We start from the raw sequence: 113,734 nt of genomic DNA, 5'->3' as shown, positions 1-113,734 counted from the left end.
AAGTTAAATAAACAGGGTGACAATATACAGCCTTGATGTACTCCTTTTCCTATTTGGAACCAGTCTGTTGTTCCATGTCCAGTTCTAGCTGTTGCTTCCTGACCTGCATACAAATTTCTCAAGAGGCAGGTCAGGTGGTCTGGTATTCCCATCTCTTGAAGAATTTTCCACAGTTTATTGTGATCCACACAGTCAAAGGCTTTGGCAGAGTCAATAAAGCAGAAATAGATGTTTTTCTGGAACTCTCTTGCTTTTTCCATGATCCAGCCGATGTTGGCAATTTGATCTCTGGTTCCTCTGCCTTTTCTAAAACCAGCTTGAACATCAGGAAGTTCACGGTTCACGTATTGCTGAAGCCTGGCTTGGAGATTTTTGAGCATTACTTTACTAGTGTGTGAGATGAGTGCAATTGTGCGGTAGTTTGAGCATTCTTTGGCATTGCCTTTCTTTGGGATTGGAATGAAAACTGACCTTTTCCAGTCTTGTGGCCACTGCTGAGTTTTCCAAATTTGCTGGCATATTGAGTGCAGCACTTTCACAGCATCATCTTTCAGGATTTGAAATAGCTCAACTGGAATTCTATCACCCCCAGGGCTAAAGTACCAGGCTGGAACCTAGGACGGCTGGGCGGCTGTTGAAAAGTCACGGTCTTCTTTTTAAAGGAACAGAGTAAATTCAGATGGTTAACATGGAAAGAATTTAGCAATGTGTTGCTAAGAAAAAAGGAACAATTTTAGAGACTAATTTGTGGAAAAGATTCCTTGTTTGGAAAACAAAACACACATCAAGAGGACTTGCATAGGCAACAGAGAATTCCTAGGAACTCACTGTAAAGTCTCAGTCAGATGACTTACAGAAAAATTCAGGGGAAGGGGAAAGAGGCTACCATTTTCACACTTCTGTTTTATTTTAATACATGATTTTAAATTTTTAGGGAGTTCTCTGGCAGTCCAGTGGCTAGGACTCGGTGCTTTCACTGCAGTGGCTGGGATTCAATCCCTGGTTGGGTAACTAAGATCCTACAAGCCGCTGTGCATGGCCAGAAATTTAAAAAAAAAAAAGTAAAATAAAACTTTTATTAAAAGTATTTGTTGCTTTTGAAATAATGGCATATTTCTGAACTGAACTTCCTTTTACAGATATATGAGATTTTTTGTGACCTTTCAAAATATCACTCAATGAAAATAGAACTTTCTTTTATGAAAATGAAACAGAAGGGGCTTCCCTGGTGGCTCACTGGTAAAGAATCCACCTGCCAGTCCAGAAGACACCGGTTTGAAACCTCATCTGGGAAGATCCCACATGCCAAAGAGCAATTAAGCCCATCTCTTGAGAGTCCCTTGGACTGCAAGGAGATCCAACCAGTCTATTCTAAAGGAGATCAGCCCTGGGATTTCTTTGGAAGGAATGATGCTAAAGCTGAAATTCCAGCACTTTGGCCACCTCATGCAAAGAGTTGACTCATTGGAAAAGACTCTGATGATGGGAGGGATTGGGGGCAGGAGGAAGAGGGGACGACAGAGGATGAGATGGCTGGATGGCATCACTGACTCGATGGATGTGAGTTTGAGTGAACTCTGGGAGATGGTGATGGACAGGGAGGCCTGGCGTGCTGTGATTCATGGGGTCACAAAGAGTCGGACACAACTGAGAGACTGAACTGAACTGAACTGAACCACAATTATTGAGCCTCTGCTCTAGAGCCCTTGTGCCACAACTATTGAAGCCCCCATACCCTAGAGCCCCTGCTCTGCAACAAGAGAGCATCACCACAACGAGAGGCCCGAGCACCTCGAGGAGGAGCAGCCTGGCTCACTGCAGCTAGAGAAAGTCCATACAGCAACGAAGACACAACACAGCCAAAAATAAACAAAATTATGTTAAACATCAAAGAGATGATGCTTAAGTGTGCATTGATTAATATCTTGTGAACTAAAATGACGTTATCATCTAGACATGAAAAATAAAGTGAAATAGAATCTCCTAGTTTTTTAGTACAGTTTTTTTAATTACTGGTGTTTAGAACCATTTTATATTTACAGAAAATCTGAGCAGAAAGTACAGAATTTCCCATATATACCTGCCCACATACAGCCATGCACAATTTGCCTTATTAATATCTTACCTTATTCTGATAACTTTGTTACAATTAATGAATCAGTATTGACACATTTATTATTTCTAAAGTGCAAAATTCTTGGACTTCCCTTGGGGCTCAGCTGGTAAAGAATCTGCCTGCGGGAGACCTGGGATCGATCCCTGGGTTGGGAAGATACCCTGGAGAAAGGAAAGGCTACCCACTCCAGTATTCTGGCCTGGAGAATTCCATGGACTGTATAGTCCGTGGGGTCACAAAGAGTCGGACATGACAGAGCGACTTTGACTTCATAGTTTATTCAGATTCCCTTAGTTGGTTTTCATCTAATGGCCTTTTTTGTTCTAGGATCCTGTCCAGGACACCACATTACGTTTCACTGTCGTGTTTTCTTAGGCTCCTCTTGCTGTGACACAATTCCTTCCGGTGTACCTTCCTTCCAGCAGTGTGCGTGCGTGCGTGCGCAGTCATTTCAGTCGTGTCCGACTCTTTGCAACCACATGGACTGGAGCCCACCAGGCTCTTCTGTTACTGGGATTTTCCAGGCAAGAATACTGGACTGGTTGCCATTTCCTCCTCCAGGGGATCTTCCTGACCCAGGGATTGAACCCATATCTCCTGCATTGTAGGTGTATTCTTTACCCACTGAGCCACTTGGGAATCCCTCCAAAGAGCTCACTGCCTCCAATTCCTCTCCTCCCACTGGCTCCCAAAGCCACTCCAAGTCCACCCCCTATTCATTCTTCCAAAACCACCCCCTACTTATTCCTCCAAAACCACAGCTGTAAAGGTCATCCATGAACTCCAGGTTGCTAAATCCCATGGCCAGTTCTCAGTCTTGTTTAACCTGATTGGACACATTTTCCTCCTTAGAGCCTCATCTCTTCTCCACATTTATTTCCCATTCTTTCCTATTGTCCTACCTCCCTGGACACTCCTCCTTAGCTCCTCTTCTAATTCTGCTTCACCTCCCGACTCATATACAATGAGTGCCCAGGGCTCAATCCTGGCACCTTTTCCCTTCCTGACCAAAACCTGCTCTCTGGTCATCTCATCCAGTCTCATGGCTTCCGTGCTGTCTATACCGACAGAGGCTCCTGTATTCCCATCGTCTACTCACCATCTCCCCCGGAGAGCTGACAGCCATTTTTATTTAACGTGCTAAAGCTGAACTCTTTACTTTCCCTCCCATACTTGTTCCTTCCATAACTGTCTTCATCTCAGTCAATGACACTTCCATTAGCCAAGTTGCTCAGGCTAAAAATCTAAGACTCGTCCTTGACTCCTCTCTCTCAAAATCCACACCCAGTACCTGCTTCCTCACCCCCACTGATACCCTGGGGTGAGAAGGGAAGGACAAAGACAACCAGGAAGTGTGATGTGGTAGATGTTGTTTCAAGAGATTGGTCAAAAAGGAAATGCTACTGAAAGGTCAAGTACAAGTAATGGTCATTGCAATGATTTGGCAAGAGTCTTGGATGAGTCACTGATTTTCCGAAATTTACTTGGCATATGGGGGGAGGTGAGATCAAAATAGCTTTTCCCCCCTAAATTGCAAGCAGATTTTTGTAACAGCAATTTTGTTTTGTTTTGTTGTCCATGCCGTGCTGTACACAGTAGCTTATTTCCCCAACCAGGGATCGAATCCACACCCCTGGCAGTGGCAATGTGGAGTCCTAGTCACTGGGCCACCAGGGAGGTGCTGAAAGAGCAATTCCTGAGTAGGCCGCCTTTCTCTATCCATCTCTGAGACTCCTTTTATTTCCCCCAGAAAGTCTCAAAACTAGAAAGCAGGTCCATGTAGGCTGTCTGAGAGGGCTCTAACACTCACCTTATTCTTCTCACTCAATATTTGTTTGATATACACTTAAGCTTATTGGTCTTGATTTTTTCTTTTTATGTTTTTATTTTAGTGTTTAAATCATGCTATAACATTTAGCATCTTTATTATTACATGTTAATTATTACAGTTAAGTGTGTATTAATTACAGTGGTATTAATTACATTCAAAATGCTCTGCAGGGAATTCCCTGGCAGTTCAGTGGTTATAACTTGGTGTTTTCACTGCTGAAGCCTAGGTTCGATCCCTGATCTGGGAAGTAAGATCCTGCAAGCTGCATTATGTGGCAAAAAAATATACATATATATTGTGCAACCATTACCACTATCTACTTTCAAAACTTTTCTTCATACCAAACAGAAACTCTATTTCCATTAAGCAATAACTCACAATGTCCACTTTCCTTGAATCTCTAACAACCTCTATTCTACTTTCTGTCTCAATGAACTTGTCTAGTCTAGGTACCTCATATAACTGGGATCATACAATATTTGTTGTTTAAAAGATAACAGGCCCCAAATAGAGTCGTTTATGCTAAGCAGCATGCCACCAAACCAAGTCTTAATTTTAGCTTGGGCTCTCCTAGAAATTAACTCTTAAAGCAGTTGAGTAGGAATCACCTGATCAATACTACTTCATCTGCCTGATAAATCATGCTGTTCCCTAAAGGACAAGAAATTTGCAGTAACCAACTGCTTTTTTTTTTGCCAACTATAGTATCTTTGTTCATACTCCCTTTTACCTATAAAAGTCTTCCCCTCTTGTTCAGTTCCTGGGAACTCTTTTCTAATATTTATCTATTTACTTACTTAGGTGGTGTGCCAGGCCTTTGTTGCTGTACACCCGCAGAATCCTTAGCTGTGGCCCAGGGATCGAACCCAGGGCCCCTGCATTGGGAGTCTGGGTCTTAACCCCTGAGCCACCAAGGAATGGTCGAACTCTTTCCTATCTGCCAGATTGGATGTGCCTGATTTGAATCAAATTTTGTTCAAATAAACTCTTAAAAATTTCAGCATGCCTCTGTTTATCTTTCAACATTGTCCTTTTATGCTTGGCTTATTCCACTTAGCATGATGTTTATCTGTTCATCTGAAGGTGGACATGGGCTCTTTCCACCTTTTGGCTATTGTGAATAACGCTACACTGAACGCCCACTGACATACAAGCATCTGTGTGAGACCCTGCTTCCAATTATTTTGGTATTTACAGAGGAGTGGAATTGCTGGGTCATATGGTAATTCTATTCGTCGTTTTTTGAGGAATCACCAAATTTTTCTAATAGTGGTTGTGCCATTTTACATCCCTGCCAGCGATGCAAGGGTGTTCTAATTTCTCATATTTTCACCAATATTTGTAATTTGCCATTTTTTCCCTCATAATAGCCATCCTAATGGGGGTGACATCATATCTCACTGTGGTTTTGATTTGTATTTTCATAATGACTAGTGATGTTGACCATCTTTTCAGGTGGCTATTGGCTACTTGCATATCATCTTTAGATAACATCTATTCAAGTCCTTTGCCCATTCTTGAATTTGGTTGGTTGGTGTCATTGAATTGTAGGAATTCTTCGGGTCTCCTGGATATTAGTCCCTCATTAGATATACAATTTGCAAATATTTTCTCCCATTTTGTGAGCTCCCTTTTGACTTCCTTGATAGTGTTCTTTGATGCACAGATTTTTTATTCTGATGAAATCCAATTTATCTATTTTTTTCATTACCTGTTCTTTTAATGTCAAACTTAACAAATCATTGCTTTTCTCTAAGAGTATGAAAATTGCATCGATGATTTCTTCTAAGAGTTTTATAGTTTTAACTTTTGAATTTAAATCTTTGATCCTTTTATTTGTATATGATGTCAGGTAAGGCTCTAACTTCATTCTTTTGGATATTGAGTTTTCTCAGCACCATTTTTTGAAAAGATTCTCTTTTCCCCATTAAATGGCCTTGGCACTCTTGAAAATCAACTGAGCATGCATGTGGAGATTTACTTCTGGGCTCTCTATTTCATTGGTCTGTCTTACTCGTATGCCAATACCACACTGTTCTCATTCCAGTACTTTTATAGTACATCTTGCAAATCAGAAGGTGAGTCCCCCAGCTTTCTTCTTCTTTTCCAAAATTGTTCTGGCTATTTAGAGTCCCTTGAGATTCCATATAAATTTTAGGATGGGCTATTCTATTTCTCTAACAAAACACTATTGGGATTTTCATAGGGATTACCTTGAATCTGTAGACCACTCTGGGTAGTATTGCCATTTTAACAATACGAAGTCCTACAATCAAAAACATGGAATGTCTATTTATTTAGATTTTCTTTAATTTCTTTCAGCAGCATTTTGAAGCAAGAAGCAATCAGGCAGCACCTTCAGCACTTCCCTTGGAAGTTTCATCTGCTAAATATTCAAGTTCATCATTTCCAAGTTCTGCTTTCCATTAAAAATGGGTTATGATCCCACTAAGCTTCCCATGACTATTTAACAAAGATTCCTCTTACTCCTCGTTTCCAGTAACACGTTCCTATCTTTCTTCTGAGCCCTCTCTGGCAACATTCTTAATGTCCATATTTCTGCTAACAGCTGGTTGAAGACACTTTTGGCTTTTTCTGTTATGCTTGCCGACTCAGTGGACATGAATTTAGGCAAACTCCAGGAGATAGTGAAGGACAGGGAAGATTAGCGTGCTGCAGTCCATGGGGTTGCAAAGAGGTGGACACAACTTAGCAACTGAACAACTGTGCTCTCTGACATCCTTTCAGTCTTTGCTCACTGCTCAATTCCACAGCCACTTCCACATTTTTAGGATTTGTTACAGCACTGTCTCTCACTCTTGATACCAACATCCATAGTAGTTTTCTACTGCTGCTACAACAAATCACCACAGACTTAATTGCTTAGAAGAAATCAAATTTATTATCTCACAGTTCTGTAGGCCCCAGATCCAATATGGATGTCATCGGGCTAAAATCAAGGCATGAGCAGGGCTGTTGTTTCTTTCTGGAGGCTCAAGCAGAGTCTGTGCCCTGGGTCATTCAGGTTGTTGGCAGAACTAAGATCCTGGTGGTTGAAGGACTGAGGTTTCTGTTTTCCTGCTGGCAGTTACCCAAGGGTCATTCCCAGCTTCTAGAGGCCATCTAGATTCCTTGGATCTTTGGGTGGTGGAAGATCTCTGCCACCATCTTCAAAGCCAGCAGCAGATGATAGTACCTCATACTTTGACCAACTCTCCTGCCCTCCTCTTCCACTTCTTAGGGCTCATGCAATTACACTGGGCCCACCAAAATAATCCAGAACAATCTTCCCATTGTAATGTCTTTCAGCTTAATTCCAGCTTCAAAATCCTTTCTGCTATGGACTATAATATATTTATAGATTCCATGGATATCTTGAGGACTATTGTTCTGGCCTACTGCAGACTCTCTTTGACCAACTCCTGCCCCCATCCCCAGCCTGCTGTCTCCTGTGCCTCAGATTTCCTTCTCTCCCCTGAAATCCTGAGCACCTTACAGTTCCTGCAACAGGTCAAAGTCTCTTTCCCCACCTGGCCCTTGTATGTGCTTATCCTTCTGCCTGGAGCTCTCCTCCTCCTCTTATCACCCCACTCATCCTTCAGGTCCCAGCAGTCAGCCCTGCTCCACCCCAACTGGGCTAGCATACCTCTTTGCAGAGAAATTGCCTTTTTGAGTCTGCTTCACCACCACCTCCACCCTACCCTGTCTGTGAGTGGGTGAGGAAGGAGCCAGTTCTCCTCTGTACATCAGCAGATCCTGATGCCTAGCCTGTGGTAGAGCCCCAACCAGTAACGCTGAAGAAGCTGAAGTTGAACGGTTCTATGAAGACCTACAAGACCTTTTAGAACTAACACCCCAAAAAGATTTCCTTTTCATTATAGGGGACTAGAATGCAAAAGTAGGAAGTCAAGAAACACCTGGATAACAGGCAAATTTGGCCTTGGAATACAGAATGAAGCAGGGCAAAGACTAATAGAGTTTTGCCAAGAAAATGCACTGGTCATAACAAACACCCTCTTCCAACAACACAAGAGAAGACTCTACACATGGACATCACCAGATGGTCAACACCGAAATTGGATTGATTATATTCTTTGCAGCCAAAGATGGAGAAGCTCTATACAGTCAGCAAAAACAAGACTAGGAGCTGACTGTGGCTCAGACCATGAACTCCTTATTGCCAAATTCAGACTGAAATTGAAGAAAGTAGGGAAAACCACTAGACCATTCAGGTATGACCTAAATCAAATCCCTTATGATTATACAGTGGAAGTGAGAAATAGATTTAAGGGCCTAGATCTGATAGATAGAGTGCCTGATGAACTATGGAATGAGGTTCGTGACATTGTACAGGAGACAGGGATCAAGACCATCCCCATGGAAAAGAAATGCAAAAAAGCAGAATGGCTGTCTGGGGAGGCCTTACAAATAGCTGTGAAAAGAAGAGAAGCGAAAAGCAAAGGAGAAAAGGAAAGATATAAACATCTGAATGCAGAGTTCCAAAGAATAGCAAGAAGAGATAAGAAAGCCTTCTTCAGCGATCAATGCAAAGAAATAGAGGAAAACAACAGAATGGGAAAGACTAGAGATCTCTTCAAGAAAATCAGAGATACCAAAGGAACATTTCATGCAAAGATGGGCTTGATAAAGGACAGAAATGGTATGGACCTAACAGAAGCAGAAGATATTAAGAAGAGATGGCAAGAATACACAGAAGAACTGTACAAAAAAGATCTTCATGACCCAGATAATCACGATAGTGTGATTACTGACCTAGAGCCAGACATCCTGGAATGTGAAGTCAAGTGGGCCTTAGAAAGCATCACTACGAACAAAGCTAGTGGAGGTGATAGAATTCCAGTTGAGCTATTCCAAATCCTCAAAGATGATGCTGTGAAAGTGCTGCACTCAATATGCCAGCAAATTTGGAAAACTCAGCAGTGGCCACAGGACTGGAAAAGGTCAGTTTTCATTCCAATCCCAAAGAAAGGCAATGCCAAAGAATGCTCAAACTACCACACAATTGCACTCATCTCACACACTAGTAAAGTAATGCTCAAAATTCTCCAAGCCAGGCTTCAGCAATATGTGAACTGTGAACTTCCTGATGTTCAAGCTGGTTTTAGAAAAGGCAGAGGAACCAGAGATCAAATTGCCAACATCGGCTGGATCATGGAAAAAGCAAGAGAGTTCCAGAAAAACATCTATTTCTGCTTTATTGACTCTGCCAAAGCCTTTGACTGTGTGGATCACAATAAACTGTGGAAAATTCTTCAAGAGATGGGAATACCAGACCACCTGACCTGCCTCTTGAGAAATTTGTATGCAGGTCAGGAAGCAACAGCTAGAACTGGACATGGAACAACAGACTGGTTCCAAATAGGAAAAGGAGTACATCAAGGCTGTATATTGTCACCCTGTTTATTTAACTTATATGCAGAGTACATCATGAGAAACGCTGGGCTGGAAGAAACACAAGCTGGAATCAAGATTGCCGGGAGAAATATCAATAACTTCAGATATGCAGATGACACCACCCTTATGGCAGAAAGTGAAGAGGAACTCAAAAGCCTCTTGATGAAAGTGAAAGTGGAGAGTGAACAAGTTGGCTTAAAGCTCAACATTGAGAAAACAAAGATCATGGCATCCGGTCCCATCACTTCATGGGAAATAGATGGGGAAACAGTGGAAACAGGGTCAGACTTTATTTTTCTGGGCTCCAAAATCACTACAGATGGTGACTGCAGCCATGAAATTAAGACGCTTACTCTTGGAAGGAAAGTTATGACCAACCTAGATAGCATATTTAAAAGCAGAGACATTACTTTGCCAACAAAGTTTCGTCTAGTCAAGGCTATGGTTTTTCCTGTGGTCATGTATGGATGAGAGAGTTGGACTGTGAAGAAGGCTGAGCGCCGAAGAATTGATGCTTTTGAACTGTGGTGTTGGAGAAGACTCTTGAGAGTCCCTTGGACTGCAAGGAGATCCAACCAGTCCATTCTGAAGGAGATCAGCCCTGGGATTTCTTTGGAAGGAATGATGCTAAAGCTGAAACTCCAGTACTTTGGCCACCTCATGTGAAGAGTTGACACATTGGAAAGGACTCTGATGCTGGGACGGATTGGGGGCAAGAGGAGAAGGGGACGACAGAGGATGAGATGGCTGGATGGAATCACTGACTTGATGGACGTGAGTCTGGGTGAACTCCAGGAGTTAGTGATGGACAGGGAGGCCTGGCGTGCTGCGATTCATGGGGTTGCAAAGAGTCTGACACGACTGAGTGACTGATCTGATCTGATCTGATCTGATGGTAGAGGAAGGGAGGAAGGGGGCGGTGAGGGTCCCTTGGGGAGGTTTAGCCCTCATCCTGCTTCCGAGGGGTCTTAGAGCAAGAGCCACTTAGATGCCTCCGCATGTTTGAGATGTCATAAAGATGAAGGCTGCCAGGGCCCACCCTCTAACCCCCAGCCCCAGCTTAGGCCCCGCAGACTCAACCAGGAGCCCTAGCTGACTCAGCCACATGGTCACCTCTGGGCTGCCCTCCCCAGACCACCCACATCTGCCCTGATGGCCAAGTCTCCTCCCCACCACACTGGGGACCCCTGAGAAGCCCCAGAGGAGCAGTTGTATTTGTGAGCGTGATCCCTAAAGAGGAGGGCTGAGTTGGGATGGGGGGCGATGGAGCAGTGTGAGCCAGCCCAGGCCCCACCTGCCCCACCATCGAGGGGCACTGAGGCCTCAATGGGTCTGCTGGCTCAAAAAGTAGGAAAGGGGCATAGGGTCCCGACAGGTCTGACAGAACGAGACACACTGGCCTGAGCCTGCTCCAACAAACCACAACAAGCCACCAGGCAGAGAGAGGAAAGTGTTGGGTCACCCGGTCTGGGCGGGAGTCCCCTTTATTTGGGAGCGCTGCTGGGCGGCTAGACGCTGCAGGTGGCACTCAATATGCAGCAGGAGGGAATCCAGCATATGCAGGACGCCGAGGAGGAGGGCGCGGTCTGAGATCGGGCCCCGTCGTTTCCAAGTGGTGCAGGGGTGGGCAGCCAGCTGCGGATGCTGAGGACAGGACCGAGAGGCAGGTGTGAGAACAGAGGGAAGGGACAGAGGCATGCTGGGAAGCAGGGGCTTAGGGTGATAGAGGATCAGGGAGCGACCGATGTGGCCTCGTGTGGTCGTGGGCCCCACGCAGGCTGGGTGAGGGCTAGAGATATTACAGGGGGAAGACGGGACAGGTACCCCCCACCATGGGAAATGGCCAGGGGGAGGATGGGATAGGGTACCACCCATAGGAAATGGCCAGGGACTGTTGGCTGTGGACAGACGTAAGGCCCCTGGGGAGGAAGGGATGAGGGAGGGGCGGCAGGAGACATGAGTGGGGGGATGGGTAGAACAGAGCTAAAAGGTGGTGGGGATGGAGCCTGGCTCACCTCACTCTTAGAGGCCTGTGAACGCCGCCGCTGCATCAGCGCACGGCTGAGCATCAGCATCATGGTCGTGGTGACTGTGACCCCAGCCACCGGGTAGATGCGGTTCGTCCCCAGGCCCATCCAGTAGCCAGGACAGCCCAGGCTGCTCTCACAACCCTCCAGGCTGCTTGGCTGGCACCCCCAGGGCTGTAAGTCCAGGCCCACCTGGTACCACATGGGCCGTGACCAGGCGTGGGTGCACATGGGCATCGTCAGTAGAAGCAGCCATGGCAGGAAGGACTGTATGTGCAGCATGGCGGCAGCAAGTGCCAGGGCCGGAACCTGGGCGCCTGGCAACAGGCAAACACCCCTCCCCCGGGGGAGCAGGCGAGGCAGGAGGTTCCGGCTGGGCCCATGGCTTTCAGGAGGGGCAGTGCGGCCAGGAACCATGGGATGGGGGGCAGGCTGGGGGTGCAGAACCGAAGGCATGCCCCCTCTCCCCTCCTCCTCACCTAGCATCCAACCCCTAAAATTCTAGCCCCCACAACTCCTAATGCTGCTCTCCACCGGTGACAGGCCGATCAAGCCAAGTATAGACGTGCTCCCTGCTTCCCAGACTCAGCCCCAAGGACCACTCGTGAACACCCAAAAATGCGGGCACATACTCTCAGGAAAGAAGCCTGAAGGCTTGCCCTGGCCTGTGAGGCGCTCCGTGCCCTGGTCTCCCCTGCTGACCCATGCAGACCACACTGGTGTTCCTGGAACACACCCTACGCCAGAAGCACTGTCCAAAAAGATGACTGGATGGCAGCTCAAGTGTCACCTGCTCCCTGAGCCTCCCTTCTAGAACCGTCCTGGGTCACACAGTCCCGTCTCTCTCACATGACCCTGCTTTACTTTCTTCAAAGCATCTCTAAATACAGGTACACCTCAAAGATACTGTGCTTCAGTTCTAGCCCACCAAAATACATAAAGCGAGTTGCGTGACTTTTTTTGGTTTTTCAGTGCATATAAAAGTTACATTTACTCTACACGGTATTCTATGAAGCATGGAATAGCATCATGTCTAGGAAAAAGTACATACCATAGTAAAAAAAAAATCACTTTATTGCTAAAAATTGCGAACCGTCATTGGAGCCTCCGGCAAGTCATAGCACTAACAAAGATCACTGATCACCGATCCTCATAACAAATATAACAAATTGAAAAAGTATGAAATACTGTGAGAATCACAACATGACAGAGACACAAAGTGAGCAACTGTTGGAAAAATGGTATTGAGAGACTGGCTCCAATGCAGGGTTGCCACAAACCTTCAATCTGTAAAAAAAAAAAAAAAAAAAATACAGGGCAATACACAAAGTCTCCCTGTAACTGCAGGCCCATGTTTGTGGTTTCCCTGCCACTCCAGCACCTATGCTTCACTTAACCAGTATTTACCCAGCACCTCCAGGTGCCAGGCACTGTTCCTTGTAGCTGGAGACTGTGACATCGTGACAGGCAGCGTGACTGCGTGACAAAGCACCCTGACTTCCTGGGCAAGGATGTGGGGAGCGGGCGGTGGGGGCAAGGCACTGAAGGCCAGGAGAGAAACAGCCAGGCAAGGGGGCCCCCTCCGCTGGCCCAGCACCTGAAAAGGGCAGGCGCACGTGTTTCGGCAGGTGACGCGAGTCTAGAGCTGCCACAAGCCATCTGTGGCATTCGCTCATTGAATACTCATTAAGCAACCCACAAAGTGGGTACTATTCTCATTCTCTCCTGAGGAGGACAGAGGCCCAGAAAGATTGGACCCCTCAGCCTAGCCCTGATCACTCAGCATCAGCTGGCCCAAAGGACCACTGCTGTCCACAGGGCCACACGCCCAGATGTCAGTGTTTTATGGCTGAAATCAACACGTGGTTCTTGGCCGACAGTGACCTGCAAAGTCCAGATAGTCTAGTTATAGGAATAGGCAATTTTTCCCCAGGTAAAACAATCACGCGCATTCTTTTTTTCTTTTGACCATGCTGTGTGACTTGTGGGATCTTAGTTTCCCAGCCAGGGATCATATCCTCACCCTTGGCAGTGAAAGCTGAGTCCTAACCACGGGACCGCCAGGGAATGCCCACAATCTCCTCACTGCAGGTGTTCTGAACGCAGGTGTTCACAGCACACTGAATGCAGATGTTCACAGCACAGCCCCCGGGGGCTGCCCAGTGGCACCTGGCATGCCCTCACCTGCTTAGGTGTCCTTGTGAACAGGTTATTCTCGAGAAGCAGCTCTGATTCCAGCCACTTTATAGACGAGGACACAGGCGCCAAGGGCTGCATGCAGCAGGGGATGGATGGGGTGCGGAATGTGGACTGGGGATGTCCCTGCCCTGGGCCTGGCCCCCCAGCTTCACACTCCCCCTGTTCCACACTCCCCCTGCCTGATCCTGCCCTCCCCAAACTTTTCCCCCAACTTCTGACTCCAGTTCCAACTTTGGGGTGTAGGAAGGGTCAGAAGCCAGGGCTGCGGACCACACCCTCGCCCCACCAAGCCACAGCAGACCCTGGTATCAGGCAAACAAATCTTTATTCCTGAGGTTAAAAACACGCTTGCTCCTCCAACTCGGCCAGTGTCTCATCCCCAGCCTAGAGCATTGAACTTGGAGTCCCAGGACCTCCATCCCTGAGTTATGTGTGTGAATGTGCGTGCACGGAGGGGACTCCTGGTGACGTCCGGAGGCAGCCCAGGGGTGGGGGGTTTCTCATGGGTACCCTGTCAAACCTTCAGAGGCAGGCAGTCTCAGGCGGAACGGCAGCATGGTCAGAGTTTGGTAACCTGGGCCGGGAGAGAAGGAGAGGAGGGTCCTGTCAGTTTCCAGAGGACAGCCTCCTCTCCAGGCAGGAGGGGAAGGCAGTGGGTCCTTGCGGGACAGAGCCATTCTGAGTCATCCAGGAAGGGCGGACTTCCCAAAATGGGGTCAGGAGGGGACGAGCAGGAGATAAACAGACAGAGCTCAGCAGGCCAGAGGTCAACTCACCAAAACAGGGTCGACGGGGCCGGACCTCCGGTGTTGGAGCGCAAAGAGGACAGCGTCGTGGACCGAGGCAAAGAGGTGCTGCTTGGTGATAGAAGCATCGAAGAAGTGCCCATCCTCAAGCTGCATGATCACAGGAGCTGTGGGCAATGAGTAGGTCTCTCCTGACTCCAGAGCCACCAGGAACCCCCAGGCGCTGGCAGAACATCCCCCTAACCACCACCTCTGTGGCTTATAGCTAATCCCCCACTCGTGACCCTTGACCCCAGCCTCCCAGGACACCTCTGACCTCCAGTTTCAGAGAAAGACTTTTTCCCTGTGCTGCCTGGAAGACTTCTCGGCCGGAACCCCCACCCCCTGCCCGGACCTCTCTCTCTGTGTCCACCCCACGCACCGTGGCAGGCGGCCATGTACACCTCCACCTCAATCTCCCGGAAGTCGCGGAAAATCTGTGGCACAAAAGGGGGCCAGGCTCAGGGCAGGCGGGGGGAGAGAGTTCAAAGGGGTAGCTCAGGGAGGACCAGGCTCAGAGTGGGGTTCAAGGGCTCCGAGTGGGGGTCAGGGTAGGTGGGGGGAGGGAGTTCAGAGGGGTAGCTCAGGGTGGGGGGACCAGGCTCAGAGGGCTCTTGGAGCTAGTTTAGGGTCAGGGTTGAAGATCAGGATTGTCCTCCCCGAAGGCCCTTCTTAGGGACGCCCCCAGCCCCTTACATTCTTCAGGCTCTTGAGACACACAGTGTCCACGAAAGAAAAGGAGCTCAGGTCCAGGATGAGGGTGTGGAAATCTGGCTGAGGCAGGCCTAGGGCCTTCAGCGAGGATATGTCTGAGGCTTTGGCATCTTCTGGAGCCCAGGCTCCTGTATCCTCTAGCTCAGTCCCTGCGCTCGCCTCCTGGGGAACCAGACACACTGCAGGGGCCGCCCATGGTAAGGGCCAGAGGGCAGGCGGGCAGGGAGCGGAGGGGAAGGCAGGGAACATGCACGGATGTGTGGAGACACAATCAGACGTGAGAGCATACACGTAAATGCACACATATATGGGGTATGCAGGGAACACAGGAGGACAGGGACACGGGGAGCTGGTATGCAAAGACAGGAGGGACACATGGGGACACCCAGGAGAGGACACCCAGACTCGGGGAGCACACAGACCATGCTCTGTTACCGCCTGGGCCCACGCTTATAGGGACATTTAAGAAGGAAGGGGAGACTTTCCTGGTGGTGCAGTGGATAAGAATCCGCCTGCCAATGCAGGGGACGTGGGTTCAATCCCTGATCCAAGAAGATCCCACGTGCCATGGAGCAACTAAGCCGCGTGCCACAACTACTGAAGCCCATGTGCCTAGAGCCTGGGCTCCGCAGCAAGAGAAGCCACCGCCATGAGAAGCCCGTGCACCGCAACAGAGAGTAGCCCCCGCTCTCTGCAACTAGAGAAGTCTGCACAGCAACAGAGAGCCAGCATGACCAAAAGCAAAAGAAATTAGCAAATAAAAATTATTTGAAGAAAAAAAAGAAGGAAGGGGATCCAGAGACCATGCCCCATCCTCAGGGGGCCAGAGTGGAGTGGGTAGGGGGCGCTGGAGCAAAGCAGAAGAGACACACGGACACACGTGCCCACGCGGACATCCCACTTGATATCCACCAGAGTCTCTACTTGAGATCGGCGTCCTCTTTGACCCCAGATTTTTCCCACATGCCCAGCCCCTCCCCGTCCCCGCTCCTCCCATGAGCACAGATTGTGGAGTCTTATGGGATCCACAAATTCAAGGTCTTTGTCCAGGCATCAGATTACAGACTGGAAAGCCCCAAGCAGAAGTCTATGGCATATCATGAGAGGTCTCCCTGCACAGTATCGGATCCATCACTCCCCTCCTCCTGCCACTGGCATGACAACCTTGAACCCACAGCTGGTAGGTCCATGGACTTCCTCCCGGGATCACCTGGGCACCCTCATCCCTGAAGCTCCCTGCTCCCTCCAGTCTCACCCTGGCCTTGGAGCCCTCCACATCGTTGTTGCTCTCGATGTCCATGACAGTGGGGTTGACGTTGATGGAGACGGACGTGCCCTTGGAGGCGGCAGCCTAGGCCGGGAAAGGGGGCGGGCCAGGAAAGAGGTGTCTGAGATGTCAGGTGACAATCAGGCCAGGCAGGCCTGGCGTTGTCCCCTGGCTTTCTGCAGGTAGGTAGGTGGACCAGGAACTGAAGCTTGGGACCTGGAGCAGCCAGGCTGAAGGCTGTGGGGTTGTGACCCACTATAGGAAGAGGACTGTGATGGTTCATGCCACCACTGGCTTAGGAGGCGGGAGAAAAAATCAGACTCCCCCTAGAGCCCTGACCTGCCAGGGGAGGAAAGCAGGGTCCCTGGGGGCATCGGGGAGCGAGGAGAAGGGCTGAAGAATGAGGGTGAGCGGCTGGGAGGGGTGGGAGGGCCCTGCCTGTTTGGGGAGCTTATTCTCCTTCTGCAGTTGCTTCAGCTTCAGCTCTTGCTTCCGGAGCAGCTTCTTCTTCTGGGAGAGGAGGTAGTCCACATCCACACCGCACTGCAGCGAAGGACAGCGCAAGGGATGTGCAGGTTGCGAGAGAAGAGGGACCCTCTGCCCCTCGCCCTCGCCCCGCGGACCCCAGGCCTCACCCTCTGCTTCAGTGAGTCACTGTAGAGCTCAGCGTTGGCGAAGTACACGGTGACTGAGGAGCGGAAGACCTTCACGCCTGGGACCTCCCTGGCCTGGGGACAGGTCAGGTTGGGGGTGGCTGAACCCTCGTCTCTCCTAGCTGCATCGTGCCCTCCTTTCTTTCCTCCCCCCGTGTGCCCTGATACCTTCCACCCCAGCCCTCTGCTCCCCAGCCAACACAAGGCCCAGCCTGTGGCCCGTGCCCTCCCAGGAGCTGGTGAGGTCCTGTCGGAGCTTCTTCTTCCTCCTCCAGGGGGTCCTCAACCTCTGCCACCCCATCCCCCAGTCCTTCTGCCAATACCCAGGCTGGGGGAGTTCCCTGGTGGCCCAGTGGTTAAGACTCCCACTTGCACTGCAGGGCCGTGGGCTTGATCCCTGGTCTGGGAACTAAGATCCTGCAAGCCTCGCAGCCAGGTCAGGTTTTAGCGGCTCTCAGCTTCTGCTTGGGTGTCCAACCCTAGCACTGGGGGGCTGTTTCCTGAATGCAGACGGAGCTCTTCTACAGCTGCTAGCCCAGCCAAGGCTTCCCCAGCTCCCACGCCACTCAGGACACTCCAGGTCTCTGCTCGGCCTTTAGGCCTGAACCACGTCCCTGCCCCCCCCCGACCCCCACTTCCCCCACCTGCCTTGCCATCCAGCTGAGCTCCTCCCTGCATGTCAGTCCCCCCCACCCACCCTCCCACTCTGCCTCATGTTCTGGGCTCAACCTTCAAGTCTCCATGAGGGGAAATGAGCTGGTTTGATTCCGGAGCCCCCGCCTTTGTTCTCAGAGCTTGGCACGAGGCTTCTCAGGAGGTAAAGGACAGTAACTCCATTGATCAGATCCGGAAACAACTTCCCCTACATCCTGGTGCTCTGGATCTTGCCCCTCTGCATTCCTGACCCAGGGCTCTTCTGCAGGACGGGGCTTGTACTGCTGCCTCCAAGATGGATCCCACCCCCGGGCCCCAAGGCCCACACTCTGAGTGTATGTGTAGGGGGACCCCAAATTCCTCTCTTGAAATTTCACGGACCAAAGCACCGTCAGCACCCCACCCCACTCCCTTGCCTGCGCCAGGCGTGGAAGGCGCTGACAAGGGATGATCCAGTTTGCCCCGTCCCTCCCCACCCGTGTCACCCCTGGCTCAGCCCTTGCTGCTCACCCCTGAGTACTCTGCCACGTCTCTGTAAATATCTGTGTCTGGCACCTGCCCCAGGACAGAGTAGTGGGGCCTGTAGACGGAGACAGTGCCACAAGAAGGGGGCGTTAGGAGAGGGGGCAATGGGGGCTTTCTAAGGAGCCTGGGGTCCCCCCCCGCCACAGATGTGGGAAAGCTGGAGGAAGCCAGTGGGTACCTCGTCCCCTCAGCAGCTGGAATTGGGGGACGACATCACAGGGGTGACTTACATCTGGGTGCGGACCACCACGAGCATCAGGGAGAATACCACTGCCACTGCCAGGCCGAGGTCCAGGTTCAGCAGGATGGTGGCCACAAAGGTCACCACCCAGATGAGCTGCAAACAGAAGGGCCGTGGTCCACAGGCTCCCGCAGGGTCACTGGGCTGAGGCCCTGACCCCATCCCCAGCGTCCCAGCCGTCTCACCAGATCCATTCGATTGGCCTTCCAGAGGGAGACCACGTCAGTGCACTGCATCACCATGCCCTTCAAGTTCACAATAACCACGGCGGCCAGGACCGCCTAGGGGACGAGGAAGGCCACCAGGGGCTAGTGAGAGGTGCTGGCTGCTCACTACCCTGAATCCCCCGATGAGCCAGACTGTCCTGGAGCGCCTGGTAGGACCCTCCACAACACCAATTACCTCCTTCCCTCGGAACCTAATGCCTGCGCTCTGACGCTAAGGTTTTTACCCCTGCCCCTCCACTCCAAACCTCTCCCCAGAGACTTCCAGCCTGACCCTGTATCCTTCCCCGTCTCCTGGGACATGATGGACTGCTCTGAGTTCCTGGCCTGGCCCAGGCCCTCGAGCCTGGCTGGGTGGGCTGGGGGCTCACCTTGGGTAGGTCTTGGAAGAGTTCTCCCAGTTTGACGATGATAATGAGGATGAAAAGGGAGGAGATGGCTCCAGCCACCTGTGGAGTGGGTATAAGCAGGGCGGGTGGGCTGGAGTGCAGGGGAGAAGTGGGGAGAGCCGAGGGGGAAAGGGGGAGCAGGGGGAGGACCACCCAGCAAAGCAGCGCATGCGGAGGCACACCTATGCTCACCTGTGTGTTGCCCCCCGTGCTCTCCTGCACCAGGCTCCGAGACATAGAGCAGCTCACAGGGAAGCACTGGAAGATGCCCCCAAGGAGGTTACTCAGGCCGAGAGCCACCAGCTCCTGAGCGGGGAGTGAGGAGCGAGCACACGTCATTTGCGGTGCGGCGTCACCCTGTCCAGGCCGACGCACCCCCACCTCCACGCCCACTCTGCAGCCCACAAAGACTCGGCCACTGTCCCGCGTCCCCTACGCGGCCCCAGCACATCTGTGTGCTCTTTTCCTGTCTCCCGCCTGGTACTCCATCCCCCCACCCCTTCCCAGGGCCTGGGGTCTGGGGACCCCTGCCCGCTCCGTGTCCCGCATCCCATTCCCCAGACCTGGTTGCTGTACACCCGGTAGCCGTGCCTCAAGGCGAAGATCTTGCCCAGCGAGATGGCGATGGCAAACCCAACCACAGCGATGGCAAAGGCATTACCCAGAAGCTTTGCGAACAGCTGGGGGCGGGGGGCCATCGGGGGCACCAGCCTGTGAGGGGCATTGGTGAGGCCAAAGGAAGGTTCTGGGCCTGGCCGCCCAACCCTCCCTGACCCGACAGGGGCCGGAGCTCACCCTGCGGGGATTTTGCCCACGATGTCCACCCCGAATGCCTGCTTCAGGCCCACACCGTAGGAGATGCCTGTGGCTCCAATGAGCTGCGGGGAGAGGACAGGGTCAGGGGAGGCCCTGGCACCACCACCGTGAAGTGGGAGAGAAACCAGAGAAACCACCCGGTGGGTAAAGAGAGAAGCCTGAAGCGAAACCTTCAGACAGGTGGGGCGACGTCAGCGATAGGCTGAGAGCGGCACACCACCGTTTCGAGAAAAGGAGATGCTGCCAGGGGCGGTCTACTGGGGTTCCCCCCTCCCCGCCACCCCGTCTTCAGTCCCCACTACAGCTAGTTTCTAAAAACCTGGGGGATGCCCACACGGCAGGAAATCTCCTCACTTACCCTTCCCCTAGTCTGCCACCACCCCCCTACCCCACGTCACCCTCCACCCTATCCCCACCCCCGAGGGGCCCCAGAGATTCCAACCGTCAGCAGCTCCCCGGGGAGTGGCATGGGCAGATGTCGCCGTAGCTTTTCATTCAGCAGCTTCACCAGCACGAGCACCACTCCCGCCACTATGGCAGTGACCATGGTACCGACCACCATCTGGGGCAGCTTCCAGCAGACCTCCAGTACTGTCTGAGGGGAGGCGGGGTCACAGCCAGCCCTCCTGGTCCTGGGCCCATCCACCTGTCCCTCCTCCCTGCCCTCACTCACATAGATGAGGGACAGCGGTCCAGAGCGGCTGCTTAGATGGAGGCCAAACACATACTTGAGTTGCGAGACAAACACGTGCACGGACGCGGCCGTGGTGTAGGCTCGGACCAGAGGCTCTGATAGGTAGGTGACCACGAAGCCGAAGTGGACCATGCCCAGCCCCACCTGTGGGGTGCACGGGACAGTCAGGGGAGGTGAGGGTCCTAGCGGTGGCTGGGGCAGAGCCCAGGGCAGGTGAGATCACGAGCAATGAGGGGGGAGGTGATCGTCAGACACTCAGAGAAAACTGTCAGATGGGGTGGGGTGGGGGTGCGGGGTGGGATTGGCAGTCAGGGGCATGTACTCCTGATGGCTCTGCACCTGGAAAAGGCCAACAAGGACACTGAGAGTGGAGGCCAGCTGCACCCGGGTAGCGTCTCTGGCTGCCACATCGAGTGTGGAGTTCAAGCCCAGCAGGAAGGCGTCGTCCGGAGCCAGTGATTCCATCACACTGCCCACCATCACGGACATGACGGCAAAGGTGCCTGCAAGGGCAGATCAGGGTGGTCTGAAGCGGGGAGAACACGGCCTGCCCTGGATTCTGGGTCTTAAGGGAGCGACCAGGAGACACCCAGTTCTAGACAAATGTCCCCAGACTATGCTGTGCTAATGGAGGGCAGTGCTGACGGTCAGGTATGCACCCCAAGTTCCAAGGCTCTTGAGGATGCCTAGCATCATTTCCCCTGCCCAGACTGTGTCCACGGGCTCAGGATGGCTCCCCTAGTGAAAAGTGGAATGGGGAAGGGTGCATGGCCTGACTCAGGCTTCCAGGCTTGTGCCAGCCAAGTCTGGGCCCCATGAGTGTATTCACCCACCACATCCTCCTGGGTCAGGGCCTCTAATCATCTGAATCTGTGTCTGCATGGTCAGAGGCCCAGTCCCACCTAGAATGCCCACACCAATGCCTCCCTCCCTCTTCCCTAGGTCTTTCGGCCTTGCTCAGTGCCCCCTCTCCCTGCCCCCATGGGGAATGTGGGCATGCTCCTGCAAGGTTAGGCCTGGCTCCACTCACCCACAGAGATGTGCCGGGAAGTCCCAAACAGGAAATAAACAAAGACAGGATAGAAGGAGCTGTAGAGGCCAAACACGGGGGGCAGTCCAGCCAGGAGGGCATAGGCAAGGCCTAGAGGTGGAATGGTAGCAATGTAGACTTGAGGTCAGGGGCTTGGAAGGATGCAGAAATGCTGGCCCTGGGTCATGCACCATAGTCCCAGGGGCAGGAGTCATGCTTTTGGCCATGGGGAAGGCGGGGGTTGAGGTGGGGGTGGGGTGCACAGACCACAGGCTAAGGCCTTGAAGGGTCAGGATCACCATCCAAGGGTTGAGGGTAGTGTCCAGGTCAAGTGTTGCTTACCCTGTGGTAGCTGCATAATGGCCACACTCAGGCCAGACAACAAGTCACCCAGAAGCCAGTCACGCACAGAATACTGGGGAAGCCAGGCCAAAACCGGGAGGTACTGAAGCAGAAGGGCTTGGGCCCGCGCACGGGAGCACCTGGGGACACCAGGGTAGGTATTAGGTGCTGGTGGTATTTTAGTTGCTCAGTCGTGTCCTTCTCTTTGTGACCCCCAAGGACTGTAGCCCGCCAGGTCCCCCTGTCCACGGGATTTTTCCAGGCAAGAATACTGGAGTGGGTTGCCATTTCCTTCTCCAGGGGATCTTCACGACCCTGGGAATTGAACCCGGGTCTCCAGCATTGCAGGCAGATTCTTCACCGACTGAGCCACCCAGCCCAAGCCCACGTAGGTCTCAGAGGCAGGGGCTCCCTCGGTCCTGGCCAGGGCCCACCATCAACCTTACCGAAACCAGGTTCGCCACTGGAGCGTCACTTGTGCTGGGCTCCGGCTCCCCAGCTCCTCCAGCTGTTCTTGGTTCAGCAGCGGCCGCTCCACATGGTAGTCTCGCCGCCTCAGTTCCATGGCCTGCGTCCTGGACAGCAGTGCCTGTGTGTCCCTCTCTCTGGTGGAGGGTGGGGGTGGGGTGGGCAGTGAGGCCAGAAACAGTGTGGGCACAACCTGGCCCAGCCGCCCCTAGACCTCCACCCGGGGCTTGAGGATGCCCCACCTGGCTTTTCTAGGTCTCAAGATCTAGACAGGTCCAACCCCCCAGCCGCCTCCTGCAGGCCCCAAGGCCCACGCCCAGGCAGGGGCAGTACCTGAACTTTGGCTAGTGGAAGACTCTTGCTGGGCCAAAGTCCCCCACAAAGAGACAGCAGGATGAGCATAAGCCACACTTCAGCCCAGGTGTGGCTGCCCAGCCTTTGGTGTTCTGTTCACCAATCTAGCTCGCAGGCTGACTGCTCCTCCCAGCCTCCTCCCCCAACCCCTGCTCTCCGCCAGCCAATCCCTGTCCAGTCTGAGTCCTTATCCAGCCGCCCCACGAACCCAGTGTGTGTTGTCTGAGAGTGCAGACAGGGGAGAAGGAATCCAGCACACCAGGCAAGCCTCTTTATAGGAGGAGGTGGCTCTAAGAAAAGGAAAGCATCGGGGCTAAGACTGCCCCCAGAACTCCAGTCACACCATCCAGGTGGTAGGCAACTGAGGCCCCATCTGGGAAATCCAGGGGCATGGTTCTCACCAAGAGGGAAGAGTTTCGAGCCTGGAAAGGGACGCTGTCTTACTAATGGGGGACAATCTCACTTGAGAAGATGATCTCTGGGAGGATCTCGCCTAATAGGAAGCTCTTCCCTAACAGGTAAGTTTTCACCAGCTAGGTGAGGTCTGTCCTGGGGAGAATCTCTGATCTGCCCAGTGGCTACCATCTGAATAAGAGGAATGATCTTACTGGAATAGGAGATCTGGGGGGTGGGAGGGAGTTCTTAGGGTTCCCTGATGGCTCAGTGGTAAAACAAATAAAAAAAACGCCTGCAATTCAGGAGATGCAGGTGCGATCCCTGAGAATCCCATGGACAGAGGAGAGGAGGCTGGTGGGCTACAGTCCATGGGGTCTCAGAGTAGGACATGAACGATCGATCGACTGAACTCACAGGCTTGGGGAAGGAGTTTTTACCTGGGGCACGCTGTCACCTGGGAGAAGCTGTCCCAGAAATAGTTCTTCCTTGGGAATAGGAGCTCTTAGAGAGTGAGCGCTTACCTGGGGGAAAGTTTTCACCTGCCTGGGAACTTCTGATCAGGAGGGACTTCTCACCTAAGGTAAGCTCTGAGTGGGGAAAGCTCTCACCTAGGAAGGGATCTCAGAGGGGGAAAGCTTACCTGGAGAGTAGCTCCCCTCTTCAGGGGGAAAACCTTCACCTGTCAGGAAATTTCTGCCCTGTGAAAAGCTCTGACCTACGGTAAGGTTCCCAGCTGGCGGGCAGGAGCTCACCTGGAAAGGGCCTCTAACCTGGATGTCCCGGTGGAAGGAGGGAGTGGAGTGGGTGCAAGGACGATCCTGAGACTATTGGCATTGCCGACTCACAGAGATCTTTGAGCCCCCCTCGCCCCTCCTCCGTGAGTCACTTGAAGTCTTAAAGGGCGCCCACTCCCGCCCCCTCGCCTCCCCCTGCCGCCGAACCCGCGCTTGGAGGGCGGGGCCTAGCTCTTTGGCCCCTCCCTCTAGGAAGGCCCGGCACCCAGAAGGGCCGGAGATCTCATTCCCGGACCAGTTGCATCGCTGGGTGGACTTAAGCCCTCGCTATGGACACTCTTGCAGCCACGTCCAGGGCCCCAACGCGCCGGACCGGCGCACCTCCTGGGCCGGAACTCCTCCGCACACAGCCGCCTCCCGGCGGCTCCCGGCTAGCCCTCGGACGGCGCTGGAGCGGCTTTCCTCGCAGCCTATAGGGGCTGGGGTCGCGCGGGCTCCCGCCCCATCCCTCGCTACGGTTGGGCAGCCGCCTGCGGAAAATCCACAAAGCGGTAAACAGAGGCGCGGCAGGCGGGAAATGCCTGCTCGGAACTCGGTGGTGCCCCAACCCCTTTCCTAACTAACCCAAGCCGGGGGCCTGCTCGGGGGCCAAGGGCTGGTCCTCCCCTCGGGCACTCGAACACGAGGAACCGAGGCCGCGCCCTGCACTCACCCCGGCGCTTCCGACAGCCCCATGGCGGGTGGGCATCCAAGAGGCGGTAGCTACCAAGCTCGGGCAAGAGGCCGCTACGGCCCTAGAGGCGGGGCCGGGACAGAGGCGAGGCATGAGGCTCACTCCCAGCGGCCAATCCCCGGGCAGAACGGGGAAGGCTTGGGCCAGTCAGCGTGCTGAGGCGGGGCTTAAGGGACGCTCCGCCGGCTCAGCGAACCCCAAGGAGGGAGATTTAACCCTTTCCTTCCCCTATGGCTTGGCTCTGGCTCCTCCTCGTGGCCCGACTAATTCTCTTGCCTGAGCGGGTTGTGGGACTAAGCGGGATTAAGGACCTGAGCTGGTTCCTGAGTGGTATGGGGCTGACACTAAGTCCTGGCTTCTTGCGGAGGGTGCCCTCGGGGTGGGGAGCAGAATGTCTAGGGGCGCGGCTGATGACCAGAGCCTTAGCTCTCCGTGGGGTGTCCGGGTCTGTGGGGCCTCTCATGCCTCCATGAGGGCACCACCCTCAGGCTTTGACCCTGAGATCTGGCATGTCTCTAAGATCCGAGGGGCTCAAGGGCTCCCTTCAACGCTGGGCCCACAGACCTGAAAGTTTGCAAGCTCCGCCCCCCACCCGGCCCCCGCCCCCGACCACCCTCCCCAAAGGAAGCACATGATGTCGAAAGGCTTCTGCCTGGGTTCCTGATGAACGGGATGTCCCGACAGCTGGGGGTCAGTGGTGTCAATGGACTGAAGGCAGCTCCTAGGGTCGGTTTGACAGCCAGAGCAAATGCCAAGTCAGGGCGGCAGGCTGGGCAGACTTAGGAAGCCATCAAGTTGCCGCCTTGACGGGGCCTTACCCTGTGCTCATACTTCAAGCCCAGCTTCAAGTCGAAGGGACAGAATTCAGGATGAGATCGCAACCTGGTCCAGATCTTCAATGAAATGAGCTAAAAATAGCCGAATATTCTCGGGGAGGAGGAGGGGGCAGTGCTCAGATTTCTCCCCAAGGTCAACCCCGGGAAATCATTCATAGCCACCCTCCTACCCCATCCCCCATCCCCAAAGAGAATAAGGCAATAACCATTTTCTATAGAAGTTTATTCCCAAAACAGAGCGCGGCTTCACGGAACAATTTACACAGACAGGAAAAGGAGCCACTGGGCTGGAGGGGGGACTCCCCCTCCCAGAGAGGGGCAGCTACAGAACCTAGGACATAGCAAGGACAACCCCCTCTCCCCACAGCAGACCCTTCAACCCTTCAAGGGCTGGGGTCACTCTGGGTAAGGAGAGCTGGGGTCCTGGCTGGCGGGATTTGGCACCAGTCAGTAAAGTAGAACTTTTAATCTCCTTAAAAACTGCCTCCCAAGAGTATGCGTGAAGGAGGTGGGTATCTGCACAGACCTTCCACAGCCCTGCACGGCTGCAGTTCCTAGTGGTAAGAAGATGCCTACACTTACCACTGGGCCTTCTGGGCCTGCTGTTCAACAGGGGACTCAGGGCTGACCTTTGGCCTGAGACGACTAGGGGGTTAGAAAGCCCTCAAGATGGCCAGGTTCAGGGTCCTCACAGGTGGGTCCTCCAAGCCCCTCTCCCACTTTCTCTACCTTTCACTTGTAAACAAAGGGGGAAAAAAAACAAACAAAACATTCTCAACTGTAAACAAAGTGTAAAAAGTTCACAAAGTTTTAAACTGTAAACAAAGTGTAAAAACTGTTTTAAACTCTTGACCTGTAAACAAAGTAACAAAATGTCAAAGCCCCCAGTTCTGGACAGGAGAGGAAGTAAAAAAAGTGAGAGATTGTGAACTGGGTCCTAACAGTCGTTTTTCCCTTTACAAGGGAATCAAGGAGTGATGGAACTGAGTCACTTCCTGCAGCCCGGGTGCCTGGGGCCAGGGAGGCTCCTGTAAACATGGGAGGCAGTGGCACCTACATTCTGAGTCTTTAATTCCCTTGTTTTTGCTCCCTTTTCTCCCCCTCCGACACCACCCTTCAGAATAAATTCTAGCAGGGGGCAGTGTCAGGGAACCAAATGGCACCACGACATTTGTACGCGGCAGGGGCAGGGGTTGCGAGGACTCCATCCACCCTCTGAAGGAATGTCTGAATAGAGGCCTGAGCCCCTCCCCGTGGGAGAAGGGAAGCCTAGATCTGTAAACATGACATCTGCTCATCCACCAGCGCCCCACAGCATCAGTCCTGGGACATAAGGCAGTAAGTGGCAGGGACTCCGCATAATAAACACACACATCCACGGGGAGGGGCAGCATGAGCGAGCCCCTGTGAGGAGGTCAGAGGACCCGTTTTCAAGACCAACCCCCCCTCCCCGAGTCCCCAAAGTGTGCCCTGTGGGACATCCAAGCAAAAGCAAAGATTAATTCTGCACTTGGGGCCCCGACAGTATGCAGATCAACCAGGGAATGGGGGGTGGGGGTGCATTTACCCCTCCTGTCTGAATCCTCCCCGTTAAGATGAGAGGAAAGAGCCAATAATTTGCCAGGGACCCAAATGGGCCCAAACTCTGTACCTCTTTCCCCTCTGTCCCCCTCCCCCTCCCAGCCCAGCCTCAGAACCCCGGGAGACAGAAAAGCTGAAAAATAACATAAGCATATCTCTCTGGTTACAAAGGTACAAAATGTATAAAAGTCCTTCCCCGGCTCCCTCACTCCCCGCGCCTGTTACACACTTGCACACGCTCACAGACGAGCATGGACAGTCAGTGCTGCAGCAAAAGGGAGAGCTGGGGGCGGGGCTGTGGGAGGCTGAGTCCCGAGTCCGGAGTCCCTTTTGTTAGCCCAGATCCTCCATTGCTCCCCGCTGGTCCTCTTCTGCTCAGCCGCTCCTCAGGAGTGACCTTCACTTCTGGGAACTCTGCGGAGTTGAATGTGGAGATGGAAGGCGGTTGCTGAGAGTCAGGTCCCCCTGGACACCCCACCATTCCTGACCCGGGCTGCCTCCCCCATCACCTTCGCCTCTCAGACTCCCCAGCCAGGGCCTTTGGCTGCCACCTATGTCTTTTCTCTAAGCACTGAGTGAGCACCTACTATGTACAGGTTCTGTTAAACACCTGACCCCAAAAAAATCTCCCTAATCTCCGCACCTCAACAAGTTTGCTACCACAGGCCTATTTTGCAGATGATGAAACAGGTTCAGAGAGGTCAAGTGTGAGTCCAGAGCCTGAACCCCTGCTCAGTCCTCCCAGCCCTCCCCAACAGTCAGACCCCAAGGCTAGGCTGCAGGAGGGCCCAGGGGGTGCTCCCAGCTCCCTCATCCTCACCCCACCCCCTTCCAGAGCCTTGGGCACCTCAGACCTCCTCCTGCACCCTCTCCTTCCTGTCTTCCCCCCGATCTCTGTTCAGGTTCTGATGGTCTCCTTCCCCAGTCCCAGGGTCTCCTTCCCTCCGAAGGCTTTTGTCACCCTATGGACCTCCACAGAACCTGGCCTAGTTGTTCCTCCTCCTTAAAACTCAGCTCCACTTTCGGCTTCCAAGGCCTGGTCCTTTCTGGCTCCTCCCCACTCCCTCTCTGACTCCTGTACCCAGTTTAATCCTCTACCCCACAAATGCCCGAGATGCACCAAGTCCCAGCTCAATTCCTGTGTGGCCCACCCCACAGTGCCTCCAGGTAGGAGGAGCTGCATATCGACTGAGTGAGCAAGAGACTGAATGATTTACTCTCAAACTGAAGTTCCAAGCCTGCCCCTACGTCTGACTTCTCCTTATCCACACTCCACCCTAAGCAAAGTTCCCAAGCAGAGACTCCTCCCTTCCCCTTCCATGTTCCAGGCTACCTCCTGCCCTCCCCCTCCAGGAGCTCAAGCCCTTCGGAAGGTACCTGACTCACCTCCTGCATCCAGGAGGTGCAGGCCCAGGTCACATAGCCACCCATTCCTGCTTATCACCCCGCTCATTGCCAGACTTCTGCCCTCTGCCCGTGGCTCCCTGGCTGCACCGAGCCCAGGGCAGCCCACGCTCTCTGCCAAACCCCACCCCATCTGGTGGGGGAATATAGGGCAGGGTGCATAGGAGATTGCCCTAAACTGACAGGGGTGTGAGCAGGTGGCTGGATGCCACTTACTCTGAGTCGGGAGACAGCTCCGAGATGCTGTGGGAGGTGGCGGAGCGTGGCGTGGAGGGTCCGAGCGCAGAGGCAGTGGCAGAAGGGGTGGGGGTGGTGTGAGGGCCCGAGGGTGTGCCTGAGGACTGCACGGAGGAGGAGAGAGCCGAGGAGGTGAATGAGGCAAGGATGGAGGAGAGGATGTCTAGCTGTTCTGTGGAGGGTCCGTGGCTAGGGCCACTGGCGGGCGCTTCCCGGACTCTGAGCAGCTGCGGGGGTGGCCCAAGGCCTTCTCGTGAGGGGTGCCGGCTAGGCGCGTGGTCCAGCGGCTCCCCTGAGTTCGATCGCTTGGACAGAGAGTCCAGAGGCCGGGATGGCAAGAGGGGGTCCCTTGAGAGTTGCCGCTGGGGAGACAGGGGCAGAGGCGGGGGCTGTGGGTCAAGGTCCCGGGCACCACGGGGCGGGGGCAACGTGCGCAGCCACTCGCAGGGTGCCCCTCGGTCCAGCGCATCCCGTGACCCGAAGCGGCCCGCCGTGGCACCAGGGTGGTCCCTGGGTGGCTGCCGCCGTGGTAGGGTGCTTCCCCGATCCCTGGGCTCCGGGCGGCCTGGCACAGCGTCCAGGCATTCCTGGGAACCCGGCCGGCTCAGGGGACGCAGGACCGGGGCGGGGGCCTCCTCCAGCTGCTCACGGCTCAGCTGCCGCCGCAGGAGCAAATCCAGCTGTTCTCGGGAAGAGTAGCGGCTGGCGGGCTGCGATAGGCTGCCGGTGCCCCCACCGGCACAGATGCGACCGTAGGAGGCAGCCGGCACTGCACGGTGGCCCAAGGTGGCAGCACGGCACCAGGACAATTCAGGGGCGCCTCGGGTCTGTGGCACCAGCGGGTACTGCAACCGGTTCTTCAAGATGCCTGCAGGAGGAACACGCGGGGGACAGTGTGTTGAGGGTCAGGAACTCCCCTGGGGCTAGGGATGTAGCAGCGTCTGGGATCCCTGGGACACAGACTTGGGGGCAGAAACCATTTGGGGAAAGGGTACAGAGGCCGCTCCTGGGAATCACAGAGAGGTTGCAGGACAGGGGTAAGAGTGAGGTGGCAGTAATCCACGGTCTCAGGAGAGAGGTGGTCCCCTTGCTGTGGGGGTAGGGGCAAATCATCCCCCAAGATCAGAGGAGGAGCAGCCCCCAGGTCAGGGTCAAAGGGCAGGGATCCCAGGGTTGGGGCAGGAGCAGTCCCTGGGGTGACGCAGGAGTAGAGGCAGAGACCCCCTTGAGCTGGGACAAGGACAACCCCTTGGGACCCCTGGAAAGCACGACCAGGGGAAGAAACCTTCCAGGGGGACAGGGAGGAATCCCATGAGTTAAGGCAAGAGTGGCCCCTGGGGTCTCTGTGGGGCAAGCACGTCTCAGGCCAGAGTGGGGCTGTCCTGTGGGACCGTGAAGCAGCATAGAGGAGCAGAACCCCCCACACAAGGGAGATAAGTCCTCAGGGTCCCTGTGAGGCTGTTTGGATTAAGAGGATGAAATCCACTGGCTCAGGGCTTGGCCACTTCCCAGGGTCCCTGGAGCACAGGCTAAAGTCAGTCTTTTGTTCTGTTTTGGTTTCGGCCGGGGCATGTAGGATCTTAGCTCCCCCAACCAGGGATCGAACCCGCACACTCCCTGCATTGGAAGGCGAAGCCTTAACCACTGGACCCCCAGGGAAACCCCGAGGGCTCCATACCTTTTCTCTGGCGCTGGACCCCACCCAAGGAGGTTTCATCGCCACTGGTCAGGGCCAGGTCGGGCTGGTTGTTGTTGGCTGCGTCCTTGCTGGTGTCCAGCCCCAGGCGCCTTTCAGAGCCCCAGGTCTGCAGAGCACAGGGAGCAGCCTCGCACTCCCCCAGGGCTGGCCAGTAGGACAGGAGGTCATTGCCGTCCACGTCTGCGGAGCCAGGGTCGATTACAAGAGTCACCGCAGGGTCTGGCAACCCCGCAATCCGGACTCCGTGGCCCCCTAACCCTAATGATGCCTGAGATCTGGGCTTCGCTGATGCAGCAGCAGTAGGAATAGGAGGGTGTCTCTTGGAGATCCATGGAACCATCCAGGGACTGATAAGCTCCCCCTACTCTTGACTTGAGACAGACAGAGACTGGCGGTGGGGAAACCTGATGACTGAGGGGTCAGGAAGACCAGGCTGAACCCCACCCCTCAGGGAAGAGGAGGGATGGCACATCACCCTGTAATGTCCCTGACCTTGCTCATCTGTTGCCTGGGCCCCTTCTGGGTCTCTAGCCAGCAGAGCTCTGGTGAGAGGCTGGATGGGGAGAGGTGTGGGGGCACCCCATGATGACCCCAAAGTCAGTCCCAGGAATCTTCAGGGGCTAGCGGGGCTCCTGGGTTCACACCCAAGTGGAATATGGGGTATCTCTTGGTCATCCATGGGGTCAGAGGGGTCCTATTACCTTTGGGGTGGGTAAGGAGCCTCTCGCTCTGGGCTGCCCGGCGGAGTGGACGCTGGAAACGGCCCCGTGTCCGGCCATTGTCCTCACTTTCTGAGGATGGGATGGACAGACTTCTCTCCTCCTCCAAGGACAGGTCACTGTCAGAGTCGGAGTCTGCGCCTGGAGGGGGGAAGGTCAGGAGGAACACACAGCAGTGGCCGGGGGAGGTGAGGGCCGTGGGGGTCTTGAGGGAGGCTCTGGGAACTCGGGGCAAGCTTGGAGTAGGAGGCAGGAACAGGAGGGCTGGGTCATGGCCAGGAGAATTGGGGCTGTCTGGGTAGGTGCTTCCTGGAGCTGCGACCTTAGGGGAGCTTGCCCCAGCCCTGTCAGCTGCTGCTCCCACCTGGGGGCAGAAGAAAGGGGAACGGGGGAGAGACCCTCTGAGTCCCTCCTCCCTGGCCCGGGCCCCCACCTCCACCAGCATCTCGATGGAACATGGCCACGTCCAGGTCAGTGGGGCCAGCGTGAGCCTGGAGGCCATGGTCAGTGTGGTCAGCAGCCGAGCCATGTCGAACCAGGACGTTGTCCCTAGAAACGCAGGAGCCCCCATCAAAGAGGGATGTGACGGGGTGTTTTGGAAGCAGGGCACCTGTGAGTACCCAGCCAGCCGCACACGGTATAGCTCTGAAGGTACCCCTGGGTGTGTGGCAGAAGACACTGGGGCAGAGGCAGCAGAGCAGAGGCACAGATGGCCAAGACGGGTGGAGCCAGCCCAAGGACCCGGTAATGCCAGCCCCGGGCCGTATGCCCCCTCACGAGGCGGCCCTGCCCTCACCTGAGGTAGCTGCGGCCCCGCTGGCTGTCTTGGTCCTGGGTCCGGCCGGACCGGGCACTGCTCACCGAGGAGACAGTGGAGGCACCGAGAGTGATGCGGATGAGGCCGCTCTCCTCAAAGAGGGCCGTGTTGTTGTAGGCGCCAGGCCCCTGGGGTGGTGGAGGGGACAGGCATGTGAGCCAGCCCTGGGGAAGCCTCCAACGCTGGCCTCCCAGGCTCCCTACCCCAACTCCTCTGCCCGGAGGGCCCCTCACCGTCCCAGGCGCCGGCCTGGCCTCCTCGGGCGCTGCCTTCCTGCCCAGACAGGCTGGTGTCCAGGCAGCCCGGGTGTCTGAGTTCAGGACACAGAAGAGCAGCAATACCACCAGGCCCTGAGGGTCAGCGAGGATCAGAGAGGAGACAGTGAGGGCCATGAGAGGTCAGAGCAGGGCTGTGAGGGGGTCAGCTAGGGCCAGTGGAAGTCAATGAGGGTCAGCAAGATGAGGGTCAGCAAGTGGGATCAGTCATTGCAGATGAGAGTGAGGCTGTGCGGAGGCCCCAGGGGGACCCAGTAAGGGAATGAGGGAAAGGCAACAGAAGTAGTGAGAAGTCATGAGTGACTGGAGTCAGTGAAGGTCATTGTGGACCAGCAAGCAGCCAGGAGCCTCAGCACTGATGAAGGCCAGTCCAGGCTCAGCAGCAGTCAGCTGTCAATCATCGGGTGGGCATCAGCTCCAGGCCTGGGGTTAAGGCCCCAGGCCCCACCCTACCGAAGCCCCATCTGGTCCAGAGTCAGGGGGGCGGTGTCAGGGTTACCTGGAGCCCACAGAGTCCAGCGTGGAGGTAGTGGAAGGCCAGGATGCTGTGGTTGACCGCGAGAAGGCCAAAGAGCCAGGAGGCACTGATCAGTAGAAGGAGCAGAAAGGAGCTGCGAAGGGTCCTGCCTCGGGAACATGAAAGGACAGGACACGTGAGGGTCACGCAGGGCTCAAGTGGGGGACATGGGAGGACACACGGGGATGTGAAGGGAAAGGAACTCACACGGAAATGTGGGGGTCTCAGGAGGGCACTAGGGGAGTCTGGAGGTCACAGGCGGAACCAGGAGAGTACTCAGGGAGCCGCGAGGGGACATGGGGAAAGCCGACTGGAATTGGGAGGCGGGGCATGAGAGAAAGCATGGAAGGCACATGGAAACACGCAAGGCAAAGGGCAAAGTGAGCCATCCAGGCATTGGGAGACTGGAGAGACAGCAGGGTGGAGACAGACGTGTGGGGCCAAAGTAAGTCAAGGGTACCAGAGAGGGACGGCTGGCTAGGGGATGAAGGGTGACTTCATCCCCCTACCCAGAATCTGGAGCCCAGCCTGAACCAGGGGTGCTCCAGGAAGCCCCCCAACCCCACCCAGGAGAGGGCTGCCATTCTGAAAATCCCCCACTCCCCCAACAAGCTAACTCACAGCACAGAGGTCTTCTTGGCCTCCCTCTGCCCAGTGGAGCAGGATGTGCGGGCCGCGAGGAGAAACATGGTCCCATTCATCTGGACCCACAGCCAGACATGTGGATCAGGAGCAGGGCAGAGAGAGACAGAGAGAGTGAGAGACAAACAGAGAGACAGGGACAGAAGACACTGAGACTCATAGACAGAGAGGCAGAACCCGTGAGAAATATACACAGATATACAGACACACACATAATAACCAAGGAGAAACAGGGGAGCTGAGAATCATGGAAAAAGTCAGAGATAGGGAAACAGTTTAGTTCAGTCACTCAGTCATGTCTAACTCTTTGCAACCCCATGGACTGCAGCACGCCAGGCCCCCTTGTCCATCACCAACTCCTGGAGTTTACCCAAACTCATGTCCATTGAGACGGTGATGCCATCCAGCCATCTCATCCTCTGTCATCCCCTTCTCCTCCCACCTTCAATCGTTCCTAGCATCAGGGTCTTTTCAAATGAGTCAGCTCTTCACATCAGGTGGCCAAAGTATTGGAGTTTCAGCTTCAGCATCAGTCCTTCCAATGAACACCCAGGACTGATCTCCTTTAGGATGGACTGGTTGGATCTCCTTGCAGTCCAAGGGATTCTCAAGAGTCTTCTCCAACACCACAGTTCAAAAGCATCCATTCTTCCATGCTCAGCTTTCTTTATAGTCCAACTCTCACATCCATACATGACCACTGGGAAAACCATAGCCTTGACTAGACAGACCTTTGTTGGCAAAGTCCAACAAGGGAAGTCCATCAAAGGGAAGCAGAGAGGGATGGAAAAATAGAGATGGAGAGATAGACAGGTAGGGAGAGCAGCCGAGCTTGTGACCCCACATCTGCCATCTCCATGCCAGCTGGGCAGGAACAGAAAAGGAGGCTGAGCCCAGGAAGCCTGCAGACTGCCACCTGGCACCCCTCGGCCGATACCACCACACTGGCTGCAGGGCCACCTCCTATCCCATCCCACTGAGGGGAGCACAAGGTGGGACTGAGTAGAGGGTACTCACCACGAGCACAAGGATGACAGGGCCAGCGAAGCTCCAGATGAGGGGGTCGTGGATGGAGATCCAGCAGAAGTCAGGGTTCCCGTAGCCCTCGGGATCCAGGCCAACGGCCAGGCCTGCAGAGGAGAAGGGACAGGATGGAGGGGGTGTGTTCCAGAGCTGCCGACCAACCCTCTCACGTACCCGGGGAGAAGCTGGGGTGGGGGCAGGGCAGGCTCCTCCCTGAACAAGTGGCACAGGGGGCTGAGGCTAGGGTCACGATCAGGGGCAGGGGTCAGCCCACGTGATGGATGGAGGTCAGGGGTCACAGGCCTGGACAGGCCAGGGAGCAAGGCCCTCACCCAGCAGCACGGCAGGCACGCCCCAGCCCAGGGCGTGGTAGAAGCGCATGGCGCCGCGGTCCACGTTGCGGGGCTCCACCTGCATGCGGTAGAGGTGCAGCCCCTGCACGAGGAGCCACGCAAAGGTGCCCAGGAAGAAGTAGTGCAGGAGGATGGCGACCGCGGTGCACAGCAGCTGGTGGGGGTCGGGGGGACGTCAGGATCTCTCCGCCTCACTCCACCTCTGAACCCCCAACCACCGCACCCTACCCCAGCATCCCGCCCCAAAGTGACTGAGCACCCCTGACCTCTGACCATGCACTCTGGCGCCCTCCGCCTTCCTGGGCCATATGAGGTCAGCAGCACACGGGTCCCCCAACCCGGCCCCTGCACCTGGTTTTGGGTCCTGTGGATCCCCAGCAGGAACAGGAGCTCAGCCACCCCCAGGGCGGCAGCCACGTTGGCATGGATCCCCCGCATGTTGGACTTGAGGCTGCGCAGGCTCAGCAGGACAGCCGCGGTCAGCAGCAGCGCAGCCACGGACACTGCCATGACCACGTGGGTGAACACCGCCAGAAGCTCCAGGTCACCCTCCAGCCGCTGCGGGGACAGGGAGGGTCGCAGGGACTGTCAGGCACCCCTGCCCTTTGAGCCTCCCACTCCCTCAGCTCCCCGAACCCAGCCCCACCTCACGGGGGGAGGCATCCATGAGGACCCCGAAGGTGCCCGTCCGGCTGCAGCGACACCGTGCGTGGGACCCGTTCCTGTGCACCAGCTCACAGTCCCGTGCAGTCCACAAGCCGTGCTGGTCTGCCCTGTGGCCACAGCGCAGTCAGACCGACCATCCCCTCGGGGGAGAGCCCCGTCGCCAGGCAGGGGTTTATGAGAGGCACTGGGAGGGGCCGCGGGCGCCTGGAGTTCGGGAGCCGCATTCCTCATGGGTCTGGGTGCACAGGGGCATGGGTGGGGGCCCCAGGGGCAGGCTGGGCCTCCCAGGGGCTACCAGGGGGACCAAGGGTTTCCAGAGTGGAGGTCCTCACGGGCCAGGCGGGTCCCACTGCACACAGATGGCCTTGCTGCGATTCGCTGTCTGTAGCAGGCGGAACTCCAGGCTGATCGGGGACTCCAGGACACCTCGTAGGAAGTTGCGTCCGTGGAACACAGCCACACTGACCACCGGGGAGTTCATAACTGGGTTCTGGGGAACCCTGAGGAGACACCCCACCTGAGCTTGGATGCCGCCAGCCTTCCCAAGCTGACTGCCCACCTCCCTGTCTTCCCTTGCCCAGAGCTTGGGGCACCCTGGGCTGGCTGTTGTTTCTGAGAACTCCTTCAGCCTCCACTGAGTGGCCTCAGCACCAGGAGTCCATGGCCTGGTTCTGCAGAATTACAGCTGAGGGGCTTTGGATCCATTGCTCACATTGGAGCCTGCAGCCTAAGCAGCTGTAGACTTTGTGTCTCCCTGCATGCCCCCGGCTGGCCCCCTTTGGTCAGCCCATCTCCATAGGCCAGTCTGCCTGTCTGGCTGGCTCCTGTATCCTTTATGTGACTGGCCCAGCTGTGGCTCTGTGTCTATCTAGTCCCCCAGACACACTGACATGGCGGAGCCCGGCACGGATGAGACTCGCAGAGCAGGAGTGTGGCCAGGCGCGTCTCTGGATGATGGTGAACCTGCTTGTCTGTCCACCATAAGTGGGGGGCGGTTCTAAGCTGGGTCAGAGCGAGCAGGCAGCCCAGGGTTGAGAGGCCTGGGGGTAACTCTACTCATACCTGGCACCCCGGCGCTCGGCCTGGAACTGGGCAGGGAGCAGCCCCCCAAGGGTGCGGTAAACCAGGAGGATGACAATGGAGATCCCAGGCTCGGGCTCGGGCTCTGGAGGGGCTGGTGGGGGTGCCATGCTCGAGGTGGTGGCATTTTCCATGCTGCTGCCGCTGGGGTACAGAACTGCCGGAGGAGGGGGAGGAGCCACTGTCAGTGACCTCTGACCCCCAAGCACCCACAGACCCAGCTCTGACCCGGAGCCAGCATCAAGCATGGGAATCTCTTCCCTGAGGGTCCAGAACCAGGGAGTGCAGGGAGCAGGTGCCAGTGAAGAACTCACAGGCCCCTGGGGCTGAATCCCGAGTATCCAGGCCTGTCAGAGGTCATTTGCAGTGAGGGGGAGGGTCTGGGCAAAGAGAGAAGTGACAGGAGGGCCATGCGGGGTTCCGCTTTGGGCAGGGGTTGGGCAGGGAAACGAGACCCGGCCCAGGGGTGACCTCTCACCTTCAGCGGGGGATGGCCGTGGGGCCTGGGAAGACAGCAGCACATGCGTGTGAGGGTCCCAGGCATCCTGGCCCCGGAAAAGGTTGCTGTGGTAACGAGGGTAGCGACGAGTCCCCCGGGTGGGACTGGGGTGCTCCATGCGGTCGATGCTGAGCACTGCCCCAGAGGAAGAGGGGTGAGACCCAGCAAGGATCTCCACCCTGTGCTGAGGGATCTCCCCCTCCCGCCTCCCCCCACTCTGGACCCAAGTCCCAGCACCCATATGGCCTCCTGGCTACCAGCGCAGAGCCTGCGTCCCTGCCAAGCACAGTCTCGAGCCACTAATGTTGCCACCCACAGCCCCCACCCCTCGGACCTCCGGGTCTGAGTTCACAGCCCCCTGCCCCAGCCCACCCTCCACATACTGATGTTGGGTGTCACCAGCCCCACGGGGTTCAGGTACGTGAGTTCCATGTTCCTCGCGAGCGTGGCTGCGTACTCTTCCAGGCGCTGCACCAGCCCGGCGCTGCCCGGGGAGCCTCCGGGGGCCCGCTGCCCCAGCGCAGCCCACAAGTCCCCGGTCTCTGGAGCGAGCAGTGCAGAGCCGGCCCACAGCAGATTCTGGGAGGAGGGAGGTGAAAGCGGGCCCAGCCAGGTAAGGACACGTGAGGGGGTGCCTGAGGGGTCTGGCCAGGTGCTTAGGGGGGCCCCAGTAGGCAGGGAGTAGGTCTGGAGTGGACAAGGTGGGAGAAAGAGCCCATGAGCTTCACTTCCCGGGGATCAGGAGGGGCCTGAGTTGGGGGGCAGGGGTCTGGGGCCAGGGAATCAGGAGCCCCGGGTGCGGCCCCACCTCATTGAAGTGGGCATCCTGTGTGGCTGTTAGCCCGAAGCCCTGCTGGCGGCTCTCAAAGGCCAGCAGGTGGGCCAGCAGGCGGGCAGTGACTCGGACGTCCTGGCTGAAGTAGTGGTCGGTGTGGCCGGTCACCTCCCGCAGCCTCTGAGCCAGCTTCTTGGCCTCCACCGTGTCCAGGACCGTCTTATTCAGCTCCAGGCCATCCAGCTGCCGGATAAAGAAGAAGCGGTCAATCTGTGGTCTCTTGGGCCTTTCTCAAAAGCCTCATGGGAAGAAGGGTTTGGCCAGATTAAAGGACTACACAGAAAAGCCCAGGATGTCAAGGGCTGGGGCATGATGTGTAGGGCCCGCCACGGGCCTGGGGAGACGGGCCAGGGCCACTGCTGGGGCCAGTCTCGTGTGCAGGGCAAGGTGCAGGCAGTCTCACCAGCAGATTGAGTTCTCGGAAGGCTGGGGAGGTACAGTTGAAGAGGTCAGGCTCCAGCCAACCCCGGTCCTCGTCGCACAGCCGCACGGCCGCACCTGAAAGCAGGTGACCCTCGATCAGTCCTGGGGCCTGGACCCCTTCACTGAGGAGGCAACCACAGCACCCTCCTCTACCCCAGAGGAAGCTCTGATGCAGGGACCAGGGAGTAGGCATCCATGGCTGCACCCCAGGATGGAGAAGACCCAATCCCCAGCCCAGATGGGCCCCAGGCGCTTATCAGTCAATTCCTAGAGGTCTGGGGACCATTTCGAACAGCCATGACATAAAGGAGAACACAAGGGCGGGACTGTGTGTGTGTGCTAGTCGCTCAATCGTGTCTGACTCTTTGCGACCCCATGGACTGCAGGCCACTGGGCTCCTCTGTCCTTGGGGATTTTTCCAGGCCAGAATACTAGAGTTGGCTGCCATGCCCTCCTCCAGAAGATCTTCCCCACCCAGGGATCGAACCCAGGTCTCCCACACTGCAGGTGGATTCTTTACCAACTGAACCACCAGGGAAACCCAAGAATACTGGAGTGGGTAGCTTATCCTTTCTCCAGGGGATCTTGCCGACCCAGAAATCAAACCAGGTCTCTTGCATTGCAGGCAGAGTCTTTACCAGCTGAGCTATCAGGGAAACCCTGTGTGTGTGTGTGTGTGTGGGTGTGTGGGTGCATGTGCACCCAAACACACAAGCCAATGCTCTCACCTACACACAAGTAGATGCTGTGTGACCCAGGACAAACACACAGACACACAATGCTCCCCCTCTCTCTCTCTTTCACACACACACACAGACATCCAGGTTTTCCAGTAGAATTTTGTGACCAAAATAGGGTGGGGATCAAAATTCCCACACAAAATTCAACTTCCCCAAGGACTTTGCTGCCATCTCTCTCTAATCTGTGAGACTGGAATGAAAGTTGAATGAAATTGACCTGGCCCTTAAGAGAGCTTGTCGCCACCAGCAAGAGGAACACTGACTTCAACGCAGAGACCCCTTCCCAAAAGACAGACATAGACACGTGCGCAGGCACAGGGAAACACGCACAGGAGCATGCACACGAGACAGCTTTGGTCCAGCCGTGGTGGGGACCTCAAGCAGCGGGGAGGGTTCTGTAAGGACCTCAGGCAACGGAGAGGAATCTGTGGGGTCCTCCAATGGAGGGCAGAGGTCTTTCAAGACCTCAGGCAGTAGAAAGAGGCCTGCAGGAAGCTGAGGAACTGAGCAGGAGTCTACAAGGACCTTAGGAAGTGTGTATGTGGGGAAGGGCCTCCAGGGACTTCAAGCAATTGGGAGGAGCTTTTAGAGACCTCAGGCAGTGGAGAGGGGTCTGCAGGGACTTCAGGCAGCAGGAGGGGTCTGCAAAAGCTCTGGCAGTGGGAGGGGGCAGCGCACCTGAGCAAACACGTACCCCTTACCTGCACCCCGCAATCCTGCCCAGAAGCCAAGAGAAACAGACGGAGGCTCAGTGAGGGTCAGGGGGAGGGAGCCAGAGCCACGAAGAGGTAACGAGGGACCAATGTCGCCCCCCACCCAGCTCCCACCTCTTGGCAGGAACAAGGCCAACCAACTCAGGAAAAGAGGTGGCTCTAGCGGTCAGAGGACAGGCCAATCGCCACCCTCAGCAATGTGCCTGTCCCCCACGTACTCACCTAGGGCCCCCCGAGGACAGGGCACTGAGGCTAAGATGCCAAACTTGGTCTGCGGCCACCACACACCAGACCTCAGGGACTTGGGGCAGGCGTCATAGAGCACTAGGGAGGAAGAAGACAGTGAGGCAGGCAGCCAGGGGTTGGGGCCAGGGATGGCCACATCCGCTGACCCCTCACCTACCCCAGGCCCACTGCCTACCACTCTGCTGCTGGCCTCAGGGGAGCTGGCCCATCAGATTCTGTGACAGGCCATCAAAATACTTGGGGCCAATGTGGGAGCCCCTGGGCAGCACAAGAAGCTATCCAGAGCCCCTACCCAGAGAGCCAAGCATGCCATGGGACTTGGCGGGCAACATGCCAGAGCCAGCCTGCTGCACGTGGAGCCTGCTCACCCCGGCAGCCGCTGGCTGTCACCTCTGCAAAAGGGCTGTCACAGCTGTTGCACTGGCGGCCAAGGGCTCCTGGGCGACAGGGGCACTGCCCACTGTGGGGGGCGCAGGAACGTGAGGTGGAGCCCACTGGGTAGCAGTCGCACGGCAGGCATGAGTCACTGCCCCGAGGTCGGTAGTGGAACTCCTGTTTGAGACAGGGTCAGGGGCCGGAGGTCAGGGGTCAGGGCTTAAGGTGAGGATTTCAGGTCAGGGCCTGGGGAGTGGGTGGAATCAAGGGCAAAGGGTTGGCAGAACAGTGCTCACAGGCCAGAAGGAAGACGGGCCTCAAGGGAAATACAAGGGAGGGGTCAGATGTCAAGGACAAGAGGTGGCAGTTAGGTCACAGGGTAGGGGTAAGGGGTCAGGGGCTGTGTCAGAGGTCAGCAAGCATCACAGAATGGCTACAGCACAGGTGAAAGGCCAGGGGCCAGGCGCACCTTGCAGTGACACTGCCCGTCTGTCTTGTTGCAGTTGGGGTCAAAGCCCTTGTGAACATCGCAGTTGCAAGGGCCGCACGTCGGGCTCCCCCACCAGCCCCGCGGGCACTGCTGGTCCATCCTGCGGTGGAGAGCCAGGTGAGATGCCTCCGCCACAGCTCAGCGACCCTCCCCAACCCTCTCCAACTCTTTCCATCACCTCAGCCCCCAGCCCCTTACCTGTGTTCACAGTGGTGCCCGAAATAGCCACCTACACAGTCGCAGGTATAGCCATGGGGGGCCCCTGGGAGATGCCGGCATGACCCCTGGTTCTGACAGGGGTTCAAGAGGCAGGCGTCCACACAGCCCGGGCCATAGTAACCTGTGGGTTGGGTCAGGGAGCTGAGGACACTGGCCACAGGCATGGGAGGAAGAAGGCATCTGTCCTTCTCAGCGCCTGCCTCCTCTCCAGGTCCCCCAGTCTTCACCATGAGCCCCAGATCACCCTGCCCCCACCCAGGCCGCACCTGGCCAGCAGGTACAGGAAAAGGTTTGCCAGAGGTCTCGGCAGTCAGCATGGGGAGGGCAGGGTCCAGAGGCACAGGCGTTGGTCACGACACAGCCAGGTTCCACGTTCACCCGGTGGCTTGGGGGAAGCAGGGCTGGGGACCCTGAAGGCGTGGAGCCAAACCATACTCCCTACGGGCATAGGCGGCAAGGTGAGACCCATGTTAGAGCACCTCAGCCCCGAGTCCAGCAGAGCCACCCACATGGTCTCGTGACCCCTGACATGCAATCTCCCTACAAACCCCGGTGTGCTTAGTTGCTCGGTTGTGTCCGACTCTTTGTGACGCCATGCACCGTAGCCCGGCAAGGCCCCTCTGTCCATGGAATTCTCCACGCAAGAATGCTGGAGTGGGTACCCTAAACCCTGATCCAATATTCCCATTTAGTGCCCCCATGAGAACCCTAATTATGCTCTCCCTGACATAGGCCTCTAATGGCCCTTGATCATCTAAGCTGCACTCACGTCCAACAGCACAGAAGGGCCTGACCTGTCTCTGATGGCTCTGGTCACCACTACCCCTATACCAACCTCCAGGTGAATGCAGCATCTCGGGTCTCAAGGCACCCCTGATCTCTGACCATTCACCCTAATGCCCCACCTCGTATTTGCACGCTGACCCTCACCTGGATACAGCCAACCAGACCCTGAGGAGCCTCCTCTTCAGCACCATGGGGCAAGCCTCCCACATGGAGTCGCTTTACCTTCAGGCCCTGCAGCTCACTCCCCACTGCCAAAGTGTCCTGGGGGAAGGGGACAGTCAGCACGGTGAGGGGGGACCGATGAACCCCTGCCCTACCCCAGTGGCAGCCTTGGCCTTATCCTAGCCTTGCACCACGCTCTGGACGTCTGGACCAGAGGGCTGGTCTGGGCATGAGATGCTCCCGAGTACAGAGGACCTGCTGGAGCACAGGGGATAAATGACAGGAAGGTTTAGTCTAGAGCTGGGCTCTGGATTGGGCCCTCTCTCCTGGACCCCGAATAGACCCTGAAATTCCATGGTTTTGAGCTGGGACGATCAGGAGACCAGAAGAAGTTTGGCAAAGTGCTAGCTACAGAGGTACCCCAAGACCAGGCCAGAAATCTGCATAGCCTCCCTGACATGAGGAGGGCGGAGCAGGATGGGCTTAGAGCAAGGACGTGAGGAGGGGGACTTGGGAGACAACATCAGACTATGTGCAGTGGACGGAAGAAGAGGAGTTGGACTGAGTGGGGTTCTGATGAGGTGGGTCTGGTCGGAAGGCTGAGAATGGACCACCCCAGGGTTAGAAGTCAGACCTGGAAGAGACTGAAGTCCAATGAGACCATGAGGACATGGTGGCCCCGCCGGCCACCTGGCTCCTCCTGCAGCTCCAGCCGCAGATCGTGCCACCGGCCGTCACTGACTATCATCTGGTCCAGGAGGAGGTGGGCAGCCCGGCCTGAGGCCCTGGTCACTGTTACAGACAGCAACCCCCGATCCAGCTGCAGGCAGAGAGGCACAGCCCTGGGGTCAGAGCCCCACACTGGGCAGGGGCCAGGAGTGTCAGGAGGTGGGGTCACGAAGAGCAGAGGTCAGTACAAGAGGGACAGGCTGTATTTGGCATGGAGGGCCCTATGCCAGGGCACTCTATGCTTCTGAGAGTAAAGTTAAGGGGCAGGGGTCATGGATTAGTGCAGGTGGCAGGGGAGAGCTAGGCTGGGACGCTATACCTGCAGAGGATATGATAGGGAAGAGGGTCAAGGGCCAAGGTCGAGAGCAGGGTCAAGTATGATCAGTGCTCCTAGTAGAGAAGTATGCTGTGTATGTGTGTGTGTGTGCGCACACACACGCACGCTTAGTCTCTCAGTCATGTCCTGTTTGCGACCCCATGGACTGTAGCCTGTCAGGCTCCTGTCTCCATGGGGTTCTCCAGGCAAGAACACTAGAGTGGGTTGCAATTGCCTTCTCCAGGGGATCTTCCCCACCCAGGGATCAAATGCAGGTCTCCTGCATTGCAGGCAGATGTTTTATCATCTGAGCCACCGGGGACCAGGCCTGAAACCACAGGAACAGAGCTGGTGGCCTCAAAGATTGAGAGCTGGGGTCTAGGGAAGGGCTCAGGAGGGCAGACGCACCTGACAGAGGAGTGTGCTATGTGGCCCAGCCTGGACTTGCATCAGGACCCCCTGCTTCACCCGCGTCCGAAACGCCAGCCCCAGGTACCATGGCACAGACACGGCCACATCATTTCCAAAGTCCCAGCTCAGTGTGCCGTTGCCACGAAAATGGTGGGGATGGGCCATAGCTGGGGGGGTAAAAGGAGCAGAGTCACAGGCCTCACGTTGAGAACAGAAGCTATACTCCACAGGCCCTTCCTGCCCCGGGCTGCCCACTCACTGAGCCGACAGTCTTTGCCTCCAAAGCCCACCGGGCAGTCGCAGCTGAAGCCACCCCAGCGTTCTGAGCAGATCCCGTTGTTCTTGCAGGGGCCCGAGTCACAAAAGTGCAGCTTGGCCTGGCAGCCTGAGAGAGAAAAGTACATGGAGGCCATGAGAACACGAGAGAGGGCACAAGCGCTGGACAAAATACAGGGCCTGGGGGGCTGAAAGTGCCCAAGACCTCAGCCCCATGTTCTTGCAGGGGGTGGAGTTGGTTGGACTCAGGTCCTAAAGGCCAGACTGCAGCAGAATGCTTGCCAGAAAAGGAGACAAGGAGGTGGTCAGAGTTTGAGTCCATCCATAAAGCCCTCCACCTTTTCCCTATGATGGGGACGTGGCCTACCTGCCACAGTGCCATTGTTTGCGACAAAGGACGCCATGTCCACTCGGCGGCCATCGATATGCAGGTCCCGCATGCAGCCAACGAAGTCCTTGTGGGACACGGGGAAGTTCTCGGGAAGGTTGGGGACACCCCCCAGGAGCAGAGGGCCTGTCAGGTCCAGGGACCTGGGGGTCAGGGGTCCAGGTCATTGGTGGGACTGGGGCCAGGGTAGGCTTGCTCCTGGGTTGGGGGAGGGGATAGGAAATGGAGGGGGTAGGACTCAGAGGGTAAGGTGATTGAATGGGGAGGGTAAGATCAGGCTGAGGAAGGACTAGGGCCTGACTTCAGTTGTGGGGGTGCAAAGGAGAGTTTCTGATGGGTAGATGGTCTGGGGAAAGGTGGAAGGGGCTGGGGTTGAAGATGAGGATGAAAAAGGGAGCCAGAAGGGTGGCTGGGGGGGTGATAGGGGTCAGGTGGGGCTGTGGGGCATTAGCAAGACCAAGAGAGTAGAGAATTTGGGAGAGTGGGTGCCTGGGGGAATGTGTACAAGAGGGGAGTCTGGGGTAGAACACAGAGATGGGGGCTAAGGTGAAGTGGGGTTTCAGCATTCGAGTGGGGAAAGGAAAATCTGGTGGTTTGGGCAAGGGTGGAGAGTTTGGAGGCAGTATTGGAAAGGTGGGGTGGGCTCTGGCAGGCAGGGGGCTTGGGGCTCAGGGGCTGGGGAGCTCACTTCTTGGAGCTTGTTTGCGTGCCGGCAGCCGCGCATGAGTAGTTGCCAATCTCAGCCCCAAACTGCAGAGCCACAGCCACATCGCAGTCATCCACGCTCAGCACAGCCACCTTGTCCTTGGAGGGGCCCTGAGCACCCCCCAGGGCATCTGTCCGGGGCTAGAGACCTGGCACGTCACTCAACAGGACCCCCAGGGGTCACCTGGTATCCCAGAACCTGGTATCCCAGAACCTGGTATCCCAGCCCCTTCCCTGCACTCCCAGGCCGAGGGTGGTGCCCACCTTGTTGTAGTATCTCAGATGCACTGTGTGCCACTGCCCGTCACTGAGGCCCCCTGGAACCGTGGGGCTGACCACTGTGTTGGACTCACCTGCAAGGCAGCTGTGTATGGAGGCTGGTCTAGAGCTGTGAGGCCTCCCCTCCCCCTACCCACTCATGCAAGCACAGCTACTCCCAGGGTGACCCTGGATGCATCAGATAACGTCCCCCTGCTGGTGGCCACACTGGCCGGACCAGAGTGCCTCTGGACACGTGGGAGAAGCACAGCCTTCATGGAGAGAGAAAGTGGTCTGTTGGGCATGGGTGGAGCTACATGTTCAGGAGGGCCTGGGGGGTTCACACCCCACCCCCAGCCAACTCCCCCACACATGCACCCCCTCTCCCTACACTGACCCACGGGGCAGGGGCACCCACCGGTGGAATATGTGAGCCTCACTTGCCCAGCCACGAGCTCCAGGGCCAGGAAGTCGTGCTTCTCGTTCAGGCGTCCGTTGTAGAAGAGCAGCCCACTGGGCTGCACCGTGGCAAACCTGGGGTTGGGGAGGGGCCCGTCACAAGCAAGACCCCCTCCTCACACCCACCATCCCTGTGACAAGAAGGTCTGAGGGAGCCCACCCAGGCTAGGTGAGGGAGGAAGTGATGAGGGAGGGCGGGGAGGGGGCGGTGTCCCATGGGACGCCAGGATGGGGGCAGTCAGGAACCCGGGTCTTGGAGGTGGTGGGGACCCCGTGCGGGCGCGCAGATGCGGGCGAGCACCTACGAGAGGGACAGCGTGAGGTGGAAGCGCTGTCGAAGGCCGCGGAACATGACGAAAGAACTGGGTGGGAAGGAGCGCGCCGCCACTTCGCAGCGCGGACCCTCGAAGGCACCGCCCGCCGGGCACTGGCAGCGGAAGCCGCCGTCCGGCCCGTTGGCGCAGGTGCCCCCGTTGCGGCAGATGCCCGGGACGCAGCGTCCGGCTTCCGTGTCCAGCTCGCAGTCTTCGCCTAGGGGGTCAAGTCGGCGGCAGAGGCGGGGTCAGACCACGCCCCGCCCCCGGCTCCAGCGGGCCCCGCCCCTCCGAAGGCCACGATCTCCAGGTGAGAGCCAAGAAGATGCAAAAGTCCCGCTCGCTGTGGGCATGCTCCTATTATACCAGACCCTGCCCTCTCTCCCCTTCCGGCCATGCCCCTCCCCAGGGTCACGCCCCCTCCTCTTCCTCTGCCCAGTTAAACTGTTAGATGCTTGCTCAGTGGTGTCTGACTCTGCGACCCCATGGACTGTAGCCTGACAGGCTCCTCTGTCCGTGGAATTTCCCAGGCAAGAATACTGGAGTGTGTAGCCATTCCCTTCTCCAGGGGATCTTCCCCACCCAGGTCTCCTGCACTGCAGGCAGGTTGTTTACCATCTGAGCCACCAGGGGGTTGGCCCAGCCAAGACCTTTATTTCTTCGCGGCCTTAGACTCCCTCTCTGCCGGGTTCTACCGCTTCTGGAATAACCGCGCCCAACTTGACCCCGGGTGGCTCAAGAGTGATGCCCAATGCTCAGCACTGACTTCCGCCCCCGACTCTGCCTCCTGTTCCCCCAGCCCCGCGCCCCGCTCACCCGTGAAGCGCGGCCGGCAAACGCAGGTGTAGCCGCCCTCACGCCGTGAGCAGGCGCCGCCATTGCGGCAGGGGTTGGAGTAGCAGAGGTCGAGCTCCGTCTCGCAGAAGTCTCCCGTGAAACCGGGCGGGCAGCGGCAGCGCAGGCCTGCGATGGGCTGGATGGGTCTAAAGAGCGTAGAGGCGGAGGCCAAGAAGGGCGCAGAGGAGTCAAAGCGCAGCACCGACACGCACTTCATGTAGTTCTCACAGGGCTCGCGCAGGCACACGTTGTCGTCGAAGGGCAGCACGTCCAGCAGCGAGCGGGCGGCCAGGGCGGCGCGGCGCACGTACAGCTGCTCCTGCAGCTCTTCGGAGCTGAACCAGGGGCCTGTAGAGCCGGCTCCAGCCCCGCGGGGCGCCAGCGCCGAGAAGCTCACGTTGAGCACGGTGCCCCCCACGTCCGTGTCGTTCTGGATGTTGAAGATGAAGACGTCCTCGGCGGGGGTGGCAAGTACCGCAGCCACGCCTTCCAGGAAGTGGCCCAGAAGTGGCGACAGGAAGCGTTCTTGCCACATGTTCTCCAGGCGCACGGTGAGGCTGTTGGCCAGCAGCTCCTCAGTTATGATGACCACGCGAAGCACGCACTGGGCCGTCACACTGTGCAGCCCATCTGCCGGTGGAAATGGGGGAGGAGGTCAGTGTGGGGTCAGCGCCCGCCCCTCCCAGGGACAGAGGAGGGTTACTGGCCCAGTCCCCCAGCACCTCTGTGTTAGTGGGCTGACCTTACCAGGACACAAGGGGGTCTCGGCTTATGATCACCAACTCTCTCTGCACCAAGGTGTCAGCAAGGTACTGTTTCCTGTCCCCTCCTTCCGGCATGGGGAATGGCCTGAGCCAGGGATCAACCCACCCACTCTCTGGCCGCCAGTAGTGCCCATGGGTCAGCAGGTCATTCCTCCAACAGCACACAAGATGGTCCCTAAGTGATCAGTAACCCACCCTTCCCCAGGTTTATGGTCAGCAGGCCAATCAGGATAGAAAGAGGAGCAAAGGCCACTGATGACTGACTTTCTTTCCTCCCATTCCCCAGCACTACAGAACTAGCAAAACATCCCCTCTGAGAATATCCTCCAGGTGAGGGATCACCTATTCCCTATCTCTGGTTATCCAACTGTCTTCCCAGCTCACTAGAAGGGTCCCTAGGCCTGTGACCACTCAACCGCATCTCCCAGAACCCTGGGTCAGCAAGTTCCTTCTCTCCAAGAGAATCTTGGACCCTGACCTCCTCCGCAGCATCCTTGGATCAGCAAGCTGCCCATCACCCCAGACCTGGGTCCTGCGATTTCAGTGGCCACCCTCAGAAATGAGGATGAGGTGCTTATATGCCTCATCTCCACACATTGGGTGGCCGACAGGGTTTGTTGTCCAGGGAATTGAGGGATGAATGAAGATGTGCCTTCTTTGGCAGTGCCAGGAGTCCTATGCCTCAGAATTGGAGAATAAGCACTGGTAAAGTCTGTCCCAACCCCTGCAGCCTCCAGTATTTAGGCCTGCAAGAGCTTTTCCCACCCGCACTCTCCTTTGAGGGAACAGTTTGTAAAAGCCTTGGTCCACGGCTGCAGAAGAGACAAGTGGATCTCCAGACTTTCTCCCAATGGGCAGGGGCTCAGTCAGCCCCATCGATAGCAGCCAGGCTAATATGGGTCTGCTCTCTGTCTGAAGCTGCCAAAAGAAGATGCTGTTCCCGACCACTAAACGATTGGCCTCCCTCTTCTCCACAGGCTGAGAGTCAGAATGGACCCAAAGTAACCCTTCATCTGAACAGGGGTATGATGCTGGCTTTTCCTGGGACATCCAGAGCATTACTCCAGCCTTTCAGAAGGAGGAGAGCAATCCCTAGATTAACAAGCGGACGGTTCTTGGGCTTCCCTGGTGGCTCAGTGGTAAACAATCCTCCTGCCTATGCAGGAGACAAATGGAATTTGATCTCCGATCTGGGAAGAGCCCACGTGCCACAGAGCAACCAAGTGCGTGTGCCACAACTTACTGAGCTGTGCTCTAGAGCCTGGAACCACAACTACTGACCCCCTGTGCTTCAACTACTGAAGTCCAAGTGCCCCAGAGCCCACGCTCTGCAACAAGAGAAATGACTGCAATGGGAAGCCTGCATGCTGAAACTAGAGAGTAGACCCTTCTTGCCACAACTGAAAGAAAGCCAGCACAGCCAAAAAGAAATAAAAAAAAGTAATTATTTAAATAAAGCAGTTTAAGAGTCTTTATGAGGTCTGCTCATAACGCCCTAGAATCTTCGGGGTTCAGTGGAGACTGTCCAAGACCCTAAGCAGAGACTATATGACCCTAACCTGGGAGGTCTATGGCAGATCCTGTGGCGTGCAGGAACGCAGCACTTAAGGGATTCTTGGAAAGTCTGGAAACCCCTCTTTGAAGTGCCTTGTGGGGGGCCCTGAGGACCTGACAGGCTAAGGTCACTGGCTCACTTGCTTAACCCCCGCCCCTCACCTGTGACAGTCACCAACATGGAGGCCACCAGTGGGCGGTTGTTGTCTAGTTTGCGGCTGAGTCGGAGCTCTCCGCTGGTCTGGTTTACCACCAGCAGCTGCAGCTCATTGCCCCGCTCAAAGGAGTAGAAGAGGTGGTCAGAGACATCTGGATCATAAGCTGGGATGCGTCCAATGATGCCTGAGGGGAAGGTGTCCGAGCGGTTGGATACGTAGTTGTTGAAGAGGATCTGGAAGTTGTTGAGCACAGGGCTGTTGTCATTCTGGTCAACCAAGCGGACGTGTACAGTGGCCCGACTGACTAGAGGGGCTGATGTGGCCTGCACAACAATTATGTATTCTTGGCGAGCTTCGTAGTCCAGGTCAATGAGTGCCGTCAACTCTCCCGAGAAGATGTCCATTTGGAACAACTCAGGGATGTTCCCTTCGACGATCTGGTACATTATATGAGCATTGGGGCCTTCATCCGGATCCACTGCAGTGATCTGGGCCACCACCGAGCCCACAATGCTGTTCTCCTTCACTCGCACCTCAAACTCCTCAGCTGGGAAGACCGGTGCATTGTCATTGACATCCTGCACTGTCACCTGGATGCTAACTGGAGTCCGGAGTGGGGGCACACCTCGGTCCACTGCGTAGGCAGTCAGTTCATACACTGGCACCGCCTCCCGATCCAGCCGCCTCACGGTGCGGACAATGCCAGAGGTGGGTTCAATGGTAAAATCTCCATCCCCATCTTCCCCGTTCTGGAAAGTGTACTGGACCCGGCCATTGGCATGAGCATCCCGGTCAGTGGCTGAGATCTGCAGGACGCTGGTGAAAGGCGGGGCATCCTCAGAGACCAGCCCTGTGTAGTGGGAGGCCACAAACTGTGGAGCGTTATCATTCACATCATTGACCATCACCTCCACATAAGTAGTGTCTGCCTTCTGTGGGATGCCGTTGTCCCGAGCTGTAATAGCCAGTGTGTAAGTAACCTGGTCTTCATAGTCCAGGGGGGCCTGCAGGGTAATGGCCCCTGAGTCCGTGTCAATGCGGAACTGGGGCAGGTTGTCTTCCAGGAGATAAGTGATGCGAGCGTTCTCACCCACATCATCGTCAGAGGCACTGATGACCACCACGGTGCTACCCACTGGTCGATCCTCATTCACACTCACTGAGTAGTGGGCACTTTGAAACACAGGCCGGTGAGTGTTGGCATCTGTGATGTTGATGTGCACATAGCAGTGATCATGAAGGGCACGGTCAGATGCAGTTAGCACCAGCTTGAAGTAGCGTTCCTGCTTGTAGTCCAGGGGCAGGGCCAGCGTCACCAGACCTACACCCCCCTGGGTGCTGATAGCAAAGCGATTCCGAGTGTTACCTCCTGTGATCTGGTAGCTGATGGCACTGTTGGCATCACGGTCTACAGCAGTCACACTGACCACACTGGTGCCCACAGTCGCATCTTCATTCAGTCGGAGGTGGTACTCTTTCATGGTGAACTCAGGCCGATTGTCATTAACATCCAGCACAGTCACTGTAACGCTGGCTGAGGCTGAGAGTGGGGGCGAGCCATGGTCCCGGGCCTCCACACCAAAGAAGTAATGTTCCACAGACTCACGGTCCAATGGACCGCTCACAGAGACCCAGCCAGTGGCACTGTTTATCACAAAGGGTGTATCGGGTGCCACGCCAGTTAGGGAATACTCCAGTCTGGAATTCTCTCCATGGTCTGCATCCACTGCCTGAATGTGGATGACTGAGTGGCCCAGGGGTGCATTTTCCAGGACAGAGACCTGGAAGGGTGTACTGACAAAGATAGGAGTATGGTCATTGATGTCCACCACCTGGATGCTGGCCAGGCCAGTGTTGTTGGACAGCGGGGGGCGGCCTGCATCCTGAGCCCGGATGCGCAAGGCATACTCTCGCTCTGCTTCAAAATCCAGAGGGGCCACCACCTGGATCTCGCCTGTGAGGCTGTCAATGGCAAAGTGGCCGCGGCTGTTACCACTGATGATGTTGTAGTGCACTAGTCCATTGGCATCCTTATCCCGGTCCGTGGCTGTGACGCGTAGCACCACCGTATGGGGGCGCACATCCTCGCGCACCTGTGCCACATAGCGTTTCTCGCTAAACTGGGGCGCGTTGTCATTCTCGTCCAGCACGGTTATGTGCACACGCACGGTGGCAGAGCGCGGCCCGGGCTCTTGGCCCTGGTCGCTGGCCTCCACCACCAGCTCGTAACTTTCCATGTGCTCGCGGTCCACACGACCGCTGGTGCTGATGAGGCCCGAGCGCGGATCAATTTCGAAGGCATCAGCGGCGGCGGCGCGCGCAGCTGGAGGCCCCACAAAGCGGTAACGCAGGTTGGCGTTGGGGGGCGCGTCACCATCTGTGGCACGCAGCTGCAGGATGGGGTAGCCCTCTTCCACGTTCTCGCGAAGCGTCTCCCGGTATTGCGCCTGCTCAAATACCGGCGCGTGGTCATTGCGGTCGGCGACTGTAACGGCCACCATGGTGGTGGCAGAGAGGCGCGGTGAGCCATGATCCTGCGCCGTCACGCGCAGGTAGTGGCGATCCATGCTTTCGCGGTCCAGAGCAGCCTCTGTGCGGATAAGGCCGCTCTGCGGATCTATGCTGAACAGCTCTAGAGAGCGGCTGTTCATGAGCGCAGCCAGCGAGTAGACTAGGCGCCCAGCCTCTCCGGTGTCCGGGTCCTGCGCCACTACGCGTAGCACCGCGGTACCCGCCGCCTCATTCTCCGGCACTAGTGCCTGGTAGTTGTACTGCGGAAACTGTGGGTGGCGGTTCGCGGCGCGACGGGGGCGGGCCCGGCCCTCTAGGGGTATTCTCCAGGCTCCAGGCCGGGCCGGGGCCCCAGGGGGGCGCGGCCCGGGGCGCTGCGGGAGGAAGCGGCGGCGGAAGAGACCTCGGGAGCGCATGCGCTCGGGCGTAGGCTCGGGAGCTGTCCGAGACTCGCGCGGTGCTGAACCAGACTCGGGAGCTGTCCTCGCTGTGCGAGGTGCTGAATCCAGTCCGGGGCCAGATCCCACGGCCCCGGGAGGGCGGTCCGACCGGGGGCCTGTCCTCCTCGCTCGGGATGTCGCTGTTCTCTCGCTTTGACCCCTGCGCCCTGGTCCCCACAGTTCCCCGCAGCAGCGCGTGGTTCCCACTTTTGGGGAGGAGCCTCTCCCAGTATTCCTCCGAGAGGACACCGGCTGAGAACCACGGGGCCGAATCAGAAGGTCCGAAGGGAAGGGAGGGTTGTTCTCCGGGCCTGGGACCCCTGGGGACAAACCCTCTGGTGACAGACTATCTCTTCGCAAAGGCCCTATCCGCCTGCAAGAGGAGACCTCTGGGCGCCAGCATAACAGAGACCCTGGTCCTTGTCCGGTCTCCCGCCCGCGGCTCCCAAATGTCTTGACCCCATATTCCGCTCCCAGCCCCGGCTGCTCCGGGGGCCCTCGACCGCTTTGGGCGCTTTGCCTTCCCCCTCGGAGCCCCACGAAGACAGGTTCCCTGACTCCCAGGCCAGGCTCTCCGTCCTCTCGGACCCCGGGAGGCTCGGGACAAAGAGCTAAGGCTCCGTTGCCGATCCGCGCCCCTGGTCCCGTAGCAGCAGCTACCCCCGGATCCCAGCCGTGGCCCCCACCGTCCCCCAGCTCCTCCCGGCTAAGAGGGAACAAAGAGAGGAGGGAAAGGAGCAGGAGTAGCGGGGTCGTCGGCCCCCTGAGATCCCACCACGGCTGCCGCCTCGCCATCACCCCCCACTTCCCCACACTGCCTCCACTGTCCTCCACCCCGGTCCAGGCCTTGGGCCCGCCTCGCTGCTCGGACCCCCACCCGGACCCCTGCCGCCACCCCAGTCCCCTGCCTCTAGGCCTGTCGCTCCACGCCGTTGCCACCCTCTGGGCACCATCTACTTCGCGGCCAGAGGCCCTTTGGCGAGCGGCCCCGGCTTTTGCCGCCCCCACCACAGCATCCCTGACGCTGCTGCCGCCTCCCGCCGCTCCAACATGGCTCCCGGCCGCTGCGATGGTTCATTCCATCCCCGCCCTGGAGCTCCAAATCCGATGGCACAGGCCATCGCGCATGGCAGCTGCCGACTTAGAAGTCATGATCGCCATCTTTATTGAGGGCAGAACGCAAGTGCTGCCCACGGTGCTGAACCGGGCAGGGAGATTCACCACCCCTTGGTCCCACCCTCCTTTTCGTGGCCACCGCCCTCACCCGCCTCCCTCCCTCTAGGGCGCTGTCTCAGCTCTGTCTTCGGCCTTCTGCTTGCAGATCTCTTATGCCCCGCCTTCCTGACCACTAGTTCCGAACCCTGTCCCGGAATTTGGTCTGAAATTTTGGTGCCTACGATGTGCAGAGTTTTCTCTCAACTCTTGGGTGGAGATACCATCATGAGGTCGGAAGTCACTTGGGGTGCCAGCTGCCCGAACAGCCTTAACCGTTCGATCAGTGAGTTTTAACTCATGAAACATGTCGCGACCATCTGCTTGTTTGGAGCGCCCCAACCGAGCAGGGACCAGAGGTGACCCGCCCGAAGCCGGAACAGAAGCTAAACTTCCCTGGTTTTTCGGCCGGCTGCTCTTCCACTGGAAATTACACCCCTCTTTTGGGTAGCGGGTCTCCAGTGTTCTGGAATACCACATGAACCCTGCGTTGCCGCAGGACTGAGGCTCGGATTCCTCAGATCCCTTCCCTTGCGCTCTACGACTGCGTCCCTTAACCCTTTGAAGGAACTAATGGAAAAGCTCAGTTTTGCCCGCGCTGTTCTACTCCCGGCTCAAGTAAGACTCAAGTAAGATCCAATGGGCAGACGCCGGGGAATAAACGTCACCGAAGACGAGCGGGGGCGTGGGGCGTGAACACCGAGCGTTCCAATCAGAAAGTCACTGTTTCTATTGGGACAATGGGTGGCTCCACCCCCACGGCAGACTCATTGTCTGGGGGGAGGAGGCTCCGCTGGTTCCAGAATAGCCGGGAGAGACAATCCAGGAGGTGTTCTACGGCCCAGCCTGTAAAGCAGCACCGATAGTGGGCTGCAACGCCACAGTCAGAAGGCGTCGGCGTCCCTGGATCGAGGAGAGGTTTAGGGCTAAGGCCCCGAACGCTCCAAGGGGCGCGGCTCCTGCTTGGAACCAGCCGAGAACTTGGGCTTCGGCCTCTGGCCCGCCCCAAACGGTACCTATGACATCACCACTAACCAATCAAATGGCATATTCTTAGGCCCCTTTATTGACTTTTTCGCTTCCAGGAGGCGGGATTCCCAGTTCCAGCACCTCATGTGACTACGGAGAGCCGGTGGGTGGGCTCCAGTGGTGCCCTCTGGTGTCTCAGAATCTGAGGACTTCCTAAGGTCAGAGCAAAGAAAGTACGGTCTGGGTTACTATGGGCGTTGGAGAGGTGCTGAAGGCAGACCTTGGTTGGATGGGAGCTCGGTGCAGGGGCTGGAGGAGGGAAGCCAAAGACATGGTTTCCATCGCACCTTCGCCCTCAGGGTTCACGATCTAACGAGAGGAGGGCGGAAAGCTTTACACTAACGAAGGTTGTAGATAGGTGGGACGCTAGGGAGAGGGATGCTGGATCCCAGAGGAGGTGCCTGAGCCAGTGTAACCATCTGCCTGAGTAGATCTTTGAATAACCAAAAGATGGAAGAGCCACCTAGGTCTTGGAGGCTGTGTGGGCAACTGTTCTGAGGTTTAAAGGGATCGTGGCCAAGTTATGCCCTGCTCCCTGTCCTAGGGCTAGAAGACTGGGACCTTGCCTTAACACCCTTGGTGCCTGCAGAGGACGCTCCGTGTCCTCCCTGAAGTTCTGCCTCCACTGCTGTCCTCTCTTTTCGGCTGCTTTTCTGTGGAAGCCTGTCCGTCTCCCTCTGCCCTCACCTCTATGCCCCACCCCCGGTGACAGCTTCTCATGCTCCCTGTAAAGGCAAAGCAAGTAGAGCTCCTCTTTCCACTGCCCTCTAGGACATTTCAGATCCTCTCCTCATGCCTTTTCCTCTCTACCCTGTATTTGCCCTTGTCACCTGCATTGCAGGGGGATTCTTTTATCATGAAGCCACCTGGGAAGTCCTTACCTTAACCATTAGCCAGTCTGATAACAGTTCTCCTACCCTGGCTCTTCTTAGATAAACTCACTGGGCTAAAATCTAACCCCAGTTAAAACAGACTATTTGTGAATTCCTTACCTCTGGAGCAGCAGAGCATTACTAGAGAAAAACAACACTTTGAATTCTTGACCTTAAGCCTTAATATTATATTGGAGGGCTTCAACAGTGTAGTAAGGTAAAAAAAAAAAAAAAAAAAATAGTAAAAAGGTATAAGGATTAGAAAGGAAAAAAAAAAGTATTCCCAAGCAACAGGAATGTGTATGCAAAAAAGCCAAAAGAACTTACAGATAAGTTATTAGAGTTTAGCAAAGTCACTGGATGCAAAGTCAATATATAAAAATCAGTTGTAATTTCTATATATCAACAAGTGAAAACTTTTCTTCATGATGCAATTTACAGTAGCATCGTGCAACGTAAAATTCCAGGAATAAATATAATGCAGTATGTGCAATGACTCTTCACACATACAATAAAACATTGACACTGAACACTGTCATAATCATTTCATGATGTAAGTCAAATCATTGTGTTGTATACCTTAAACTATATGGTCAATTATATCTCAATAAACACTGAAAGAAAAAATAGAAACATAAAGACATAAATGGAATGCAAAACTATGTTCAAAGATTGGAAGATTTAATACAGGCATACCTCAGAGATACTGTGGGTTTGGTTACAGACCACCGCAATAAAGCAAATATCACAGTAAAGTGAATTATACAAATGTTTTGGTTTCCCAGGGAATATAAAATTTGTGTTTAGACTACAGTCTGTTAAGTGTGCAACAGTACTATGTCTAAAAAAAATGTACATACATTAATTAAAAATACCTTATTGCTAGGACTTCCCTGTTGGTCTGTGGTTAAGACTCTGCCTTTCACTGCAGGAGGCACAGGTTTGATCACTGCTCAGGGAACTAAGATCCTTCATGACAAATGGCTGAAAAAGAAAAAACAAAAAACCAAAGAAAACCCCACCTTTTTGCTAAAAAATGCTAACCATCATCTAAGCCTTCAGTGAATCATAATCAAATTTTTTTTTTTTTTTTTTTGGCATCCTTGGGTGGGCCTAAACATCATCTTTTTAAAAGTAACATCAAGGAATTCCCTGGCAGTCCAGTGGTTAGGACCCTGCACTTCCACTGCGGAGGGCCAAGTTTGATCCCTGGTTGGGGATCTAAGATCCCACATGCTTCCTGGTACTGCTGCTGCTTCTGCTGCTGCTGCTGCTAAGTCGCTTCAGTCGTGTCCGACTCTGTGCGACCCCAAAGACAGCAGGCTTCCTGGTACAGCCAAAAATAAATAACATTAGAGATCATTGACCACAGATCAGCATAACAGATATAATAATGATGATAAAGTTTGAAATATTATGAGAATTACCAAAACGTGACACAGAGACAGGAAGTAAGAAAATGCTGTTGGAAGACTGGCGACGATAGACTTTGTATCATCTATTATCTATTGAAGGTATGCCACAAACCTTCAAAACCTTTCAGTTTGTTGTAAAAGATGCAGTATCAGTGAAGTGCAATAAAGTGTGGTATACCTGTATCGTGCAGATGCTAATTCTTCCCAAATGATATATGGATTCAATGCAACTCAGTAAAGACTGTGCAGTGTACGTGCGTGTGTCAACTGACAAACTGGATTCTAAAATGTATGAGGGCCAAGAACACCCAGGACAGTCCAAAGGAAACCCAAGAAGGAGAACAACTTCCTCTACTGCAGATCAGGAAAGCTACAGCGACCAAACCAAGACTGTATGGTGCTGGTACAGGAATAGACAGACAAACGGAACAAAATCCAGAGAGGGGCCTACAGGTGCATGAAGACTTGAATGTTTACAAGCGTGGCTCTTAAGAGCCAACGCAAGCCAAGGATGGGCTTTCCAGTAAATGATGCCACACCAACTGGACATCCATGTAGACAAAAATGAGACCCCCTACTTCATACTACCCACATAATCAATTCTAGATAGATCTGACATCTGAATGTGAAAGGAAAGACAAAACATGTTTTAGAAGAGAACATAAAAGTTCATGACTTTTAAGCAAACATTTTTTAAGAGGACACAAAATGGACTAACCATAAAGGAAAATACTGAAAAACTGGATTACATTACAATTAAGAACTTCTTTCATCCAAAGACATTAAGATAAGATAGGTTAAGATAAGGTTAAGACATTAAGATAAGATAGGGAGAAGATAGGTTAAGATATACAATCCAAGGTCTCATATCCTGAATACATACTATAAATCAATAAAAGATCCACATCCCAGTCAATGAATGGGCAAGAGATGTGAAGAGGTGCTTCACGAGAGAAGATTTAAATAGCCAGTAAACTGATGAAAAAATGCTCAACCTCTTTAGTCATCAGGGAAATTTAAATGTGAAACTAAGTATTACTGTACTCCACCAGAATGACTAAAATAAAAATGACTGACAATACCATGTTTAGGGAAAGAGACAGAGGAGCTGGCACTCAGACACCAGTGGAGGCGCATACATTGGTACAACTACTCAGGAAAGCTATTTGGCATTTTCACTGCAATTCCACTTTTGAGAATATACACTCCCCCAATATAATGCATATGAGCAACCAAAAGACGAGTACAACAGTGCTCCTGACAGCATGATTTGTAATAGACAAAAACTGGAAACAACGGAAAGATTGTCAACGTGGGTAAGTAAACAAGGGTGCACCGTACACGACAGTGGGAATGAACCAACCGCAACCGTACTATGGTGGGCGAACTGAGATCTGACGGGGAGCGAAGAAGCCAGTGCTCACGTGACTCCATTTAGTGACGCTGGAAAACGGCAAAACTCCTGAGGAATTACCTCTAGGGAGGAGGTCTGGGGAGAAGGGAGGAGGTGGTGATTCAAGGGGCTGCACGGTGGGCTTGGGGAGCTGGTGACACTGGCTGGTGACGAGATTAGCATCTTGTCATTCATATTCGCGTACTGCAGTTTTCACAGTATGTCCTTCTTCCATTAAACAGGAAAAAAAGAAAAGCTTGTCCTCTCGGACTTGGAGCCTGAGTCTGTATCTTCTGGGGGCTGAGCAGGCAGGTGGTCTTCGCCTGACCCCCTTGCCCTGGAGGTGCCTTATGCACGTGTAGCCTGCCGTCCTCAGTTGTGTTGCACGGACATGTGCCACACCTGTAGGGACCCACTTCTAGCCTAGAGATTGGCCCAAACCCCCAGCCCGCAGGGCCCCTCAAAATTGTGTTTTCCTTAGCCCCACCGAAACACCCCTCTTTCCTTGAGTGGCTTGGTTCTCCGTCTCTGCCCTTTCCCCTAACTATATCCATGTCTACCATCAAGCAGGCAGAGCTGTTCTCCCAGATAGTTCCTTCCCTGAGGAATTCTCTGGCTAACTGTTTTCCCTGGTGGTTGTAATTTTGTGCGGTGAGACCACCATCAAGGTGTTTGCTGAGGGGTCCTAGAGTCCTGGCCCCCGTTTGCTGCCTGGAGCTGGCATTTCTTTAAATTTGTCAGCTGGGGCTCAAGTAGCCCTGATGAATATGTGCAAGGACCCCTTGGACAGTCACTCACACAGAAGCAGGCAGGGGCAGCTTTGTTCCTCACGGGGGCCAGCACGGGGACAGACGGCACAGCCCAGCCCTCTTCTTCCCATGAGGTCAGCGTGTGCAGCCTGGCAGTGAACAGAGCAAGGCACGGAGGCCACCGAATGTCCCCGTCCCAGCTTCCTGAGGGCCTGTGCTCATCCCTGAATTACATGCTCTCAGGAGGAGAACCACAGGGCTCTGCCTTCAGCTTTCCAATGAGAAAGGACTTGTACCTGGAAGTCAGCGGTGTTGATTCTGGCTGTGAAAGGGAGGCAGAGGCCTCCAGGATGAAGTGACTGCGCTGTACCACATGGAGCTTTCCTGCCGGCCACTGTGTCAGTTCCTCCTCGGGTCCAGGTGAACCCGTGCACTTAACCTTCTAGAAGAGTCAACAGTTCAGGAAGGATGTTTTGTTGTCTTCCTGTGCTTTGCACCCACAGATCTGTTTTCCTGGGACTCCCACCCCAGGGGGTCTTCTTTGCTGCATTTCGCTCTGCTGGGAGAGTAACAACCCCCTGCCATCAGCATCCCATTAAGAAAGGAAAACTCATAGCCAGAAGTCACAGTATCTGATTTTCGAAGTGTGGAATCCTGTGAGAATCATCTTGAGTAACAGAATGAAAGGGACTGTTGGAAACCACTGCAGTCTGGTGTCCGCCTATGGGTTCTGACTTTTCTCCCCGACTTACAGCGACAAGCCCTTGATAACTCAGCAGCCCACAAGGGAAGTTTTTGCCTAACGCTGGCCTCTGATTCCCCTCAGACAGCAGTGTGCATCTATAACCCCGTATTCGTTGAGATACTCTTTTGGTCCTGTGGTAATTACCAAATCCCTGCTAAGGCTGCAAGGTGAGGGGATCTTGCTGGATCCAGTGGAAGACAAATGAGGAATGGAAACAGCTGGGCAGGCCAAGGAGTTCAGGGAGGCCAGGGCTGGGGGGTGGAGGGAGATGCTTCATTTGAGAATAGCTGTAAAGGATTATAGGGGTTTTAATGGGGGAGAGACACACGGCATTCAAGGCAGAGAGAGATGTAAGTGAAGTCTGCAGGGGCAGTCACCTGCAGATAGACCGCTGGGCTCCCGGTGGCTGTGGCTGTGGCCCAGGAGAAGTGGGAACCCAGGCAAGATGTGCGAACTCAAGGGACCTCGATGGAGGGGCCTGTCAGGGACCACCTGACAGGTGGTCCTCAGGTCCTGACAGACCACCTGGAGGCTGGAGAGGGCAGGGCAAGCTACTGATGAGGTCCTGAGGTTCCCGCACCCCGGCCCACCCTCTCCCAGCACCCCTCAGGATCATACAGGGAGGCCTGTTTCCAGATGCCTTGTGATTTATTTCCAAAGGTGAGCTGCAGCACATAGGAAAATACACATGGCTTCTCAGTCTACGTTTTTCCAGAGAAAATAGATTCTGTCATTGGCTTTATCAGTGCCATCACCCTCGCCCCACCCTGTTCTGTGAGGCTCCAGGACGGATGGCCTGTCTCTAAGATTCTGCTCTCAAAGCAGCAGCTTGGCCAATACCTCTGGGGGTTGGAGTGAGGGGCAGTGACCGCCCCCACGGGGCGGGGATTGGGGGTGGGCAGAGCACACGAGCGGCACTCACTGCGAAGCTAAGGCAAAGAACAGAGCCGGCGGAGGATGCCCCCTCTCACCCCAGGGACACGGCGTGCCGAAGCCCAGGACACAGACCAGGCGGGCGCGGGGGCTGAGGGCTCGGGCCCAGCCTGGAGCAGCAGCAGGACTCTGTGTGTGTATAAGGGTGGGGGTGGGGGCATGCTGAAGAGGCAGCCTACCAGGAGATGGAGGGGCTTCAGTTCACACGCTCCCCGTGCCCCAGCAGAGCTCCTGGCGTGTGGTCCCCAATTCTGTGCTTGGCCCCTGGCGTTAGCTCTATGTCAGCTGAGGGTCCCCGCTCAGGTCCCTTCTACCATCACCTCCCCTCATACTATCTGTGCAAAACATTCTTAGGGCCAAGCCTCTGAGTCCCCTGCACCCTGCCCAGGGCTGCAGGGAAGGGAGGAGAGGAAGGTGCTAGCTGGGGGCCTCGCCCAGCACCGGGAACTCCTTGCACATCTCCTGGACGATCATGCGGTCCATCTGGCACTGGGGCGAGGCTTCCTCCTCGGCCAGGATGCGTCGCAGTGTGGCCTGCAGGTCGGGGAGCCGGTGGCGGTGCTGCAGGTAGGGCGTGGAGCGGACCACGGCATGCATCAGGGAGAGGTACTCCATGCGCAGCTGTAGGGAGAGCAGGCAAGCTCAGGGATCCCAGGGAGGTGCTGTGTACCACTGCCACCAGACAGGGACAGACAGGCCACTACCGCCTACTGGCAGCCACGTGGATGTGACCGCCTGACACCACTGAAGATCAGGGTTGCATCCCAGCACCCAGCATGTAACCTGGCACCGAGCTGGCCTTCGACAGTCACTGCGTGAGTAAATAAGTGAGTCCTCACAGTCCACACGCAGTCCCAGAACGTGGCTGGCCCAGGAAGTCCTGGCTCAGAGAGGTGGCAGGAGGAAGCGGTGAGCCCCTACCCGTGTCTAATGCTGAGCCCTTGTGGGGCCGCTATCTGTCTGTTGGAGGCCCTTCTGCTTCTCTCCTCTCACCCTGGGAGATCTCATTCACACCCACAGCTTCAAACAGTGACCCACACTCAGACTTCTTTCCTAGACTCTCCAGGGAGCTGCAGATGAGAATTTTCAGCTGTCCACTGGTCATGCCCTGCTTATCTCAGAACTCAAACTCCTGTGTCTACCATCAAACTCACGATCATCCGTATCTGCCCAAAGCTGAAGGCTTTTCCTGTGTTATCTTAATAAAGAGCACTGCTATCTGTTCAAATGCTCAAGTCAAAACTACAGGTGTCCTCTCTGAGTCCTTTCTCCCCACATCCCAAACACAACCCATCCCTGAGACCTGGCGTCTTACCTTCTACCTGCTCTGAATCCATATCCAACCCTCCTTCCCAACCCACCTTCCCAGCACCTCTGGCTTTAACGGCTCTAACAGTCCCTCCAAGGTGACACCCCAGGGGCTCCTTATCTTCACTAGACCCTGATCCGCTGACCTGGCCCCAGTACTTCTTCTCCATTTGCCCCCTTACCATCTCTCACGTCTCCTTAGAGGAGTCAGTACCCAAACCTTTCTTAGGCAGTATCACCCTGCTAACTCCCAACCTTGGTCAGGACAAAAAGCACCTGCCCATCAAATTTTAGTATGAACAGCTAAGCAGCAGACCATTACAGAGCCGTGTACAAGCCTGAACACCATTCCCCACCACAAACCACACTGCCCAGGGCCGCTGCCACTTTTCTCCACCGGGCCCACCGCTCCTTAAAGGGCCACTGCCCACCTTCTCTGCGTCTGCCAAATCTAAAGTCCCTGACCAGCTGGCCTTGTGCTTCATGGAGAAAACAAGCACAACTTCAGAAACTCCTGGTCTTCCCTTGGCACCCTCACCTCAACTACTGTCCCGCTACTGAACGGACTGCCCGGCCCTGCCAGGCGCCATCCCTCTATGCGGGCCTGAGCTCTCACCAGCTGCCTGACCTACTTTTGACTCCCACAGTGGCTGACCCTCCCAGCACCTCAGCCTCTTCGCCATAGTCGGCTTGCTGGATCAGTCCCTCTGGCTTAGACATCCACCAGCATCTCCCACCTTTAAAAGACTTTCTCTTGGAGTTGGTGGTCTAGTGGTTGGGAATCTGCCTGCCAGTGCTGAAGACACGGGTCTGATCCCTGCTCCAGGAAGATCCCGCGTGCCTCAGAGCAACTGAGCCCGTGCACCGCAACTACTGAGCCTGCTGTGCTCTAGAGCCCGGGAGCTGCAACTTCTGAGCCCCCATGCCTAGAGTCCACGCTCTGCAACAAGAGAAGCCACTGCAACGAGAAGCCCGCACACCGCAACTAGGGGAAGCCTGTGCAGCAACCGAAGCCCAGCACAGCCAAAAATAAAATACATAAATAAACTTTCCCTTGATCCCATGTCTCCCTCCAGTGATCCCCCACCTTTTCTACTCCCCTTTGCATAAACAGAACAGAAGCAAAAGAGATTAAGAAGAGGTGGCAAGAATACACAGAACTATACAAAAAAAGAACTTAATGACCTGGATAGCCATGATGGCGTGGTCCCTCACCTAGAGCCAGACATCCTAGAGTGTGAAGTCAAGAGAGACTTAGGATGCATTTCTATGAACAAAGCTGGTGGAGGTGATGGAATTCCAACTGAGCTATTTAAAGTCCTAAAAGGTGATGCAAAGTGCTGCGTTCAATATGCCAGCAAATTTGGAAAACTAAGCAGTGGCCACAGGACTGGAAAAGGTCGGTTTTCATTCCAATCCCAAAGAAAGGCAATGCCAAAGAATGTTCAAACTACTGCACAATTGCACTCATTTCACATGCTAGCAAGGTAATGCTCAAAATGCTTCAAGCTAGGCTTCAGCAGTACATGAACTGAGAACTTCCAGATGTACAAACTGGGTTTAGAAAAGAGAGGAATGAGAGATCAAATTGCCAACATTCGAGGGATCATAGAGAAAGCAAGGGAATTCCAGAAAAACATCTACTTCTGCCTCATTGACTATGTTAAAGTCTTAGACTGTGTGGATCACACAAACTGAAAATTCTTAAAGAGATGGGAATACCAGACCACCTGACCTGTCTCTTGAGAAACCTGTATGTGAGTCAAGAAGCAATAGCTAGAACCAGACATGGAACAACAGACTAGTTTTAAATTGGGAAAGGAATACGACAAGGCTGTGTATTGTCACCCTGTTTATTTAACTTCTATGTAGGGTACATCATGTAAAATGCCAGGCTGGATGAATCACAAGCTGGAATCAAGACTGCCAGGAGAAATATCAACAACCTCAGATATGCAGATGATATCACTCTAATGGCAGAAAGTGAAGAGGAACTATAGAGACTCTTTATGAGGGTGAAAGAGGAGAGTCAAAAAGCTGAGTTAAAACTCAACAGTCAAAAAACTAGGATCATGGCATTTGGTCCCATCACTTCATGGCAAACAGAAGGGGAAAAAGCGGAAATAGTGATAGTTTTATTTTCTTGAGCTCCAAAATCACTGAGCAAGTCATGAAATTAAAAGACTCTTACTTTTTGGAAGCAAAGCTGTGACAAACCTAGACAGTATGTTAAATAGCAGAGACATCACTTTGCCAACAAAGGTCCAAAGAGTCAAAGCTCTGGTTTTCCCATAAAGAAAAACCATAAAGGAGACTGAATGCTGAAGCATTGATGCTTTTGAACTGTGGTGTGGGAGAAGACTCTTTAGAGTCCCTTGGACAGCAATGAGATCAAACCACTCAATCCTAAAGGAAATCAGTCCTGAATATTCATTGGAAGGACTAATGCTGAAGCAGAAGCTCCAGTACTTTGGCCACCTGATGCAAAGAGCTGACTCACTGGAAAAGACCCTGATACTGGGAAAGACTGAGGCAGGAGGAGAAGGGGACGACAGAGTATGAGATGGCTGGATGACATCACCGACTCAATGGACATGAGTCTGAGCAAGCTCTGGGAGATAGTGAAGGACAGGGATGCCTGATGTGCTACAGTCCATGGGGTCGCAAAAAGTTGGACAGGGCTGAGTAACAAGTTCAAGTTCACATAAAAACACATGAGGGTTGTTTCCATTCAGTGCTCCCACCTTCCCTCTCTTTCCACTCCCCTCCAACATCAAATCTTCTCTTCAACTTCCCACTTGGACTCTCTTCCCTCCACTCCACGGACACTGCTGGTCAGTCACGCCTGACCTCCGTGTGGCAAATTCTGTGTCTCCCTCTCAGGCCTCGTCTCACTCAGGCTCCTAACTGTGGCAATGGCTCATACCCTCCTCTTTCACACACAAGTCTCTGGGCTCCTGCTCTCCTGGTTTTCCCTCCTGAGTATCTCCTGTGTGCCCCGACTGAAGCCTAAGCTTCCCTCTGACCCATGCATCCCACACCCGAGGTGACCGCAGTGTCACAGGCTCCCCAGCACATGTAGACACAGTGCACTCCCAAGTGTCTCTTTCCCGTCCCCACTCACATCCCAATGCCTCGCTGATGTCCTCTATACCTGGATGTCCAGCAGATACCTTCTCAATCTCGATGCATCAAAACACAACTCTATTCAAAAGGTCTTCCTCACCAGAGGGATCAGCACTTCCTCCACCGGGCTAGTCCAGACCAATTGAGCAGCGAGTCCTGCCAACCCACCTCCAACACATCCAGGCCTGACCTCCTCTCCCACTCCACATGTACCACCTGGAGGGCGGCGGCTGCGTCCGCACCAGCCTCCCGCTTCCGCTGTGATCTCACAGCCTCCGTTTCATTCAGGATGGTAATCAGATCACTTCCCCTACAAGGTAACCACCTCCTGCCGCAGCCCCCAAAGCTTCGAGTAAACTCTACTTGCTCTTCTCACCTCCCACCACTCCTCCTGTCTCCAGACAGTGCATCCTCTGATCACCACATGGCGGGCTCCCTTGGGTCTTGGCACACCTGTCTTGGCTGAGCGGTCTCCCCTACTTACCAGCTCCAGCATGCCCCTCACCCTAGTCTCAGGTCCCCCCTCCCCCGGGGTGTGACAGCTTCCACCCTGCTGCAGCCACGTCCAGGCACCTTGTCCCCGGGAGACAGGTCCGCGATGTGTCGCACGGTGATGTCAATGAGCGCCATCATGTCCGTGTGGTAGAAGATGGCAGCCGTGGTGGGGCTGGCGAACACGTCCTGCAGGAACTTAAGGATGGAGTGCGGCGGCTGTGGCTCGTGCTTGAAAATGCGCACGGGGTCATCTAAAAGGTGGGGAAGAGGGCTCAGGGCAGTCCTCTGGGGAGGGCCAACAGGCATCACGGCAGGGGCGTGGTGGGGAGTCACAGGACCTAAGTGGCCCTGTGCAGATTCCTGGGCACTCACCCCCTCTGTTCAGGAGCAACAGCAGCTTCTCGGAGAAGATCTTGACATTGGCGTGTTTGCTCAGGGCGGCCATTATGACGTTCTGGTCTGGGGCTGAGGAAGGACATGGGTGTGCACGAGGGCACCAGTGCTGAGCCTGGTGGGTCCTCCTCCACCCTTGCAGCGCGAGGCAGCCACCCCAGGCCCCGCCCTCACCTGGCAGGTGCAGGTTGAGAGCCAGAAGTAGATTCACGCAGAGATCCGGCAGCTGCTCCGTGGTGTCCAAGGGCAGCCCGTCCTCAACGATGCTCAGCAGGAACTGGGCGAAGGGTGTGCCCAGGTGCTCTAGGAGAGGGGCACACTGAGGTCTGCCCAGCCCCACTGCCCACCCCGCCCAGCCTCCCTGGGTTCCCGTGAGCCCTGGGGACGCTCCATTCGACCCCAGTCGGGGAGTCCCCAGCCCTCAGGCTGTGGGCTCCCTGCAGTCAGCTGGGCCGCGACCTGCCTTCTTACCATAGTGTGCGTAGGGCACTGCCTCGCCCATGGAGAAGACCATGGCCAGGATGAGGGCTGAGTAACAGAGCTTCTGGTGGTCTGCAGGGGTGCAGAGCAGGTGGTCAGAGCCCCCGAAGGTGGTGGAAACCCCCATGGGGCAGGGAGCTGGCCCTCACTCGCTCACCCTGCGTGTCTGTCTGCATGTCCCGCGCCAGCTCCACGGGCAGCACGGACGACACGAGCGTGGAGATGATGGCCGCGTCCAGGCTGCACATGGCGCCAAAGCACTTAAGGAGCAGCAGCCGCAGTGACACCCGGTGCTCCTGGCAGGGGACCCCGTGTGCGCTCAGTGCCCGGATGCCCCACCTCTGCCTGGGTCCCTCTGTGTCCCCCCCCACAACCTCGCTCTCACACACACACCATTTGGTAGTAGGCCACCAAGGCCAGGACAGACTCGAACTCATTCCGCTTGCACATTTTCTTGCAAACTTCAGGGTCTGCGTCCGTCTGCAGTGGGGAGGAGATGTGAAGGAGTCGCTCAGTGTGTGTGGCCGCCCGTGAGTGTGCCGAGGACCAGTAGGGGAGACTCCCGAGCACGGGGGAGGGGTGGGGACACCTGGGGGCCCCCAGCCCGCACCAGAATGTGCAGCAGCTCCTCCAGGTAGCAGCGGATGACGCCCTCATCCTCATACAGGGCCCAGCTGCGCTGCTGGGCATCGTCCTTCCGCCGGGCCAGGTCTGCAAAGATCACCTCCAGCCGCTGCTGGTCATGGCAGACCTGCCCTGAGGGCAGGGCGGTGCTCAGGTCCTGTGGGCAGACGGCGAGGTGGGGCTCAGCACACCTGCCCCACACCATGTCCAGGAGGCCCTCGAGGCCTGGGTCTCAACCCAGACCCTGAGGTCCAGGTGTGAGCTCCTGGCCTGTGCCAGACCAGGGGCCGTGGGCCTCACCTACAATGGCTGCCTGGAGCCAGCGTCCTCCCAGGACTGGTGAGCGGACCAGCCCCTGGTTCTCTTCCCTCCTCACTGCTGTTCCCCATCAACTTCCCATAGCCCATCCCTCAACATCGAGGCCCCCAGGGGCACTAGCCCTGTTCTGCACACCCTCTCCAAGGAATTCTACTCCTCCAAGTCTTCCCCCCCATCCCCCGCCACCTCCCCCAATAAACCAGCAGCTTATGGGATTTTATTTTCCTGACCAATGATTGAACCCTTGGCAGTGAGAGCATGGAGTCGTAACCATTGGACTGACTGAAAGGAATTCCTGCGCCCCCAAGTCTTAATAACCTCCTGAGACAGGATTCTGCACGAGACATGTCTGCGGGGAATTTTCCAACAACCTGCCTCCTGTCCCTGCATAAACATCCTCTGTGAGGAAGGCCACGGACTTCTCACAGCCTGCATGTGACTTGAGATTGTACTCTCTGATTCTATACAAGGTGGGACAGGCCTGTCAACCTGCCTTCCGTGTTCTTGAGCCTGCTGGCCACTGCTCCTGCCCAGGCAAGCCCATGGCCTCACTGCTCCCCACACCTCAAACCAGAGCTGCAGCTCCTAAGGAAGGAGGTACTTCTGGCCCATCTGGCCCCCAGTCCTGCTCCCTGATCAGTGCCCCCACCCTTGGCAAGGGATGCCACCCATCCCACGATGCCCACACCCCACTCCCCACCATCTGAGTCAGCATTCAGGCCTCCATCATAGCTCTCGAAGCACCCAGTGCTCTCCACTGCCAAGGCCAGCATGGCACTGCCCTCTTTCACGCCCTCTGTCCATTCCTTCCCTGCAGCCCGAGAGAACCCCTGGCCACCCACAGCTGTCTCGTCTGTCCCCTGCCCTAGGTCTCACTTCCAACCACACCTCTTGCTCCCTCCCTCCCTCCCTTGCGGTGTTCCAGCCATGCTGGCCTCGTTCCAATCCCTCCTGTGAGCTGAGCATGAGGTGCTGCCTTATGGCCCTCATCCAGGCTGAGCCTCTGCCTGCAGTATTCTTCCTCCCTTTCTCCTTCACAGATTGTCCCCAAAAGTCCCCAACACCCAGCACAAGGAAGCCGAGAGCTCAAGCTCAACAAATACCTGTCAGGTAAAGGCTGGATACATGTGCGGGTGGGGAAGGGGCAGGGGTGGCGGGGCAGCCCCTGGCCCTGGCCCACCCTCACCTTGCCTTCCACCAGCGAGAGGAGGACCTGCTCCATGACAGGCGAGCTGGCCGGCACGGAGGCCTGGATGTGGCCCACCACGACGCCAATGGCCACACGGCAGAGCTCGTGGCTCAGGCCGGTGTTCCTCCGCACGAGCTCCATCAGCTCTGCCCCGATGGTCCTGGGCACGGCGGGCTCAGCCACCGCCTTCTCCTCTGTGGCCCCCAGGTTCAGTGCCCCCAGGGCCTCCAGCTCATCAAGGGCCGGGGCTGGGGCTGTCTCCACCACTGCCGCCGCTGCCTCCTCCTCTGTAGGGGGCTCCGGGTTTGGCACCTTGCAGGGAGGGGGCTGAGCTTGGGACACAGCGGTAAGCGCGCCGCGGCGGGGCACAGGTGGGGGCGTGGGTGAGCAGCTGGGGCCCAGCTCGGATGAGCTGGAGCCGGTGTAGAGCGTGTCAAGGGAGGTGCTGCTGACAGAGCCACCGCTGGACACAGAACTGCCCCCGGAGGGCGTGGTGTTGCGGCCACCTGTGGGCAGAGAGGGGATGCTGTGCTGGGGCAGCCCCCCGGGGACCCCTATCCCCCCAAGCCCAGAGCCCCCAGCCGTCTAATCCCTGCCCTGTCTTCACCCCTAAGCCTGGAGCCCCCAGTTTTCTGACATAGGCAGAGCAACCGTTCTAAGCACAGGGTGCCCCATCCCCCAACTCCCCCATCCCCGCCTTCTCACCACTCCCCAAGACCATTAGGGCGTCACGGTCTCGGCGCTTCACAGGCGGGGGTGGCGTGGTAGGAGCTGCTCGGCGAGGCTGTGGCGGGATCTGGAGGACAGAAGTGGGATCTGAGGGCAGACTGCCATTTGGGGTGCGGCCTGAGCTTGGCAGGGCAGGACCAAGGCTCCAGGCGGCACTGCTGACCGGGGTGGACGCTTGGAGCCTCCAGACAAAGCCTTAAGCCCCCCGCCATCTCCCTTGCCCAGGCTGCTCTCACCATGTACCTGGTAGAGGCCTCCGTCCGCCCCGAGATACTCAGAACTGGGCAGGCTGTGCTGCCTCTCGAACCCAGCTCGACACATGCCATTGGGCTGCCTGGTGGCGGCGGCGTCCAGATGGTGGTCACTGGTGGATGGGGTCATAGCTGCAGGGCTGGGGGCGGAGGGGCCTCTGCGGGACAGGGTCTCTTTCCGGTGGTGGATCAGCTTCCTGAGGCAGGGGCAGGGAGGTTACTGGGGGAGTCACCCTACAACTCCCCAAGTCTGCCCATGCTCCCTGAGGAACACTGCCCACCCTAGCCCAGGGCCCCCATCACCCTCATGCCCCACCCGTCTCTGCACTAGCAACCCTGCCCTCTAGAGTCCCGGGAGGACCCCATCCCCCGGGGCTCACTGGGAGGCCCCCTCCCCCCCCCCCCACACACACTCACTGGAGGATCCCGCGCTGCTCCAGGCTGTATTTGCCACCATCCCGCATGGCTGCGTTGTGCACAGCCTCAATGGCCCGGTCAATGGCTTGGAGGACATCCTGCTCCAGGCCCTGTGAGGGGGGCAGGAGTGGGGTCTTAGCCCCGGGGGCCAGGTGAGGGCACAGAGGCCAGAGCCAGCCCTGGAGGGAGCCTGGCGCAGGCAGAGGGCCACAACTGCTCTCAAAGCCTGGAATACTAGAGATCAACACAGCAAGATGAACTAGAATATCAATCAGGGTTCTCAAACTGCGTCACTCAGGAAGCTGGGCCACAGGGAGGGGCCCAGGCTGCTGCTTTATATATCGGGTCCCCGCTCGGGATTTTACCTATGGCGAGGCTCTTGGCTAAGTCATCTCTGAAAGTCTGGGCTCTGAAGCAAAAACACAGCCCACGGACCCCCAGTTTGAGGCCAGGAGTGCACACTTAATCTATCGCCAGGCTTGGCTCAGATCCCAGGCTGAGATGCCAACCAGGGAGCCTCTAGGGTCTGGTGCTCTGAACAAATCCCTCTGGATCTTGCTGACCCGTCACAAAACCAAGGCCACACTCCAGGACAGCCCCATCCTCAGAGAGCCTTCTGCAGGCCCTGGTAGCTGAGGACAGGCCAAAGGGACCTCCTCTTTGCACCCGTGTTGCCAGCCCTCATTCCCTCTAGCTGTGAGAAAGGAATCCTCCAGAACTGCGCTGGGAAACAGCAGTTCTGGGTTTGCGGCAGAAGACAGACATAAGCGTGGAACCTGGTCCCTGCCCCAGATTTTGTGTCGCCATCCGCAGCAACTCAGGGGTCCCCTTGACCCAGCCTGTCTGGCATGGGGTGGGGGGAGTAAGGGGCTGGCAACTGTGGCACCAGTCACTCCCACCCCTCCCTTGCCCTTGGCACCCATGGTCCATCAGGCCACAGGGGCCTCAGAACTAAGGTGAGATCACACCCGAGTGGGTTGGAGAGGCTTCTCGGATGGGGACAGACAGATGGACTCAGAGATCAGCAGAGCCCCAAAGGTAACAGGGGGTGTGTCAGAGTGCAGGAGACAGACAGAAAAGGGCACAGAGACAGAACGGCAGAGGATGCACAGAAAGCAAGAAAGATGGTGAGAGAGAGAGGGAGGGAGAGAGAGAGGAAAAGAGAAGCAGAGAGAGACAACGCAGAAAGAAATTGAGATTCGGAGACAGAGAAGGGGAGAGAGTTGGAGGATGTGGACACACACAAGGGGAGAGTCAGGATGACACAGAGACAGCCAGGGAGACGGAGACGGAGGGAGATGTGCAGCAAGAGACCAAGAGACAGAGAAGATGGCACCCTCTCTGCCCTCCCCAAACACCCAGCCCAATAGCCAAGGCAGGCCCTGGGGGGAAGTGGGGGACTCTCCTTGGAGGCCTCCAAAAAGCCCCCAGCCCCAGAGAGACTGGCTCTGACATGCTCACTTCCAGACCCAGCAGCCCTCGTGTCCGGGGCTTCCACTCTCACCCAGACACTCCTGGATGCCATGAGGCCAAGGGTCCAGGGCCCCAGGCCCATCCCCTCGGGTAAAGGCCACAGATGACATCTCCAAATTTATCCTGTTATTTCTGTCCTGAACTGGGCCGGCTTGGGATGTTTCCTACAGCCAGAGACTAGGATGGGGCGGGGGTGTCTGGCACAGGGCAGGCCTGGAGGCTCTGGGCCCTCCTTCCCCTGAGATCAGAATAGACCAGCTGGAGACAATGAGCCCAACCCCCACACCAGGACTATTCTGGGGGAAACAGGAACTGGGGCTGTACCTCCAGTGGAAGGAAACAGGGGGGCTATGGCCACACCAGGGAAGCCGTGGGGAAGTCCCACTTCCTTGCTAAGGGAGCAGCTCCCCACCCCAGGCTGGGGACAAGGAAGGCTCAGGCTCCCTCACTTTCCAAGAAAGGAAGTCTGAAAAGTCAGGGCCTGAGGCTTGTAGTGCCAGGGAGTGTCAGCAGGAGCTGGGAACCCAGGCTCAAAGTAGACTGACTTTGAAAGAGCTTAGGGGCTGACTAAGTACAGGACAATAAAAGATATTGAGGTCTCAGGGCTTGGGGGGTCACTTAGGGGATGGGGGTGTCCACGGCTCCCTGGTCCAAGTGCAGGGTGTGGGATGGGAGGGTGAAGACGTGGAAGATGGCTGGGGAAACAGAAAGTGCCCAGGGTTGCCGGGGGTCTCAGGGGTGGAAGCTGCGGAAGAGGAGGCAAGAGTGTTGGGATCCTGGTGATTCAGGCGAGGGGCCAATTAAGTCAGGGGTCTCAGTGACCTGGGGAACTGCTCAGAATCTGGTGTACTGGAATCTCGGGGCTGACTCTTGAGTTGTATTCGGCTGGGGATTCAGATGTTGGGTCTGGGGTCTCGGTCCCAGAATTAGGCTTTAGGTAGGTCTGGAGTCCTCAAGAGTTGCCTGTCAAGGGCCTGGCCCTCTGTACGGGGAGCGGGCTCTCAGGGTCCCAGTCCTCGCGGGGTCTCTCGGTCAGGTTCTCAAAGTCCTCATCTGCTGGAGGTCCCGACCGGCCGGTGATGGAGCTCAGTCTAGGGGCGGCGGAGGCCGGGCCGGGGAGGGGCACACTCACCTGCAGGCGGCGCAGGTAGGCGGGCGGCACGTAGCCGGTCTCACCGCTGCGCGCCCGCGCCGCCAACCACCAGTGCGCGCTGCTGCGCTCCAGCACCAGGAAGGTCTCGCCCGCGGCGAACGCCAGCGCGTTGGGCTCCGCCGAGCGGAACGCGTACAGCGCGCGGTACATGAGGCCGAGTCGCGCCGGGGCAGGGGAGACGGCGGGGGGCTGAGGAACCAGGACGCCAGGCCGGCAGCTTCTCGCCGCGCTCGCCCTGCCCCGTGACACACGGCGCGTGCGCGCGCGCGCCCGCCCGCCCGCCGCAGTCCCGCCCCGGCAGTGTCGGCTCCTGCGCGGGAGCGCGGCGCCCCCTGGCGGCCCCAAGGGGCGCGGCTCTCAAGACTCCACCGCCCTTTCCGAGACTTGGTCGTCTCCAAGCTCCAGACTCCCTGACCCGGCACCCCGCCTAGAGCCCCCAGCCCCAGCTGCTCCTGCCCGGCCCTCCACTCCTTTTACCGGCTCAAGCCCTAATACTGCGGCCCACCCTACTTCACGAAGGAGAGCTCCGCCCGCAGCCCAAAGGCAGAGCCTGTGTCCTGTGCTGATAAGCCTCTTGCATCTATGCCACCCCAGGGAAGTGGATCCTGACCTACTAAATTAAGGACAGCGACCCCGGGTCTCCTGTGTGTCTTGAAGCGTGCTGAACTCACTTCTTTAAGCTCCAGCGGTGGGCAACGGGGAGCAAGACTGGAGAGGGGAGCGAGAGTGGAGAGGGGGCTGCAGAAACAAAAACCAGGTCAGGCCATTTCGCTGTCCATAATCCTCCCATCCTCAGTCCCCGTCTCTTCTTTGCCACTAACTTCTCTCTTCCTCTCTAACATGGGTTCTTGCATATCCATTCTTCTGCCTGGGACGCTATTCCCCTCCTCACAGCATAAGGTCAGGCTCCCACCCTTATCAGTCACTTTCACATCACTCTCTTCTGTTGTCTTTGGAGACTTACAAATCCCGATTCTTTCTGATGCTTCCTTCTGAGAGCAGATAGAAGGGCTGGTGGATGGGGAGTGGGGTACCATGTGGCATTAAGAGCCTGTTTGGCCCAACTTCCAGTCAGCCCTGACCTGGTGAGGTCATCTGTAGTCCTATGAAGCAGCAGGGAAAACCAAGGGGACCTGGGTTTAGGTAAACCCAGTGTCCTTGGGACCTCCTATCACCGTCCAGAGGCTGGTCCAGTCACATTCTTCTCTGGAAGCCTGGACCCAGGGAGCAGGTGTATGCAGTTGGGTGATTTTGGATATAGTGGATATAGGCATAGCGGATCTGGGAGAGAAGGTGCTGAGAGGTTCAGGTAAGAGGTGGGGCTGCTAGACCTGGACATCCAGATCCTCTTCTTGGCACTAGTTCCGTATCCTTCTCCCTTGTGCCTGTGTCAGCAGTTCAAGATCTCGTGCCACCCTTCTCCCTGAAACCCTCTGAGAACAGAGCAGAAACAGCTCTCTTGGGGGCTGCCCAGGCTAGAACCACATGAAGGATGGCACTGGCGTGGCTGCAGTGGGCTCCAGGGCTGGGTAGGAGTGCTGGCAGATGGTGTGGCCCAGATGACCACTCGGCCCAGAAGACCCCCTCCCGCCAAGCCCCCTACCTCCTGGGACCTTGACCACAGAGCCAATAACCGCCAACAGACCAAAGACTGGTGGCCACCTAAGGTCCCAGGATTGGCTCCAGGATGCCCAACATCACAATGTCAGGCCAATTAGCTGCTGCCAATGGCACAGGAGCTGGACCCAAGGTTAGGCACACCTGCTGTCCAACTCTGACTAAACCTACGGGAGGGCAGAGAAAGACCTGTGTCAAGAGTCAAGTGCAGTTCTCTGCATAAGGGTGCTGGGATGGACCCATTTAAGGTTATGCCTGTGGGTGCTTGGTTAGTGGACTGAGGACTTAGCCAAGAGGCTATGGTGACTTCAGGGCCCATGGGGTGGGGGCAGTGGCAAGGGGGACACTGCTGGACCAGGGTGGAGGTTGTGGTATGTGTGACGCTTCCGAGGGTTGAGAGGGGGGCTGGCTGCAGGCCCCCTATCCCTGGCAAGAATGACAGCAGCACTGTTACAATTAACAAAAAGATTTGTATTAGAACATTTACACTCAGGGAAGAAAGAGGTATCTGCATCATCAAATGTGGAATGTCGAAGAAATAGTTAAAATAAATAAAGACTCCGAGCGCGGATGGGGCTGGCTCAGGCCAGGACTCCCAGAGGCCTCTGCGCTTCAGCTCCAGGCTGCAGGGCCACTGCCTGGCCATACTGGCCGCCTCCCCGACGCAGCACAGCTGTGCCCGGGACACACAGAGTCTCTCAGGTGCTGGTGCAGCCAGAGCTCACTCCCCGCTCTCCTCACTTATCTCTGTGACAATGTCTATCAGGCTCTGGAGCCCAAAGATATAGCCAGCATCCTGGCCTTCGTGGACCACACTGTCCTCACCATACAGCCTGCACGTGGTGTGCGCAAAATCGATCATGCGCACGTCCACCGAGCTAGTGCCGATGGGCTTGTAGGCATAGGCGCCGGCTGACTCGTCAGCAGACTCCTCCGACAGGTCCTCCAAGTCCTCCGCGTCTGAGTCCAGGGCCACTTCAGCCCGCTCCTTGCCGTCATAGATGATCAGCAGGGAGCTTGAGTAGAAGCGGTAGGATTCTTGTCGCTCCAGCACGCCCTTGAGTTCAGTCAGCTTCCTGAGCACCGGGCCCAGGAGCTCCCGGCGCAGGTACCGGCCATTGTGGAAAAACTGGAAAAGTGCCTCTTTGAAGCCCTGTACGGACAGCTTCCGTCCGTGGTACTTGTTCATGAACATGAGCTGCCCACTGCCCGCCTGGTACACCTGTGGGAGGGAGACCAGCAGGTCAGGGACCGACAGGCATCTCTGGCAGAGATGGCCCAGCCCCAGGAGAGTGGCAGCAAAGACGACAGCCCTGGACCCGATCCTTCAACTTGTTCAGTATACCAGTCACACGAGGCCCTGTCCTTGCCAGTCAACACCCCTATGGCCCTCTGACTTGGGCGCCGTCGCTAGCCCTCTGTTCAGTGTGTGGCTTGGTGGGGAGTGCCCAATGTCTCTCCTTTCCTCTCTCTCCAGTCCATAGCTTCTGGACTCAGCCAGTTTGGCCAGCCCCAGAGAGCATTACCCACGCACACAGGCTTTCCTTCCTCACCAGAGAGCAACAGGATCAGTCCAATCTGGAATCTTTTGAGAAAATGGGGCTCTGCCATGGTGGGAGAGTGGCAGCTCCCAGCTGCCCAGCCAGCCCACCCCCACCACGTGCCAACACTCCTCTCACCTGCATGCCGCACACGCGCACACCGATGACTGCCGACGTGCTCTGCTGGCACTTGCGGATCTGGTTAGCTGCCTTCTCCTCTGAAGCATCGTCACCATGCTGGCGTGTCCCCATTTTGAGGTCCAGGACACAAGGCACCTCATAACAGGAAGTCAGGTTCTCCAGTAAGATAAATTCTGAGTGGTTAAGGATAAGGCCCCTCTAAAGAAAAGGTGCTGCTCCATGGCACTCCCAGGGTACAGGGCCTACACATGGCGTCCCAGAAATCTTGCTCTACCTCCCAGGTGGGCGGCCCAGGGCTGACCAGAAGGCTAAAGGGAACCTGCAATTCTGGCCAGGGAACTGGCGTGAGAGAAGCATGGGAGACACACACATTTCCTGACTCAGCAAGATGTGGCCCACAGTCCAACAACCTGTCCTAAATCAGACACAGAACATCAGGAAGTTCCCTAATCCCAATCTTAAACAAGAACTAGAAATGTCACTTAGGAACTCATCAAGTTTTCTCTTTTCAAATAAATATGTATTTTCCAGATGAAAGGCCGAGAAACAATGACCAGATGTATGAGTTCCCCTGGGGCTTCCCAGGTGGCGCTAGCGGTAAAGAACTTGCCTGCCAAGTCAGGAGACACAAGAGACGCCGGTTCAATCCCTGCATCAGGAAGATCCCCTGGAGAAGGGCATGGCAACCCGCTCCAGTATTCTTGCCTGGAGAATCCCATGGACAGAGGGGCCTGGCGGGTTCTGGTCCACAGAGTTGAGAAGAGTTGGACACGACTGAAGTGACTTAGCACAATGCCCAGACCAGCTCCTAGAGCGCGGACTGGTGAACCATGGGCCCCTGCTCACTGCTTTACAGCTGTTAAGTTAGGAACAAGTGGTTCTTATAAATCAATTTTTTCTTTTTCTGTCACATGGCCTGTGGGATCTTAGTTCCCTGGCTAGGGATTGAACCCGGGCCCTCGGCAGTGAGAGCATGGCATCCTAACCACTGGACCACCAGGGAATTTTCAGTTTTTACATTTTTAAGAGGTCAAAAAATGTATATAGTATTTCATGACACATGAAAGCGGAATGAAATTCAAGTCTCAGCAACCATAACTAAGAGTTTAACTGGAATACAGCCACATTCATTTACATCATCTATGGCTGCTTTCATGCTACAGATGACAGAGCTATGATAGTGTATGGCCTGCAAAGTCTATTTACTACCTGGCCCTTTACTGAAAAAGCTTGCAACCCCTGCTTTAAAGGAATGACTGAATGCACATCTGGAGTACGAAACATACCTGACCCTGTACCATCTCTGCATTCCAGAAAAGGAAGGCAGCTGCACAAACGACTGTGCTTGTGTAAAAATGACTCAGGAGCCTAGTTTAAAAGATTCCTACTCGCCACGCATAGGACAATTTGAGCATCAGAAATAACTGCAATGAACTGAAACACGTCAAGTATGTTTAGGGAATTCCCTGGCAGTCCAGCGGTTAGGACTTTCTACTTGCACTGCAGGGGGTACAGGTTTGATCCCTGGTCGGGGAACTAAGATCCCACATGCCGCATTCAAAACCTTAAATACATGGGTTCATGATGATGCGGAAAACCTCACTGGTTACCTTTGGAGGATGTTAAGAAACCATCTCGTTATTTCAAATAGTAAACTAAGGAAAATAAGCATTTAACCTGCCTTTCCTATTTGAACTATACTTCATGATAAGCACGTAGTTGATAAGGAAAAGCTTCTCTTTCAGCAGGATTCCAGCTCATGAATGAAAAAGGAATGACAAAAAACCACCTACTTAAAAAACTGATGTAAGGCAATGGCAATACAAAAGAGAGGGACAATGAAACTCCGCTTCCCATCAACAGGTAAATACCATTTCTGAAGGAGTCTTGCCTCCACTCCCTCAAACTGCCCCTGAATCTGATCAAGCCTGTAGATCAAATTATCAACTTAATAGAAACAGAGGGGAAAGAGTAATGTGTAAAAGACACCACAAGATGTAATCAGTAAAATCCAGAGGGTGGGTAACTCTAGAAGACCGTTTCTCTGACAAGAAATTTCCAAGAAGAAAAAAACAGAAACGTATTTTTAAAAGACTTAAACGTTTCAACTGAATGCAACAGGTGAACATCATTTGGACCCGCATTCAAGCAAACCATAAATAAAACATTTATAAGACAATTAGGAAAATGGGAAAACAAATTAGATATTTGACAGTAACGAATTACTGTCCACTTTCAAGGAGTAACGATAGTATTAGTGTTTTAAAATACCTTTATCTTTTAGAGATATACGCTGAAGTGTATACAGATGAATTATCGGACACTTGCTTCAGAGAGAGTTCAACTGGGGGTTTTGGGTATACAGAGACAGGAGACTGACATGAGCGGGTTAACCAGCTGCTGGAACTGGGTGACGGTACCATTAGGTTCAGTGCATTCTCTATAGTGTGCATCCAGGTTCCCTGATTGAAAAAAAGAAAGGAGCCTTTCCCTTGTGATTTCTTCATGTGGCAGCCTGGTAAACCAGACTGAAAGATCAGTCCAACCCCACCGCAGACTCTGGCATTTAAGCTCTACTTGGAGACTTCTGCAAGTGTGTGAAAACATAAACCAGCTCCTTGCATTCCAGCGTAAAGCACCTCGAATGCAAGTTGGTCCCTCAGGAACCCATCAAACTTCCTCCCCAGCACCTGCATTCCCAGACCAGCGCTCAGCCCAGAAGGAAGTGATGTCTGCCCAGTTATCACGCAGGGTGTCCTGGCACAACCATGACTTTAAAAAATCCAATTTCTCTCTCCAAGCCTGAAGGGTCTCCTCCCTTGTCCTCCCCTCTCCCCAATGCAGAGATGTCCTGTGAGCAAAGGATACTGTACTGGTTCCGGTGTTTCGCATTCTCCTTCATTCTCTGTAACTGTTGCTGGTGACACTTCATGCTCCAAGGGTTGTAGTGTTTAAGCTGAGAACTTACATTCCCCTTTTTCTCTACACTGTAGTACAAAACTTCAGATTTCTTCAGCCACTCAAATTCTTCTTCTAACTTATGGCTATAAAGAGACAAGAAGCTGATAAATCATAACATCTCATCGGAAGTCAGGGGCAAAGAGGCATGAAGGAACTTTCTGCAGTGATAGGAAGTTTGATGCTCTGATGTGGTGGCTGTTTCAGTGGACACATTAAACATTTCAAATGGGTACATTTTACTGTAGTGTATACCACACCTCAAGACAGTTGATTTAATAAAAAAATTAAGGGGTTAGCTTGCTGCTTTAGGAAAACCTAAGATGCAAGGACAGCCTCTCCCTCCAGCCCACACCCCACAAGGCAGCCTTCCCTGCTCGCACCTTCTAGGCAGTACCACCCCCTGGCCTCTAGTACATCCAAGTTCCCTAACTCAGGATGCTGGAGACAGAGGCTGAAGTGAAATTCCATGAGAATAAGTCAATCTACTTGGCTACACTTAAAAAAAAAAAATCTTTGGCTGTGCTCTGTGGGCTTTCCTCTGGTTGTGACAAGCAGGGGCTACTCTCCAGCTGCAGCACACAGGCGCCCCCTTGCGGTGGCTCCTCCTGTTGCAGTGCTGGCTCTAGGGCACGCAGGCTCAGCAGTTGTGGGCCACTGGGTTCAGCTGCTCTGAGGCCTGTGGGATCTTCCCAGACCAGGGATTGAACCTGTGGCTCCTTCACTGGCAGGCAGATTCTTTATCACGAGCCACCAGGGAAGTCCTTAGCTACGTTTTTAACACATATGCATACACAGTTTATCTTTTCATAAGCTCTGTCAAGGTGTGCCACTTGGGAGGGCTCTGCCTAAGGGAATCCCCAAGATGCAGCCATTTTGTCTCCCACTATCAGTGAACACCTGTGGTAACGGGATGGCTTCTGTCTGGGTCACTGCTACATTCCCAGATGCCACGCAGGGCCTGGCACAGGACAGCTGCAGGAGGAATGAGTGACTGAAACTCTCTTACAGCTGCCACGACAGTTGTTTTACCCAAAATGGCACAATCTAGCTCAGAGTCAAGCAAAGAGAAGCCGGGCACGGCATGTGGGAACCGACCCGAGTGACACGGCACCTACTGAGCCCATCATGTGAGCCCTCAGCCCCGGGGCACTGGGCTGTAACTGAGACCCCTCCCCTCCTCCCGCGTCCAGCCCCCTCTCAAGTCTATACCCACCTCTTCACTTTTTCCTCTTTCCGGTGTTGCCGTACCCAGTCCTTAGAGGTCTTGTCTGTTTCTAGAACGTGATGCTTTTTGTTTGTCCACCTGAGCAGCTTACTTTTTGGTTCACAGTCTGAATTATCTACACTGTCCACAGTTCCGTGGTCCCCTTTTACTGGATATGCTATTAAACACAAGTTCCTGTCTTCGTCTTCTTCGAAGCTCACGGATACCACACCTAGAAGGAGGGTGAACACGGAAGACTTTCAGTTCCACGGGAACATGTGTTACAAATAACATGATTGGAACATTTGTTTTTTTCTTACCCTGTTCCTTAGTCTCTATGTTGCCAGAGGCCCCAAACTCATCTGCAAACCTAACAAATATCAAAACAGCTAGAAAAGATGACACCATACAAGACAAGCGATTAGGGAGCAAACATGGCCAAGAGTCTTCCTCTGTGATTCACTCAACGAGGCAAGAGCCAAAGAATTACAAGACACATTTTTCCATCATTGAAAATGTTTATTAATTTTTATGTAATTCTTCTAATCCTGAGAGAGACATGAGGACATTTGCTTTTTAAATCTTGTGGGATTTTTTTACTACCTTAAACAGAATCTCCGACAGCCTTGAGGCTTGCTTTAAAGCAGAGCCTGAACAGAGATTTCCCTGAGGGGTAAGAAGTGTCCAAGGGTAAGGGAAGACTGGGCAAGCAGAACAAAATAAAGGAGCAAACAAAACAAAGCACACAGCACAAGACACCTGGCAAAGGCTTCTTGGGGCGCCCCCACACGGTGGGCACCCAAGCCTTTCGTCCTTCTCAAATATATTCCTTTATTGGTCTTTGCAGTCTCATGTCACAAAAGAACAAGATGAACACAAGGCAAACGGGGTTGGGCTGGGAGCACAGACGCGTAGTGGCCTTGAAAGCAGCTCTCCCCGAGTCTCTAGAACCTGCCATATGTAATGAGACAGTCTTTGAGGAGGGGGCTGTCGGGTGGGAGGGTTTCAGCAGGTGCCGACGAGTGCCTTAAAACCGACTGGCTGAACACCTTTCCTCCCAGGCCTCTCTGGCCTGGGATCACTCAATTTGCTCAGTTCTTGCTGCCCGCCCGCTTGCTCGCTCGCTGCAAGGGAATGCGTGCTTAGAGAGACGACGCTTCTGAGGTGGTACCCGGCTCTGGGCGCAGAGGAGCTGGGGTGGGGAATTCAGGGGACCACACTTTCCTGTGGTGGGAAAGAACCAGGGAAAAAATGGGGGCAAGGGCAGCCAGCTAACAAGGGACCTTTGGCTCTGTCCTGGAAAAAACAACAGAGAGGACCAAGTGAGGGCCCCAACTTCCCCAGCCCCACCAAAGCACCATGCATGTTCAGAGTACAGACAGAGGCGACTGTAACATTCTATCCTCAAAGAATATGTTTCAACAGTCCCAGAAGAACCCAAGTTGTTCAAGAGTCTTTTGCATAAGCAGGCAATGCAGCTTTACAATTAATTTCCTTAAAGGATTCTTCTTTGATTTACAAAGGACCCCCCCTCCCCAGGAAAGACCACACCATGCTGATTCCCCCCATTAGAAAAAGGAAGAGAGTCACCATATGTGAATCAAAGAGTTGCCGTAATATAGCAATTTCGGGGACATTCCGTAATAGCAAAGGGCTTCAACTAATCAGCACAAGCCTCCCACTCCTGCGCTCCAACTGACTCAACCCTGCTCCCAGCCTACCTAATCACCAGGGCTTCTGGTTTCCTGGAGGACAAAAAGCAGGCGCCAAGTATTCTGGGTAAAATCCTCTCAAAGTCTTCCCCGATGTCCCCTCATGGGGGACTATAGGTTACCGTGATCAAGAGACACCTGAACATAAAACACAACTACACTTCCACCAAAAATAAACTCAAAACAAACCCACAAAACAGAATTGAGCAATCTTACCAGGGCTTGTAAACTGAGGGTGTGAGGTGCTGGGCGGAGGGCCAAGAGGAGGAGGAGGGAAAACACAGAGCGGGTGGGAGGGGTGAGGGCTCCAGGGGTGGCTGCCCAGACCTCCTCTGGCCGCGGCGCCTCACGTGTCCTCGCCAGCCGCTGGCGACCCCTAAGGCAGCTGCGGGCTCACCTTTGTACTGGGGAGTGAATTTGCGCATCTCAGCTGGGAGGGTCTCGTAGAACTGGTGCTCCCTGGGGACCAGGGGCTTGCACAGGGTCGTCTCGTTGAAGCGGAGCACGCACGAGTGCCCCCCGACCTGGTGGACAAAGGGCTCCAGCAGGATGCCCTTGTCGCGGGGCTCCACGTCCATGGCCCTGAAGGCTGGGCTCATCCTCCAGGTGCGGGCAGCAGGGAGAAGAGGGGGCAGCGGGGTCCAGCGGCCAGCGCGTCCTCCGTCTGTCGTCTGTCCGTGCGTCCGTCTCCCTGGCCTCAGCTCCGCGGCCGTGTGGGCCAGGACGCTCTGCGGAGAGTGACAACGGAGTTGGAAACAGCCGGGCACCGCCTTAGAGGCGCTGGCCGTCCTCTTCCAGCAGAAAAGACAAAACAGCCTGAGCTCCCGTGGAGTCCCGCCCACGCCGCCCACTCGGCCCCGCCCCCTCCCGCAGAAACAAACAGCCACCGTTGTCCCGGGCGGGGCCGGATGCCGACTCGCAGGGACTGGCTGCGAACCCCAAACAGCTCCAATCTCCCCCACCAGGCCTTAGAAGGCCACTACCACGAAGCCACGATGAGGTAAAATCACAATTTCAAACCTAATAGTCGCATTAAATCGTACCATTTTCTACTACAATTGTTAGATTTAAGAGTAATTGACATCCAAGGCTCTCCGTTAATTAATGTATTTTAATAGACTTTATATTTTACAGCAGTTTTAGGTTCATGGCAAAACTGAGAAAATACAGAGGTTTCCCACATACCCATCTGCCCCACACATGCATAGACAGCCTTCTCCATTATTAATATCCTCCATCAGAGTGGTACACTGGTTACAGATGATGAATCTATACTAACACAGCATGGTTTACATAGTGGTAACAGGGTTCCCTATTGGTCGTTATTTATGTTTTTATAAAATGCATTTAAAGGGAAATCTGCTTATGCACCACCTAGTAAGATTACCCACCATCCGCCCCCCACAGGTGTGCGCACTGCCCCTGCTCAAGGCCAAAAACAAGGCCCATTAACCTTATTAGCAGTGGAGCTTGGGCCCAGCTTTAATGATTAACCTCTGTATCTAAAAACAACAGATCATGGCTGGCTAACTCTTTTAAAAAAGATACACAGTGTTCTAGGTCACAGACTATTTTTATTGGTTCTCTCCCTATCTCCAAAAGCTGGGGCACACCTTTAAACCAAAGCTGCATTCTTGGGGCCCTTGTCCACTGAGGTCCAGGAACTTCGGATCCCCAAGCACACTGGATCTCAGAAAGCACACCTCCACACGTTAGTGAACCGTTTCAGGGTATGCCATGTTCATTCTGTTTTCCGTCTAGAATTTACAGACTGACTACACAGGTGCTACTAGCAATACTAACGGGGGGCTTGGGCTATGCTTCAGAATCTGTAAGGGGTTCTTACTGGGAACTCCTCCAATTCCCACGACTCCAAATGAGATGGCGGTGGTGGTGAGAATGGGTTGGATGGAGGTTTGCCCACTGTCCTCTAAGGTGGGTAAAGCACCCACTCTGTGCTAGGCTCACTGCAGGGACTTAATTTGATCCTCCCGATACTTTCTATGAGACATTATTCTCCCTGTCAGAAACAAGGAAGTTCGTTCGGGGAGCTGAGGAAACTCATCCAGGGCTAGAGCCAAGAAGCCGGAGTTTCCAAACAAACCTCAATTTGTTGTCTGTCCCTCCACAGCTGCCTCTGGGGACCTGGGTCTCTGGCACACGTGCTTCCGTACAGCGCTCAGATATACATGGGACACTTAGCTTGTCCTGTGATGGTGTTTTCACCATGTTTTTGTATTTTCTATTTATAAAGCAGCCTCTTTCAAAGTGTTTAGCTGGTGTTACTCTTTTCCTTTCAGAGAGAACTGACAGTGGGCTCCCTCCCACTGGACTCAGGGATTAAAAATCAATACGTTTTCCTACATGCAAAGAGCAGAAAGTCAAAGGTTCTGATTTCTTACACCCGGCACTACCTTCTCATTACAGAAGCCCTCAGGAGGGCAGGTGCTGAGAAGCGTCCCAAGACACAACACAGGCGATCAGCTAGAAGGACGAGTACCTTCCAGCCATTCCAGGCTCTCTACAGAAGGTGGAGCTCTGAGATGCGTGGCCACACAAGCCCTTTAGCTTTATAGAGAGCTGTTCACACCAGTTTTTCAGTAATGAAAAAGACCTCTGGAGTAAGAGCAACCCCAAAGGAAAGCTACTGATTCATGATTGGTCTGCCAGTACCCAAGAAAGAACTAGGTACCATAATTATTAAATTATGAAAGCACAAGATGTTCTTCATCGGCCAGGCTTTAGAAACACAGTTCAAACCTTTCATAAATGTGAAAACTCCTTTTGTTGCCACAGCAGTGCTAACACCAATGCCTAACACCCTTTCCAATAACTCTGTTCAAGATTCCTTAAATGTATTCAATTAAAAAAAAAAATCTCTCTCCAGGCATCTCTCTTACTCCAGTGAAAAATCCCAAACAGTAACTGGCCCTTCATGAAAGCTCTCTGGAGTATGGTTCATGGGTGTGGCTGGAGGCTGAAAAGCCCAGTGAGGGTCTCCACCTTCTCCCAGGTCTCCCATGTGTTCATTAGTGGCTGGAACCTTGGTATGGAACCTTGCCACCCTCCCTCCAGCACCCAACTCTGGCACTTCGCAGAACACTGCTCCCTGGAGAAGAATCATCACCTTACACAGAGGCAAGAAAACTAAGGCCCTTTCCCGCCTGTACCAAGTCTGATGATGGAGGAAACTCCTAAATGGCAGAATTGGGGAGAAAACTGATCCCGTAGTTAGATGGAGCCAGATTCTAGCCCCAGTTCTGCCATTTCATTGCTTGGAGAAAGACTCCCAAGTCACTGGCTCCCTTTGGGTTCCAGTTTTCTGGTCTGTAAGGTGGGAAGGAAAGACCTGAGGTAGACATCTACTCTGAGGGCTTCCCTTTGTGCTCAGTCAGTAAAGAATCTGCCTGCAGCGCAGGACATGTGGGTTCAATCCCTGGGTCAGGAAGATCCCCTGGAGAAGGAAATGGCAACCCACTCCAGTATTCCTGCCTGGAAAATTCTATGGACAGAGGAGCCTAGTGGGCTAACACAGCTCATGAGGTCGCAAAAGTCGGACACAAGTTAGCAACTAAACTAAACCACCACCACCAGATATCTACGCTAAGGTGGTATAATCCAATTAGTGAGTGGCAACCAGCAGTCTGTTTTAATCAAATAGAAAAAAAAAAAAAAAAGAGCAAAACCCACTGCATCACAGATAATACAGTAAGTCCTGTTTTGTGATTCTTTTATTTCAATTATGGTCGGTCTCTCAATTTGAAGATAACTATGGCTTCACTGTACAACATATTTCTCACATTGGGGCTGCAGAGAAATAGAGCATTTGTTCTAGGGTCCCTTAAAGACTGAATGCCTGTGGGAAAATGAAGGAGCAATTTCCCAATGATTATACCATAGATCAGAGAAGGAAATGGCAACCCACACCAGTATTCTTGCCTAAAGAATCCTGTGGACAGAGGAGCCTGGTGGGCTGCTGTCCACAGGGTTGCAGAGTTGGACACGACTGAAGTGCCTTAGCATGCATGCATGCATCGAAGAAGGAAATGGCAACCCACTCCTGTATTCTTGACTGGAGAATCCCAGGGACAGAGGAGCCTGGTGGGCCGCTGTCTATGGGGTCGCATATAGTTGGACACGACTGAAGCGACTTAGCATGCATGCATGCATTGGAGAAGGAAATGGCAACCCACTCCAGTGTTCTTGCCTGGAGAATCCCAGGGGCAGAGGAGCCTGGTGGGCTGCTGTCTGTGGGGTCGCACAGAGTCGGACATGACTGAAGCGACTTAGCAGCAGCAGCAGCATATCTCTAGTGGCTTCAGCCTGGTCAGAAGAAAAATGCCCCAAGAATCTGCTGCATTTCACGGCTAATCTTTTCCCACGTGTGGTTTGAGCAGATGGGTCTCTTAAAGGTTTTTCAACATCTGAGTCGTCTAAGGCCTGGTTTCCCAGGAATCCTAAAACATTAATGGTTACTAAGAAGTCCATGTGATGGACCCTGAACCTAGTGTGAAAGGGAATAATCGGAAAATACTGACTTCACGTTTAGCATCTGTTTTAGCTTTCCACATTGCCTCACATTTGTCCACGAAACTATCCATCGGTGAGAAATGCAGAACATGATTCATCCTAGGACATGACACATATTTCCCCCACAGCTCATGCCCTAAGCCTGTTTAAGGTTCTGCTGGAAACAATGCCTTAATAGTTGTATCCTTTAAAATACTGAAAATAAAACAACTAAGACCCTTGGGCCCTTAGCTCACACATCTAGAATTTGGTTAACGTGGGAGGCTACAGACAGGATCTGCTGGGGCCACTTTGCCTCAAGAAAAGCCCCAGGGTTGAGCAGTCACAGGGGACAGCAACAAAACAACCTTTACCAGCTGAACCTTCTCCATGAGCCTCAGAGCCAGTGCCCACATCCATTCACAACCCATGACTATACCACCAGGGTCAGTCACTGTAATTCTCAAACACTGTTGGTAGGAAAAAAGAAGTACAGCCACCATGGAAAACAGTTTGGCAGTTTCTTATGAAGTTAAACATATACTTATTATATGACTCAGTAATCCTACTCATAGTACTGACCTAAGAGAAATGAAAACAAATGTTCACATAAGGACATTGTACTTGAATGTTCACAGTGGCACTATTCACAGTAACTAAAAGGTGGGGAAAATCCCAGTGTCCATCAAATGGAGGAATGAATAAACCAACTGTGATGTATCCATATAATGGAATATTATTCAGCAATAAAAGGAATGTACCGATATACACAACAAAGATTAATCACAACAACAAAGATTAATCCCAAAAACATTATGATTAACTGGAAAAAAGCCAATCACAAAAGAATGTCTGCTGTATGATTCCATTTACATAACATTCAAGAAAAAGCAATAGCAGAAAGTAGATAAGTAGTTGCCAGGGGGCAGAGGGTAGGGGACCAGGACTGACTGCAAAGAGGCCCAAGAGAACATTCAGGGGTAATGAAAATGTTCTATGCTGTGACTGGACAGTGATTATACGGCTGTATAAATTTGTCAAAACTCATCAAATTAGAGATTTAATGTCAATGAATCTTACTGTATATAAATTATATTTCAATAAAGAGCTTGAATTTTTCCTTATACTTTAATTTACAAAAATTTCATAACAAGTACAAATTAAAATAATCAGAAAGATTGTAGTTAAAAGATCCTATCAGCTAACAAATAGTTTCTACATGGAAACGCACTAGCTGGAATTCACCCCCTATCTACCCTCCTGTCTATTCTAACTGGGCTCACTTGCCTCCACTGAGCATCTTGAGTCACTCATGCAAGCAAGGTAAGCCTGGGTCGCCATCCTGGTTAAAGTAAGGGCTTTGCCTTTTCTGTGAGGGCGCTCCCTGATGGTAGAGACTTTCAGGGACAGCCATGTTCTCTCTTAAATCCATGACACCCACTGCTAATCCTGAGCCATCTGTTCACCTTCAAAGCCTAGTTTTTAGCAGGCTTTTACTCTTAATACTAAGAGTGGAGAAGGAAATGGCAACTCATTCCAGTCTTCTTGCCTAGAGCATCCCATGGACAGAGGAGCCCAGCAAGCTACAGTCTATAGAGTCACAAAGAGTTGGACTGGATTGAGCACACACACCCATTTAGCGAGGGTGGCTGAGACCGCATGGACGTGAGTCTGCGTGAACTCTGGGAGTTGATGATGGACAGGGAGGCCTGGCATGCTGCGATTCATGGGGTCGCAAAGAGTCGGACATGACTGAGCGACTGAACTGAACTGAGCACGCACACACGGCTAATACTAGGAGACCTATACCAGTTGCATGGTTATCTTTTTTGATTCTTGCAAAGTCAAAGCAAAAGCATCCTTTACACACAAATAAGCAGAAGAGACGCAAAATGGTCCAATAAGCCTACCAGTAAAACACCCATCACGAAAGAAAGATCAGCAGCAAATCTGCTTCAATTATCCTGGCTTTCTTGTTATTTCTCAAACATGCCTGATACACACCCACCTCAGCGCCTCTGTTCTTGCCATTCCCTCTGCATGGTACACTCTTTCCCAGATATCCTCCTGGCCCACTCTCTTACCTCCTTCAGCTCTCTATCCAAACATCACCTCTTTAATGAAGTCTTCCTTAGCCACCCCATCTGAAGGTGCCATATCTCCCCATCCACATGCCTTACACAACTCAGCTTTATCTTCTCCTCAGCACTTATCACCATCTAACATGCTGTATATGTTTTATTTGTCCTGTTCATTTTCTGTCTCCTCCACCCTGCCCCCACCAGAAAACCAAGTCCATAAAGTTGGAGATTAGTGACTGCTCTGTTTACTGCTCAATCTCCATAGCCCAGAAGAGCACCAGCACAGAGTCAGCACCCCATAGGAGGTGCCTCAAATCACCTGTGCGTCGTGAGTATCTGCTGCACACAGATCAACAGAGACCTCGAGAGGCACCTGGTGCAATGATCCAAACCCACCCCAACCATACAGGTAGTACCACCATTAAACAGCCACACCCTTCACCAAATGCGTTCTCAGCATCGACTAGGTGTTAATTTTGTATTTATAATCTCCCACTGTATTAAGTCTGCATTAACCGGGGCGTGTAAATGAAGGGCCCTGCACCTGAACACTCATCTGGGACCTGCTGCTGTGGTACCGTTTCATGTCAACAGAGCCTAAGCTCTTAATCTAATAAAAGCCAACCTCTTGGAAAATTCTCTCTGTAGAAAATCAGGCAAAAGCATGGTCAGTGAAGAATAAAACTTTAAAATGTGGATAAAAGAAGATTAAAATCCTCTCACCATTTACAAATATACTAATTAGCATTCAGAAATTCTGCGTTAGCATTGAGCTGACATCCCAAAGACCCAGCTTTCAGGTTGCTAAGTTATCACTTAAAAAAGTAACACTGACTCACAGGGGTCATGGCTGTTCATCTCCTTCCAAGGCCCTGGAGTCACTGCATAAAAAAAAATATTAAATTTTTAACCACAGGATCGCCAGGGAAATCCCTATGTGATCTTTTTATAGAAAAATTACGACACTGCTGTCATAAAATGAGGCGGTCAGCACACTGCCCCGAAAGGTAGGGGGGAAAGTACTATATAGTATTAGCACTGCCCTAGAGGTCCAGTTGTTAAGACTCCACACTTCCACTCAGGGGGCATGGGTTCGATCCCTGTTCAGGGAACTAAGATCCCATGTGCCACTCACCACAGCAGAAAAAAAAAAGTATTGTAGTATCGATTTTTTAAATGTATGACTTTTTTTTGGTTTTCTTCTTTCAATCCAAATTTACTTTTTTACCTTACTGGTGTTTTTTTCTTTTATTGGCGTATCATTGATTTACAATGTTAGGTTAGTTCCAGATGTACAGCATAGTGAATCAATTACACATATAGACATACCCACTCTTTTTTAGATTCTTTTATCACATAGACCATTACAGGTTACTATGTAGAGTTCCCTGTGCTATACAGCAGGTCCTTATTACTTATCTATCTTACATACAGTAGTGTATACATACGGCAATCCCAATCTCCCAGTTTATCCCTCCCCTCTCCTTACCCGTGGTAACTCTAAGTTTGTTTTCTTCATCTGTAACCCTATTCTGTTTTGCAGGTAAGTTCATTTTCTTATTTACAGTTTTCATAACTGTAAATTCTTTTGTTTAAAGATGGATGATACTTATATGTTTATATAAATCAATTACATATATTTATGTTACATTATATAAACCTCAGCCACCAGAAAAGCTGGATCTGCCCTGTACTAAGTGGTCAGATCATTATTCCCTTCTCTTTAGTTTCCTGAGTGCTTCAAACTTCTTGAAATTTTCTCAAACTCAGAGCATATCTATTATCTTTATAACTGAGAGTGAAAACATTAGGAGGAAGAACAAAAGAATTCACTATGACCGAAACAGAAAAACGCAGATGGCTGCTCAGCTCTCGAAGGTTATGAACTCATCCACAAAGACACTGCTGCCACCCACACTGCAAGCTCACAGCTCTACTCCACAATGGAGACACTGGGAGACCAACGACATGTAAACAAGTGAGGATAATAATCCCAATAATCCTGCCCCCAGAGTGTGTACAAGGTGCTGAAAGGTCAGAGGAGGAAGTGACCAACTCAGCCTTCAGTGATGATGGGATACAACCATGCCAGAGACAAGAGCTACTGTTCATCAAGCCCTTAGTCTGTTCTGTAACTCCTCCCCTCCTCCCACAGCCTTCTGGAGTAAATACTGCGATCACTCCCCTACACACGGCTGCACTGAGGCACCAGACCACCTAGGCCTCATCACGGAAAACAAGATGTTCTCTGAGATGAACGAGGTCACCCTCATGTCACAGCAAGCAGTGGCTCCACCAAAGAACACAGCAGGGCTGGAGAGACAACACAGAAGCCCTGCAACTGACCTGACACAGATGCCTGGGGTCCAACACCAGGTGTTCATTCCCCCCTCATTAGCATCTTCTTCTAGTTTTAATAAAGGAGAAACTACAAGTTGTAAGTGTATTTCATGACAGTCACAACAATGCAGATCCTCCCACCAATTCTGAGGAACAAATAAAACAGCAGATTCTGTTCCACAAATGCAGACAAACTTTTCCATAAGGTGAACAGCAGCCTCCCAGAGGCTTCTCTGAGGATCACACTGGTCCATCTCTTTGCCTCATCAGACCAGATTTCTGGAATGAAAGACTTGAGGGCCGAAAGATGGAGAAGGGACAAGGAGAAGGAACTTTCAGCCAACCCAGAAATACGTTTATCAGTTACAATGCTTGCATGACAGAGTTTGAGCAATTTAAAAAGTTTTTCAAGCTAAAACTGGAGCACTGCTCCTTCAAGAAAATCTAAATTGTTGATTCTAAGTTATCACATGTCCCCTTTACCAGAATATCAAATTTACTTATAAATAGAGATCAGTCCTGGATGTTCATTGGAAGGACTGATGCTGAAGCTGAAACTCCAATACTTTGGCCACTTCACGCGAAGAGTTGACTCATTGGAAAAGACTCTGATGCTGGGAGGGATTGGGGGCAGGAGGAGAAGGGGACGACAGAGGATGAGATGGCTGGATGGCATCACCGACTCGATGGACATGAGTTTGGGTGAACTCCGGGAGTTGGTGATGGACAGGGAAGCCTGGCGTGCTGCGATTCATGGGGTCGCAAAGAGTCAGACATGACTCAGAGACTGGACTGAACTGAACTGAACCTAAATGTATTCCATGCACAGACCAAGAACTTTAAGTCCTCCTTAAAAAGCCTGTTACCCCTCTTCAAGGGCCATTTTCCATCTGGCACCTCTTCCTCCTTGATGCAACTGCAACTCCTACCACTGTGTAGGCAACATACCCAACAGGAACAACAGAAGTGATGCCTGAAGACTGGCCAAAACTGGTCTTGATCTATGGGGGACTTTCCTACCCTGACTCATGGTTCTCTCTTGTGCCAGTAAAGCAACAGTCCATTAGCTTCAGGCAAGATCATATGCTCCCTGCCTGTGGTCAGTGTTTACCCTGCTCATTTCTCAGCAGTTCCCAAACCAGATGACACGTGAACCCATTCTCTGAAACAAATGGTGCCAAAAATGATTCAGTCCTCATGGGCAGCCAGAACCCAGGCAGCCCTGACCTGCGCAGGCCAGTGCAGTGAGTGCCGTGCCTGCCGGTGGAGGAACCAAGGTGTGCCCCGCGCTACACCAGATCCCATGCTCGGAGGGCAGTTTCCTCCGGGTCTCACAATACCTCGTTCAGGTGAGCGCTCCCCTCAAGGGTATGAAAGCGTCCCATGCTAACAGGACCAATACAGCCGCTTTGGACGTCCCTGGTGGTCCACGGATTAAGAATCCGCCTGCCTATGCAGGTGGCCTGAGTTCGACCCCTGATCCGGGAAGATTTCACACGCCGAGGGGCAGCTAACTCTTACTGAGTAAGTGGAAGTCCTCCACCTCCAATCTCCCATGTGGAAAATGGCAAAATGGTAAAGGGCTACAGCCTCCCTGGTCACAAGGCAACGGTCTCTGGAAGATACCACCACAGCTGACAGCAGGGCCAGCTGGGCAGCGCTGACTTCCTCTCTCCAGTTCTGGTGGGACGCAGTGCAGTGGTGTCCTTTCAAACAAGCCAGGGTGCGAGGCCTCTCGGGAAGGTGGATGGGTCAGCGGGGAGGGGGCAACACTGCGGGTGGGGGATACAGGGTTTCTTTGGGGATGAGTCACATGGGATATGAACTGTATCTTAATAAAGCTATTATTTTAAAATATCAACACAATAAAAGGGCCGCACTGCAGGGGTCACAACCAGCTTGGAGAAAGGTTCCAGTGACAAGGTACACACTGAGAGGAGAGGACAGTATTTAAGAGGAGACCACCTCCAAATGTGGCCACGGGAATGGCAGAAATGCACACAGGCAACTCGGAGAACCAATTCATGACCAGTCAGTGAAGCTGCTCAGTGGAGTCCGACTCTTTGCGATCCCACAGACTGTAGCCTACCAGGCTCCTCCATCCACGGAATTTTTCCAGGCAAGAGTACTGGAATGGGTTGCCATTTCCTGTGTGGATAAAAAGCGTTAACTTCTAAAGGAAGTTATTTATTTATAAAGAGGTAATAACTAAACACGTATGTGCAATTAAAAATAAATATTACAAGAAACCCAACTTTCAATACCTCTCTGTAAGTCTGCACACTTAAATTGTACCAAAAAACTCTTTTACAAATCTTCTCCCTGACATATTGGGCCTGTCTGATGCTTGGGAATAAACGGTGCTTCACCTACTCTCATGTCTCTATCTGTACACCAGGCATGGTAACTTTAAGGAGGTGCCATGAGATGGGAACATGATGAAAAATCCAGCCTCCTGCCTGGTTTACGGGTGGGTAATGCACTCCTCAAACGTGAGCGGTCCTCTGTCCACTGTCCCAGTTCCTACAGAAAGTCCAGCGGGAGATGGAGGTCAGAGGATGGACCTGACAGTGTAAGTGGATAAGGGCGTATTAAGCCTGCCCTGGTGGAGGGGGAGGGTGAAGAAAGGGGTGACAGGTAAAGGAACAGAGCGCCAAAGGACATCCTGTTCATTTCTTACAAAAGAGACTTTTAAACTGGTTATAAGTGTGATAAAATGACCACCATTGTTAGCTTGGGGTCTCTTCATCCTGTTGATTTTCTTCAATGCACTTTTCTATTCTTTCCAGAAATAGGATCAGGCTATATAAGTTGTTTTGCCTTTCTTCCCGCCAGTAAAATCAGCTTTATTTTTCTCACCTAATGTTTAAAAAATACTGATAAAATACACACAATATAAAATTTACCTTTTTAACTATTTTGGGGTAGACAGTTCTCTGGCGTTAAGTACATTCACAATGTCGTACAATAATCACCACTATCTCCAGAACTTCTTCATTATCTCAAACTGAAACTCTATACATGTTAAGTAGTAACTTCCCACTCTGCCTAGCCCCTGCCCCCTGGAAACCACCATTCAACTTTCTGTCTCTATGATTTTGAGAAAATTATTCAACATTTGTCTTCTGTTTTGCCACTTTTTCCCCCCAACTAAACTATATGACTTAGACAGCCTGCTACATCTATCTATATATGATTCCTTTTAAAGGCTGTGTAATAGTCACACAAAATCGTAATGTATTTATCTACTTCCCTATCGACACTATTTCCAACTTTGAAATTACAATAATAATGCAGTGAGCATGCCTGTATCTGTCTTTGCATACCTGTGAAGTATTTCTGTAAGAAAAAGTCCTAAAAGTAGAACTGCCACTGGGACAGAGCAGAGATTTTAAAAGATTGCACCTATTCTTTACTCTGACCTGACCCACAAGGTATGCAAGCTACTGCATCCTGGAGCACTGGGGTAACATTTTTTATCAGGAAAGTTAACCAGGCAGAGAGACAAGGAAAAACGTGTCTTCAGAGAGGTCCAGCCGGTCACTACTACAGTGACATGAGTGGAGGGGTAGGGGCAGCAGGAACCAGCATTTGCCGGGAGCCTTCTCCGTCTGCATTCTTACCTAAGGAACAAAGGAAGAGATAGCAATCTTCTTCATGTTTATTAGAAGCTCATGTGTAACAGGGGTTCAAAAGAAGAAAAATCCTTAAGCTTTTAAAGAAAAACTGAGTGCCTTAGAAAACTCTCTCACGCTTCTCTGTCATGTTTCATACCATAGAAATATTTCAGGTAACTTTGTAAGCTTATGAATTTAATATCTGGTTACTGGAAGACATCAAAACTAAAGGTAAAAGAGAAGGAGGCAACACACCCTCCCAGTCCCAAGCTTGGGAGTTTGCTGGAGGGAGGATATGACAGCAGGAAGAGCCGCCCCCCAACAAACAGGGCTGTGACCCCCAGCAGGCCATTAGGACTGCAACTAAGCTGATCTCTCCATCATCTCACCGCCTGGGCTTCCTCTTCTTATGAGTCTCTCTGCATCTGTTTGTCCCAAGAGGGCAGGTGGGAAAACATCCTGACAGCCCCCAGGCTCCAGGGCCACTAAGACATCAGAACTGCCATCTCCAGACACCTGTCTCACCTGGAGTGACCTCATTAACGTCATCTCCCCTACTCAGTGGCACACATGGCAGGGCACAGGGCCTCCTGTCTTCTGCACTGCACCCACAGAGCCCAGCCCACACAGGGGAATTAAGGAGGGAGGGGAGAAGATAGAGAAGGATCTGGTGGAGGGTGAGGTGTAGCACGCTGTAGCCCCCCTCAACCCTTGAGGGGGCAGCTGACCCCGGAGAAAATCTGAGACAACTGTAGGCCTCTGTCCTGAAAATGCATACCCTCCCTGAACTCTGCATAACATGCGTGGAGCTGGCGAGCACAGACCCTCTCTTCAGAACCCCTAATACACAGAATCAAATTACAGGAATGAGTCAGATACTAAGTCTTCAAAACAAGTCAGAACAAGGATGTTTTGTTCATAAAGTCAGATACAGCTGAGAAGACGTGAGTTGACCTGCCAACAATTAAATATAAGGGATGATCAAGCCATCAAGAAGAAATGTACCGCAGGTAATTGGTAAGGTGGGAGTGAAGCCTAAGTGAACTTAACTTGAAAACAGATTTGGAAATTAGCTGCAAAGGAAAGAGCAGATAGCACTCCAAGTAACATGCAAAGAAAGAAGAGGTCTGGGTCAAGATGCCTGTAAATGAACAGCCTGTGGGCAGAGGGGCAACACTAGTGAGAGGAGGAGGTCTGTGAGGAGACAAGGAGCAAAATCCCTACATTCTCCTGGAGGCCAAGGGTAAGACTCACTGTTCCACATGGAAAATCTGGACCATATGACACAGAGGGAGGAGGAGGGTCTTACACTGTGCGGCCCTACAGGTCCCTGAGAGTCCTCAAGAGTTCACGGTTTGGGGCTCACTTCTGATTGAGTCCTGGCCACTCCATCACAACTTCTTCACTAAAAAGATACACAGGTGTCATGACCCCTTCAAACGTGGCCACCATTGTCAAAAGGTCTCAAACACAGGGTGTGATCAGTAAAGGCCAGAATGTGGTAACCCCTACAAGATAAATGACAGATGTTTCAACAGATTAATTACAAAACAGAGTGACCATATATGTATCTCCGGGAGTTGGTGATGGACAGGGAGGCTTGGTGCACTGTGATTCATGGGGTCGCAAAGAGTTGGACACGACTGAGCGACTGAACTGAACTGATATACGTATCTAAGAGACACTTCACCAAATGCAATTGCAGACTTTATTTGGATCCTAGTTTGAACAAACTGACCATTAAAAAAAAAAAAAACCAATGAAACAATCAGGGCCATCCGACCATGACTAAATATTTGAGAAAAATCAAGAAATTATGGCATCACCGACTCAAGGGACATGAGTTCAAGCAAACTCCAGGAGATAGTAAAGGAGAGGGAAGCCTGGTGTGCTGCAGTTCATGGGATGGCAAATAGTCGGACGTGACTCTGTTAGTGAACAACAAACAAAAGGCCTACTGGTGTAGAAACTGTGGGTAGCCCCTTGTCTTAGTGATATGCCATGAAATACTTATGGATATTATAGTTTGGGGACAGGCCTCCTAAAATTTCAACTTTTTTTTTAAGGGGAGGAGAGGAAGGCAGAGTGTGAAGATCGGATAGGAGTTCCTAACTGCAGAGGCTGGTGATGGATGGATGGTTAACAGACCTAAACCACCTTATCCATCATTTTTGGAGACTCTTTTCCTTCAAATTCTGAGGATTCTGAGGTAAACACTTAACTCAATTTTGGGGGAAAAGGCTTCTTCCTTGCTACCAGAATATACTGCAAACACTAGAACTGCTTATTGCTACTTGGTATGCAAATAAACAAAAATATAATTTATTTAAAAAACAAAAATATGCTTTAAAATGTAATCACATGAAAGCAATCATTTACTATACAAAAATGTGTTCAATGTCTTTAAGGTGATTACCCCACGAGGTAAAATAACTTCACTTGAAGGAAAAATTCATCCCCAGCGCATCCTTCTTGAGCCAAACAATGGAAAATTTTCACCTCAGCAAGCTGGCCTTGGGGAGGCTCAGTCTTAGCCCTGTTGCCTAGCGACGGGTGACATCTTCAGTGCTTACAGAAGTCTCTGGCACCCCTTGCACCCCTCTGCAAAAAAGACTGGCTACAGTTCATCAGTCAGTAGTCGTGCCTTCCTCAGACCTTCCACTGCTCAGACAGATAGAGGGCTGGTGGATGTCACCTGCAAAGCCTTGAGACGAAAAGAAGTTTATTACATCTGCTAAACTGGCTTTTACAACCGTATCAACTCCAGTCCTAGCTCTCATCCGTCCGATTCCTAACAATTCCTGCGAATTCTACTCTAAAGTCTGAAGTTACAAAGCAGGTAAACCAAGTAGAATACCAGCTAACCATTCAACTTTTTCCTCCAGAAAAAACTACCAAGTGATCAACTGGTTTATTACGTCAACATGATCACGTATTCATTACGCCAATTTGATAAAAGTATATATCTTGCTCAGGTTTCTAATTTTGGTAGTGGTTAAAGTTAAAACAATAACAATACCAGACTGAAACTTCTCTTTAAATCCTAAACACCAGGTTACAGGATGAAATTACACAAACTCCACAAGAGCAATCTATGTAAATAAGCATTTTAGTTCCCTTAAAATGTTACCCTGCTAAAAATGCAAATACAGCAAATAATTAAATACTACAATTCATGAAAACTACTGTAATCATGGTGCTTTATACAAAGTATCATAAAACTTGTGATCTGCAACATTTTTTGTTATCACTTTTCAGAACTTTCAGTGCTTAAAACTATTCTTTCACATGATTTTATCTTATTCTTGTTCTATGTACATTTCACTACCAAAATGTTTCATTCCAAGCACTGATTAGTTTTACTTCCCCAGTATCTAAGAGCACTAGATTTTACTGGTTTCTACATTTTCTTTTCACAATATTTGGACTCATTTTTCTACAATTCGGCTATAAGAAATTGAATAAAATCCAAAAACTAATCACTTGGACGCAAGAGACAAAATGCAGTCTGCAATCAACGCAACGTGAAAGATCTGCACGCTCCCTCCATGGTGAAGCTTATCACTATGAAGAAGACGTCCCCGGATCCATTTTAGAGCTTTGGGGGATAAGACGGTTAGGTTTGCAAATACCCCCTCTCCCCCCGCTGACACCAGCTGACAAACCCAACTGACATTCAACACTCAAAATGGCTGCACAGCTGCCAGCCTCAGGTAACCGTACCTGAGGCACTGAGTTCTCCAGCAGAAGACTCAGGGAGACTCCCATCAATAACCCGAGATATCGTGGACGCCAATGGCCTGGGGAGACCTCCCTCAACGACCCAGAGATCTTGCCCTCTTACAAAGAGCGGAGACTCCAATGACCAACAGAGACCCCGTATCACCAAAATATTCGGGAGACCCCCCCCCCGTCAATGACCAGGGAAGATTCTGCCTCTCAAAATCAGGGGAGATCTTCTCTCCCCAGTAACCTGAAGAAATAATGCCTCTCTCAAGTGACCGGGGGAAATCTGGCCCCACAGGGACCCTGAGAGATCTCTCTTACACCCTTAACCGGGGGAGGACCCCTCCCCCAAAACCTGGGGACACCCCTAATGACCAGAGACTTCGCTCCCTGAAGACCCAGAGAAACCCTCTTCCAAAGTCCGCGGCGCGGCAGGGCCGTAGGCCGAGGAAAGATGGCATTACCTGCTGCCTCAGCCCGGTCCCTCGGAGCTTCCTTCCTATTGTTTCTCTCCCAGCAAGATGGCGGCCGCCGCGCCGAGCCCCGCCCCCTGCGTCTCATTCCCTGAACCCCTCACTATTGGCTCGCACCGGGAGCCCAGCTCGCGGACTGGGCGGCCCAAAAAGCGCTGTTGCTAGGGCGCCCGGATTCGTTGTAGCCGCTTCCGGAAGGGGCGGGGAATAGGCGGAGTTAGGGAGAGGGGTGGAGTCTTGTCTGCCTTCAAGGGAGCGGGTGGCCAAGGAGGTCAGGGTGGGTGGACAGATGGGCTTCGAGCCCATGGTTGTAATAAGGGATGCCAGGGATACAGATGGATGAACCAACTGTATCATTTTTCCTAGGACCGAGGAGTTTCCTGGGATGCAGGACTTCACATCGAGAATGTGTGCAGCAATTTGGGAAGTTGGTCACCCTAGTAGATGGATGGACAGAGGACTGGATGAGATTGGATAGAAAGATAGACAAAAGAGTGGCTGTAAACGGGAGATAAAGGGCAGTTGTATGAATAGGTGGACAGATGACTGGGTGTAGATGGATGGACAAATGACTGGGTAATAGAGGGGTGAACAGAGGAAGGGCTGTATAGTCCCTTTGTGGACTGGTGGGTGAGCCAGTATTCAACCCAGATTCCACCAATCTCCACCCTTCAGTACTTGTCTGAAGCTTGTTTGTCCTATGCCCTGTGTTGGCCAGAAGGGCTCCCACCTGAGTGAATGTCAATGTGGCTGTCAAAGGCAAGGCAGGACAAGGATGCTACTGAGAGTGGGTAGGGCCTCCTACCTGTTCGCTGCTCTTAAAAAAAAAAAAATCAAAATCACCTGTGCTGGGAGCTTGCAGAAGTGTGGATTCATGAACATACCCATTCATTCAACAAGTATTTATGGAGCACCTACACGCCATACTGGAAATACAGCAGTGAGTGAACAAAAGCAGTAGGGGAAAAAAAGAAAAAGCCTGCTCTTATGATGACAGGCTGGAAAGATTTCCTGTGACCAGCTGATCTCTCCTCTCTTGGAAGCACCTTCCCTGTGTGGCTCCCAGGGCTCCATGCTTCCTGGTTTCCTCTGCCGTCAGTGGTTTCTCCTCTGCATCTTCTGTCTACACTATTGCTCTCATAATCTTACCCAGGGTCATGACTTCAAATCCCACCTACATGTCAATCAGTCCCAAAGGTGTATGTCCAGTCAGACCTTTTCTGAGTGCCAGACTCAATCAATGTCCAGCTGTGGACTAGGCATCTCACTCTGACTTTCCTCTTGGCATCTCAAACTCAACTTGTGCCACCCTAGCTCCAGCTCATCCCCCAAAGCTACTCTACCTCAGCTCCACCAGCGCAAGTGATGGCAGCTCTCTCCTTCCTACTGCTCAGGCCAGTCACCTCAGAGTACATGTTGATGACTTTCTTTCCCACCTAGATTCAATGCATCAGAAAGTTTCCATAGAATCATCTACCCACAATGAAACCACTTCTTACCAGGTCCATGGCTTCCACCTAGTCCAAGGCACCACCATCTCTCCCCAGGACAATGTCTCAGTCATGTCCCTGAGATGTTTCTTCCTGCTGCCCATGCCACCTTCAGTTTGTTCTTCTCACACCAGCCTGCTGCTGCTGCTTCTGCTAAGTTGCTTCAGTCGTGTCCGATTCTGTGGGACCCCATAGATGGCAGCCCACCAGGCTTCCCTGTCCCTGGGATTCTCCAGGCAATAACACTGGAGTGGGTTGCCATTTCCTTCTCCAATGCATGAAAGTGAAAAGTGAAAGTGAAATCGCCCAGTCATATCTGACTCTTAGCGACCCCATGGACTGCAACCTACCAGGCTCCTCCGCCCATGGGATTTTCCCGCCAAGAGTGGGTTGCCATTGCCTTTTCCGCAACACTGGACTGGGTTGCCATTGCCTTTTCCGCCTCACATCAGCCTATGTATATATAAATCAGAACCTCTCCTACCCTGCTCAGAAGCCTGCAGTAGCAACTCCCTCAAAGAAAAGCCAGAGTGGAAGGGGCAACATTGTTCCCTATCACCTCTGCCAGCATCTCCTTTGTTTGCCTCTGGCACCATGGCTCACCTCCTGAAATGTCTAACATCTCACATTCTGTGCACTCTGGTGGCTCAGATGAAAATCTGTTTTGCTCACAGATGTATCCTGTCCCTTCCTCTGCCCACCCAATCTCCCATTCCAGTGCTCCTATGTGTGGGGAGGAGGCTAGACAGGGCAAGGTCTCCCTGGAGGCCATTCAGTTTTAATTCACTCTTCCATTCCTTCCATAAGTGCTTAACGCAGGCTTCCCCAGGCTAGACACTGGGTACCTGGCAAGAATGGACACAGCAGAAATTCAAATGATTTACCAAATCCCCATCCTCTCTTTACTTAATGCAATGACTGTAAATATAGAAAACTACTACATAGTTTTCTTGAAAACTATTACAATAGAGAAGAGAAAATGTTAAGGTGATAAATATAAGAAAATATAATTAAAATAAGAGCATTTACTAAAAATAAGCAAGAAAAAATTAACTATAAAATAGGAATAAAATTATCAAGAAAAGTATAGGAACTATATAGGTGAGAAACCTCTAAAATCTTATTAAATGACATGAAACTTACAGAACATTATTAAAGGATAAGATAAGAACAAGTGGAAAAATATTAAATTCCTGATGTGGTGTGTGGTCCAGATCTCAACTCTCAGCTCTCTCTCTGAGAATGGTCCTCAGCAGAAGGCAACCACCTCACCCAAGGTTAATCACCGCCACCCTGAAGGTAACCCCTTGGCATCCTAGTTACTACTTCTCCTGCAAAGGTAACCACTATTCTGATTTTCATTACCATAGACAAATTTTGTCCATCTAAAATTTCATATAGATTGACTTAAACAATATGTACTTTTCATAGGGCTTTTTTATTCAACATTATACCTGTGAGTTTCATCCATATTGTAGTGTATTGCTTTAGTCTTTTCTTTTCCATGTCTTCATAGTATTCCACTACATGAGTGCATATACCACCATCATCCTTAGCTTATTGACTTTTGTCTTCATGCTTGTGGACCCAGCTTTACAAGATGGTAATTGTCTCTCCAGACATCACATTACTATGCAAAGCAGAAGAAAATCCTGCTCTTGGCGCCACCCACATCTTTCTCCTTTATCTGGTAAGCAAACACCTTTCCAGAACTCCCAGTAGACTTATATTTATTTCCCAATGATTAAAACTGGGTCATCTGTGGCCACTCCTAGATATATGGAGATTAAGAGATGAGGGAATGGGGTCAGAGGATCACTTGGGACTGGACACTTGCTGCTCTGGACAAAATTCAGGTTTGTTAGCAAAGATCAAGGGGAAAAGGGTATTGTGAGGCAAGCAACAAAACCTTACAAAGTGAAAAGATGTTCAAATTCATCAGAAAGCAAGGAATGCAAATCAAAGTGAAAACTTTAACAATGGAAAAACTATGGAGACAGTAAAACACATCAGTGGTTGCCAGGCGTTTGATGGGGAGGGAGAGATAGGTGAAGCACAAGTAATTTTTTAGGGCAGTGAAAATACACCGTATGATACTATTGATACAATGGTGCTTGTTGTTTAGTCGCTGTAAGTCGTGTCTGACTCTTTTGCCACCCCCTGGGGTCCAGGGGGTTCTTCAGGTAAGAATACTGGAGTGGGTTGCCATTTCCTTCTCCAGGGGATCTTCCCGACCCAGGGATCGAACATGCAACTCTTGCATTGCAGGCAGATTCTTTACTCCTGAGCCACCTAGGAAGCCCTGAAATAATGGTAGATACACGTTGTTAGACATTTGTAAAAACCCATGAAATGTACAACACAAAGAACAGGCTCTGTAAACTATGGACTTGGGTTGATGATGTGTTACCCCTGGGTCCCTGACTGGAACAAACTATGATACTAGTGCAGGGTGTCGATGGTGAGCAGAGCTGTGTGTCGCAGGAGAAGGGGTTATATGAGGACTCCTGGTACTTTCTGCTCAATTTTGCTATGAACCTAAAACTGATCTAAAAAAGTCTGTTTTTTTTTTAAGAGTAATAATGAGAATAAGTCACTTTAAACTGCAGGGGGCACAGGTTCAATTCCTGGTCAGGGAACTAAGATCCCACATGACACGTGGTGTGGACAATAAGAAAAAACAAAGGAAAAAGAGAAAAAGAGCTACACCAGGTCTGGCTTTCAGGGATGTGAGGAAAAATATTTGTCCAAACACTGTTGCTAAAGGTAAGATCAGTTATAGCCTTTTTGGAAAGCAATTGTGTGTGTGTGTGTGTGTGTGTGTGTGAGAGAGAGAGAGAGAGAGAGAGATGCCCAGGCTTAGTTGCTCCGTGGCATGTGGGATCTTCCTGGACCAGGAATCGAACCTGTAGCTCCTACATTGGCAGGTGGATTCTTTACCACTGAACCACCAGGGAAGCCCTGGAAAGAAATTTAACAAGCTCCAATAAAATAAAAATACATATGCTTTTGAACTCTAATCCCAATGTTAAGATTCTCCCTTATAGAAATAAGTATAGTAAAAAGAAAACTGCAAAGTGATGGCCCATCCACGGGGCACCGTCGGGACATTTTGGTATCTCCATAGTGTTCTGGTTACTAGGTTGTGTAATATATTACCCAAATTTAGTGGCTTAAAACAGTATTTTAATTTTGCTCACAAACCTGTCCTTTGTGAAGAATTCAGTAGAGACTGCTCTTCTCTGCTGCATCTTAAAAACTAGGGCTGGAATCATTTGAAGGCTCCTCACTTGAAGTCTGGTGTTTGATGTTGGCTGTCAGCGAAGACTGTTTTCCTTCTGGCCACGCTGCATGACTTGTGAAATCTTAGTTCCCTGACCAGGGATGGAACCCGGGCTCTCAGCAGTGAGCACCCCAAGTCCTAACTTCTGGATTACCAGGGAATTCCCTGTCAGTTAAGACTTTACCTGGGGCTGGAACACCCACACGTGGCCCCTTCATGTGCCCTGGGCTTCCCCACAACAGGGTGGCTAGGTTCCAAGGATGATTGTCCTGAGAGAGAGGAAAGGAAGCCAGACAAAAGCTGTATCGTCTTTCTAACCTAGACTCAGAAGTCACAGAGTCATTTCTGCTTCATTCTCTTCATTAGAGTCAAAGTCACTAAGACCAGGCCTTATCCAAGGAGAGGGAAATTAGACTCCACATTTTGTGGGAGAAGTATCAAAAAGTGTGGGGACCTGTTTTAAGTCATCATCAAAAAGGAGGACTTGGAATAAATAATGCCACTTGATTTAGGGGACCTACCACAAAGTTGAGATGAGAAAAGTAAGATAAAGAAAAATGTATACAAAAATGATCTAAATATGTAAAACAAAGACAAACCACTCTGTAAATGTGTGTATATAGTATGTATATATATATATATATACACATACTATATGTATGTATATATATATACACACACACACACTATATATGTGTGTATACATATGATTATATAAGCAAGGAGAAATATAGGGAACATATTCTGGTAACCACAGGTTCCAGAGAGTAGTGATGATAGAATGGAGAGGCAGAGGAAGCAAAAGAGAGAAAGACAAGACTGTTCAAAACTAGCAGTGAGGATGGCTTCTCCTTTCTGCATTTAATTACAGGTATATATTTCACTGTATGAGGAAAGTGATTCCTTAGATATGTTTAGGTGGTAAAAATGAATCAAGAAAGTGATGACCACCTTACCTTAAAACTCAGGATAGAGCAGGAGGGAATGACTGGTGGGCCACAAGAGGGGCTGCAGGGCCCTGACAGTGTCTTCATCTGGGCTGCACTCCAAGTTTCTGGCCTATGGGAAACCATTGAGTGGAATGTCTTTGTCTTGCACAGCTTTGGTATATTCCACATTTTTAAAAAATTAAAGGGCGGTGGGAGGGAGGCTCAAAAGGGAGGATACTTAGAGCCGATTCATGTTGTGCAGTGGAAACTCTCATAACACTGTAAAGCAATTATCCTCCAATTAAAAAAAATTTAAAGAATAAAATTTTAAAAAGAAAAAAAAATGAAAGAAAAGCAAACCTTTCGGCAAGTTCCCAGTAGGAAGAGCGAAGAGCCAGGAGAAGGACCCTGACCTGGGGCCACCAGACCCTCAGATCAGCGGATGTCCCAGGTGGAGGTCTAAACCCAAGGTGTTCAACAGGGAGGTAACACCCCAGGGCTGTCCCTGCTGAAACCTCCCAAGGAGGGAGAGAGCAGAACCCAGAGTGGAGCCCTGGGGCATTTCAACTTTTAACTATATTTAACTAAATTATATTTCAACCTTTAACTATAGTCCACACCTGGCAACGGAGGTGGGAAGAAAACCAGGAGACCTGGATGCTCTTGGGAAGGTGGTTCTTGAGGTAGAAGGGAGAAGTCTGCCATGGTGGATCAGGCTGAGACTCCAGAAAGTCGGCTCTGTTCTCAGCTGCTCAGCAGCTCTGTCCGCCCCGTTAGCCACCGGGAAGCGCAGAGCAGGGCTGGGCTGTGAGGGACGGGAGGTGAGGGCGCAACTGCAGGCAAGTCTTAGGGCTTTTGCCAGTGAAGGGAGGACAGTGGGGCAGGAGCGAGCACAGCACATGGCGATCAGAGGAGGAACCCGGCGCTTCCGACCCATTGATTCTCTTTTCTGCCTGAAAATCAGGAGAGGCCATTGCTAGGGTAGGGTGAGCAGGGATTGCAAGAGGCTAGAGGACAGGGCTGGACTGTGAGCAGCCGAGAGGGGCCTGGAGGTGAAGCATGGAGGGGAGGTGCTGATCAGAGACCTCATCTCAGGGACGTAGAAGTAACCAGGCCCCAGGCAGGAACAGGCTGTGAGGTGAAAGAGGCCGTCCGAAGGTGCAGGGGACCAGCGTTGGACCCGGAGATCAAGGCAGCCCTTCTATGCTGGAGAGGACGGCAGCAGAGAGCTTGAGGTACGTGTGTGAACACTGTGGCGCCTTGTCTTCCCGCCAGCCCTGGGCTGGGGCTGTGAGGTAGTGCTCCTCTCTGCCAGGGCCTGGGCCAGGGGAGGGCCAGGGCTGGGAGTACATAGAGTTGTTCTGGAATCAGTTGTCTCTTGGAGTTCCTTTCCCTTCCGGTTTCTCAAACGAACTGGCCATTCTCACTCAACCCTGTCTCCTCCCGCCTGGAGTCCTCCCAGGACCCCAAGTCCTCAACGGTTGGATGAGCATCTCTGAGTAGAGAACATGATGTTCCCACCCGGGCAGGGGAGGGGCTCAAATCCCAGATGTCCCCCTCTCTCCCCCGGCCAGCCCTGGGATTAGGCCATGGTGGGAGGGACTGGCTGCAGATCACTCCTAAGATTTTTCTTTTTTTCCCTCAACACATACGTCCTTGACACATACACTCTTGTCACCAGCTCATGCGCGGAGTAAAGAGTCTAGTGAGGCAGCTGGAAGAATTTCCATTGTGCTGGAAGCCAGGCCGGTCTCGGCGGGCCCTGCATCTGTACTCTTACGGTAGTTTCACCAGCATGTCGTCAACCTGGCACTTCAACCTAGTCCAGAATGTGAGGCTCACCCTCCTGTTATAGTTTTACCCATGGATCAGGTATGAGGATAACTCACCCTAGTCTGAAATTTTGAGGTCAGCTCTGTCAGGGAGTAGGGGCTGCTTTTTCTGTGAGCTGGTGATGTCCAGCTTAAAGTGAGCACAGCGGGAGACCACACCAGCCACCAGGCCCCAGCCCCTGACAGTAGTTATGCCTTGGCCCAGCCCAGGCAGATGAGAGGCAAGGCTGGGAACCTCCTGGACTGCTGCCTGTGGGCAAAGCCAAGGGCAGGGGTTGTGTGGATGCCTTCCCGCGAGTCTACCTCTTTCTTCACAGTGGAGCAAGCCAAGGCCCTAGATGAGGGCTCCAACTCATCGTTGTCTGGTGGGGCCTCAGGCAGGAGCTGTCAGCTGGGTGGAATCGTCGTGAGTTCTCAGGCAGATGCAGTGCCTGAGTTTGGGGTCTGTGGGGGTCATATACCCTCTGTCCCCCAGCTCCATCCTGCTTGGGAAAGTGTTCAGGCTTCCAGTGCTGCCAGGGGGCAGAGCCCGTCATCTGGGGTTCAGGCCAATTCCTGGGGGCTTTTCAGCCCGTGCATGGCCCCATTACTCACCCTGGGCCAGCTGCACAGCTCTGGGACAGGACACCCAGGGGCCAAGGGGTCTCCTGCAGGATTCCGACTTGCCTGGGACTAAGGCGCATGTGCCTCAAGAGGCCTCTTCCCCGCTTGTCCCGCAGGCCTGAGGCTCAGTTGCTCCTTCAGCTGCCTGGGATGGGCTGAGGGCAGGCCTGGGAATGAGTACTAACTACAGGTGTCCCTTCATGCCCAGAAAAAAAACGTCCAATTTAACCATGCTTGAAAGTGCTGTTTTTGCTTATCGGGTGGGCCTGGACTTTAGCTCTCCCTTTTCAGTTGTGTCTTAAAACAAACAAACAAATCCAAGTGCACACCCCTCCTTCCTCTTTCTGGGGGTGGAGGGCCTGGCCAGAGAGGAGATTGCTAGGTCCTCGCTCTCAGGAGCACACACAGTGGCCTCTGACCCTTGCCCTGCAGTTCTGCCGAGGGAGGAAGGGCCGTGAAGACCTGGCCGATACCATCTGTTTCCACTGCCTTCCCCAAGAGTGGACTGGCATGCACCCATTCTTTGGCCTGCGGGGATGGACTGACTAATGAAGAGTCAGGTCCTGCTGGCTTCCGAGCGTCGGGACAGCGCCCAGTCCCCCTTTGATTTCATGTTCCAGTCTACTCAGCCTCCAGATTGTAGTCTTCAGATGGGCTGCGCACTGCTTGACCCTGTGTACTTAAAGACAAGCCAGATGACCAGTTTTAGAGAATAGAAAGACATGCCAGGATGGAGGATTCTGTTGGGGAAGAAGTCAAAGAGGAAGGGAAGAAATGTCACACACTAAAGACACAGAAGCAACCAGGTCAGCAAGGCATCTCTGGCCAAATTTCATCTGGATATTTAGGGTGACTATGGACGGAGGAGCCTGGTGGGCTGCAGTCCATGGGGTCGCGAAGAGTTGGACGCGACTGAGCGACTTCCCTTTCACTTTTCACTTTCATGCTTTGGAGAAGGAAATGGCAACCCACTCCAATGTTCTTGCCTGGAGAATCCCAGGGACGGGGGAGCCTGGTGGGCTGCCGTCTATGGGGTCGCACAGAGTCAGACACGACTGAAGTGACTTAGCAGCAGCAGCAGCAGCAGCATGAAGATGACAATTTCTGAGAAGTCCTTACCTGGAGGGAGCCTTGCGTAAAAATCTTAAATCTTGTCTTTCTGTCAGCTCCCCAGATGCTTTGGGAACCATAATCGCGATGCAAGTCAAGGCAGTGAGGGATGCTTCGTGCTTGTGTGTCCAAACTGCTCACTTTAAGAGGCAAAGGGAGGGACTTCTCTGGTGGTCCAATGGCTAAGACTCTACTCTCGCAATGGAGGGGGCCCAGGTTCAATCCCTGGTCGGTGAACGAAATCCCACACGCTACAACTACTAGTTCACCTGCTGGGACTTCCCTGGTGGTCCAGTGGCTAAGACTTCACACTCCCAATGCTGAGCACCTGGGTTTGATCCCTGGTCAGGGAATTAGATACCACAGGACACAACTAACACTCAGCACAGCCAAACAAGTAAACAAATAAAAGTAAGTATTAAAAAAAAGAGCCCACTTGCTGCAGCAGAGACCTGGTATATATAAATAAATATATAAAAATTTTTTAATAAATATTAAAAAAAGAAAAGGCTGTGAGAGTCATATACAGAAGAGGAGCATGACCAAGGGCAACCACAGGCACTGGGAGCGTGATCATCCTTGAGGCAGGAGACTAGAGCTGCTCCCCATTTGAGTCCAGAAACACGAGGATAAGCTCCAGAGCACTGGAGGAAAGGTCCAGGAATGCCCTTCAGACCCCAGTATCATAACTCTTGATAATTTCTGGAATTTAAGCACTGTCAGGAATATCCACGGCAGGTAATCAAGATTTTGTTCCATGAGCAAATGAGCTGAGTCAGACCTAACTGTTGTTTGTTGTTCAGTCACTTAGCTGTGTCCAACTTTTTGACCGTATGGACTGCACCAGGCTTCCCTGTCCTCCACTATCCCCTGGAGTTTGCTCAAACTCATGTCCATTGAGTCGGTGATGCCATCCAACCATCTCATCCTCTGTCGTCCCCTTCTCCTGCCCTCAATCTTTCCCAGCCTCACAGTCTTTTCCAGCGACTCAGCTTTTCACATCAGATGGCCAAAGTATTAGAGCTTCAGCTTCAGCATTAGTGCTTCCAATGAATATTCAGGACTGATTTCCTTTAAGATTGATTGGTTTGATCTCCTTGCTGTTCAAGGGGCTCTCAAGAGTCGTTTACAACACCACAGTTCAAAAGCATCAATGCTTTGGTGCTCGGCCTTCTTTATGGTCCAACTCTCCTGTACATGACTACTGAAAAAACCATAGCTTTGACAAGAAGGACCTTTTTGGCAAAGTGATGTCTTTGCTTTTTCATATGCTGTCTAGGTTTGTCATAGCTTTTCTTTCAAGGAGCAAGTGTCTTTTATTCTCATGGCTTCTGTCACCATCCACAGTGATTTTGGAGCCCAAGAATAAATACAGTCTGTCACTGTTTTCGTTTTTCCCCATCTATTTGTCATGAAGTGATGGGACCAAATGCCATGATCTAAGGTTTTTTTTTTTTAATATTTATTTTATTTTGGTTGGGCCAGGTCTTAGTTGCAGCACTTGGGATCTTGGATCTTAGTTGTGGCAGGTAGAATTTTGTTGCAGCATGTGGGATCTAGTTCCCTGACCAGGGATCAAATCCAGTCCCCCTGCACTGGGAGCACACTGTCTTAGCCACTGAACCACCACCAGTTAAGTCCCGATTTTAGTTTTTTTGAATGTTGAGTTTGCAGTCAGCTTTTTGACTCTCCTCTTTCACCTCTATCAAGAGGCTCTTTAGTTCCTCTTCACTTTCTGCCATTAGGGTGGTATCATCTGCATATCTGAGGTTATTGATATTTCTTCTGGCAATCTTGATTCCAGCTTGCGCTTCATCTAGCCTGGTATTTTGCATGATGTATTCTGCACAGAAGTTAAATAAGCAGGGTGACAATATACAGCCTTGACATACTCCTCTCCCAAGTTGAAACCAGTCCATTGTTCCATGTCTGGTTCTAACTGCTGCTTATTGACCTACAGGTTTCTCAGGAGGTATGTAAGGTGATCTGGTATTCCTACCTCTTTAAGAATTTTCCATAGTTTGTTGTGATCCACAGTCAAAGGCTTTAGCATAGTCAATGAGGCAGAAGTAGATATTTTTCTGGAATTCCCTTGCATTTCCTATGATCCAGTGGATGTTGGCAACTTGATCTCTGGTTCTTCTGTCTTTTCCAGACCCAGCTTGTACATCTGGAAGTTCTCAGTTCACATACTGTTGAAACCTAGCTTGAAGAATTTTGAGTATCACCTTGCTAGTGTGTGAAATGAGTGCAATTGTGCAGCAGTTTGAACATTCTTTGGCATTGCATTTCTTTGTGATTAGAATGAAAACTGACATTTTCCAGTTCTGTGGCCACTGCTGTGTTTTCCAAATTTTATTGGCATATTGAGTGCAGCACTTTAATATCATCATCTTTTAAGATTTGAAATAGCTCAGCTGAAATTCCATCGCATTCACTAGCTTTGTTCATAGTGAAACTTCCTAAGGCCCACTTGACTTCACATTCCAGGATGTCTGGCTCTCAATGAGTGATCATACCATCATGGTCATCCGGGTCATTAAGACCTTTTCTGTGTGTTCTTGCCAACTCTTAATATCTTCTGCTTCCATTAGGTCCATACCGTTTCTGGCCTTTATTTTACCCATCTTTGCCCTTCATATCTCTAATTTCCTAATATATATATTTTCTAATTTTCTTGAAGAGATCTCTAGTCTTTTCCATTCTATTGTTTTCCTCTATTTCTTTGCACTGTTCACTTAACAAGGCTTTCTTATCTCTCCTTGTTATTCTTTGCAACTCTAAATTAGAATGGGTATATCTTTCCTTTTCTCCTTTGCCTTTCACTTCTTTTCTCAGCTATTTGTAAGTCCTCCTCAGACAACCATTTTGCCTTTTTGCATTTCTTTTTCTTTGGGATGGTTTTGATCACTGACTCCTGTACAATGTTACGAACCTGTATCCATAGTTCTTCAGGTACTCTATCAGATCTAATCCCTTGAATTTATTTGTCACTTCCACTGTATAATCATAAGGGATTTGATGTAGGTCATACCTGAATGACCTAGTGGTTTTCCCTACTATCTTCAATTTAAGTCTGAATTTTGCAACAGGGAGTTCACGATCTGAGTCACAGTCAGCTCCCAGTCTTCTTTTTGCTGACTGTATAGAGCTACTTCCACTGGACATGGAACAACAGACTGGTTCCAAATCAGGAAAGGAGTCCATCAAGGCAGCCTATTGTCACCCTGCTTATTTAACTTATATGCAAAGTACATCATGTGAAATGCCAGGCTGGATGAAGCACAAGCTGGAATCAAGATTGCCAGGAGAAATATCAATAACCTCAGATATGCAGATACCACCACCCTTATGGCAGAAAGCAAAGAACTAAAGAGCCTCGTGATGAAAGTGAAAGAGGAGAGTCAAAAAGTTGGCTTAAAGCTCAACATTCAGAAAACTAAGATCATGGCATCCAGTCCCATCACTTCATGACAGACGTGGAAACAATGGAAACAGTGACTTTATTTTTTTGGGCTCCAAAATCACTGCAGATGGTGACTGCAGCCATGAAATTAAAAGACACTTTCTCCTTGGAAGAAAAGCCATGACCAACCTAGACAGCATATTAAAAAGACATTACTTTGCCAACAAAGGTCTGTCTAGACAAAGCTATGGTTCTTCCAGTGGTCATTTATGGGTGTGAGAGTTGGACTATAAAGAAAGCTGAGCACTGAAGAATTGATGCTTTTGAACTATGGTGTTGGAGAAGACTCTTGAGAGTCCCTTGGACTGCAAGGAGATCCAACCAGTCCATCCTAAAGGAGATCAGTCCTGAATATTCAGTGGAAGGACTGATGCTGAAGCTGAAACTCCAGTACTGTGGCCACTTGATTCAAAGAACTCACTCACTTCCAGTGACCCTGATGCTGGGAAAGTTTGAAGGAGCGAGGAGAAGGGGACGACAGAGGATGAGATGGTTGGATGGCATCACTGACTCGATGGCCATGAGTTTGAGCAAGCTCTGGGAGTTGGTGATGGACAGGGAAGCCTGACGTGCTGCAGTCCATGAGGTCGCAAAGAGTCGGACACAAATGAGTGACTGAATGTACTGAGAGCTTCTTCATCTTCAGCTGCAATGAATATAATCGATCTGATTTCAGTATTGACTATCTGGTGATGTCCATGTGTTGTTGGAAGAGGGTATTTGCTTTGACCAGTGCGTTCTCTTGGCAAAACTCTTGTTACCTTTACCCTGTTTCATTTTGTACTCCAAGGCCAAACTTGCCTGTTACTCTAGGTATCTCTTGACTTCCTACCAGTCCCCTACGAGGAAAAGGACATCTTTTTTGGTGTTAGTTGTAGAAGGTCTTGTAGGTTTTCATAGAACTGTTCAGCTTCTTCGGCATTAGTAGCTGGGGCATGGACTTGGATTACTGTTACACTGAATGATTTGCCTTGGAAATGAACCGAAATCATTCTATCATTTTTGAGATTGCAACTAAGTACTGCATTTCAGACTCTTGTTGACTATGAGGACAACTCCATTTCTTCTAGGGGATTCTTGCCCACAGTAGTAGATATAATGGTCATTTGAATGAAATTTGCCCATTCCCATCCATTTTAGTTCACTGATTCCTCAAATGTCGATGTTCACTCCTGCCATCTTCTGTATGACCACTTCCAATTTTACCTTCAATCATGGACCTAACATTTTAGGTTCCTCTGCAGTATTGTTTGTTACAGCTTTACTTTCAAACACATCCACAACTGGGTTTTGTTTCTGCTTTGGCTCAACCTCTTCATCCCTTTTGGATCTGTTTCTCTGCTCTTCTCCAGTAGCATATTGGACACCTACCAACCTGGGGGACTCATCTTTAAGCGTCATTTCTTTTTGCCTTTTCTCACTGTTCATGGGATTCCCTGGTGGCTAAGATGGTAAAGAATCTGCCTGCAATGCAGGAGACCCAGGTTTGATCCTTGGGTCAGGAGGATCCCCTCTGTGGAAAAGCGAATGGCTGCCCACTCCAGTATTCTTGCCTGGAGAATTCCATGGACAAAGGAAACTGGTGGGCTACAGTCCATGGGGTCGCAAAGAGTTGGACACAACTGAGCAACTAATACTTTTAGACCTAATTACTGACATTCTAATTCAGAACTTAGATAACACTCATCTGAATTCACAAATGATTATTTAGTATGTTCCTGGCTGATGCTCTGCATTTCTCCAAACAATCAGATAACGGCATGTATTGCTGGCCATCATCTGCGATGGGACATTTGTCTTTAGAGAGAATGTGTAAAGAAACCAAAATTCATATTTAACATGAATGATGTGAAACATTATAAGTAATATTGTTTCAATTCTGGTGTTAAAAAGTTGATGCACTAAAATCACTAAAGATATATTCAGTTAATTTGATGGCACAACTTTCTATCTTCCTGTTAGAACATATAATAGAAAGCAAAGTCCTCATATAATGTTCACTTTTCAAGGCAAAGGCTGTGGACCATACGATCCTGTCATCTTCCTGGCACTTCTTAAGTGTTCATAGTAATACCACCACCAAACCACAAAGGCCAAACCATATTTAATGTTTAAAGCCTCGAAACAAGGCCAGTTTGGCTTTGCTTAGCTCAGCAACCAGTTTCTCAGACGCCTATCACATGGGTGTTTTGTATATTCACCTGTTACTTTGCCCTTTTGTAATGTCAGGTGAAGGCAAGATCGACGTGGAACATGATTTTGTTATAGAATGAGCTTCCTTTGGTCACTGGGAAAGAAACTGTAAATACAGTGGGCTATCACAGAGGCACTGCTAGTTCTGTTTGTAACAATGCTGTCGTTTAGTCGTTGTGTCTGACTCTTTGTGACCCTGTTGACTGTAACCTGCCAGGCTCCTCTGTCTATGGGATTCCCCAGCAAGGATAGTGGATTGGGTGCCATTTCCTTCTCTGGGCATCTTCCCGACCCAGGGATAGAAATTGTGTCTCCTGCATTGGCAGGCAGATTCTGTATCTCTGAGCCACTAGGGAAGCCAATAACTACGCTACAGAGAAGGAAGTAATTATCGTCAGATAGGAGATGTTCTCTACTGGGCTTCATTAGTGAGCATATCATTCCCCAGCAAGAGATATACTGGATGCTCTTGTATACCATCCCCAAACGATTCAAATAGCATGCTGTGGTGGTTTATTTTGTGTGTCAACTTACGGGC

General features: G+C 52.7%; 5 protein-coding genes and 1 long non-coding RNA gene across 24 annotated transcripts; 1 reads left to right on the top strand and 5 right to left on the bottom strand.

The window, feature by feature from the left end:
* Nucleotides 1-10,803: 10,803 nt before the first annotated feature.
* On the bottom strand, nucleotides 10,804-11,693 carry TMEM89 (transmembrane protein 89). Its single transcript, XM_086368118.1, has 2 exons — nucleotides 11,378-11,693; nucleotides 10,804-11,006 (listed from the first exon to the last, which is right to left on the bottom strand). The coding sequence occupies exons 1-2, from the start codon at nucleotides 11,669-11,671 to the stop codon at nucleotides 10,821-10,823; spliced, it is 480 nt and encodes a 159-aa protein (XP_086224244.1). The 5' UTR covers nucleotides 11,672-11,693; the 3' UTR covers nucleotides 10,804-10,820.
* A 2,203-nt stretch (nucleotides 11,694-13,896) lies between these two features.
* Nucleotides 13,897-24,676, bottom strand: SLC26A6 (solute carrier family 26 member 6). 15 transcript variants are annotated; one of them, XM_086368106.1, is made up of 22 exons: nucleotides 24,587-24,676; nucleotides 23,893-24,404; nucleotides 22,369-22,527; nucleotides 21,923-22,062; nucleotides 21,581-21,691; nucleotides 20,890-21,053; nucleotides 20,530-20,694; nucleotides 20,299-20,451; nucleotides 19,836-19,918; nucleotides 19,604-19,751; nucleotides 19,233-19,346; nucleotides 19,023-19,100; nucleotides 18,613-18,708; nucleotides 18,417-18,523; nucleotides 18,172-18,241; nucleotides 16,990-17,082; nucleotides 16,793-16,897; nucleotides 16,343-16,438; nucleotides 15,070-15,249; nucleotides 14,756-14,810; nucleotides 14,365-14,501; nucleotides 13,897-14,162 (listed from the first exon to the last, which is right to left on the bottom strand). In XM_086368106.1, the coding sequence occupies exons 3-22, from the start codon at nucleotides 22,485-22,487 to the stop codon at nucleotides 14,148-14,150; spliced, it is 2,229 nt and encodes a 742-aa protein (XP_086224232.1). In that variant the 5' UTR covers nucleotides 22,488-22,527; nucleotides 23,893-24,404; nucleotides 24,587-24,676; the 3' UTR covers nucleotides 13,897-14,147. The 15 variants fall into 15 exon arrangements, 7 of the variants coding, with proteins under 7 accessions (XP_086224232.1, XP_086224233.1, XP_086224230.1 ...); XM_086368107.1 differs by having other exon boundaries at nucleotides 24,256-24,404; XR_015151707.1 differs by lacking the exon at nucleotides 18,172-18,241 and having other exon boundaries at nucleotides 24,256-24,404.
* Nucleotides 24,677-25,649: 973 nt separating this feature from the next.
* Nucleotides 25,650-55,400, bottom strand: CELSR3 (cadherin EGF LAG seven-pass G-type receptor 3). Its single transcript, XM_086368103.1, has 35 exons — nucleotides 49,118-55,400; nucleotides 46,617-47,267; nucleotides 45,792-46,017; nucleotides 45,446-45,561; nucleotides 45,034-45,122; nucleotides 44,753-44,910; nucleotides 44,044-44,207; nucleotides 43,660-43,785; nucleotides 43,398-43,567; nucleotides 42,579-42,764; nucleotides 41,927-42,043; nucleotides 41,263-41,434; nucleotides 40,976-41,117; nucleotides 40,757-40,877; nucleotides 40,281-40,464; nucleotides 39,889-39,990; nucleotides 38,194-38,288; nucleotides 37,764-37,973; nucleotides 37,339-37,534; nucleotides 36,935-37,090; nucleotides 36,439-36,613; nucleotides 35,709-35,876; nucleotides 35,357-35,483; nucleotides 35,062-35,268; nucleotides 34,690-34,864; nucleotides 34,352-34,464; nucleotides 33,314-33,393; nucleotides 32,675-32,798; nucleotides 32,134-32,250; nucleotides 31,880-32,028; nucleotides 31,517-31,632; nucleotides 31,066-31,224; nucleotides 30,344-30,544; nucleotides 28,645-29,533; nucleotides 25,650-27,438 (listed from the first exon to the last, which is right to left on the bottom strand). Exons 1-35 carry the CDS (start codon nucleotides 52,857-52,859, stop codon nucleotides 27,411-27,413), a joined length of 9,951 nt encoding a protein of 3,316 aa, XP_086224229.1. The 5' UTR covers nucleotides 52,860-55,400; the 3' UTR covers nucleotides 25,650-27,410.
* A 4,708-nt stretch (nucleotides 55,401-60,108) lies between these two features.
* NCKIPSD (NCK interacting protein with SH3 domain) lies at nucleotides 60,109-72,615 on the bottom strand. Its single transcript, XM_086368112.1, has 13 exons — nucleotides 72,348-72,615; nucleotides 69,743-69,852; nucleotides 69,318-69,522; nucleotides 69,051-69,141; nucleotides 68,343-68,851; nucleotides 66,825-66,995; nucleotides 66,608-66,694; nucleotides 66,372-66,510; nucleotides 66,206-66,286; nucleotides 65,909-66,037; nucleotides 65,714-65,806; nucleotides 65,420-65,592; nucleotides 60,109-61,033 (listed from the first exon to the last, which is right to left on the bottom strand). The coding sequence occupies exons 1-13, from the start codon at nucleotides 72,516-72,518 to the stop codon at nucleotides 60,830-60,832; spliced, it is 2,163 nt and encodes a 720-aa protein (XP_086224238.1). The 5' UTR covers nucleotides 72,519-72,615; the 3' UTR covers nucleotides 60,109-60,829.
* Nucleotides 72,616-74,435: 1,820 nt separating this feature from the next.
* IP6K2 (inositol hexakisphosphate kinase 2) lies at nucleotides 74,436-98,347 on the bottom strand. 5 transcript variants are annotated; one of them, XM_086368116.1, is made up of 8 exons: nucleotides 98,282-98,347; nucleotides 96,591-96,795; nucleotides 92,440-92,622; nucleotides 81,942-82,272; nucleotides 79,842-80,064; nucleotides 78,536-78,711; nucleotides 75,665-75,840; nucleotides 74,436-75,207 (listed from the first exon to the last, which is right to left on the bottom strand). In XM_086368116.1, the coding sequence occupies exons 4-8, from the start codon at nucleotides 82,141-82,143 to the stop codon at nucleotides 74,707-74,709; spliced, it is 1,278 nt and encodes a 425-aa protein (XP_086224242.1). In that variant the 5' UTR covers nucleotides 82,144-82,272; nucleotides 92,440-92,622; nucleotides 96,591-96,795; nucleotides 98,282-98,347; the 3' UTR covers nucleotides 74,436-74,706. The 5 variants fall into 5 exon arrangements, 4 of the variants coding, with proteins under 4 accessions (XP_086224242.1, XP_086224239.1, XP_086224243.1 ...); XM_086368113.1 differs by lacking the exon at nucleotides 96,591-96,795 and adding an exon at nucleotides 88,974-89,015; XM_086368117.1 differs by lacking the exon at nucleotides 96,591-96,795.
* On the top strand, nucleotides 82,416-84,430 carry LOC147348542 (uncharacterized). The gene is made up of 2 exons (XR_015151709.1): nucleotides 82,416-82,544; nucleotides 83,972-84,430. It is a non-coding gene; the product is annotated as an uncharacterized LOC147348542 (long non-coding RNA).
* Nucleotides 98,348-113,734: the final 15,387 nt, after the last annotated feature.

Source organism: Bos grunniens, chromosome 22, assembly GCF_055505025.1.
Source record: "Bos grunniens cultivar Pamir isolate PY7600 chromosome 22, Bosgru_T2T1.0, whole genome shotgun sequence".
Taxonomy (NCBI): Eukaryota; Metazoa; Chordata; class Mammalia; order Artiodactyla; family Bovidae; genus Bos; species Bos grunniens.
This window is presented reverse-complemented; position numbering and strand designations above follow the sequence as displayed.

What these genes read in the sequence shown, in the direction of transcription:
- TMEM89 (XM_086368118.1), bottom strand. Translation starts at nt 11,671, where the DNA reads ATGCTGCACATACAGTCCTTCCTGCCATGGCTGCTTCTACTGACGATG. An exon ending in CACAGGCCTCTAAGAGTGAG is followed by an intron (nt 11,007 to 11,377) that starts GTGAGCCAGGCT and finishes TCCTGTCCTCAG; the next exon opens with CATCCGCAGCTGGCTGCCCA.
- SLC26A6 (XM_086368104.1), bottom strand. Translation starts at nt 24,609, where the DNA reads ATGGGGCTGTCGGAAGCGCCGGG. An exon ending in TCCCCGGGGAGCTGCTGACG is followed by an intron (nt 19,919 to 20,298) that starts GTTGGAATCTCT and finishes CTCTCCCCGCAG; the next exon opens with CTCATTGGAGCCACAGGCAT. An exon ending in GCACGGGGGGCAACACACAG is followed by an intron (nt 19,101 to 19,232) that starts GTGAGCATAGGT and finishes CCCACTCCACAG; the next exon opens with GTGGCTGGAGCCATCTCCTC.
- CELSR3 (XM_086368103.1), bottom strand. Translation starts at nt 52,859, where the DNA reads ATGGCGAGGCGGCAGCCGTGGTGGGATCTCAGGGGGCCGACGACCCCG. An exon ending in ACGCAAACAAGCTCCAAGAA is followed by an intron (nt 44,208 to 44,752) that starts GTGAGCTCCCCA and finishes CCTGACCCCCAG; the next exon opens with GTCCCTGGACCTGACAGGCC. An exon ending in TGGACTTCAGTCTCTTCCAG is followed by an intron (nt 42,044 to 42,578) that starts GTCTGACTTCTA and finishes CCCTTCCCCCAG; the next exon opens with GACACTTTGGCAGTGGGGAG.
- NCKIPSD (XM_086368112.1), bottom strand. Translation starts at nt 72,518, where the DNA reads ATGTACCGCGCGCTGTACGCGTTCCGCTCGGCGGAGCCCAACGCGCTG. An exon ending in CGGACGGAGGCCTCTACCAG is followed by an intron (nt 69,142 to 69,317) that starts GTACATGGTGAG and finishes TCTGTCCTCCAG; the next exon opens with ATCCCGCCACAGCCTCGCCG. An exon ending in AGTGCCCTACGCACACTATG is followed by an intron (nt 66,038 to 66,205) that starts GTAAGAAGGCAG and finishes CCCCTCTCCTAG; the next exon opens with AGCACCTGGGCACACCCTTC.
- IP6K2 (XM_086368113.1), bottom strand. An exon ending in AAAGAGGAAAAAGTGAAGAG is followed by an intron (nt 78,712 to 79,841) that starts GTGGGTATAGAC and finishes GTCTCTTTATAG; the next exon opens with CCATAAGTTAGAAGAAGAAT. An exon ending in GAAACACCGGAACCAGTACA is followed by an intron (nt 75,841 to 78,535) that starts GTATCCTTTGCT and finishes TTAACCACTCAG; the next exon opens with AATTTATCTTACTGGAGAAC.